The 144179-nt window shown below is 40.3% G+C and overlaps 5 protein-coding genes and 2 long non-coding RNA genes across 8 annotated transcripts; 2 read left to right on the top strand and 5 right to left on the bottom strand.

Moving 5' to 3' along the window:
• Positions 1-63016: 63016 nt before the first annotated feature.
• On the bottom strand, positions 63017-100589 carry LOC145447243 (solute carrier family 22 member 4-like). The gene is made up of 12 exons (XM_080325661.1): positions 99934-100589; positions 95682-95962; positions 94253-94474; positions 92473-92573; positions 91264-91418; positions 91032-91203; positions 90835-90955; positions 85754-85872; positions 75963-76177; positions 75388-75570; positions 74195-74333; positions 63017-64380 (listed from the first exon to the last, which is right to left on the bottom strand). The coding sequence occupies exons 2-12, from the start codon at positions 95883-95885 to the stop codon at positions 64275-64277; spliced, it is 1737 nt and encodes a 578-aa protein (XP_080181787.1). The 5' UTR covers positions 95886-95962; positions 99934-100589; the 3' UTR covers positions 63017-64274.
• LOC145447246 (uncharacterized) lies at positions 64984-66280 on the top strand. Its single transcript, XR_013917504.1, has 2 exons — positions 64984-65556; positions 66033-66280. It is a non-coding gene; the product is annotated as an uncharacterized LOC145447246 (long non-coding RNA).
• A 1802-nt stretch (positions 100590-102391) lies between the features above and the next one.
• Positions 102392-119371, bottom strand: LOC145447244 (uncharacterized). Of its 2 annotated transcripts, none has more exons than XM_080325663.1 (3): positions 119017-119371; positions 117802-117936; positions 102392-103023 (listed from the first exon to the last, which is right to left on the bottom strand). In XM_080325663.1, the coding sequence occupies exons 1-3, from the start codon at positions 119017-119019 to the stop codon at positions 102871-102873; spliced, it is 291 nt and encodes a 96-aa protein (XP_080181789.1). In that variant the 5' UTR covers positions 119020-119371; the 3' UTR covers positions 102392-102870. The 2 variants fall into 2 exon arrangements, with proteins under 2 accessions (XP_080181789.1, XP_080181788.1); XM_080325662.1 differs by lacking the exon at positions 119017-119371 and adding an exon at positions 118898-118978.
• On the bottom strand, positions 105195-110792 carry LOC145447245 (uncharacterized). The gene is made up of 2 exons (XR_013917503.1): positions 110027-110792; positions 105195-109946 (listed from the first exon to the last, which is right to left on the bottom strand). It is a non-coding gene; the product is annotated as an uncharacterized LOC145447245 (long non-coding RNA).
• A 4603-nt stretch (positions 119372-123974) lies between the features above and the next one.
• Positions 123975-125382, bottom strand: LOC145446661 (uncharacterized). The gene has a single exon (XM_080325013.1). It carries the CDS (start codon positions 125379-125381, stop codon positions 123975-123977), a length of 1407 nt encoding a protein of 468 aa, XP_080181139.1. The 5' UTR covers position 125382.
• A 2648-nt stretch (positions 125383-128030) lies between these two features.
• On the top strand, positions 128031-132717 carry LOC145447154 (B-cell CLL/lymphoma 7 protein family member B-like). Its single transcript, XM_080325566.1, has 4 exons — positions 128031-128172; positions 128354-128526; positions 130645-130857; positions 132115-132717. Exons 1-4 carry the CDS (start codon positions 128078-128080, stop codon positions 132180-132182), a joined length of 549 nt encoding a protein of 182 aa, XP_080181692.1. The 5' UTR covers positions 128031-128077; the 3' UTR covers positions 132183-132717.
• Positions 132718-135045: 2328 nt separating this feature from the next.
• LOC145447275 (methylthioribose-1-phosphate isomerase-like) lies at positions 135046-136579 on the bottom strand. The gene has a single exon (XM_080325692.1). The coding sequence runs from the start codon at positions 136278-136280 to the stop codon at positions 135201-135203; it is 1080 nt and encodes a 359-aa protein (XP_080181818.1). The 5' UTR covers positions 136281-136579; the 3' UTR covers positions 135046-135200.
• Positions 136580-144179: the final 7600 nt, after the last annotated feature.

Here is a 144179-nt window from a genome sequence, read left to right as displayed (position 1 = left end):
ATAAATTTTCATACCCCTCAAAATGGCTAAATCTGCCAATATCTCCTAAACTACAATAGCCAGGAATACGCCGATAGGCTCATTCGACGTAACTTTTGAATTGCTACAATCTGGTAGCGGAGTTATAACTGTAGGCCCTCGGGAACATAGAGAAATCTTGGCATAATTGAACTTTTCATAAATTTTCATACCCCCCAAAATGGCTAAATCTGCCAATATCTCCTAAACTACAATAGCCAGGAATACGCCAATAGGCTCATTCGACGTAACTTTTGAATTGCTACACTCTGGTAGCGGAGTTGTAACTGTAGGCCCTCGGGAACATAGAGAAATCTTGGTTTATTTGAACTTTTCATAAATTTTCATACCCCCCAAAATGGCTAAATCTGCCAATATCTCCAAAACTACAATAGCCAGGAATACGCCGATAGGCTCATTCGACGTAACTTTTGAATTGCTACAATCTGGTAGCGGAGTTGTAACTGTAGCCCCTCGGGAACATAGAGAAATCTTGGTGTAATTGAACTTTTCATAAATTTTCATACCCCCCAAAATGGCTAAATCTGCCAATATCTCCTAAACTACAATAGCCAGGAATACGCCAATAGGCTCATTCGACGTAACTTTTGAATTGCTACACTCTGGTAGCGGAGTTGTAACTGTAGGCCCTCGGGAACATAGAGAAATCTGGGTTTATTTGAACTTTTCATAAATTTTCATACCCCCCAAAATGGCTAAATCTGCCAATATCTCCTAAACTACAATAGCCAGGAATACGCCGATAGGCTCATTCGACGTAACTTTTGAATTGCTACACTCTGGTAGCGGAGTTGTAACTGTAGGCCCTCGGGAACATGGAGAAATCTTGGTTTAATTGAACTTTTCATAAATTTTCATACCCCCCAAAATGGCTAAATCTGCCAATATCTCCTAAACTACAATAGCCAGGAATACGCCGATAGGCTCATTCGACGTAACTTTAAAATTGCTACACTCTGGTAGCGGGGTTTTAACTGTAGGCCCTCGGGAACATAGAGAAATCTTGGTTTAATTGAACTTTTCATAAATTTTCATACCCCCCAAAATGGCTAAATCTGCCAATATCTCCTAAACTACAATAGCCAGGAATACGCCGATAGGCTCATTCGACGTAACTTTTGAATTGCTACACTCTGGTAGCGGAGTTGTAACTGTAGGCCCTCGGGAACATAGAAAAATCTTGGTGTAATTGAACTTTTCATAAATTTTCATACCCCCTAAAATGGCTAAATCTGCCAATATCTCCTAAACTACAATAGCCATGAATACGCCGATTAGCTCATTCGACGTAACTTTTGAATTGCTACAATCTGGTAGCGGAGTTGTAACTGTAGGCCCTCGGGAACATAGAGAAATCTTGGGATAATTGAACTTTTCATAAATTTTCATACCCCCCAAAATGGCTAAATCTGCCAATATCTCCTAAACTACAATAGCCAGGAATACGCCGATAGGCTCATTCGACATAACTTTTGAATTGCTACAATCTGGTAGCGGAGTTGTAACTGTAGGCCCTCGGGAACATAGAGAAATCTTGGTGTAATTGAACTTTTCATAAATTTTCATACCCCCCAAAATGGCTAAATCTGTTAATATCTCCTAAACTACAATAGCCAGGAATACGCCAATAGGCTCATTCGACGTAACTTTTGAATTGCTACACTCTGGTAGCGGAGTTGTAACTGTAGGCCCTCGGGAACATAGAGAAATCTTGGTTTATTTGAACTTTTCATAAATTTTCATACCCCTCAAAATGGCTAAATCTGCCAATATCTCCTAAACTACAATAGCCAGGAATACGCCGATAGGCTCATTCGACGTAACTTTTGAATTGCTACAATCTGGTAGCGGAGTTGTAACTGTAGGCCCTCGGGAACATAGAGAAATCTTGGTGTAATTGAACTTTTCATAAATTTTCATACCCCCCAAAATGGCTAAATCTGCCAATATCTCCTAAACTACAATAGCCAGGAATACGCCAATAGGCTCATTCGACGTAACTTTTGAATTGCTACACTCTGGTAGCGGAGTTGTAACTGTAGGCCCTCGGGAACATAGAGAAATCTTGGTTTATTTGAACTTTTCATAAATTTTCATACCCCCCAAAATGGCTAAATCTGCCAATATCTCCAAAACTACAATAGCCAGGAATACGCCGATAGGCTCATTCGACGTAACTTTTGAATTGCTACAATCTGGTAGCGGAGTTGTAACTGTAGCCCCTCGGGAACATAGAGAAATCTTGGTGTAATTGAACTTTTCATAAATTTTCATACCCCCCAAAATGGCTAAATCTGCCAATATCTCCTAAACTACAATAGCCAGGAATACGCCAATAGGCTCATTCGACGTAACTTTTGAATTGCTACACTCTGGTAGCGGAGCTGTAACTGTAGGCCCTCGGGAACATAGAGAAATCTGGGTTTATTTGAACTTTTCATAAATTTTCATACCCCCCAAAATGGCTAAATCTGCCAATATCTCCTAAACTACAATAGCCAGGAATACGCCGATAGGCTCATTCGACGTAACTTTTGAATTGCTACACTCTGGTAGCGGAGTTGTAACTGTAGGCCCTCGGGAACATGGAGAAATCTTGGTTTAATTGAACTTTTCATAAATTTTCATACCCCCCAAAATGGCTAAATCTGCCAATATCTCCTAAACTACAATAGCCAGGAATACGCCGATAGGCTCATTCGACGTAACTTTAAAATTGCTACACTCTGGTAGCGGGGTTTTAACTGTAGGCCCTCGGGAACATAGAGAAATCTTGGTTTAATTGAACTTTTCATAAATTTTCATACCCCCCAAAATGGCTAAATCTGCCAATATCTCCTAAACTACAATAGCCAGGAATACGCCGATAGGCTCATTCGACGTAACTTTTGAATTGCTACACTCTGGTAGCGGAGTTGTAACTGTAGGCCCTCGGGAACATAGAAAAATCTTGGTGTAATTGAACTTTTCATAAATTTTCATACCCCCTAAAATGGCTAAATCTGCCAATATCTCCTAAACTACAATAGCCATGAATACGCCGATTAGCTCATTCGACGTAACTTTTGAATTGCTACAATCTGGTAGCGGAGTTGTAACTGTAGGCCCTCGGGAACATAGAGAAATCTTGGGATAATTGAACTTTTCATAAATTTTCATACCCCCCAAAATGGCTAAATCTGCCAATATCTCCTAAACTACAATAGCCAGGAATACGCCGATAGGCTCATTCGACATAACTTTTGAATTGCTACAATCTGGTAGCGGAGTTGTAACTGTAGGCCCTCGGGAACATAGAGAAATCTTGGTTTATTTGAACTTTTCATAAATTTTCATACCCCTCAAAATGGCTAAATCTGCCAATATCTCCTAAACTACAATAGCCAGGAATACGCCGATAGGCTCATTCGACGTAACTTTTGAATTGCTACAATCTGGTAGCGGAGTTGTAACTGTAGGCCCTCGGGAACATAGAGAAATCTTGGTGTAATTGAACTTTTCATAAATTTTCATACCCCCCAAAATGGCTAAATCTGCCAATATCTCCTAAACTACAATAGCCAGGAATACGCCAATAGGCTCATTCGACGTAACTTTTGAATTGCTACACTCTGGTAGCGGAGTTGTAACTGTAGGCCCTCGGGAACATAGAGAAATCTTGGTTTATTTGAACTTTTCATAAATTTTCATACCCCCCAAAATGGCTAAATCTGCCAATATCTCCTAAACTACAGTAGCCAGGAATACGCCGATAGGCTCATTCGACGTAACTTTTGAATTGCTACACTCTGGTAGCGGAGTTGTAACTGTAGGCCCTCGGGAACATAGAGAAATCTTGGTTTAATTGAACTTTTCATAAATTTTCATACCCCCCAAAATGGCTAAATCTGCCAATATCTCCTAAACTACAATAGCCAGCAATACGCCGATAGGCTCATTCGACGTAACTTTTGAATTGCTACACTCTGGTAGCGGAGTTGTAACTGTAGGCCCTCGGGAACATAGAGAAATCTTGGTTTAATTGAACTTTTCATAAATTTTCATACCCCCCAAAATGGCTAAATCTGCCAATATCTCCAAAACTACAATAGTCAGGAATACGCCGATAGGCTCATTCGACGTAACTTTCGAATTGCTACACTCTGGTAGCGGAGTTGTAACTGTAGGCCCTCGGGAACATAGAGAAATCTTGGTTTAATTGAACTTTTCATAAATTTTCATACCCCGCAAAATGGCTAAATCTGCCAATATCTCCCAAACTACAATAGCCAGGAATACGCCGATAGGCTCATTCGACGTAACTTTTTAATTGCTACAATCTGGTAGCGGAGTTGTAACTGTAGACCCTCGGGAACATAGAGAAATCTTGGTGTAATTGAACTTTTCATAAATTTTCATACCCCCCAAAATGGCTAAATCTGCCAATATCTCCTAAACTACGATAGCCAGGAATACGCCGATAGGCTCATTCGACGTAACTTTTGAATTGCTACAATCTGGTAGGGAAGTTGTAACTGTAGGCCCTCGGGAACATAGAGAAATCTTGGTGTAATTGAACTTTTCATAAATTTTCATACCCCCCAAAATGGCTAAATCTGCCAATATCTCCTAAACTACAATAGCCAGGAATACGCCGATAGGCTCATTCGACGTAACTTTTGAATTGCTACAATCTGGTAGCGGAGTTGTAACTGTAGGCCCTCGGGAACATAGAGAAATCTTGGTGTAATTGAACTTTTCATAAATTTTCATACCCCCCAAAATGGCTAAATCTGCCAATATCTCCTAAACTACTATAGCCAGGAATACGCCGATAGGCTCATTCGACGTAACTTTTGAATTGCTACAATCTGGTAGCGGAGTTGTAACTGTAGGCCCTCGGGAACATAGAGAAATCTTGGTGTAATTGAACTTTTCATAAATTTTCATACCCCCCAAAATGGCTAAATCTGTTAATATCTCCTAAACTACAATAGCAAGGAATACGCCGATAGGCTTATTCGACGTAAATTTCGAATTGCTACAATCTGGTAGCGGAGTTCTAACTGTAGGCCCTCGGGAACATAGAGAAATCTTGGTGTAATTGAACTTTTCATAAATTTTCATACCCCCCTAAATGGCTAAATCTGCCAATATCTCCTAAACTACAATAGCCAGGAATACGCCGATAGGCTCATTCGACGTAACTTTTGAATTGCTACAATCTGGTACCGGAGTTGTAACTGTAGGCCCTCGGGAACATAGAGAAATCTTGGCATAATTGAACTTTTCATAAATTTTCATACCCCCCAAAATGGCTAAATCTGCCAATATCTCCTAAACTACAATAGCCAGGAATACGCCAATAGGCTCATTCGACGTAACTTTTGAATTGCTACACTCTGGTAGCGGAGTTGTAACTGTAGGCCCTCGGGAACATAGAGAAATTTTGGTTTATTTGAACTTTTCATAAATTTTCATACCCCCCAAAATGGCTAAATCTGCCAATATCTCCAAAACTACAATAGCCAGGAATACGCCGATAGGCTCATTCGACGTAACTTTTGAATTGCTACAATCTGGTAGCGGAGTTGTAACTGTAGGCCCTCGGGAACATAGAGAAATCTTGGTGTAATTGAACTTTTCATAAATTTTCATACCCCCCAAAATGGCTAAATCTGCCAATATCTCCTAAACTACAATAGCCAGGAATACGCCAATAGGCTCATTCGACGTAACTTTTGAATTGCTACACTCTGGTAGCGGAGTTGTAACTGTAGGCCCTCGGGAACATAGAGAAATCTGGGTTTATTTGAACTTTTCATAAATTTTCATACCCCCCAAAATGGCTAAATCTGCCAATATCTCCTAAACTACAATAGCCAGGAATACGCCGATAGGCTCATTCGACGTAACTTTTGAATTGCTACACTCTGGTAGCGGAGTTGTAACTGTAGGCCCTCGGGAACATAGAGAAATCTTGGTTTAATTGAACTTTTCATAAATTTTCATACCCCCCAAAATGGCTAAATCTGCCAATATCTCCTAAACTACAATAGCCAGGAATACGCCGATAGGCTCATTCGACGTAACTTTTGAATTGCTACACTCTGGTAGCGGGGTTTTAACTGTAGGCCCTCGGGAACATAGAGAAATCTTGGTTTAATTGAACTTTTCATAAATTTTCATACCCCCCAAAATGGCTAAATCTGCCAATATCTCCTAAACTACAATAGCCAGGAATACGCCGATAGGCTCATTCGACGTAACTTTTGAATTGCTACACTCTGGTAGCGGAGTTGTAACTGTAGGCCCTCGGGAACATAGAAAAATCTTGGTGTAATTGAACTTTTCATAAATTTTCATACCCCCTAAAATGGCTAAATCTGCCAATATCTCCTAAACTACAATAGCCATGAATACGCCGATTAGCTCATTCGACGTAACTTTTGAATTGCTACAATCTGGTAGCGGAGTTGTAACTGTAGGCCCTCGGGAACATAGAGAAATCTTGGGATAATTGAACTTTTCATAAATTTTCATACCCCCCAAAATGGCTAAATCTGCCAATATCTCCTAAACTACAATAGCCAGGAATACGCCGATAGGCTCATTCGACATAACTTTTGAATTGCTACAATCTGGTAGCGGAGTTGTAACTGTAGGCCCTCGGGAACATAGAGAAATCTTGGTGTAATTGAACTTTTCATAAATTTTCATACCCCCCAAAATGGCTAAATCTGTTAATATCTCCTAAACTACAATAGCAAGGAATACGCCGATAGGCTCATTCGACGTAAATTTTGAATTGCTACAATCTGGTAGCGGAATTCTAACTGTAGGCCCTCGGGAACATAGAGAAATCTTGGTGTAATTGAACTTTTCATAAATTTTCATACCCCCCAAAATGGCTAAATCTGCCAATATCTCCTAAACTACAATAGCCAGGAATACGCCGATAGGCTCATTCGACGTAACTTTTGAATTGCTACAATCTGGTAGGGGAGTTGTAACTGTAGGCCCTCGGGAACATAGAGAAATCTTGGTGTAATTGAACTTTTCATAAATTTTCATACCCCCCAAAATGGCTAAATCTGCCAATATCTCCTAAACTACAATAGCCAGGAATACGCCGATAGGCTCATTCGACGTAGCTTTTGAATTGCTACAATCTGGTAGCGGAGTTGTAACTGTAGGCCCTCGGGAACATAGAGAAATCTTGGTGTAATTGAACTTTTCATAAATTTTCATACCCCCCAAAATGGCTAAATCTGTCAATATCTCCTAAACTACTATAGCCAGGAATACGCCGATAGGCTCATTCGACGTAACTTTTAAATTGCTACAATCTGGTAGCGGAGTTGTAACTGTAGGCCCTCGGGAACATAGAGAAATCTTGGTGTAATTGAACTTTTCATAAATTTTCATACCCCCCAAAATGGCTAAATCTGCCAATATCTCCTAAACTACAATAGCCATGAATACGCCGATTAGCTCATTCGACGTAACTTTTGAATTGCTACAATCTGGTAGCGGAGTTGTAACTGTAGGCCCTCGGGAACATAGAGAAATCTTGGGATAATTGAACTTTTCATAAATTTTCATACCCCCCAAAATGGCTAAATCTGCCAATATCTCCTAAACTACAATAGCCAGGAATACGCCGATAGGCTCATTCGACGTAACTTTTGAATTGCTACAATCTGGTACCGGAGTTGTAACTGTTGGCCCTCGGGAAAATAGAGAAATCTTGGTGTAATTGAACTTTTCATAAATTTTCATACCCCCCAAAATGGCTAAATCTGCCAATATCTCCTAAACTACAATAGCCATGAATACGCCGATTAGCTCATTCGACGTAACTTTTGAATTGCTACAATCTGGTAGCGGAGTTGTAACTGTAGGCCCTCGGGAACATAGAGAAATCTTGGCATAATTGAACTTTTCATAAATTTTCATACCCCCCAAAATGGCTAAATCTGCCAATATCTCCTAAACTACAATAGCCATGAATACGCCGATTAGCTCATTCGACGTAACTTTTGAATTGCTACAATCTGGTAGCGGAGTTGTAACTGTAGGCCCTCGGGAACATAGAGAAATCTTGGCATAATTGAACTTTTCATAAATTTTCATACCCCCCAAAATGGCTAAATCTGCCAATATCTCCTAAACTACAATAGCCATGAATACGCCGATTAGCTCATTCGACGTAACTTTTGAATTGCTACAATCTGGTAGCGGAGTTGTAACATTAGGCCCTCGGGAACATAGAGAAATCTTGGTGTAATTGAACTTTTCATAAATTTTCATACCCTCCAAAATGGCTAAATCTGCCAATATCTCCTAAACTACAATAGCCATGAATACGCCGATTAGCTCATTCGACGTAACTTTTGAATTGCTACACTCTGGTAGCGGAGTTGTAACTGTAGGCCCTCGGGAACATAGAGAAATCTTGGTTTATTTGAACTTTTCATAAATTTTCATACCCCCCAAAACGGCTAAATCTGCCAATATCTCCTAAACTACAATAGCCAGGAATACGCCGATAGGCTCATTCGACGTAACTTTTGAATTGCTACAATCTGGTAGCGGAGTTGTAACTGTAGGCCCTCGGGAACATAGAGAAATCTTGGTGTAATTGAACATTTCATAAATTTTCATACCCCCCAAAATGGCTAAATCTGCCAATATCTCCTAAACTACAATAGCCAGGAATACGCCAATAGTCTCATTCGACGTAACTTTTGAATTGCTACACTCTGGTAGCGGAGTTGTAACTGTAGGCCCTCGGGAACATAGAGAAATCTTGGTTTATTTGAACTTTTCATAAATTTTCATACCCCCCAAAATGGCTAAATCTGCCAATATCTCCTAAACTACAATAGCCAGGAATACGCCGATAGGCTCATTCGACGTAACTTTTGAATTGCTACACTCTGGTAGCGGAGTTGTAACTGTAGGCCCTCGGGAACATAGAGAAATCTTGGTTTAATTGAACTTTTCATAAATTTTCATACCCCCAAAAATGGCTAAATCTGCCAATATCTCCTAAACTACAATAGCCAGGAATACGCCGATAGGCTCATTCGACGTAACTTTTGAATTGCTACAATCTGGTAGCGGAGTTGTAACTGTAGGCCCTCGGGAACATCGAGAAATCTTGGTGTAATTGAACCTTTCATAAATTTTCATACCCCCCAAAATGGCCTAATCTGCCAATATTTCCTAAACTACAATAGCCAGGAATACGCCGATAGGCTCATTCGACGTAACTTTTGAATTGCTACAATCTGGTAGCGGAGTTGTAACTGTAGGCCCTCGGGAACATAGAGAAATCTTGGTGTAATTGAACTTTTCATAAATTTTCATACCCCCCAAAATGGCTAAATCTGCCAACATCTCCTAAACTACAATAGCCATGAATACGCCGATTAGCTCATTCGACGTAACTTTTGAATTGCTACAATCTGGTAGCGGAGTTGTAACTGTAGGCCCTCGGGAACATAGAGAAATCTTGGGATAATTGAACTTTTCATAAATTTTCATACCCCCCAAAATGGCTAAATCTGCCAATATCTCCTAAACTACAATAGCCAGGAATACGCCGATAGGCTCATTCGACGTAACTTTTGAATTGCTACAATCTGGTAGCGGAGTTGTAACTGTAGGCCCTCGGGAACATAGAGAAATCTTGGTGTAATTGAACTTTTCATAAATTTTCATACCCCTCAAAATGGCTAAATCTGTTAATATCTCCTAAACTACAATAGCAAGGAATACGCCGATAGGCTCATTCGACGTAAATTTTGAATTGCTACAATCTGGTAGCGGAGTTCTAACTGTAGGCCCTCGGGAACATAGAGAAATCTTGGTGTAATTGAACTTTTCATAAATTTTCATACCCCCCAAAATGGCTAAATCTGCCAATCTCTCCTAAACTACAATAGCCAGGAATACGCCGATAGGCTCATTCGACGTAACTTTTGAATTGCTACAATCTGGTAGGGGAGTTGTAACTGTAGGCCCTCGGGAACATAGAGAAATCTTGGTGTAATTGAACTTTTCATAAATTTTCATACCCCCTAAAATGGCTAAATCTGCCAATATCTCCTAAACTACAATAGCCATGAATACGCCGATTAGCTCATTCGACGTAACTTTTGAATTGCTACAATCTGGTAGCGGAGTTGTAACTGTAGGCCCTCGGGAACATAGAGAAATCTTGGTGTAATTGAACTTTTCATAAATTTTCATACCCCCCAAAATGGCTAAATCTGCCAATATCTCCTAAACTACAATAGCCAGGAATACGCCGATAGGCTCATTCGACGTAACTTTTGAATTGCTACAATCTGGTAGCGGAGTTCTAACTGTAGGCCCTCGGGAACATAGAGAAATTTTGGTGTAATTGAACTTTTCATAAATTTTCATACCCCCCAAAATGGCTAAATCTGCCAATATCTCCTAAACTACAATAGCCAGGAATACGCCGATAGGCTCATTCGACGTAACTTTTGAATTGCTACAATCTGATAGCGGAGTTGTAACTGTAGGCCCTCGGGAACATAGAGAAATCTTGGTGTAATTGAACTTTTCATAAATTTTCATACCCCCCAAAATGGCTAAATCTGCCAATATCTCCTAAACTACAATAGCCAGGAATACGCCGATAGGCTCATTCGACGTAACTTTTGAATTGCTACAATCTGATAGGGGAATTGTAACTGTAGGCCCTCGGGAACATAGAGAATTCTTGGTGTAATTGAACTTTTCATAAATTTTCATCCCCCCCAAAATGGCTAAATCTGCCAATATCTCCTAAACTACAATAGCCAGGAATACGCCGATAGGCCCATTCGACGTAACTTTTGAATTGCTACAATCTGGTAGCGGAGTTGTAACTGTAGGCCCTCGGGAACATAGAGAAATCTTGGTGTAATTGAACTTTTCATAAATTTTCATACCCCCCAAAATGGCTAAATCTGTTAATATCTCCTAAACTACAATAGCCAGGAATACGCCGATAGGCTCATTCGACGTAACTTTTGAATTGCTACAATCTGGTAGCGGAGTTGTAACTGTAGGCCCTCGGGAACATAGAGAAATCTTGGTGTAATTGAACTTTTCATAAATTTTCATACCCCCCAAAATGGCTAAATCTGCCAATATCTCCTAAACTACAATAGCCAGGAATACCCCGATAGGCTCATTCGACGTAACTTTTGAATTGCTACAATCTGGTAGCGGAGTTGTAACTGTAGTCCCTCGGGAACATCGAGAAATCTTGGTGTAATTGAACTTTTCATAAATTCTCATACCCCCCAAAATGGCCTAATCTGCCAATATTTCCTAAACTACAATAGCCAGGAATACGCCGATAGGCTCATTCGACGTAACTTTTGAATTGCTACAATCTGGTAGCGGAGTTGTAACTGTAGGCCCTCGGGAACATAGAGAAATCTTGGTGTAATTGAACTTTTCATAAATTTCCATACCCCCCAAAATGGCTAAATCTGCCAACATCTCCTAAACTACAATAGCCATGAATACGCCGATTAGCTCATTCGACGTAACTTTTGAATTGCTACAATCTGGTAGCGGAGTTGTAACTGTAGGCCCTCGGGAACATAGAGAAATCTTGGGATAATTGAACTTTTCATAAATTTTCATACCCCCCAAAATGGCTAAATCTGCCAATATCTCCTAAACTACAATAGCCAGGAATACGCCGATAGGCTCATTCGACGTAACTTTTGAATTGCTACAATCTGGTAGCGGAGTTGTAACTGTAGGCCCTCAGGAACATAGAGAAATCTTGGTGTAATTGAACTTTTCATAAATTTTCATACCCCCCAAAATGGCTAAATCTGCCAATATCTCCTAAACTACAATAGCCAGGAATACGCCGATAGGCTCATTCGACGTAACTTTTGAATTGCTACAATCTGGTAGGGGAGTTGTAACTGTAGGCCCTCGGGAACATAGAGAAATCTTGGTGTAATTGAACTTTTCATAAATTTTCACACCCCCCAAAATGGCTAAATCTGCCAATATCTCCTAAACTACAATAGCCAGGAATACGCCGATAGGCTCATTCGACGTAACTTTTGAATTGCTACAATCTGGTAGCGGAGTTGTAACTGTAGGCCCTCGGGAACATAGAGAAATCTTGGTGTAATTGAACTTTTCATAAATTTTCATACCCCCCAAAATGGCTAAATCTGCCAATATCTCCTAAACTACTATAGCCAGGAATACGCCGATAGGCTCATTCGACGTAACTTTTAAATTGCTACAATCTGGTAGCGGAGTTGTAACTGTAGGCCCTCGGGAACATAGAGAAATCTTGGTGTAATTGAACTTTTCATAAATTTTCATACCCCCCAAAATGGCTAAATCTGCCAATATCTCCTAAACTACAATAGCCAGGAATACGCCGATAGGCTCATTCGACGTAAATTTTGAATTGCTACAATCTGGTAGCGGAGTTGTAACTGTAGGCCCTCGGGAACATAGAGAAATCTTGGTGTAATTGAACTTTTCATAAATTTTCATACCCCCCAAAATGGCTAAATCTGCCAATATCTCCTAAACTACAATAGCCATGAATACGCCGATTAGCTCATTCGACGTAACTTTTGAATTGCTACAATCTGGTAGCGGAGTTGTAACTGTAGGCCCTCGGGAACATAGAGAAATCTTGGGATAATTGAACTTTTCATAAATTTTCATACCCCCCAAAATGGCTAAATCTGCCAATATCTCCTAAACTACAATAGCCATGATACGCCGATTAGCTCATTCGACGTAACTTTTGAATTGCTACAATCTGGTAGCGGAGTTGTAACTGTAGGCCCTCGGGAACATAGAGAAATCTTGGCATAATTGAACTTTTCATAAATTTTCATACCCCCCAAAATGGCTAAATCTGCCAATATCTCCTAAACTACAATAGCCATGAATACGCCGATTAGCTCATTCGACGTAACTTTTGAATTGCTACAATCTGGTAGCGGAGTTGTAACTGTAGGCCCTCGGGAACATAGAGAAATCTTGGTGTAATTGAACTTTTCATAAATTTTCATACCCTCCAAAATGGCTAAATCTGCCAATATCTCCTAAACTACAATAGCCATGAAAACGCCGATTAGCTCATTCGACGTAACTTTTGAATTGCTACACTCTGGTAGCGGAGTTGTAACTGTAGGCCCTCGGGAACATAGAGAAATCTTGGTTTATTTGAACTTTTCATAAATTTTCATACCCTCCAAAACGGCTAAATCTGCCAATATCTCCTAAACTACAATAGCCAGGAATACGCCGATAGGCTCATTCGACGTAACTTTTGAATTGCTACAATCTGGTAGCGGAGTTGTAACTGTAGGCCCTCGGGAACATAGAGAAATCTTGGTGTAATTGAACATTTCATAAATTTTCATACCCCCCAAAATGGCTAAATCTGCCAATATCTCCTAAACTACAATAGCCAGGAATACGCCAATAGTCTCATTCGACGTAACTTTTGAATTGCTACACTCTGGTAGCGGAGTTGTAACTGTAGGCCCTCGGGAACATAGAGAAATCTTGGTTTATTTGAACTTTTCATAAATTTTCATACCCCCCAAAATGGCTAAATCTGCCAATATCTCCTAAACTACAATAGCCAGGAATACGCCGATAGGCTAATTCGACGTAACTTTTGAATTGCTACACTCTGGTAGCGGAGTTGTAACTGTAGGCCCTCGGGAACATAGAGAAATCTTGGTTTAATTGAACTTTTCATAAATTTTCATACCCCCCAAAATGGCTAAATCTGCCAATATCTCCTAAACTACAATAGCCAGGAATACGCCGATAGGCTCATTCGACGTAACTTTTGAATTGCTACAATCTGGTAGCGAAGTTGTAACTGTAGGCCCTCGGGAACATCGAGAAATCTTGGTGTAATTGAACTTTTCATAAATTTTCATACCCCCCAAAATGGCCTAATCTGCCAATATTTCCTAAACTACAATAGCCAGGAATACGCCGATAGGCTCATTCGACGTAACTTTTGAATTGCTACAATCTGGTAGCGGAGTTGTAACTGTAGGCCCTCGGGAACATAGAGAAATCTTGGTGTAATTGAACTTTTCATAAATTTTCATACCCCCCAAAATGGCTAAATCTGCCAACATCTCCTAAACTACAATAGCCATGAATACGCCGATTAGCTCATTCGACGTAACTTTTGAATTGCTACAATCTGGTAGCGGAGTTGTAACTGTAGGCCCTCGGGAACATAGAGAAATCTTGGGATAATTGAACTTTTCATAAATTTTCATACCCCCCAAAATGGCTAAATCTGCCAATATCTCCTAAACTACAATAGCCAGGAATACGCCGATAGGCTCATTCGACGTAACTTTTGAATTGCTACAATCTGGTAGCGGAGTTGTAACTGTAGTCCCTCGGAAACATAGAGAAATCTTGGTGTAATTGAACTTTTCATAAATTTTCATACCCCTCAAAATGGCTAAATCCGGTAATATCTCCTAAACTACAATAGCAAGGAATACGCCGATAGGCTCATTCGACGTAAATTTTGAATTGCTACAATCTGGTAGCGGAGTTGTAACTGTAGGCCCTCGGGAACATAGAGAAATCTTGGTGTAATTGAACTTTTCATAAATTTTCATACCCCCCAAAATGGCTAAACCTGCCAATCTCTCCTAAACTACAATAGCCAGGAATACGCCGATAGGCTCATTCGACGTAACTTTTGAATTGCTACAATCTGGTAGGGGAGTTGTAACTGTAGGCCCTCGGGAACATAGAGAAATCTTGGTGTAATTGAACTTTTCATAAATTTTCATACCCCCTAAAATGGCTAAATCTGCCAATATCTCCTAAACTACAATAGCCATGAATACGCCGATTAGCTCATTCGACGTAACTTTTGAATTGCTACAATCTGGTAGCGGAGTTGTAACTGTAGGCCCTCGGGAACATAGAGAAATCTTGGGATAATTGAACTTTTCATAAAGTTTCATACCCCCAAAATGGCTAAATCTGCCAATATCTCCTAAACTACAATAGCCAGGAATACGCCGATAGGCTCATTCGACGTAACTTTTGAATTGCTACAATCTGGTAGCGAAGTTCTAACTGTAGGCCCTCGGGAACATAGAGAAATCTTGGTGTAATTGAACTTTTCATAAATTTTCATACCCCCTAAAATGGCTAAATCTCCCAATATCTCCTAAACTACAATAGCCAGGAATACGCCGATAGGCTCATTCGACGTAACTTTTGAATTGCTACAATCTGATAGCGGAGTTGTAACTGTAGGCCCTCGGGAACATAGAGAAATCTTGGTGTAATTGAACTTTTCATAAATTTTCATACCCCCCAAAATGGCTAAATCTGCCAATATCTCCCAAACTACAATAGCCAGGAATACGCCGATAGGCTCATTCGACGTAACTTTTGAATTGCTACAATCTGGTAGGGGAATTGTAACTGTAGGCCCTCGGGAACATAGAGAATTCTTGGTGTAATTGAACTTTTCATAAATTTTCATACCCCCCAAAATGGCTAAATCTGCCAATATCTCCTAAACTACAAGAGCCAGGAATACGCCGATAGGCTCATTCGACGTAACTTTTGAATTGCTACAATCTGGTAGCGGAGTTGTAACTGTAGGCCCTCGGGAACATAGAGAAATCTTGGTGTAATTGAACTTTTCATAAATTTTCATACCCCCCAAAATGGCTAAATCTGTTAATATCTCCTAAACTACAATAGCCAGGAATACGCCGATAGGCTCATTCGACGTAACTTTTGAATTGCTACAATCTGGTAGCGGAGTTGTAACTGTAGGCCCTCGGGAACATAGAGAAATCTTGGTGTAATTGAACTTTTCATAAATTTTCATACCCCCCAAAATGGCTAAATCTGCCAACATCTCCTAAACTACAATAGCCATGAATACGCCGATTAGCTCATTCGACGTAACTTTTGAATTGCTACAATCTGGTAGCGGAGTTGTAACTGTAGGCCCTCGGGAACATAGAGAAATCTTGGGATAATTGAACTTTTCATAAATTTTCATACCCCCCAAAATGGCTAAATCTGCCAATATCTCCTAAACTACAATAGCCAGGAATACGCCGATATGCTCATTCGACGTAACTTTTGAATTGCTACAATCTGGTAGCGGAGTTGTAACTGTAGGCCCTCAGGAACATAGAGAAATCTTGGTGTAATTGAACTTTTCATAAATTTTCATACCCCCCAAAATGGCTAAATCTGCCAATATCTCCTAAACTACAATAGCCAGGAATACGCCGATAGGCTCATTCGACGTAACTTTTGAATTGCTACAATCTGGTAGGGGAGTTGTAACTGTAGGCCCTCGGGAACATAGAGAAATCTTGGTGTAATTGAACTTTTCATAAATTTTCATACCCCCCAAAATGGCTAAATCTGCCAATATCTCCTAAACTACAAGAGCCAGGAATACGCCGATAGGCTCATTCGACGTAACTTTTGAATTGCTACAATCTGGTAGCGGAGTTGTAACTGTAGGCCCTCGGGAACATAGAGAAATCTTGGTGTAATTGAACTTTTCATAAATTTTCATACCCCCCAAAATGGCTAAATCTGTTAATATCTCCTAAACTACAATAGCCAGGAATACGCCGATAGGCTCATTCGACGTAACTTTTGAATTGCTACAATCTGGTAGCGGAGTTGTAACTGTAGGCCCTCGGGAACATAGAGAAATCTTGGTGTAATTGAACTTTTCATAAATTTTCATACCCCCCAAAATGGCTAAATCTGCCAACATCTCCTAAACTACAATAGCCATGAATACGCCGATTAGCTCATTCGACGTAACTTTTGAATTGCTACAATCTGGTAGCGGAGTTGTAACTGTAGGCCCTCGGGAACATAGAGAAATCTTGGGATAATTGAACTTTTCATAAATTTTCATACCCCCCAAAATGGCTAAATCTGCCAATATCTCCTAAACTACAATAGCCAGGAATACGCCGATATGCTCATTCGACGTAACTTTTGAATTGCTACAATCTGGTAGCGGAGTTGTAACTGTAGGCCCTCAGGAACATAGAGAAATCTTGGTGTAATTGAACTTTTCATAAATTTTCATACCCCCCAAAATGGCTAAATCTGCCAATATCTCCTAAACTACAATAGCCAGGAATACGCCGATAGGCTCATTCGACGTAACTTTTGAATTGCTACAATCTGGTAGGGGAGTTGTAACTGTAGGCCCTCGGGAACATAGAGAAATCTTGGTGTAATTGAACTTTTCATAAATTTTCATACCCCCCAAAATGGCTAAATCTGCCAATATCTCCTAAACTACAATAGCCAGGAATACGCCGATAGGCTCATTCGACGTAACTTTTGAATTGCTACAATCTGGTAGCGGAGTTGTAACTGTAGGCCCTCGGGAACATAGAGAAATCTTGGTGTAATTGAACTTTTCATAAATTTTCATACCCCCCAAAATGGCTAAATCTGCCAATATCTCCTAAACTACTATAGCCAGGAATACGCCGATAGGCTCATTCGACGTAACTTTTAAATTGCTACAATCTGGTAGCGGAGTTGTAACTGTAGGCCCTCGGGAACATAGAGAAATCTTGGTGTAATTGAACTTTTCATAAATTTTCATACCCCCCAGAATGGCTAAATCTGCCAATATCTCCTAAACTACAATAGCCAGGAATACGCCGATAGGCTCATTCGACGTAAATTTTGAATTGCTACAATCTGGTAGCGGAGTTCTAACTGTAGGCCCTCGGGAACATAGAGAAATCTTGGTGTAATTGAACTTTTCATAAATTTTCATACCCCCCAAAATGGCTAAATCTGCCAATATCTCCTAAACTACAATAGCCAGGAATACGCCGATAGGCTCATTCGACGTAACTTTTGAATTGCTACAATCTGGTACCGGAGTTGTAACTGTAGGCCCTCGGGAACATAGAGAAATCTTGGTGTAATTGAACTTTTCATAAATTTTCATACCCCCCAAAATGGCTAAATCTGCCAATATCTCCTAAACTACAATAGCCATGAATACGCCGATTAGCTCATTCGACGTAACTTTTGAATTGCTACAATCTGGTAGCGGAGTTGTAACTGTGGGCCCTCGGGAACATAGAGAAATCTTGGCATAATTGAACTTTTCATAAATTTTCATACCCCCCAAAATGGCTAAATCTGCCAATATCTCCTAAACTACAATAGCCAGGAATACGCCAATAGGCTCATTCGACGTAACTTTTGAATTGCTACACTCTGGTAGCGGAGTTGTAACTGTAGGCCCTCGGGAACATAGAGAAATCTTGGTTTATTTGAACTTTTCATAAATTTTCATACCCCCCAAAATGGCTAAATCTGCCAATATCTCCTAAACTACAATAGCCAGGAATACGCCGATAGTCTCATTCGACGTAACTTTTGAATTGCTACAATCTGGTAGCGGAGTTATAACTGTAGGCCCTCGGGAACATAGAGAAATCTTGGCATAATTGAACTTTTCATAAATTTTCATACCCCCCAAAATGGCTAAATCTGCCAATATCTCCTAAACTACAATAGCCATGAATACGCCAATAGGCTCATTCGACGTAACTTTTGAATTGCTACACTCTGGTAGCGGAGTTGTAACTGTAGGCCCTCGGGAACATCGAGAAATCTTGGTGTAATTGAACTTTTCATAAATTCTCATACCCCCCAAAATGGCCTAATCTGCCAATATTTCCTAAACTACAATAGCCAGGAATACGCCGATAGGCTCATTCGACGTAACTTTTGAATTGCTACAATCTGGTAGCGGAGTTGTAACTGTAGGCCCTCGGGAACATAGAGAAATCTTGGTGTAATTGAACTTTTCATAAATTTTCATACCCCCCAAAATGGCTAAATCTGCCAACATCTCCTAAACTACAATAGCCATGAATACGCCGATTAGCTCATTCGACGTAACTTTTGAATTGCTACAATCTGGTAGCGGAGTTGTAACTGTAGGCCCTCGGGAACATAGAGAAATCTTGGGATAATTGAACTTTTCATAAATTTTCATACCCCCCAAAATGGCTAAATCTGCCAATATCTCCTAAACTACAATAGCCAGGAATACGCCGATATGCTCATTCGACGTAACTTTTGAATTGCTACAATCTGGTAGCGGAGTTGTAACTGTAGGCCCTCAGGAACATAGAGAAATCTTGGTGTAATTGAACTTTTCATAAATTTTCATACCCCCCAAAATGGCTAAATCTGCCAATATCTCCTAAACTACAATAGCCAGGAATACGCCGATAGGCTCATTCGACGTAACTTTTGAATTGCTACAATCTGGTAGGGGAGTTGTAACTGTAGGCCCTCGGGAACATAGAGAAATCTTGGTGTAATTGAACTTTTCATAAATTTTCATACCCCCCAAAATGGCTAAATCTGCCAATATCTCCTAAACTACAATAGCCAGGAATACGCCGATAGGCTCATTCGACGTAACTTTTGAATTGCTACAATCTGGTAGCGGAGTTGTAACTGTAGGCCCTCGGGAACATAGAGAAATCTTGGTGTAATTGAACTTTTCATAAATTTTCATACCCCCCAAAATGGCTAAATCTGCCAATATCTCCTAAACTACTATAGCCAGGAATACGCCGATAGGCTCATTCGACGTAACTTTTAAATTGCTACAATCTGGTAGCGGAGTTGTAACTGTAGGCCCTCGGGAACATAGAGAAATCTTGGTGTAATTGAACTTTTCATAAATTTTCATACCCCCCAGAATGGCTAAATCTGCCAATATCTCCTAAACTACAATAGCCAGGAATACGCCGATAGGCTCATTCGACGTAAATTTTGAATTGCTACAATCTGGTAGCGGAGTTCTAACTGTAGGCCCTCGGGAACATAGAGAAATCTTGGTGTAATTGAACTTTTCATAAATTTTCATACCCCCCAAAATGGCTAAATCTGCCAATATCTCCTAAACTACAATAGCCAGGAATACGCCGATAGGCTCATTCGACGTAACTTTTGAATTGCTACAATCTGGTACCGGAGTTGTAACTGTAGGCCCTCGGGAACATAGAGAAATCTTGGTGTAATTGAACTTTTCATAAATTTTCATACCCCCCAAAATGGCTAAATCTGCCAATATCTCCTAAACTACAATAGCCATGAATACGCCGATTAGCTCATTCGACGTAACTTTTGAATTGCTACAATCTGGTAGCGGAGTTGTAACTGTAGGCCCTCGGGAACATAGAGAAATCTTGGCATAATTGAACTTTTCATAAATTTTCATACCCCCCAAAATGGCTAAATCTGCCAATATCTCCTAAACTACAATAGCCAGGAATACGCCAATAGGCTCATTCGACGTAACTTTTGAATTGCTACACTCTGGTAGCGGAGTTGTAACTGTAGGCCCTCGGGAACATAGAGAAATCTTGGTTTATTTGAACTTTTCATAAATTTTATACCCCCCAAAATGGCTAAATCTGCCAATATCTCCTAAACTACAATAGCCAGGAATACGCCGATAGTCTCATTCGACGTAACTTTTGAATTGCTACAATCTGGTAGCGGAGTTATAACTGTAGGCCCTCGGGAACATAGAGAAATCTTGGCATAATTGAACTTTTCATAAATTTTCATACCCCCCAAAATGGCTAAATCTGCCAATATCTCCTAAACTACAATAGCCAGGAATACGCCAATAGGCTCATTCGACGTAACTTTTGAATTGCTACACTCTGGTAGCGGAGTTGTAACTGTAGGCCCTCGGGAACATAGAGAAATCTTGGTTTATTTGAACTTTTCATAAATTTTCATACCCCCAAAATGGCTAAATCTGCCAATATCTCCTAAACTACAATAGCCAGGAATACGCCGATAGGCTCATTCGACGTAACTTTTGAATTGCTACAATCTGGTAGCGGAGCTGTAACTGTAGGCCCTCGGGAACATAGAGAAATCTTGGTGTAATTGAACTTTTCATAAATTTTCATACCCCCCAAAATGGCTAAATCTGCCAATATCTCCTAAACTACAATAGCCAGGAATACGCCAATAGGCTCATTCGACGTAACTTTTGAATTGCTACACTCTGGTAGCGGAGTTGTAACTGTAGGCCCTCGGGAACATAGAGAAATCTTGGTTTATTTGAACTTTTCATAAATTTTCATACCCCCCAAAATGGCTAAATCTGCCAATATCTCCTAAACTACAATAGCCAGGAATACGCCGATAGGCTCATTCGACGTAACTTTTGAATTGCTACACTCTGGTAGCGGAGTTGTAACTGTAGGCCCTCGGGAACATAGAGAAATCTTGGTTTAATTGATTTTTTCATAAATTTTCATACCCCCCAAAATGGCTAAATCTGCCAATATCTCCTAAACTACAATAGCCATGAATACGCCGATTAGCTCATTCGACGTAACTTTTGAATTGCTACAATCTGGTAGCGGAGTTGTAACTGTAGGCCCTCGGGAACATAGAGAAATCTTGGCATAATTGAACTTTTCATAAATTTTCATACCCCCCAAAATGGCTAAATCTGCCAATATCTCCTAAACTACAATAGCCAGGAATACGCCAATAGGCTCATTCGACGTAACTTTTGAATTGCTACACTCTGGTAGCGGAGTTGTAACTGTAGGCCCTCGGGAACATAGAGAAATCTTGGTTTATTTGAACTTTTCATAAATTTTCATACCCCCCAAAATGGCTAAATCTGCCAATATCTCCTAAACTACAATAGCCAGGAATACGCCGATAGTCTCATTCGACGTAACTTTTGAATTGCTACAATCTGGTAGCGGAGTTGTAACTGTAGGCCCTCGGGAACATAGAGAAATCTTGGTGTAATTGAACTTTTCATAAATTTTCATACCCCCCAAAATGGCTAAATCTGCCAATATCTCCTAAACTACAATAGCCAGGAATACGCCGATAGGCTCATTCGACGTAACTTTTGAATTGCTACAATCTGGTAGGGTAGTTGTAACTGTAGGCCCTCGGGAACATAGAGAAATCTTGGTGTAATTGAACTTTTCATAAATTTTCATACCCCCCAAAATGGCTAAATCTGCCAATATCTCCTAAACTACAATAGCCAGGAATACGCCGATAGGCTCATTCGACGTAACTTTTGAATTGCTACAATCTGGTAGCGGAGTTGTAACTGTAGGCCCTCGGGAACATAGAGAAATCTTGGTGTAATTGAACTTTTCATAAATTTTCATACCCCCAAAAATGGCTAAATCTGCCAATATCTCCTAAACTACTATAGCCAGGAATACGCCGATAGGCTCATTCGACGTAACTTTTAAATTGCTACAATCTGGTAGCGGAGTTGTAACTGTAGGCCCTCGGGAACATAGAGAAATCTTGGTGTAATTGAACTTTTCATAAATTTTCATACCCCCCAAAATGGCTAAATCTGTTAATATCTCCTAAACTACAATAGCGAGGAATACGCCGATAGGCTTATTCGACGTAAATTTTGAATTGCTACAATCTGGTAGCGGAGTTCTAACTGTAGGCCCTCGGGAACATAGAGAAATCTTGGTGTAATTGAACTTTTCATAAATTTTCATACCCCCCAAAATGGCTAAATCTGCCAATATCTCCTAAACTACAATAGCCAGGAATACGCCGATAGGCTCATTCGACGTAACTTTTGAATTGCTACAATCTGGTACCGGAGTTGTAACTGTAGGCCCTCGGGAACATAGAGAAATCTTGGTGTAATTGAACTTTTCATAAATTTTCATACCCCCCAAAATGGCTAAATCTGCCAATATCTCCTAAACTACAATAGCCATGAATACGCCGATTAGCTCATTCGACGTAACTTTTGAATTGCTACAATCTGGTAGCGGAGTTGTAACTGTAGGCCCTCGGGAACATAGAGAAATCTTGGCATAATTGAACTTTTCATAAATTTTCATACCCCCCAAAATGGCTAAATCTGCCAATATCTCCTAAACTACAATAGCCAGGAATACGCCAATAGGCTCATTCGACGTAACTTTTGAATTGCTACACTCTGGTAGCGGAGTTGTAACTGTAGGCCCTCGGGAACATAGAGAAATCTTGGTTTATTTGAACTTTTCATAAATTTTCATACCCCTCAAAATGGCTAAATCTGCCAATATCTCCTAAACTACAATAGCCAGGAATACGCCGATAGGCTCATTCGACGTAACTTTTGAATTGCTACAATCTGGTAGCGGAGTTATAACTGTAGGCCCTCGGGAACATAGAGAAATCTTGGCATAATTGAACTTTTCATAAATTTTCATACCCCCCAAAATGGCTAAATCTGCCAATATCTCCTAAACTACAATAGCCAGGAATACGCCAATAGGCTCATTCGACGTAACTTTTGAATTGCTACACTCTGGTAGCGGAGTTGTAACTGTAGGCCCTCGGGAACATAGAGAAATCTTGGTTTATTTGAACTTTTCATAAATTTTCATACCCCCCAAAATGGCTAAATCTGCCAATATCTCCAAAACTACAATAGCCAGGAATACGCCGATAGGCTCATTCGACGTAACTTTTGAATTGCTACAATCTGGTAGCGGAGTTGTAACTGTAGCCCCTCGGGAACATAGAGAAATCTTGGTGTAATTGAACTTTTCATAAATTTTCATACCCCCCAAAATGGCTAAATCTGCCAATATCTCCTAAACTACAATAGCCAGGAATACGCCAATAGGCTCATTCGACGTAACTTTTGAATTGCTACACTCTGGTAGCGGAGTTGTAACTGTAGGCCCTCGGGAACATAGAGAAATCTGGGTTTATTTGAACTTTTCATAAATTTTTATACCCCCCAAAATGGCTAAATCTGCCAATATCTCCTAAACTACAATAGCCAGGAATACGCCGATAGGCTCATTCGACGTAACTTTTGAATTGCTACACTCTGGTAGCGGAGTTGTAACTGTAGGCCCTCGGGAACATGGAGAAATCTTGGTTTAATTGAACTTTTCATAAATTTTCATACCCCCCAAAATGGCTAAATCTGCCAATATCTCCTAAACTACAATAGCCAGGAATACGCCGATAGGCTCATTCGACGTAACTTTAAAATTGCTACACTCTGGTAGCAGGGTTTTAACTGTAGGCCCTCGGGAACATAGAGAAATCTTGGTTTAATTGAACTTTTCATAAATTTTCATACCCCCCAAAATGGCTAAATCTGCCAATATCTCCTAAACTACAATAGCCAGGAATACGCCGATAGGCTCATTCGACGTAACTTTTGAATTGCTACACTCTGGTAGCGGAGTTGTAACTGTAGGCCCTCGGGAACATAGAAAAATCTTGGTGTAATTGAACTTTTCATAAATTTTCATACCCCCTAAAATGGCTAAATCTGCCAATATCTCCTAAACTACAATAGCCATGAATACGCCGATTAGCTCATTCGACGTAACTTTTGAATTGCTACAATCTGGTAGCGGAGTTGTAACTGTAGGCCCTCGGGAACATAGAGAAATCTTGGGATAATTGAACTTTTCATAAATTTTCATACCCCCCAAAATGGCTAAATCTGCCAATATCTCCTAAACTACAATAGCCAGGAATACGCCGATAGGCTCATTCGACATAACTTTTGAATTGCTACAATCTGGTAGCGGAGTTGTAACTGTAGGCCCTCGGGAACATAGAGAAATCTTGGTGTAATTGAACTTTTCATAAATTTTCATACCCCCCAAAATGGCTAAATCTGTTAATATCTCCTAAACTACAATAGCAAGGAATACGCCGATAGGCTCATTCGACGTAAATTTTGAATTGCTACAATCTGGTAGCGGAGTTCTAACTGTAGGCCCTCGGGAACATAGAGAAATCTTGGTGTAATTGAACTTTTCATAAATTTTCATACCCCCCAAAATGGCTAAATCTGCCAATATCTCCTAAACTACAATAGCCAGGAATACGCCGATAGGCTCATTCGACGTAACTTTTGAATTGCTACAATCTGGTAGCGGAGTTGTAACTGTAGGCCCTCGGGAACATAGAGAAATCTTGGTGTAATTGAACTTTTCATAAATTTTCATACCCCCAAAAATGGCTAAATCTGCCAATATCTCCTAAACTACTATAGCCAGGAATACGCCGATAGGCTCATTCGACGTAACTTTTAAATTGCTACAATCTGGTAGCGGAGTTGTAACTGTAGGCCCTCGGGAACATAGAGAAATCTTGGTGTAATTGAACTTTTCATAAATTTTCATACCCCCCAAAATGGCTAAATCTGTTAATATCTCCTAAACTACAATAGCGAGGAATACGCCGATAGGCTTATTCGACGTAAATTTTGAATTGCTACAATCTGGTAGCGGAGTTCTAACTGTAGGCCCTCGGGAACATAGAGAAATCTTGGTGTAATTGAACTTTTCATAAATTTTCATACCCCCCAAAATGGCTAAATCTGCCAATATCTCCTAAACTACAATAGCCAGGAATACGCCGATAGGCTCATTCGACGTAACTTTTGAATTGCTACAATCTGGTACCGGAGTTGTAACTGTAGGCCCTCGGGAACATAGAGAAATCTTGGTGTAATTGAACTTTTCATAAATTTTCATACCCCCCAAAATGGCTAAATCTGCCAATATCTCCTAAACTACAATAGCCATGAATACGCCGATTAGCTCATTCGACGTAACTTTTGAATTGCTACAATCTGGTAGCGGAGTTGTAACTGTAGGCCCTCGGGAACATAGAGAAATCTTGGCATAATTGAACTTTTCATAAATTTTCATACCCCCCAAAATGGCTAAATCTGCCAATATCTCCTAAACTACAATAGCCAGGAATACGCCAATAGGCTCATTCGACGTAACTTTTGAATTGCTACACTCTGGTAGCGGAGTTGTAACTGTAGGCCCTCGGGAACATAGAGAAATCTTGGTTTATTTGAACTTTTCATAAATTTTCATACCCCTCAAAATGGCTAAATCTGCCAATATCTCCTAAACTACAATAGCCAGGAATACGCCGATAGGCTCATTCGACGTAACTTTTGAATTGCTACAATCTGGTAGCGGAGTTATAACTGTAGGCCCTCGGGAACATAGAGAAATCTTGGCATAATTGAACTTTTCATAAATTTTCATACCCCCCAAAATGGCTAAATCTGCCAATATCTCCTAAACTACAATAGCTAGGAATACGCCAATAGGCTCATTCGACGTAACTTTTGAATTGCTACACTCTGGTAGCGGAGTTGTAACTGTAGGCCCTCGGGAACATAGAGAAATCTTGGTTTATTTGAACTTTTCATAAATTTTCATACCCCCCAAAATGGCTAAATCTGCCAATATCTCCAAAACTACAATAGCCAGGAATACGCCGATAGGCTCATTCGACGTAACTTTTGAATTGCTACAATCTGGTAGCGGAGTTGTAACTGTAGCCCCTCGGGAACATAGAGAAATCTTGGTGTAATTGAACTTTTCATAAATTTTCATACCCCCCAAAATGGCTAAATCTGCCAATATCTCCTAAACTACAATAGCCAGGAATACGCCAATAGGCTCATTCGACGTAACTTTTGAATTGCTACACTCTGGTAGCGGAGTTGTAACTGTAGGCCCTCGGGAACATAGAGAAATCTGGGTTTATTTGAACTTTTCATAAATTTTTATACCCCCCAAAATGGCTAAATCTGCCAATATCTCCTAAACTACAATAGCCAGGAATACGCCGATTGGCTCATTCGACGTAACTTTTGAATTGCTACACTCTGGTAGCGGAGTTGTAACTGTAGGCCCTCGGGAACATGGAGAAATCTTGGTTTAATTGAACTTTTCATAAATTTTCATACCCCCCAAAATGGCTAAATCTGCCAATATCTCCTAAACTACAATAGCCAGGAATACGCCGATAGGCTCATTCGACGTAACTTTAAAATTGCTACACTCTGGTAGCAGGGTTTTAACTGTAGGCCCTCGGGAACATAGAGAAATCTTGGTTTAATTGAACTTTTCATAAATTTTCATACCCCCCAAAATGGCTAAATCTGCCAATATCTCCTAAACTACAATAGCCAGGAATACGCCGATAGGCTCATTCGACGTAACTTTTGAATTGCTACACTCTGGTAGCGGAGTTGTAACTGTAGGCCCTCGGGAACATAGAAAAATCTTGGTGTAATTGAACTTTTCATAAATTTTCATACCCCCTAAAATGGCTAAATCTGCCAATATCTCCTAAACTACAATAGCCATGAATACGCCGATTAGCTCATTCGACGTAACTTTTGAATTGCTACAATCTGGTAGCGGAGTTGTAACTGTAGGCCCTCGGGAACATAGAGAAATCTTGGGATAATTGAACTTTTCATAAATTTTCATACCCCCCAAAATGGCTAAATCTGCCAATATCTCCTAAACTACAATAGCCAGGAATACGCCGATAGGCTCATTCGACATAACTTTTGAATTGCTACAATCTGGTAGCGGAGTTGTAACTGTAGGCCCTCGGGAACATAGAGAAATCTTGGTGTAATTGAACTTTTCATAAATTTTCATACCCCCCAAAATGGCTAAATCTGTTAATATCTCCTAAACTACAATAGCAAGGAATACGCCGATAGGCTCATTCGACGTAAATTTTGAATTGCTACAATCTGGTAGCGGAGTTCTAACTGTAGGCCCTCGGGAACATAGAGAAATCTTGGTGTAATTGAACTTTTCATAAATTTTCATACCCCCCAAAATGGCTAAATCTGCCAATATCTCCTAAACTACAATAGCCAGGAATACGCCGATAGGCTCATTCGACGTAACTTTTGAATTGCTACAATCTGGTAGGGGAGTTGTAACTGTAGGCCCTCGGGAACATAGAGAAATCTTGGTGTAATTGAACTTTTCATAAATTTTCATACCCCCCAAAATGGCTAAATCTGCCAATATCTCCTAAACTACAATAGCCAGGAATACGCCGATAGGCTCATTCGACGTAACTTTTGAATTGCTACAATCTGGTAGCGGAGTTGTAACTGTAGGCCCTCGGGAACATGGAGAAATCTTGGTGTAATTGAACTTTTCATAAATTTTCATACCCCCCAAAATGGCTAAATCTGCCAATATCTCCTAAACTACAATAGCCAGGAATACGCCGATAGGCTCATTCGACGTAACTTTTGAATTGCTACAATCTGGTAGCGGAGTTGTAACTGTAGGCCCTCGGGAACATAGAGAAATCTTGGTGTAATTGAACTTTTCATAAATTTTCATACCCCCCAAAATGGCTAAATCTGCCAATATCTCCTAAACTACAATAGCCATGAATACGCCGATTAGCTCATTCGACGTAACTTTTGAATTGCTACAATCTGGTAGCGGAGTTGTAACTGTAGGCCCTCGGGAACATAGAGAAATCTTGGCATAATTGAACTTTTCATAAATTTTCATACCCCCCAAAATGGCTAAATCTGCCAATATCTCCTAAACTACAATAGCCAGGAATACGCCGATAGGCTCATTCGACGTAACTTTTGAATTGCTACACTCTGGTAGTGGAGTTGTAACTGTAGGCCCTCGGAAACATAGAGAAATCTTGGTTTATTTGAACTTTTCATAAATTTCCATACCCCCCAAAATGGCTAAATCTGCCAATATCTCCTAAACTACAATAGGCAGGAATACGCCGATAGGCTCATTCGACGTAACTTTTGAATTGCTACAATCTGGTAGCGGAGTTGTAACTGTAGGCCCTCGGGAACATAGAGAAATCTTGGTGTAATTGAACTTTTCATAAATTTTCATAACTCCCAAAATGGCTAAATCTGCTAATATCTCCTAAACTACAATAGCCAGGAATACGCCGATAGGCTCATTCGACGTAACTTTTGAATTGCTACAATCTGGTAGCGGAGTTGTAACTGTAGGCCCTCGGGAACATAGAGAAATCTTGGTGTAATTGAACTTTTCATAAATTTTCATACCCCCCAAAATGGCTAAATCTGCCAATATCTCCTAAACTACAATAGCCAGGAATACGCCGATAGGCTCATTCGACGTAACTTTTGAATTGCTACAATCTGGTAGCGGAGTTGTAACTGTAGGCCCTCGGGAACATAGAGAAATCTTGGTGTAATTGAACTTTTCATAAATTTTCATACCCCCCAAAATGGCTAAATCTGTTAATATCTCCTAAACTACAATGGCCAGGAATACGCCGATAGGCTCATTCGACGTAACTTTTGAATTGCTACAATCTGGTAGCGGAGTTCTAACTGTAGGCCCTCGGGAACGTAGAGAAATATTGGTGTAATTGAACTTTTCATAAATTTTCATACCCCCCAAAATGGCTAAATCTGCCAATATCTCCTAAACTACAATAGCCAGGAATACGCCGATAGGCTCATTCGACGTAACTTTTGAATTGCTACAATCTGGTAGCGGAGTTGTAACTGTAGGCCCTCGGGAACATAGAAAAATCTTGGTGTAATTGAACTTTTCATAAATTTTCATACCCCCTAAAATGGCTAAATCTGCCAATATCTCCTAAACTACAATAGCCATGAATACGCCGATAGGCTCATTCGACGTAACTTTTGAATTGCTACAATCTGGTAGCGGAGTTGTAACTGTAGGCCCTCGGGAACATAGAAAAATCTTGGTGTAATTGAACTTTTCATAAATTTTCATAACTCCCAAAATGGCTAAATCTGCTAATATCTCCTAAACTACAATAGCCAGGAATACGCCGATAGGCTCATTCGACGTAACTTTTGAATTGCTACAATCTGGTAGCGGAGTTGTAACTGTAGGCCCTCGGGAACATAGAGAAATCTTGGTGTAATTGAACTTTTCATAAATTTTCATACCCCCCAAAATGGCTAAATCTGCCAATATCTCCTAAACTACAATAGCCAGGAATACGCCGATAGGCTCATTCGACGTAACTTTTGAATTGCTACAATCTGGTAGCGGAGTTGTAACTGTAGGCCCTCGGGAACATAGAGAAATCTTGGTGTAATTGAACTTTTCATAAATTTTCATACCCCCCAAAATGGCTAAATCTGTTAATATCTCCTAAACTACAATGGCCAGGAATACGCCGTTAGGCTCATTCGACGTAACTTTTGAATTGCTACAATCTGGTAGCGGAGTTCTAACTGTAGGCCCTCGGGAACGTAGAGAAATATTGGTGTAATTGAACTTTTCATAAATTTTCATACCCCCCAAAATGGCTAAATCTGCCAATATCTCCTAAACTACAATAGCCAGGAATACGCCGATAGGCTCATTCGACGTAACTTTTGAATTGCTACAATCTGGTAGCGGAGTTGTAACTGTAGGCCCTCGGGAACATAGAAAAATCTTGGTGTAATTGAACTTTTCATAAATTTTCATACCCCCTAAAATGGCTAAATCTGCCAATATCTCCTAAACTACAATAGCCATGAATACGCCGATAGGCTCATTCGACGTAACTTTTGAATTGCTACAATCTGGTAGCGGAGTTGTAACTGTAGGCCCTCGGGAACATAGAAAAATCTTGGTGTAATTGAACTTTTCATAAATTTTCATACCCCCTAAAATGGCTAAATCTGCCAATATCTCCTAAACTACAATAGCCATGAATACGCCGATAGGCTCATTCGACGTAACTTTTGAATTGCTACAATCTGGTGGCGGAGTTGTAACTGTAGGCCCTCGGGAACATAGAAAAATCTTGGTGTAATTGAACTTTTCATAAATTTTCATACCCCCTAAAATGGCTAAATCTGCCAATATCTCCTAAACTACAATAGCCATGAATACGCCGATTAGCTCATTCGACGTAACTTTTGAATTGCTACAATCTGGTAGCGGAGTTGTAACTGTAGGCCCTCGGGAACATAGAGAAATCTTGGTGTAATTGAACTTTTCATAAATTTTCATACCCCCCAAAATGGCTAAATCTGTTAATATCTCCTAAACTACAATGGCCAGGAATACGCCGATAGGCTCATTCGACGTAACTTTTGAATTGCTACAATCTGGTAGCGGAGTTCTAACTGTAGGCCCTCGGGAACGTAGAGAAATATTGGTGTAATTGAACTTTTCATAAATTTTCATACCCCCCAAAATGGCTAAATCTGCCAATATCTCCTAAACTACAATAGCCAGGAATACGCCGATAGGCTCATTCGACGTAACTTTTGAATTGCTACAATCTGGTAGCGGAGTTGTAACTGTAGGCCCTCGGGAACATCGAGAAATCTTGGTGTAATTGAACTTTTCATAAATTTTCATACCCCCCAAAATGGCTAAATCTGCCAATATTTCCTAAACTACAATAGCCAGGAATACGCCGATAGGCTCATTCGACGTAACTTTTGAATTGCTACAATCTGGTAGCGGAGTTGTAACTGTAGGCCCTCGGAAACATAGAGAAATCTTGGTGTAATTGAACTTTTCATAAATTATCATACCCCTTAAAATGGCTAAATCTGCCAATATCTCCTAAACTACAATAGCCATGAATACGCCGATTAGCTCATTCGACGTAACTTTTGAATTGCTACAATCTGGTAGCTGAGTTGTAACTGTAGACCCTCGGGAACATAGAGAAATCTTGGGATAATTGAACTTTTCATAAATTTTCATACCCCCCCAAAATGGCTAAATCTGCCAATATCTCCTAAACTACAATAGCCAGGAATACGCCGATAGGCTCATTCGACGTAACTTTTGAATTGCTACAATCTGGTAGCGGAGTTGTAACTGTAGGCCCTCGGGAACATAGAGAAATCTTGGTGTAATTGAACTTTTCACAAATTTTCATACCCCCCAAAATGGCTAAATCTGTTAATATCTCCTAAACTGCAATAGCCAGGAATACGCCGATAGGCTCATTCGACGTAACTTTTGAATTGCTACAATCTGGTAGCGGAGTTCTAACTGTAGGCCCTCGGGAACATAGAGAAATCTTGGTGTAATTGAACTTTTCATAAATTTTCATACCCCCCAAAATGGCTAAATCTGCCAATATCTCCTAAACTACAATAGCCAGGAATACGCCGATAGGCTCATTCGACGTAACTTTTGAATTGCTACAATCTGGTAGCGGAGTTGTAACTGTAGGCCCTCGGGAACATAGAGAAATCTTGGTGTAATTGAACTTTTCATAAATTTTCATACCCCCCAAAATGGCTAAATCTGCCAATATCTCCTAAACTACAATAGCCAGGAATACGCCGATAGGCTCATTCGACGTAACTTTTGAATTGCTACAATCTGGTAGCGGAGTTGTAACTGTAGGCCCTCGGGAACATAGAGAAATCTTGGTGTAATTGAACTTTTCATAAATTTTCATACCCCCCAAAATGGCTAAATCTGCCAATATCTCCTAAACTACAATAGCCAGGAATACGCCGATAGCCTCATTCGACGTAACTTTTAAATTGCTACAATCTGGTAGCGGAGTTTTAACTGTAGGCCCTCGGGAACATAGAGAAATCTTGGTGTAATTGAACTTTTCATTAATTTTCATACCCCCCAAAATGGCTAAATCTGCCTATATCTCCTAAACTACAATAGCCAGGAATACGCCGATAGGCTCATTCGACGTAACTTTTGAATTGCTACAATCTGGTAGCGGAGTTGTAACTGTAGGCCCTCGGAACATAGAGAAATCTTGGTGTAATTGAACTTTTCATAAATTTTCATACCCCCCAAAATGGCTAAATCTGTTAATATCTCCTAAACTACAATAGCCAGGAATACGCCGATAGGCTCATTCGACGTAACTTTTGAATTGCTACAATCTGGTAGCGAAGTTCTAACTGTAGGCCCTCGGGAACATAGAGAAATCTTGGTGTAATTGAACTTTTCATAAATTTTCATACCCCCCAAAATGGCTAAATCTGCCAATATCTCCTAAACTACAATAGCCAGGAATACGCCGATAGGCTCATTCGACGTAACTTTTGAATTGCTACAATCTGGTAGCGGAGTTGTAACTGTAGGCCCTCGGGAACATCGAGAAATCTTGGTGTAATTGAACTTTTCATGAATTTTCATACCTCCCAAAATGGCTAAATCTGCCAATATTTCCTAAACTACAATAGCCAGGAATGCGCCGATAGGCTCATTCGATGTAACTTTTGAACTGCTACAATCTGGTCGCGGAGTTGTAGCTGTAGGCCCCCAGGAACATAGAAAAATCTTGGTGTAATTAAACTTTTCATAAATTTTCATACCCCCCAAAATGGCTAAATCTCCGAATATCTCCCAAACTACTAAAGCGAGGAATACGCCGATAGGCTCATTCAATGTAACGTTTGAACTGCTGCAATCTGGTAGCGGAGTTGTAGCTGTAGGCCCTCGGGAACATAGAAAAATCTTGGTGTAATTGAACTTTTCATAAATTTTCATACCCCACAAAATGGCTAAATCTCCCAATATCTCCCAAACTACAATAGCGAGGAATACGCCTATAGGCTCATTCGATGTAACATTTGACCTGCTACAATCAGGTAGCGGAGTTGTAACTGTAGGCCCTCGGGAACATAGAGAAATCTTGGTGTAATTGAACTTTTCATTAATTTTCATACCCCCCAAAATGGCTAAATCTGCCAATATCTCCTAAACTACAATAGCCAGGAATACGCCGATAGGCTCATTCGACGTAACTTTTGAATTGCTACAATCTGGTAGCGGAGTTGTAACTGTATGCCCTCGGGAACATAGAGAAATCTTGGTGTAATTGAACTTTTCATAAATTTTCATACCCCCCAAAATGGCTAAATCTGCCAATATCTCCTAAACTACAATAGCCATGAATACGCCGATCAGCTCATTCGACGTAACTTTTGAATTGCTACAATCTGGTAGCGGAGTTGTAACTGTAGGCCCTCGGGAACATAGAGAAATCTTGGTGTAATTGAACTTTTCATAAAATTTCATACCCCCCAAAATGGCTAAATCTGTTAATATCTCCTAAACTACAATGGCCAGGAATACGCCGATAGGCTCATTCGACGTAACTTTTGAATTGCTACAATCTGGTAGCGGAGTTCTAACTGTAGGCCGTCGGGAACGTAGAGAAATATTGGTGTAATTGAACTTTTCATAAATTTTCATACCCCCCAAAATGGCTAAATCTGCCAATATCTCCTAAACTACAATAGCCAGGAATACGCCGATAGGCTCATTCGACGTAACTTTTGAATTGCTACAATCTGGTAGCGGAGTTGTAACTGTAGGCCCTCGGGAACATCGAGAAATCTTGGTGTAATTGAACTTTTCATAAATTTTCATACCCCCCAAAATGGCTAAATCTGCCAATATTTCCTAAACTACAATAGCCAGGAATACGCCGATAGGCTCATTCGACGTAACTTTTGAATTGCTACAATCTGGTAGCGGAGTTGTAACTGTAGGCCCTCGGAAACATAGAGAAATCTTGGTGTAATTGAACTTTTCATAAATTATCATACCCCTTAAAATGGCTAAATCTGCCAATATCTCCTAAACTACAATAGCCATGAATACGCCGATTAGCTCAATCGACGTAACTTTTGAATTGCTACAATCTGGTAGCTGAGTTGTAACTGTAGACCCTCGGGAACATAGAGAAATCTTGGGATAATTGAACTTTTCATAAATTTTCATACCCCCCCAAAATGGCTAAATCTGCCAATATCTCCTAAACTACAATAGCCAGGAATACGCCGATAGGCTCATTCGACGTAACTTTTGAATTGCTACAATCCGGTAGCGGAGTTGTAACTGTAGGCCCTCGGGAACATAGAGAAATCTTGGTGTAATTGAACTTTTCACAAATTTTCATACCCCCCAAAATGGCTAAATCTGTTAATATCTCCTAAACTACAATAGCCAGGAATACGCCGATAGGCTCATTCGACGTAACTTTTGAATTGCTACAATCTGGTAGCGGAGTTCTAACTGTAGGCCCTCGGGAACATAGAGAAATCTTGGTGTAATTGAACTTTTCATAAATTTTCATACCCCCCAAAATGGCTAAATCTGCCAATATCTCCTAAACTACAATAGCCAGGAATACGCCGATAGGCTCATTCGACGTAACTTTTGAATTGCTACAATCTGGTAGCGGAGTTGTAACTGTAGGCCCTCGGGAACATAGAGAAATCTTGGTGTAATTGAACTTTTCATAAATTTTCATACCCCCCAAAATGGCTAAATCTGCCAATATCTCCTAAACTACAATAGCCAGGAATACGCCGATAGGCTCATTCGACGTAACTTTTGAATTGCTACAATCTGGTAGCGGAGTTGTAACTGTAGGCCCTCGGGAACATAGAGAAATCTTGGTGTAATTGAACTTTTCATAAATTTTCATACCCCCCAAAATGGCTAAATCTGCCAATATCTCCTAAACTACAATAGCCAGGAATACGCCGATAGCCTCATTCGACGTAACTTTTAAATTGCTACAATCTGGTAGCGGAGTTTTAACTGTAGGCCCTCGGGAACATAGAGAAATCTTGGTGTAATTGAACTTTTCATTAATTTTCATACCCCCCAAAATGGCTAAATCTGCCTATATCTCCTAAACTACAATAGCCAGGAATACGCCGATAGGCTCATTCGACGTAACTTTTGAATTGCTACAATCTGGTAGCGGAGTTGTAACTGTAGGCCCTCGGAACATAGAGAAATCTTGGTGTAATTGAACTTTTCATAAATTTTCATACCCCCCAAAATGGCTAAATCTGTTAATATCTCCTAAACTACAATAGCCAGGAATACGCCGATAGGCTCATTCGACGTAACTTTTGAATTGCTACAATCTGGTAGCGAAGTTCTAACTGTAGGCCCTCGGGAACATAGAGAAATCTTGGTGTAATTGAACTTTTCATAAATTTTCATACCCCCCAAAATGGCTAAATCTGCCAATATCTCCTAAACTACAATAGCCAGGAATACGCCGATAGGCTCATTCGACGTAACTTTTGAATTGCTACAATCTGGTAGCGGAGTTGTAACTGTAGGCCCTCGGGAACATCGAGAAATCTTGGTGTAATTGAACTTTTCATAAATTTTCATACCTCCCAAAATGGCTAAATCTGCCAATATTTCCTAAACTACAATAGCCAGGAATGCGCCGATAGGCTCATTCGATGTAACTTTTGAACTGCTACAATCTGGTCGCGGAGTTGTAGCTGTAGGCCCCCAGGAACATAGAAAAATCTTGGTGTAATTAAACTTTTCATAAATTTTCATACCCCCCAAAATGGCTAAATCTCCGAATATCTCCCAAACTACTAAAGCGAGGAATACGCCGATAGGCTCATTCAATGTAACGTTTGAACTGCTGCAATCTGGTAGCGGAGTTGTAGCTGTAGGCCCTCGGGAACATAGAAAAATCTTGGTGTAATTGAACTTTTCATAAATTTTCATACCCCCCAAAATGGCTAAATCTCCCAATATCTCCCAAACTACAATAGCGAGGAATACGCCTATAGGCTCATTCGATGTAACATTTGACCTGCTACAATCAGGTAGCGGAGTTGTAGCTGTAGGCCCTAGGGAACATAAAAAAATATTGGTGTAAATAAAATTTTCATAAATTTTCATACCCCCCAAAATGGCTAAATCTGCCAATATCTCCTAAACTACAATAGCGAGGAATACGCTGATAGGCTCATTCGATGTAACTTTTGAACTGCTACAATCTGGTAACAGAGTTGTAGCTGTAGGCCGTCAGGAACATAGAAACATCTTGGTGTAATTGAACTTTTCATAAATTTTCATACCCCCCAAAATGGCTAAATATGCCAATATCTCCTAAACTACAATAGCAAGGAATACGCCGATAGGCTCATTCGATGTAACTTTTGAACTGCTACAATCTGGTAGCGGAGTTGTAGCAATAGGCCCTCGGGAACATAGAGAAATCTTGGTCGAATTGAACTTTTGATAAATTTTCATACCCCCCCAAATGGCTAAATCTCCGAATATCTCCCAAACTACAAAAGCGAGGAATACGCCGATAGGCTCATTCGATGTAACGTTTGAACTTCTGCAATCTGGTAGCGGAGTTGTAGCTGCAGGCCCCCGGGAACATAAAAAAATCTTGGTGTAATTGAACTTTTCATAAATTTTCATACCACCCAAAATGGCTAAATCTGCCAATATCTCCTAGACTACAATAGCGAGGAATACGCCGATAGACTCATTCGATGTAACTTTTGAACTGCTACAATCTGGTAGCGGAGTTGTAGCTGTTGGCCCTCGGGAACATAAAAAAATCTTGGTGTAATTGAACTTTTCATAAATTTTCATACCCCCAAAAATGTCTAAATCTGTCAATATCTCCTAAACTACAATACCGAGGAATACGCCGATAGGCTCATTCGATGTAACTTTCGGAGTGCTACAATTTGGTAGCGGAGTTGTAGCCGTAGGCCTTCGGGAACATAGAAAAATCTTGGTCGAATTGAACTTTTCATAAATTTTCATACCCCCAAAAATGTCTAAATCTGCCAATATCTCCTAAACTACAATACCGAGGAATGCGCCGATAGGATCATTCAATGTAACGTTTGAACTGCTGCAATCTGGTAACGGAGTTGTAGCTGTAGGCCGTCGGGAGCATAGAAAAATCTTGGTGTAATTGAACTTTTCATAAATTTTCATACCCCCCAAAATGGCTAAATATGCCAATATCTCCTAAACTACAATAGCGAGGAATACGCCTATAGGCTCATTCGATGTAACATTTGACCTGCTACAATCTGGTAGCGGAGTTGTAGCTGTAGGCCCTCGGGAACATAAAAAAAATCTTGGTGTAATTAAACTTTTCATAAATTTTCATACCCCCCAAAATGGCTAAATCTGCCAATATCTCCTAAACTACAATAGCGAGGAATACGCTGATAGGCTCATTCGATGTAACTTTTGAACTGCTACAATCTGGTAACGGAGTTGTAGCTGTAGGCCGTCGGGAACATAGAAAAATCTTGGTGTAATTGAACTTTTCATAAATTTTCATACCCCACAAAATGGCTAAATATGCCAATATCTCCTAAACTACAATAGCAAGGAATACGCCGATAGGCTCATTCGATGTAACTTTTGAACTGCTACAATCTGGTAGCGGAGTTGTAGCTGTAGGCCCTCGGGAACATAGGGAAATCTTGGTCGAATTGAACTTTTGATAAATTTTCATACCCCCCCAAATGGCTAAATCTCCGAATATCTCCCAAACTACGAAAGCGAGGAATACGCCGATAGGCTCATTCGATGTAACGTTTGAACTTCTGCAATCTGGTAGCGAAGTTGTAGCTGCAGGCCCCCGGGAACATAAAAAAATCTTGGTGTAATTGAACTTTTCATTAATTTTCATACCCCCCAAAATGGCTAAATATGCCAATATCTCCTAAACTACAATAGCAAGGAATACGCCGATAGGCTCATTCGATGTAACTTTTGAACTGCTACAATCTGGTAGCGGAGTTGTAGCTGTAGGCCCTCAGGAACATAGAAAAATCTTGGTGTAATTAAACTTTTCATAAATTTTCATACCCCCCATAATGGCTAAATCTCCGAATATCTCCCAAACTACTAAAGCGAGGAATACGCCGATAGGCTCATTCGATGTAACTTTTCAACTGCTACAATCTGGAAGCAGAGTTGTAGCTGTAGGCCCTCGGGAACATGGAAAAATCTTGGTGTAATTGAACTTTTAATAAATTTTCATACCCCCCAAAATGGCTAAATCTGCCAATATCTTCTAAACTACAATAGCGAGGAATACGCCGATAAGCTCATTCGATGTAACTTTTGAACTGCTACAATCTGGTAGCGGAGTTGTAGCTGTAGGCTCTCGGGAACATAGAAAAATCTTGGTGTAATTGAACTTTTCATTAATTTTCATACCCCCCAAAATGGCTCAATCTGCCAATATCTCCTAAACTACAATAGCGAGGAATACGCCGATAGGCTCATTCGATGTAACTTTTGAACTGCTACAATCTGGTAGCGGAGTTGTAGCTGTAGGCCCTCGGGGACATAGAAAAATCTTGGTGTAATTTAACTTTTCATAAGTTTTCATGCCCCCAAAAATGGCTAAATCTGCCAATATCTCCTAAACTACAATAGCGAGGAATACGCCGATAGGCTCATTCGATGTAACTTTTGAACTGCTACAATCTGGTAGCGGAGTTGTAGCTGTAGGCCCTCGGGAAAATAGAAAAATCTTGGTGTAATTGAACTTTTCATAAATTTTCATACCCCCCAAAATGGCTAAATCTCCCAATATCTCCCAAACTACAATAGCGAGGAATACGCCGATAGGCTCATTCGATGTAACTTTTGAACTGCTACAATCTGGTAGCGGAGTTGTAGCTGTAGGCCCTCGGGAACATAGAAAAATCTTTGTGTAATTGAACTTTTCATAAATTTTCATACCCCAAAAAATAGCTAAATCTGCCAATATCTCCTAAACTACAATAGCGAGGAATACGCCTATAGGCTCATTCGATGTAACTTTTGACCTGCTACAATCTGGTAGCGGAGTTGTAGCTGTAGGCCCTCGGGAACATAAAAAAATCTTGGTGTAATTAAACTTTTCATAAATTTTCATACCCCCCAAAATGGCTAAATCTGCCAATATCTCCTAAACTACCATACCGAGGAATACGCCGAAAGGCTCATTCGATGTAACTTTCGGAGTGCTACAATCTGGTAGCGGAGCTGTAGCTGTAGGCGTTCGGGAACATAGAAAAATCTTGGTCGAATTGAACTTTTCATAAATTTTCATACCCCCAAAAATGTCTAAATCTGCCAATATCTCCTAAACTACAATACCTAGGAATACGCCGATAGGCTCATTCGATGTAACTTTCGGAGTGCTACAATTTGGTAGCGGAGTTGTAGCCGTAGGCCTTCGGGAACATAGAAAAATCCTGGTCGAATTGAACTTTTCATAAATTTTCATACCCCCAAAAATGTCTAAATCTGCCAATATCTCCTAAACTACAATACCGAGGAATACGCTGATAGGCTCATTCGATGTAACTTTTGAACTGCTACAATCTGGTAACGGAGTTGTAGCTGTAGGCCGTCGGGAACATAGAAAAATCTTGGTGTAATTGAACTTTTCATAAATTTTCATACCCCCAAAAATGTCTAAATCTGCCAATATCTCCTAAACTACAATACCTAGGAATACGCCGATAGGCTCATTCGATGTAACTTTCGGAGTGCTACAATTTGGTAGCGGAGTTGTAGCCGTAGGCCTTCGGGAACATAGAAAAATCCTGGTCGAATTGAACTTTTCATAAATTTTCATACCCCCAAAAATGTCTAAATCTGCCAATATCTCCTAAACTACAATACCGAGGAATACGCCGATAGGATCATTCGATTTAACTTTCGGAGTGCTACAATCTGGTAGCGGAGTTGTAGCTGTAGGCCTTCGGGAACATAGAAAAATCTTGGTCGAATTGAACTTTTCATAAATTTTCATACCCCCCAAAATGTCTAAATCTGCCAATATCTCCTAAACTACCATACCGAGGAATACGCCGAAAGGCTCATTCGATGTAACTTTCGGAGTGCTACAATCTGGTAGCGGAGCTGTAGCTGTAGGCGTTCGGGAACATAGAAAAATCTTGGTCGAATTGAACTTTTCATAATTTTTCATACCCCAAAAAATGTCTAAATCTGCCAATATCTCTTAAAATTTATGATAAAAAACCTTATTTTAGGGACTATTTATGCTGATACATGATATTTCTCTTCGCGCTGTGCGGCATATACCATCACTTTTATTGACCCTCGCAAAAACTGCAATAAAACATAAATAAAAACAACCTTCATTTACTGGAATAAGCCTAATTGTAATCGGAATTATAGGAGAGCGGTATACTCCAAGAGATCGTTAAGGCCGTTTAAATGCTTTATTCCAAGATAGTGGTTCCAAACGTGGGGGTCGTTCGCCTTTATTATGGGGTTTGCGAATATGTTTACCGTAATCAGCTTCCCATATAGCTTGTGAGTAAGTCCGGGCAAAGGCGCTGACTTCTTTTAGTAATCAGCTCGTCAAATTTTGATCTGGGCAACGGAACATTTTCAAATTGGAGATCGAGTCGCGACCATAAAAGGTTGGAAACCACTGAATCTGGGGTGTTTATAAAGTTCCGCGGTGCGCACCGGCACACGGCTGATATTTAATCTTATCGGTAGGACATGAACATGACTTAACGATGTACAATTACGCTTCCTGTATTTTCGAACTCATCATCCTCCACCAGCTCTACCGCTAACTCTGATGATGTGGGCGGAGAGTAGTATCTATATAGTAATATATGGAACAACCAATATTATTGACAGAATTCATTGAAAAAATTTAACGACCAGATGCACATAGATAAAATACAGATTCATATAGAAAGCACCCCCCCCCCCCCCCCCCCCATCAGTTGCATCGATTCCCCCAGAGTGTGGGCTCAAAATCATTGTTTATTTGGGCGGGAAGGGGCTGAAAACATGAGCTTTCGGTCTCGGTTACACAACACACAGCCACATACTCCTGAACCTGATCGTGACCACCTCTGCAGAGATGAGCGGATTTGAAATTTCTATGTCCTAATCCAATCCAAATCCGAACCTTCAAATCCAAATCCGAATCCGAATCCATACCTTTTACATATTCAAGTCCATGTCCAATCCTAATCCGATTCCAACTGGAAATTCAGAAAAAAATACCAATTTATGCAATGGAGGGATTCGAAAATTTTCTTTCACAATCAACGATTCACTTGATTCAAGATAACTTAGTAACCATAAGTACAATAATAACTGATCTGAATAAAGTTTGTCGCCATTCGCCACACGACATTTCAATCTCCCAGAAAATAGGTAAATCCAATCCAAATCCTAATCCGTTCCGAAAAAAATGTCTAAATCCCAATCCAATCCAAATCCGACAAAATTTCATAAATCCTGTTTTTTCAAAACCTAATCCTAATCCATGCTCATCTCTGCACCTCTGGTCTATTAGCAAAGCTTTGTTTGTGTGACGTCATAACTAAATTTTAAATCCACTATTGGGCGCTGAAGAGTGTCCGGAATTTTGGTCGCAGAAATATGGTAACCCTATTTTAGATTGAAAAGTCGAAAATCCACGAAAATATCGAAATTTTCAACCTTTTCTTCCACTTCCGATATGATTTCGGAACATGTAATTGACAGACCTACGGGGCTCGTTTACTTTCAGACCAAAGTCATTGCAGCCTTACGGAGAAAATAGCTTTTTGGTCCGAAAGTGAATGAGCCCCGTCCTGGTACGGTGTTGTCAAATTTCGATTTGAGAATTAGGCTGATGATTCGCAAAATACCTATTTTGAAATGTTAGTAACCTTAATATAGGCTTACCATACGTCCTGACTTTGACGTCCATACTTGACTTTTTTGAAAGTGTCCTCGGAGGACGCCCTTTTGTCCTCTTTTTTGAGATTTTGTCCTCTTTTTTGAAAATTTAGGTCAGATTTAGAGCAAATTGCGAGTGATATGCCGCAAATTAGCACAGAAGTGACGCTCCGGCGGGTATTTCGGAGTGAAAAACGGTGATTTTAGCAGCTCTGAGCGAAAAGATGACCTTTTTTTTTTAGTCATCCACCTGGCAATGTGGAGAGAAAAACGGTATTTTGAGCTATGAGCGGAAAAGATGACCTTTATTTTTTTTTTTTAGTCAACCGATCGCAAAGTGAGAAAAATTCACCGGTTTTTGAGAATTCTACTCCGGTTTTGCAAGTTGAAAATTTCTGAAAAAGTGTCCTCTTTTTAGATTTCCAAAATATGGTAAGCCTACCTTAATAGCTGTCATAAAAAATGCATAGATACCTCAAATATGTGACTGGCGGTATTCAACTTGAATAGTGCTTTCAGAGCTACATTGATTGCAGTAGAATGTATTACCTCGGTGGCTTTTCGGGTTTGCCTTATCAAGAATTAACGGCAACATAAGAAGGAGAAAGAGTTTGTATACAATCTTTAAATATTCTATTAATATATACCGCTAGTTGTCTGTGTAACGTCTTCTGTGTATTGTATAATTTGATTCTCTCTTATCCCTTTATTATGACTACCGGAGTACCGGTACATCTGACTTAGGCCATCTACCGATCCTTTTTATTATTGCACTGTTACGTCAAATTTTGGCAATTTGGATTTCGCTTGAATCTCTTGCTATATGCTTCTTATCGTACTGTTAACTCTTGTTGATAAGGGGCATACGAAATGCCTTCAAGTTAATAAATTATACTGCAGTGAATGTAGTTTTGAAAGCATTATTAGAGATACCTTAATAAGCGATGCTTCGTCACGTATATTTCAAACGCAAGAACAACGATACAGCACTACAACAAATTGATCAGCATTCCAAGCAATATTCGTTCTTCGGAGATTTTCTGTGTCTTGGGCAAACCAGTTGGTTGCAAGTATCACAGGCAAAACGGGTACGCTTTGCACATCTGTAGCATCTTCCTGGTTTGATACCAAACATGTCAGGTATAACCCCCTATTATCGCCAACTGGAATTTTTCAAAATGTCCTGCATTTATGTCCGAGGTAGCCTATTGTTAAAATTGTCATAAGGTGATAAAAAATGTTTCCTCGAATTTTTGACGTGTCTGCGAACACTCGCGAACTTACTGCGCAGAACCTTCGACAACAGTGCGTAACGACTAAAAAAAGGTCATCACATCGGATTTTTTTGTGCGCAACTTAGATTTTCTGTGCGCAGAAACCGAGTCAGCACTGCGCATTTGCGCACGTGCTCAGCTTAGAAGGAACATTGGTCATAAACTCTACAATTTTGGTCGGATTGACTTGAATTTAGTACGAATGGACTGGTAATTTATTGCTGAGTATTCACTATTCACAATTCACATACCGAATATGCCAGGTATAAACCCCTAGGACAGCTCTTCAACACACGTATGCAGGACCGTAACTGCCGCGCCCCAGACCCCCATAATTGGGGAGGGGCGAGCTCGAAGGTGAACCAAAACTAGTTCGTGAATTAACATAAATTATAGAGTATTTTTTCGAAATTTATGCAACTTTTTAGAAAAATTATATCATTATATCATTTTCCGAAACGCCTCACTCAGCTCGAACGATAAATCTGAATGCATGAGCGGAGATAGCATTAAAAAAAATTACAGCTATATATATATATGCAATTCCCGATCATGTTGACCGATTCAATCATGAATTATGGAATATTTTCGCGATTCGCGCGGTTTATTCGAAACGAAACGACTAAATGAACGGTACCAAAATTTCTCTGAGAAGTAGCGGTAAAAAGGTATTGGAGGGGGGGGTCTGGGGGTAAGGACCGCCAGAAGTTAGGTTTATCGCCCTGTGGGGCCAGAACAAACGTTTTGTTATTGAGGGGTGCTGACGAGGTGCTGTTACGGTCCTGCACGTAGGCATATTGCACAGGTTTCCGGCGCGATATACGCTGAGTGCTGGTAATTGATTATGGCGACTAGTTCACTTACAGACTATTTGGAAAATGACAAATCGTAGGGACATGTGCTAATCACAGAAACAATCTATAGTTGTCTATTATAAGAAGAACTCGAGATGTGGACTGCATTACTGAACAGTTGCTTGAATTGCAAAGCCGACGGATGTGGAAAAACAGGAAGAAAGCTTCCTTGACTCAATTTTAGCCAAATGTGCCGTCGATGGAGCATAGTCTTTCAGATCTTTGTTAGCAAGCTGCAACAGCTCTTTTGCTATTTCCAACCACATCACCTACCTGTGTGAATCTGGCTTTTCAACTCTGACGATGAGCAAAAGAAGTATAGCAATAGACTTCAACCAGAAGATGACATCAGATGTAGGCCTACATTGACAAGAATAATTCCGGAATTCAATAAACTTGTCAAGCAAGATCAAGGACAAGGTTCCCATTGAGTGTGGGTTGAGTGAAAAACAGTGCTTGCTTTTTTGTTGATACTGTATTACACTCTCTTGGATAGAAATCAAAAAACTATTTTTCGGTAATATATCGTCAATCGAGAGCCGTGATTTCGTGATTACTAGTCTTGTCGCTCTTCTATGGTCGCTGGCACGCCCACTCGTCGGTAGCTACTTTCAAACGCTTTGCGACAAATCTTAACGACTTTCCTGTGAGCTTATTCCTGGCTCATTGCTGTTTTTTTATGAATAATCTTATAGAATGAGACATTGATACCCATCATTTTTGAGCTTTTCCAAATTTTGGACAACTCTAATGTATATTGTCATTTGTTTCATTCTTAAATGACTCGGAGCAATGAGAACAGCTCGCTTATAGTCAGAGGTGGTCAGTAACGAAGTACTTCTACTTTTTCGAAGTACTCAAGTAGTTTTCCTCTACTTCTGGTACTTACTCAAGTAGATATGATTTTCGCTACTTCTACTTCGTAATATTTTGTAATCTTCTTACTTAGTTTTCGCTATTTTCCGTTTGTCAAGTAGAAGTAGTTTAATCCTCTTATCAGGAAGATATCCTGAGGAATTTCAGGGCTGTTTTCACGGAGTATTAACATTTAATTTTCATAAAAGTTGAGTAAAGGCCAACATTTTCGTCGCGCTTCGAGCTCACTGGAATCGGAGTAACCAGTATGATTTCACGAAAACATCGGTGAATATAATTTAAGTAGCGGGTTGTCGTGGTTCCGTTCACACCGCATTGTCGCCCTTCGCCATATGAAATATTTCATTACAGTATATATGGCTCGTCATAACGTTTGAAACTGATGTTTCGTAATCTAGCATTAACTTATCATATCGTAATCTAGCAGTCCATGGCGTGTCCTAATCTGGAAAAGTGGAGTCCGACTTATTTTTAGTTTTAGACCTATTGTAGCATACCACCTTTGAAACTTTCTGGGCAAACGAGAAGAAATACATTTTCCGCTTTTAGAAGTAGTATTTACATTTCACTTTCAATTCCCAGTATCATATAGAATACTTTCAGTTCTAATTATTATCAGTTCTTTTGACTTGATAACATACATGTTGAAGTATAAATGCAAGTGTAGTAAAAGTAATGCCTTTAATTTCGTGCACAATAAGCCAGTCGTGCGTTAAGTTTACGTGAAGCAGCTGTTGTTTGTTCATCATCATCATGTATTTCGTAACTTCACATGTCATGAATTAATCCTATACCATTGTCCGAGCGAGATAGTGCAATGGTTGTGCGTCCGGCTTCTCGATCGGTAGGTCGTGGGGTCGCTCCCCGGCCGGGTCAGACCATAGTGTTCTAAGGTGGTGTAGACACTAGCGATCGTTCCGCTTCGGCAGTTTGGGAAGGTTGACGCCAAGATACATTCTCTGCCGCTTGAGCATAGGGAAAAGTTGCGTTCTAATCAGATATAAGAAGTTAATTGGTTAGCGCGGTATGTTTTCTGTGCGCAATTCTTGATGATGAGATATCAATTTATGAATTAAGATGTCAAATTTTGCTGCCGGTAAGGTTTTTCAGGAAGTGTAATCGGCATGCTATCGTGTTACATTTCAACTGGAGTAACCTGTCATAGCTTCCTTGTTAATGTTATCGTTATCATGCTATATGTACGCCAACATGTCTTTTGTATCATATCAGGCAAGTAATATATCCGACGATTCTATAATTTTTCAAAATGTGACCTGTGGCTGGTACCAAGAATCCGGTCCGTACAGTGAGAGACAAAAGAATCATAAAGTTGGAGGAATTTGTTGAAGAGCTACTTCGGTTAAAGATGTGGGTCAGTTAAAAGAATTCAGCCTTATATCTTCTATGACATTGATCACTTACATGAGGAAGTGGAATAATTCGGGCAACAGAATCATATATTGCCCAGCAGAAACTTCGTCTTTTTGTGCAAGAGGCTTCTTCGGAGGATGGATTTTGTGAGGCCATCACATTTTCTCACTGTATGTCGGAAGCAATTTTGGAAATCTTTTTAGAATCGTTGAGGTTCGGGGTCACATTTTTCCCTTAGTCAAGATGATACCTTCGAATCAGGGGTGGCCAACCTGCGGCCGTAGTGAGAAATTTATGCGGCCATCGACTGGCCATCGACCAGTAACTCAATTGTAGTACTATGTGCTGGCGGCCGTAAACATGGGTAGGCCTTTTTGGCGGACATGACCTGGGATGCGGCCGTAGGCTACTTAAGTAATCGAAATACGGCCGTGAATAGCAAAACGATTGCTCCCCCTGCTTTAAACAGATAATGTTGGTGAAATTTGTCGCAAAATTCTGACATCCTAGAAGTGGAATTCAAAGAGAGATCAATAGAGCATATGCAAAATACGGTTACCACAGCACTTAAAGTACTGTATGCAGAGATGCAGAGGTGAACAAAGTAGTCAGCCCTGCTACTCAAGTAGAAATGGAGATAACGGTGTAAATATCCACTCGACTACAGACGATTACCCCTGACGAGAATGCCAGCTGAAAATATTTGAGTTCATTTCAATACCGGCATGATGTAACAGGTATATTCCTCGAAAATCTATTCAGTTACCTTGATACGGCTATATCACGTGGTTCTTAAGAAAATTTGTAAATGTGATGCAAACTTTTCCCAAATCAAATTTATACTTTTCAAAATCCATATTGTGAAAAGGACTTTTGACTAAAAACTGTTACAGGTAGCACTGGAAGTATTCTAAGACAAAGCCACCTGAATAAATAGTGCAGATAGGCAAAACGTTTACTTATGTAGCCTACTTCGAAAATGTAGAAATACTTCGTTCCTAACCACCACCAACTAAATGTTATGAGTAGGGCAAAATTTTACATTTTGACCCTAAAAATCTTGATTTTGACCATATTTGACCTAGCGTATGCAAATTATGTGTTTACCCACATAATGTTGGAATTGTAATACTCATCTTCATTTATGGTCGGAACTGTCTGTCCTTACGAGTAGTTTGGCCTGAAGCATAACTTTTTTGCATCAAAAACAGACAAGTTTTTACATGAGAAAACTTTATCTTAACGAAAACTGGCCCTATTGAAAAATTCCAATAGTTACATTCTTACATTACGCATTATGGTAGCAATAATTCATTCCGCATTATGTTAAAAATAATTTTAAAAAATTTGTAGTACGGTACGGTACAACGAAAGATACAGTTCCTACATTCACGGGTAGAAAGAGTCTGTCCCCTTACTAAATAGCTTGCCAAGAATGGAGTAAGAACGTTCAACAGCAGTAGTTTTTGACTGACAACACTGAAGCTGTGCGTACACTGCTGGTAACAAACCGTGTTGCTTCAGTCTGGCAATGGTGTCTACATCACAATTTTCATCATGCGCTTCTTGATATAAGAACCATACAATGCCTACGCAGTCTTGCCTCAGTTGAGATATTGTGGTACGTTAACACCATGTTTCATTTGAATGTGATTCACATATATTCACATATGATTCACGATGAGCAGACAACGGGCCATCTAAAACGGTAAGCCTATGCTACAAGTTGCCAAATGTCAAATGATAAGTTCATCGACAGTGCAAAAGTTCACCGACAGTGCAAAATCTACGATACAAACGAAATGCAGGTTGCAAGAAAGTTTCAACTTTTTTGTCACTTTTTGATCTCACGATCACACTACAACTTTTTTTGACATGTCAAAAAGAATCGCCCTAGTTATGAGCCTTTATCGAAGCGCCAAAAATATGATGGTTAGCCAGAGACCCAAGGTAGTTTGGGTATGGTTGGTCGCTAACATCTTATTCAATTTTAGAACTTCCTCAATCGTCTGTCAGTGTCAACTGATCTCTGCATATGAACGCCAAAAACCACGCATCTTTGTCATCGAACAGTCCGTTCTTGTGAAATATATGTGTCGAAGATAACTTGCATAATCAGATAGATATGTTTGAATTACAATTTATACTTCCTCCTTGAGTAAACTATAGCACTTGTACTTGAATAATTGTTTCTGCATATATGACATAGGTGACTCCATTCACGCATTTATATAGCATAAATCTGTGCAGAACAGAGCATTAATTTTGGTAAGATTAGTTCACAAAAGTATTGCACTTTGATCATTATGATTGCATCATACAATTTATATATATGCTTATTAAAATTTCCTCATACAACTTGCAACTCTGAGAGCCTCTGGTCTTAACTATTTAGCTGACTCGTTGCAATATCTCTTGAATATATTTAATAAAGCCAATATGAACCCTGATTGATGCTGAGCCAACGCTATCACATTCACAATGTAGTGCAGGTAACTATAAGTGGTTCTAGTTGGAAGCTTATCACTTGGAAGTCTTGTTCGTATGACTATGAAAACTGTCAAGAAGATCTACCGCTGGACCTGCGATTAGAGATCCCCTCTCAATCTCAAGTGATGCGAATGAAGGCATTTACTACATATATGCTGAAATATATTGTTGTAAATCCATTAACCAAGAGGAATTACCATGGTAACAACATGAAATATAATCTCTACATTCAAGCCATGATAGTAGCCTTTCAACAAACTCAACTCATACATGTAATACGAATTGCATCTGCGTGAGCTCACTAGTGAAGATAGTGATATCTATCTTGCAGTTCTCTTCTTGAAATCCTCACCCACTATCCAATAAAGTTTATTCAAACGCTGATTGGTGATTCCATAATTGTGATTTGAGTTTTCACGTTTTGGTTGACAGTTCAAACTAGCCATGAGCTAGCTGTTTTCAGATGCGGATATTGAGCAAATTCCTTGAGTGTGGATGTAGAAGATTGTCACATTCATTCGTCTGTATTACCGACAGTCTTTCATAAATTCTGATGAGCATTGATATATGGAAATTGCTTTAGAGATTAGAAGTGGAGAATGAAGAGGATCATCATTATGTTCATTAGTATCTTTAAAATATTACGAATGCTTCAAGGTATAGCTTGCTTGGCTCTTGCTGAGTAAAAAGCCACAGTTTTGTGCCAGACCATGCATCCACATTTTGTAGTCCAAACGATTCCCATTCAAGGTGTTAAGATGAACCTTCTAACTTCCATAAAAGAAATTCGTCGTAAGTTACTTCCGGCATAGATATTTTTCCACGATGAATGCATCCGCAAAATGTCTTATCAAACATCAGTAATTCAGGGGTAATGGGCCTTTCTGTTGATCGATTCCATTCATTTCCTCTCATAAGCGATCAATGGCATGGAATTCTTGTAAACCAAGGGTCGTCAACCTACGGCCCGCGGGCCGGATCCGGCCCGCCAAGCGAAATCGTCCGGCCCGCGACATAATAATTAGTTATCACAAGAATACGGCCCGCCGTTTCATAATGAGTTTCAATCTGCAGTGCAGCACTGCATGAAAAGAATGCGGCATTGCTACTATATAATAGTAGCCTACATCGTATTGGTCTATTGTTACGCCATAAAACGAAGGTGGTTGAAGTAGCAGTGGTTCTTAACCTTTTTTTCTCCAGCGCCCCCTTTCAAAGATTATCGGGCTCCAGCGCCCCCCAACCTCACATTGTAAGGAATGTACCAAAGACAATGAGTATGAGGGAGGGCCGTAACAGAACTTCTTAAACCCCCCTAAAAAAGATTGCCTTGCGCACCCATAGCGTGATAAACCAAACTTCTGAGGGCTTCGCCCCAAGACCCCTGTAGCGTGATTTCGATGGTCAGCAAAGTTTGTGTGGCCTAGGCCTGGTCGCTTTAGGTGCCAAAATATTCTATAATGCATGAATGAATAGGTGGTAATTACATATATATGTCGCTATAAACTTTTTATCCTCTCAGCCCACCTAATCAGATTTACCAGTAGCGCTGACTGAGCTGTTGTATTGGAAAATAAACGGCACGTAATTAATAATAAACATATTCGGGCGTGCCCGTAGGTACAATTAATTCGTTACCAGGGCCGTAACAGCACTTCGTCAGCCCCCAAAAAAACGTTGGTCTTGGGCCCCCGTAGGGTGATAAACCAAACTTCCGGGGGGGCTCCGCCCCCAGAGCCCCCTTCAGCTATCCGCTATTTGTTGATACTGGTCATCTACATTGAGAGTGCATTTACTGAGCCAGCTATTCTCGCCTAGACGCGCGAATCGCGAAAAATTTCAATAATTATTGATTGAATTGGTCAATATGATCGGGAAGTGCATATATATTAATATCAATTTTTATCCTTTCTCTGCTCACGTAAACAGATTTACCGGTAGAGCTGAGTGATGCGTGATTGAAAGGGTAGGACCCCTCAATAATAATTATACATCTTAGGGCGTATACCCGTTGGCAGGAACGAAACGACACTTCGTCAGGCCCGCCGAAACAACTTGGGTCTTGGGCTTCCATAGGGTGATAAACCGACCGCTTTTACCACAAAATCAGCTGTACTGTTTAGCGAGACAGTGCGAAGCGCGAAAATTTTCGATAATTCACGATAAAATCGGTCAATAAGATCGGGAATTGCATCTATATTGCTATCAATTTCTTTTCCTCTCTGCTCACGTTACCAGATTTACCGGTAGAACTGAGTGAGGTGCAATGTTCCCTCTAAGCTGCGCACGTGCGCAGTGCTGACACGGTCTCTGCGCACAGAAAATCTACGTTGCGCAAAACAAATCCGACGTTATGACCTTTTTTAGTCGTTACGCACTGTTGTGCAAGGGTCTGCGCAGTGAGTTTGCGAGTGTGCGCAGACTCGTCAAAACGTAGAGGGAACATTGTGAGGTGTCTTGGAAACTGTAGGGCCCGTAAGTAATAATTAAACATAGCCGGGCGGGCGGACCGGTTGATATGACTTCGTAGCATGATGTTATTTCGTGACCTCCTGTCTGCTATATCAAAAAATATAGAATCGCCCAACAGCGATATCGCCCAAGGGGATATCTAGTTCTATATATCCCTGTCGTCCAATCGTACTAAACTAAAAGACGCACACGATTTCAAATTGGTATTTCTTAACTGGCATATTATTTTTCCCTTCCGGATGGAATTCATCTTCTGGGGTTCAGATTGCCAAGACAGGAACATTCGGTGCCAGTCATTTAGGCGCCTATGGAAAATTAAACCTATATGTCTTTTCTAGGCTATAAATAACGAAGTTTTCGGTGTTAATTCGCTCTGAATATAGTCATTAAGGATATGTCCTACTACTACATCATCTACTGCGAAGCCATTTTTCTTCAGCGCCCCCCATACTGCCCCCCTGAGCCCAGCGCCCCCCATATCGCCCCCTGAGCGTTTCCGCCCCCCTTCAAAATCGCTAGCGCCCCCTGGGGGGCGCTGGAGGCAAGGTTAAGAACCACTGAAGTAGGAGATGAAGATAGACTAGACTGCAGTGCTTATCAATCGGATGTATCTCGCAACCGAAGGTGTTCCATACTTTTTTAAAGGGTTTACCACTCTAACGGAGTGTGGCAATAAAGGTGTCCTTCCTTTGCTTCAAAAACGCTTGGAACATCTCAGACGCAATGACACAATCTTAAACTGCTCAATTATAGATACCTAGTCTCCGTATGTTAGTTAGCCTATCTATAGTTTAATCCTCCAGAAGGCATTTTGTGCCAAGACAACAAACCTGAATAGTGTTTTGGCCACAATGGTGAAAACTGTTAATATGATTTTGTCTCATTAACTGAATCAGATACGCCAGTTAGTACTAGAAGCAGCGAATCAGGATGGCGATGTCCGGTATAGGCCTGTATCTATCATGCTCGCGCATTAAGTCGAGCAGCTATGCATACACGAGTGTATGAACTGAGAAATGAAATAGCAATTTTCCTCGAAAACACAAATATCGCCGACTCATAATCTTGTAATCGAAAATGGGTATCTCATCTTGCTTTCCTGGTACATTTAACGTCACATCTGAACAAATTGAATTTGCAACTTCAGGGGAAAAACAACTAAATACCAGTGTTGGGATCAAGTCACTACCTTCGAGTCACGAGTCATCTCGAGTCATTGCAGATTTTGACTCGAGTCAAGTCAAGTCAATCGATTTTCAAAGGTGACTCGAGTCAAGTCAAGTCACTCGTTTTTGGAGGTGACTCGAGTCAAGTCGAGTCAAGTCAAGTCACGAGTCAAGTCACAATTCAAGTCAAATTGAATTTTCGAAGTCTGAGTGATGATTCAAAGTCAATACAATTTGCTAGCTGTGTCGAAGACAGATTATTTGATCATTTATCTTGAATCAAATAACGAATATCGAGTTCAGGGGTCACCAACCCGGTGCCCGCGGGCACCAGGTAGCCCGCGAGGACTGTATGAGTAGCCTGCGAGCCCATTCTAAAAATAGGTGGAATAGCAGCATTTACCAATATTCGTCGGATTATTACCAGTGAGCTTTTAAATATATAGACTGATTGATTCGGGTATTCTTGTTTGAATCACACTAACATGTAACTTACATATATAAACACTTGAAAATATCTTCAATTATAATTAGTAATATATAGATGTACGTGATAGAATCACCAGAAATTCAAGATAAGGCGCAGTGCCTATAAAGGCGGCATGACGGAATGCCGTCCACGGTCTTTTTGAAATGTTGGGGGGTTCCGTTACGATAGCTCGACGACCAGGACAATGCCAAAGTCGTAAACAATATTACTATTCGGAGTCAGATAGCCGTGAAGTAGTAGCAGATTTTCAATATATGTATACCCATTACGTATTGCATCGTTTTGCACAGCTTGTTTCTGTTACACTCAACGCAGTTTAATATACCATGTTTCTAACTTTCTGTAATCGTTGCTGCTGTCCGGTATGATGAAATCTTGTCATTTCTGGATGCTGAACAGTTGGAGATTGAAATTGTAACACTGCAAAATGACCCCCACCTCAGTCTGCAGCAAACGTTTGGTGCATATTGTTGATACGGAAAAGTACAGAGGTGTATGCGCAGTAGCTATGAAGGTTGCAAGCGTCTATGGTTCAACTTATCGTTGTGAATCAGCCTTTTCGGACATGAACTTCATCAAAAGCAAACACAAAACACGCTCAGTCAATGCACATCTGGAACACTCACTCAGAATTGCAGTGTCAAGTTACATACCAGAGTACAGCGCACTAGTTGATATCATACAATGCCAGGCATCCCGCTGACTGCTATAGAAACAGATAACATGATGTCCAGTCCTGCCCAGTGCTATGAATATCAAAGCGGAAATTCAGTGTGGTACGGGTAAACGACGGGAGTAAATAGTAGCCCGCCGCTTCAATCATTACTAAAAAGTAGCCCTCGGTTGCAAAAAGGTTGGTGACCCCTGATCTAGTTGAATATACATGCAAAAAGACGTTGTATCCCTCATGCACACGTAGAACTGCTAATAAAATACGTAAGTAACTGTACAGTGTACACTGTACAGCCACATGCTACTGTCAGTTATTATCAGCCAAAATACAGGACCTAATACGAAGCTTCGGGAACTTCAAACAAATTGATATGGCAAAATAGCCTACACTACCTATCTACACATCCGTGAGAATATAAACGCACAAATTGTATTTGTTCAATAAATCACACAAAAGGGTTGGTCGATGTGAGCACCGCGCATTGCGCAACTTAAGCAGTGAGCACTGAGCAGTGAGCAGTCTAAGAAACCGAGACACATTGCTATTTATAGCAATCTTCTTTTACTACGACGACGACAACGTAAGCTGTAATTGTTTAGTTTGCGGCTGATTTATTTGTGATCTAACAATCGGGGATCAGTGTATCGTACGATCAGTGATGAGTGATGACTGGTTGCTCTCACAAGTGACACCGGCGTATCTCGAACAATTCGAACATACACAAGATACAGTGATTTATTCGACACCGTTTACGTGATGACTTGAAATTGACTCGTAAATTTTGCTCCGAGTCACGAGTCAATGCACATTTTTGAAGCTCCGAGTCAAGTCAAGTCAAGTCATTTTTCCAAAGTGACTCGAGTCAAGTCAAGTCATACAAAAAAGTTGACTCGAGTCATCCCAACACTGCTAAATACGTGAGATGTTGAGGCGCATTCAAATCAAATCTGTGACTCTGGAAATGTCAACAGTACAAAGAAAATTATGCTCACTTTCCTATACTGGAGGAGAGAAAACCTAGTACCAACACTACATTTGTAACTGTGATACGAAATTTAACTACTGAATATTCACCCGCTTTTCCGACATTCCTTCTCTACAAAATGAATTCTGACTATTCAGTAGTCCGTTTAATGTGGACGCCAATACCATTGCCTGAAAATTTCAAATGGGCCTTTCTGAAATGCGATGCAGTTGAATTGAATGACAAATTTCATACAAAGAGCATATCGCTGCATGACTTTTACAAAGAGTACGTTCTTGAAATTGGTATTTATCCCAGCTTGACCAACAATGCAAAAGAAATTGCATCGATTTTTGGAAGCACTTACGCATGTGAACAATAGTTTTGAACAATGAAATTCACGAAGAGCAAGCTAAGATCACGTATTTCGGACGTCCATTTTGAATAGGGTCTGATTCTTGTTTCATCTGACTTGTTACCAGAAGTTGAAAACCATTCACAAAGCAAGCTGCGTCAATTTTTACATTTATTCTGTGTTGTTGAAGTGTAAATACATGTGTCTTCTGATTGGTATGATTGAGATTGCAGCAATGTAGGATAATATATACCGAATTGAGAGTAAAATATAGTACTAAGAATCATTCCGGCCCGCCAAGAAGTTATACACCCGAAATTTGGCCCGCGACTAGCAAAAGGTTGCCGAACCCTGTTGTAAACGATACGCATCTTGCACCACAGCTTCTAGCTCTTCAATAAATTCCTTGAACTTTGCAATTCTCTGAGGTGTCTGACTGTAGGAATAGGATTCTTGTTGCCAGTCACAGCTCGCGTTTTGAAAAATTATAGAATCGTCGGATATATTACTTGTCTGATATGATACAAAAGGCATATTGGCGTACATATAGCATGATAACGATACCATTAACAAGAAAGCTATGACAGGTCACTCCAGTTGCAATGTAACACGATAACATGCCGATTACACTGCCTGAAAAATTTTACTGGCAGCAAAATTTGACATCTTAATTTATAATTTGATATCTCACCATCAAGAATTGAGCACAGAAAACATACCGGGCTAACCAATTAACTTCCTACATCCGATTACAACGCAACTTTTCCCAATATGCTCAAGCGGCAGAGAATGCATCTTGGCGTCAACCTTCCCAAACTGCCGAAGCGGAACGATCGCTAGTGTCTACACCACCTTAGAACACTATGGTCAGACCAAAGAATCGGAAACTGGTATCCGCGGCTATCCTGCTAGGCGCTCAGCAATCACGGATAGCATGGAGGAGAAAAAACCGCGGGTGCAGACTACTACTACTTCTTACTATAAATGCCGTATCGCATCTCCGTCGTCAAAGCACCTCGATGGTACAGGCGAAAAAAATACCATATCTCGCTCTCTCTCTCTCTCTCTCCCTTTAATTTCCGGAAATAATGCTACACAATATGGCATTTTGACGATCCACCATATTTTTATTAACGTTTATAGAATCGCGCAAAGTGTTTACACCGTATATCCTATATACAACTTCTCCGTATTGCTCTTCGGCTAAACTACGGGCCTTATAATATGGGGGAGTGAGCCATACCATGATATTTTCTAAAACGGGCTGTACGAGTAAACAGACGATTAGTATCGAATTTCCATATCAATACTATCATTTTCATCCCATGATGCGGACGATTGCTTATGCTGTCGAAAATTGGATACCTCCTGGTATGCATCAATATGAATCAAGCTCGGCACCTTTCGCATAGCTCAATTTGCACCTTTTGACAATCCATGCGAACGAATTACGGTCGTTTTCACAACTACTTACTTACTTGAATAGATTTAATGTCAGTGAATTCTACTTCTGCTTCAAGTAGTTATAAGTTGCTTATAGAAAAAGTACTTCTACTCGTACTTGAGTAGATTTTTTCATCGCTACTTCTACTTCTACTTAAGTAGCTTTATTGACTACTTCGAGCACCTCTGCTTATAGTCGTATAGTAGGCCTGCATCTCCCAGTATATGGCGAGTTTATCGAAACAGTCAGTAGTTCGTGGGGAATTACGTCAATAAATTCGTTCGATTATTGACATCAATTGCTTCCAAAAATGGTCCATTTTTCAGCTTGACTTCCTTCAAACAGTACGATTTACAAAGCTGTTCATATGTTGGTATAATAATTCATCTACTGCAGATGAATCTTGAAACAGCCAGAAGTTCAATACCAGAACAAATACTACCATGCCATACGAATTCTAACATGATCATCCGTCGGAACGGCCATACAAAAGTGGTGACGGTTATTTCCGTGATTCTACCACCCTTTCTCCCGATGATCGACTTTTAGTGTGTGAACCTTCAATGGTCGCTTAAGAACTTGAGTGTGACTGAATCCTCATCCCGCTGACTTTGAGTGTGGCCTACTTACATTTTGTCATTTGGTCTGAACAATTTACTTTAATTTTGTACAGAACAGAAGAATGCCATTAGGTTTGACGCCACACAATGTTGTGTACTCGTTTTTCTACACTATCATGGGCCCATTCCACCGAGATATTTTAGCCAGGTCGGTTTCGTACCTTTGCAGGTGACCAAATGCCCAACCCATTATGCACGCATAACAACAGCACCTTGCTGGAAGAGGCCGGCTGGAGATGATGGAATGAATGTGTTTCTTGTACACTTTGAGCTCATGAAGGCACGACGGATGATACTGTATTCCAGTGGTTCCCAACCTTTTTCGTCTCGTGCCCCCCTTGGCCAATATTTGAGCTGAAATAACCCCCTATGAAAAAGTTGCCTGTGACTAAAAAAAATGTGCTTTTTAACGCGCAACCATTTGTTTACTGAGCAATTAATGACCAAACATATTCAAATATGTCCGAACTATGTCGAATGCGGACCGCACTAAACTTTGGTAAAGTACAGTTAAATTTTTCCGGTCATGTAGCCGCTGACGAAAAATTAATGAACAAGTCCGCTTGCTATGAACTTGATTTGAATCGATGAATTTGGTATGTTTTTCACGTTAGCTCATATGTTGGATTAAAAAGTTGAACAATTTCACTAGCGGCCTTCTTGCTGACTTCGGCTTGACGTTGTCCTGGTTAGTAATAATTTGGTCGAGAGGCTGTCGCGGGCCCGACGAAATCGTCTCGTGAGGCTCCATTTATAAGGGGGTGTAATATCTACGGAAGGCATTTAAACATACACCTAGCTTGAAATCCACCAAAGAAACATACAATTCTTAAAACTAATTTCTACTTAACAGTTCTATACCATAAAAATCTAAAAACCTTGTAAACCCAGTGCTTCCGAAGCCAGATTCCGCCTAAAAAAATTAAGCCAGATTTCCCCCTAAAAATTTCAAAATCACCCCTCCCGATTGGGAACCACTGCTGTACTCAGATGCCAAAAATGCGTTGGGGCGTAGCCTGGGAGTGTTCAAGATTCTCTTTCTTTAGTTCAATGCAATAATAAAATTTGTGCTCCCATTTTTATTGTTCATTTCGTTTGTTTTTAGTTATAAATAACACTGTCACAATTGACCCGCATGGGAGGTACAATTGCACCTTGGTACAGGACGACTGTAACATTTTAGCGGCAATTTTAGCGACGCAAAATTTTCATGACTTCCATGGCTTCTGTATATAAAACTTCGTAAACGAAATTTCCTTGAGAAAACGATGTAATGTTAGAAAATACAAAAAGTGTTACAATTGTCCCCGGTCACCCCTACATCTCCCAGTAAGTGGCGAGTTTATCGAAATAATCAGTAGTTAATGAGGAATTACGTCATGAAATTCGTTCGATTATTGACATCAATTGATTCCAAAAATGGTCCCTTTTTTCAGCTTGAATTCCTGGAAATAGTACGATTTTCATGTACATCAGGGGTGTCAAACATACGGCCCGCCAAACGATTTCATCCGGCCCGCGAAGCAATTCTGAGTAGATTTTAAAGATTCTTATATTTTCCAACACATTTGTATCAAATGTTGAGATATTTTACAGGAAATACTTCCATGTTCATGTTCCATTGTTCATAAGCCCCATTATAACCACCCGACTAGGGTTCTGTGGTTTCACTCTTTACCACTGGTAACAAGTTGGTGAAACCGACAGGCAATTTCAAGAAGGCAAAAAGTACACCACCAAGTTAAGAGTTTTATACAAATATGGAACAAAAAGTAGTTATTCACAGAAGCGAAACTGCCAATGTGGAACCGTTATATGCAGTTTACATGGGAAATAGCCTATATTAGTTGCACAAATATATAATTGAAATATCTATGGTCGCACTGCTGTGTCCTGCGATCCCCAGACACGAGAGAATCCGGAATCGCAGAATAAACCAAATTCCAACGTCCGCGTTTCCAATTAAATGTCTTGTATTCTTTACAACCGCATATGCAGGGCTAACGCCGGATTAGGACTAAATCACAGGGAGCATAGAATATGCCAAATTACATCGTCGTTAACGCCACTGTTATAGCGGTTCTTATCTGTATTCATTATTCAACCATGGACATTGGACAATCATCGTATTTTTGCAAATTCAATTGTTCGCAAATATAGGTGTTGCAACTTGCTACTTTTAAAACCCTATGATCAGTGTATTATATATATGTATGCTTTTAATCTAGTGAAAAGCAAGAGCACGAGGTACATTTTGGAATGTGTTGATTGATCTGGCCCGCGTGCGATTTGAAGGCTTGAATCCGGCCCGCGACGCAATTTGAGTTTGACACCCCTGATGTACATCAATATAAAGGTATGCTGCTATATATTTTTGAAAACATCTTGAATATTTTCACAATTTAGGTATTAGCAATACGGATAGTATCGATTAGGAATTAATTAGGGACATTATCCATCGGGTACTGTATATGGCTGTCAAAATAGCGTAGCGATGATCTACCGTTGCAACACCAATGGGGTTGCTGGTTCGAGTCCGGCCGAGGCACGCTAATAGATGTGAACATAAATGATAACTTGAGCAATTACTTTTTCACCTAAAAACAGAAGATTTTGACCTGAAAAAAAAATCAAAATTTGACATTATTTTACCTTAAAAAAACTGCAGTTTGACCAAATTTTGACCTTACGTATGCAAATTAGGTGTTTCCCACATAATGATAGATTTGTACTATTGACCTTCATTTCTGGTTCGAACTGTCTGTCCTTACAAAGTAGTTCGGACTGAAAAAAACTTTTATGACTCAAAAATTGACAAGTTTTTTCATTAAAAAACTTGATGTTAACGAAATCAGTCCTTATGAAGAATTCCAGTAGTTACATCACGTAATATGGTAGAAATAAATAAATCTGTTGTAGTACAACAAAAGATACTTTTCTACATTTTCGGGTAGGAGGTGTGTGCAGGTTGTAACAAAATTAGACTTTGTTTACAATTTTGACATTTTGTGACCGTAATGATAAAATGCAGTAATGATAAACTTATTGATAGTAGCAGTACTCGTATCCATTGCGTTTGTATAACACCAAAACAAAATTCATGTGACGTAGACGAAGTCGATTGATAGCAATGATATTTCCAGTGTAGACCTTTGCTCCATTATTAGCGCATATTATTAAACACGATATTTCAATGACATGGTTTAATTTGTACACGCGCACTGTACTACACTGTACAAACTGGAAAGTACGGCCATAGGCAGTAGGCACATAATTGTAGAAACCTGAATGTTTTCAAGACAATGCCGGAGACGCAGTAAATCGGACGTTGCTCAACTTGCATGCTACATTCATCATGTCACACAAGCAGGGGCAATCAGATGACTCGTGATTTCACCATTTCAACGCGACCAAAGGGAGAGTCATTAAAGGAATGAATTATTATATAGAATTACTGATAATGTTCATGTCAGACTGAAAGCAGAACAGTGCGTAAGAGACTGTCAGACTGCCAACGTCAAGGTTTCAGCTAAGTTATTGGTTAGTCTCTTATTTAGCCTATACGTGGGAGGAATATTTGCTGGGCTGGGCAGTATAAAATGACACAAGGAGGCTATGGAAGCTGGTAACCCAAAATTTCATTCATACGCCTTCATTTGGGTTCAGGTCACTGCTGAGAAACCGAGGCATTTTATAATGATGAAGCTTGATTTCAAACCGACATAGATCCAATTGTGATTGATAGGATGCATTCTTTCAAACAGCTTCTTCGCAAAGCTATGAGGAAACCTCCTGATTTGGCGATTTGAAAGAAGTTATTCAACATTGGAGTCATCACTAGATTCAGCAAACATGTCATAAACCTTATCAGCGATTGATATGAAATATTGACAACACAGCCCTACTTAATCTGTTACTCCAGGGGTCGCCAACTCAAAATAGGTCGCGGGCCACTTTTCCAAATTCCTGGAGGCCGCGGGCCGCATGACATCAATATCGATATAAAAGTAGGCAACACAGTTCAACAACCACGTCTGATAACTCTACGTTATTACAACGCTGTGCTTTCTAACATAGGCGACGGTTATAGTCACCACAAAAGAACTAATATTTTATTGAAAAAACACAAATACAACAAAAAGTATCATGATCATCAATGTCATTATATTTTGGACTATGAGCTGTACACGATACCTGACAATGACAACACTCTTTAGCCGCTAAAACAGGGGTGGCCAACATTTTTGTAATTCACGGCCGCATTTCGCGTACTCATGTAGCCTGCGGCCGCATACCGGTGGTTAGTCGTGATAAACTAGCTGGGGCCAAATACCCACGTTATCATGTCCATGTCCATTGCCGGTACACTCCGAACTAATCTATATGCACATATCGGCTTACTATGCGCACCAAATCGTTAGTAGTTATGTTGTAAAGAGCCACAGAGAACCAATCTGTAGTCGCGCGAAGCGCGAAAAATTTTTCATGTTCATGAGTGAATTTCGTCAATAAATATTAGTATAGTTTCACATATTACTATAAAATATTTATCCTTTCTCGGCCAATGTGATCAGATTCCCAGATACAGCTGATGCAGGGGGTATCTGCGAAAACTTAGGGTTGTTATTACAAGTGTCGACAGCCGCATAATTTTCCTTCTACTGCTGCAGATTGGCCACCCATGGATTGAAGAATCAATATTGGGGTTAGCTATACACGGTAGGCCTACTTGCTAGACAACTATCTCCTCGTAAAGCATGGTCTTTTGGAGCGCCCGAAGTCGTTTTGCAGGCGTCTCGGTCTTGGCAGTGGTGGAAAATTGCACGTCAAGGCAATATGCCCATTCTTACCAGCAAATTCTTCATCCATGGAATGATATTACCATGCCGAAGCCGTATCAACTAGTGAGTAATAGTGATAGTGGGCACATAGAATGGCTCACTTTGAAAAAGAACAACATTATGTTTCAACTGAAATCAATTTTAGCGTTTCAACATGATTTACTAAGCGTTTTTCTGAATTTTTTTCAAATCAGGCCGCGGGCCGCAAAATAGGACCTCGCGGGCCGCATGCGGCCCGCGGGCCGCGTGTTGGAGACCCCTGTGTTACTCGCTGAATATCTATTATATTAACAATTCTTTGCTTCCCTTCCACGCCAGAATTGAACACACCTAAGCAGAGGTGGTCAGTAACGAAGTACTTCTACTTTTTGAAGTACTTGAAGTATATTTTGCCTTCTCATACTACTTTTTAAGTAGTTATGATTTTAGACTACTTCTACTTGACAGTTTTCAGTTTTGTAGGTAAAAATTAGCGCAGAATACCTACTTACTTACTTACTTGTGAACCACCACTCCTACTTCTACTTGAGTAGAAATTCCGGCGTTACTTCTACTTCTACTTGAGTAGCGACGGTGACTACTTTGACCACCTCTGCACCTAAGACATTTTACCTATTCCCAACCGCGGCTCCCAGGTAGCCTTCTTGCGGCTCTGATTGACCTCTAAATACGCCACAAAATATATTAGACGGCAGTTGTTGTTTATTTCTATGATTAGTTATAGTGAATTTCTGCATATATGAATGGTAAAATAAGATATATTTGTTATGTCTAAAGCCGTAAAGGCTGGCCGCTTCTGAATACTGGGAAAGAGAATTCTTTCAGACTAGCGACAGACAAGGATACATCTGTTGTTCTGCTGGTCATATACCTTTATATAGTAGGGTCACAATGCGTCCTCTTTTAAGAGGATTTGTCCTCTTTTTTTACTTTTTCGAAAGTGTCCTCGGAGGATGCCCAAATGTACTCTTCTTTGAGATTTTGTCCTCTATTTTGAGAATTTTGGTTAAATATAGGGCAAAATTCGACTGAGATGCAGTTAAATCAGTACTCATGCGGCTATTTCGCAAGATGAGCTGGAAAACTGACACTTTTTTGAGTCAACTGACCCCGAAGGGGGAAAAATTTACCATTTCTTCAGGATTTACCTCCGGTATTGCAAGTCTGAAAATTTTGAAAAAGTGTCCTCTTTTCATATTTCTAAAATATGGTAACAGTATTTCTATTATATAACGTCTCTGTGAAGAGTTAATTTCGACACAATTTTACTAACATCAAAATAGTGGCTCATATAGTCAAGTATAAATTTCAATAAGTATAGTATTACTCAGCGTATACTCCCCCGAAAACTTATGTATCAAGTGCTGGAATGTATGAAGACTAAAGAGCTATCGCATAACGACATAGTATGTTGCAGTGATGATATGCAGTGCATTCTATTTCCACGTACACGATTTGCGACAGGTAATACGACATTTCTGTCGTGGCGCACCAGACCGATAAGGTGACAAGCGCCACAATGTCCCATTTTCAAAATTAATATTAATAATAATAATAATTTCAACGTATAGCACTCGCCAATATATGCCTGTCAATGCTAAAATAACCGATACATAATCTAGAGAAGTCTATGTACAATTTCGCATGGTTTTGAATTAGCTTCTGAACCACTGATTCGGAGTGTACCATACCTGAGCGATACCCGTAATACCTAAGTGATGCGAGCCCATGTTCGAACTAAATGTATCAGTGTCCGAATTAACAGTTGTTGCATACATGCAATTTCATCTATTGTTCCGTTCCCGAGCATTTGGGCCGAGTAAAGAGGCTGTCAGGTTCAACCGGTGTCCAAATTAAGCGGATTCGACTGTATTCATTACGTGCTTGAAAATTGCTCCAGGTAAATGTTTGCATTTCAAGCAGTTAGTCCGAAAGAACTCATATCATAGGCATGTGCTCTTGATCGAGTTGCTTTTCAGCATCTTCTTCATCATGAGTCGTCTTTTGTGGGGAAAATTTCTTGAATATGTTAAGTCCGTAAAACCTGTGACAAAAACCCAGTACTCTGTGTCAAACGAATGCAAACGTGCTGAACAGAAAAAAAATGATGTGTCACCGTTACACAAGTATATACATGAAAATATGACGGGCTATAACTGCCACACCCCACCCCACAGATTGGGGGTACCAAGCCCCAGGGGATCCACACTGTAAAAAATCTGGTAGATTTACTGGGAAATCTCTGTAAATTTTACCACGAATTACCGGTCGCAGCCAATTACTGTGCGTAGCTTGTCATTTTACATTTTGATATGTAATATTACCTTAATATAGCTGTAAAGTAAGTTACCAGAATTTCTTCGCAAAATTACTGACAGTTACTCGTTACTGCAGTTTACCGGGCTATTGGCAAAATTGATTAGCATCAAAATCGCTGCAGCCAATGTATACGTAGAACTGAATGTTACTGATACATCATTCTAGAGGTGATTTGACTTGATTGAACCTCGTTTGCGAGACTGGGGTCTGTCATACCGAAATTGTTGGCCCTAGTATCAATGTAAGCTTAGTAGGGTACAAGAAATAACTGACAATCGTAGCTAATGTGGTATACCGTAGCCATATTATATTATAAGGCAATGGCTGTACAGTGTACGGCCAGGCTCGCTGGTTACATTCGTTGTCACGGATAAGGCTGATAAGTTAGAAAATTAGTTCAGGATGTATAATATTGCTCGGGGAAACTAGAAATATCAGCACCGGATGCTCAGCTGACCATTTGTTAATGGCGGACAAGGCGACCTGTAATAGGTTACATTAGGTGACTGCTTTTTCTGAGATTCGTAGTAAACAACCAACGCACAACTGTGACATCACAAGCCGCGTCTGGTTAGGTAAGTACAGTAAGTAGTGAACAACACATGGAATATATATCAATTTATACGAAATTAGATGAAAAAAGGGACTATGTGCAATGCTAAATGTTTCTGTATGGAAAAAACGACCCAGATCAAACATTATAACGTGGCCAGTAAATATTATTGGTGTCATGTGTCAGCGGATGAATACCATTTATTTCGAAATCGTTCGAGTGTCGCCTGGCCAGTGGCCATTAGTGAGATTTGAGCAAAGGGTGGAGCGAAGCTTGTTGTGCTTGAATAAAGTGGACCCGATCGTTGAAGATTCCTAGGAATGCTGAATGGAATACGCATCTTAAAAGGTAATGCAGTACTACATAGTATTTGTTACCGTGAATATCTGACTCTGCACACCAGCCCTCGATGACTTAGATTTCATGATTGATATATTTCATTCGCCGCATTCTCTGTTCTATTTTGGGATATTTGTCGACTTATATAGTGACCACATACTCCGCTGCGGAGGAGTTGAAACTGTTGGCTTGGTAATGTCATTTTCGGGCCATGGCATAGATATGTTTTCAGCCACTGCTGGATTTGTTTGCCACACAAGCCACCTTAAATTAGGAACCTCTTGCTTCAATGCAGAGATAAAGCCATGAATCTCTGCTATGTCGTGTAAAAGGCGGAGCCGTCATCACACAATGTGCCAGTACCGGTACTTCAAAACATGTTATATTTTTGTTAGCCCATTTGTCTTAGTCTTTATAATGTCATGTCCTCTGTCCAGGTTAGGAACTTTGCTTTATATAGCGACTTACGCATGAATTCTTTTTAGAGGAACTGCAAGATACTACTTACACAGAAGGAATGAGAACGAGAAAAAGAAACAATTGGAAGTTTGGCCGGTGGTGGAATTAATTCACGTTTTCTTAAGACCACTCGTGTTACTGCATGTCTTCTAAAGAAGAATTAGACCTCCAGCAGCAATATTTTTCCATCGATAACCACTTCATCGTGATATCATGAATGAATATACAGTTTGTTCCAATGTCGTTTTGGGGATGTGAAGAAAATGTTGCGATATTTTTGCATCGGGTTGCTTTGCGATAGGTATGGATGTACGTGAATTTACAAGCTGGTATGTAATCCTGATTTACAGGGACAGCATGTAGGTAGGTAGGCGGTAAAATGACAGTCTCGATCGCAAATGTACAGGAGAACATGTAGATTAGATATACCGGAGGTGACTGTAACATTACAGTCTGGCGTGTAAAGTGAGATTACCGGACGAGTGTAAGTTAAATTTACATTGACTAACGGTAATGTTAGATTACCACGAAATGTCTGGCTACCGTGCTTCCAAACATTTCGCGGTAAATCGAGGTTTTTATTTTTTACAGTGCAGAATTAATTCGCGAATCCACTTAAAAGAGTATTTAAACGAGTTCATATGATAACATTCTCGAATTTGAATGTCTTTCTTCGGCCTTTGCACGATCAAATGAGCCAGAAGCTCCTGGGTACAATCGTAACAAAATACCGCATAATCTGCACTACTGAATGGAGAGAGACCATCTACGCCAGGGGTCTCTGACTCAACTGTGCTCGCGGCCCAATTCCCTGGTTTTTGATAGCGTCGTGGGCCGCAGCACCAATAATAGGGTATTTTATTGAGTCCAAAGGCCATATTTGACGGGACCTTACAGACAGGCATTCCACACACATCGTGAAAATGTGATTTACTATGGTGAATTCACGCCTGGCACGAAAAAAATCACATATTTGAATAAATTATTGCAGTATAATTGGCATAGTTTGTAAAAATAGTTATTTATAGACACCATGCTATAGCGTGCAAATGCATCATGACATCGCAAAAGCTGTCGCGTAATAATTTTGCAGCTACCGAACATTTGACGCGCCCAAATCATAGGTAGAATATTTTAGAATTGAACTAAGAGTGATCTGATATCATAGCATATGAGCAGCACAGCCTAAGCCGGGTTTCGGGCATACTCCTGATAACTAGGTTATTGATCATGTCGTTACCAAAGCAAAATCAAATCAGTGTTAGATTTACCTTTCAATATTGAAACAGATCAATAACAACTTAAATATAATGAATAATGTGCCATAGTAATATAAATGTCCAATCGCCGAAGGATCCATTGGTGTTAAAGCTGTGGAGGGTACCACTACTTGACTGATCACCATAATATCATGGAAAGAGAGGCCCAAGATGACCCAGAATGTAACTAGCTATACATCAACAGGGCAACAGAATGCCAATGGTTTCCATACCGAGTCACGTCGTTCCAAATCACAATTCCTTCTCTGATTTAACGTTTGAACCGACTCAACTCGAATTATTTCATCACCCATTCGGTCAGTCCAAGTTCGAAAAATTCTACGAATGGTCGCGCCCAAGTCCATATTACATTTTTCAGTCACAAATCATAAACGGGTAATGTTTTACAAGCATAAACTGATAATGTGACGTAATAACTCATCTTCCACCGCATGGTAACTTCTAAAACTTATGTGATCGTGAAGTTTGATAGGTAGTTTCATGTTTTTGGAGTAGTGTTAGAGCGAATTTCAAATTCTCAACCGTACCGTACAACTACAAAACCGTACCGTACAAAAAAAAAACATATGTGGCTGTTAAATACTATCGAATACTTCATAATCTGAAATGCCGACGAAGGCTGCTTAAAATGATCTCGCGAGCCGCGTGTTTGAGACCCCTGATCTACGTAGGGGAGATGTGGTACCGATGGATCACTGGGACCGAAAATACTCTATGATAATTCCATGATTACACTCCGTGATCTTTTGTACAATTGCATGCTGGCAAAATCTTTCCTCACATATACAAAATTTCGACGTGCGCGAGCTGGGGTCTCTGACAGATGTTTTCTGTTTTGGGGGTGTAAACTAAATTTCGATCCACGCATACATTTTTCTTTGTAACGTTCGACACGAAAAAACCAGCAATCATTTTTAATGTGAAGTGTAGGGCTTGTATCAGGCTATATAATGGTACCAATTATTTTATTCAATACCTTCCATGAGTGGAATTTTTTCGATTCGTGTGTAAAATTCGTCGGGTGGGGACCGATGATACAATAGCCAAATCAAGCAAAATAATCAAGCACACTAATCATGCAACAACTGAAACATGCCTAGGTACAGAAACTCTTTCTGTAATAATTGCATTTGATGTTTTATCGCTATAACGAGGTATTTGGAAGTCACAATGTCGATTTTCGGGCAATCTGTGTACCCTCCAATTTATAAGTTCGAGCCTAAATCGAAACGTGATTTTATGGTAACATTTGAGTTAATATTTATTCTATTTTTTTACGGTTGCGAGCAAACATTCTTATTTGGCTTGCTGTAGCTTCGATGATAATACTGAGCAAGAAAAAATTGTCACATCTGAGTTTTTGAGAGTATGTCTCATAGGTCCCCAGGTCGTGTGCCATTGGAACCAACGGGTGGGGACCGATGATACGTTCGAGCAACAAATTTCGAACGTCCATAAATATTTTTTGAAAAGACGAATATTCATGTATATGTGTGCGATAGGTGGAGCTTGTATCAAATTGTTGAGCCAGCAAAAGATCTGATGTTTTCGGCTGGGCACTTTGGGGCAAGCGATCATTTTCCAATTTTTGATCAATCGGTACCACATCTCCCCTACTCTTCACTATTAAAAACCTTCGCGAAATGATGGCTCCTCTGCGCGTTGATGGCGATGAGATGAATGTGCAAGTGTACAGCAGTCGACCAGAAACACTGTGCGTCAATATCTATAGTTCAGTCACAAGATATGTGTAATTGTACACAGGGCTTTGGAGCCGGAGCCGGAGCCGCGGAGCCGTGCATTTTCACCGGAGCTGGATCCGGAGCCGGAGCTCTACATGAAAATCAGCCGGAGCCGGAGCTGGATCCCGTTATTTGAGGAGTAGCTCCGGCTCCGACGTATTTCATAAGATGCTATTATATATGCAACAACCACATCTGCTGATTTATCACAATTGAACAGCAGGCCTGAATTTTAATGCTGTGTACAGCAATGGCACAGAGTAAAGTGCGTTCCAGTGTAACTATGCTGTTTTCGACAATTGACAAGTATTCATTATGACATCACAAGCCGTCACGACGGCACCTATGTCTTCGCTGCTACATCGGATGTTACTCACGGCTGACAGACTCTAGATTACTATAGATAACTAACCTATGGGTAGATTAGTAACCTATATGGACCAGGAATGGCCAAACTTTTCGGCTAAAGGGGCACATGCAATTGACGAACGAGTGCGCTAGCCGCGCCAAGCGGATAAATTTTCAAAGTTTATAAATATACTATGTCATTAATATTATTACTTGAGTATATTGCGAGTCTACCGCCCGCTAGGCTAAGTTTGCAAGGACACTACTCTTCGGCGTATGGCCACATCGATATCGAAGGTCTCCGATAATATGGGACAATAATTTTGTGCCTACATTTCACCGTCGACGATTTTTATGCGAGCGAAAACGCGAAAAGACTTTCTCCCGTAATTGCGAATACAGTTAGACTCAATCGGGTAAATTAGGCGTTTTTTTTCATTTTCAGTAGGCGGTAGGCTACGAAGCAAGAAATCGTGTGTCAATTAAACACGCGAAGCGTGAAGAAAAATTTCACTTATTTTGGTTTATTGTAATGTACGACGATTTACTGAAAATGTGACTGGACCCTGGATCTGCCAATGCGTCGGAGCTGATATTTTAGTCATCAACATCCCAAGTGTCGCAGCCAGACTTTGTAATTTTTGGTTGGCATTACAAGTTCACAATCTGAGCAATTCATTTTCGATAACATAATAGGAAAGTACCTCGCGGGCCACGCAAAACCCTCTTGCGGGCCACATTTGGCCCGCGGGTTGGCCACCCCTGATATAGACAGGCCCATTCGATAATTTCCGAGCCGGAGCCGGAGCAGTGGTAATAATGCGGCTCCGGAGCTGGAGCCGGAGCTAATGTATGATAGAGGAAAGCTCCGGAGCCGGAGCTGGAGCAGTTTAAATTTACGGCTGCTCCAAAGCCCTGATTGAACATTTAGATATCGGTAATGGCTACTATATTATCCGAGTATGCCAATTTGTGGTGAAGCCACAGCATAGCAGGCTATGTTGGTAAACGGCCGACTATGGTATGGAAAATAAATTCATAATGATACCACAATAACTTGGTTCGTCATTATATTTTATTTTACTCATATACGGAGGCATGGATAATTTGCACCACCAATAATGTAATAACTTTTGAATGTTTGCGCAACGATGACAGAAGGTTCGGAGTCGTATGATTTTGGTTTTGAAATGGAAAGATTAACTTCACAGAAGTGTTGATGCAAGTTTTTAGTTATCGTTTTCTGATCAATTCCTGATCATAGAGCAGATGTCACCAACTCTTGGACCTCATGTAGCCCGCCTGATGATGTTTCGAGCGCCGCGACTGAATTGCGATTTTGTAAATAAAACACATGGCCGTTTCTATTCAAATGCCGAGCAAGATTTAAGTTTCGCTACGGTGAGAAATAGTACAACATCATCATCTCATGCGCTCATCCCCACAAGTCTTCACAATATAAAATGGACTTATTGTTGGCCGCAACTTGTAGCCTTCTCCGTGGCGAACTGGCTGATAAAAACAAATAAACCTTGAGTTGTCGTGTCCATGCACCAAATACTGCAAACAACGACCTGGCAAACACTCTGTGTGACTTCGTCTTATTGGTGCTCAGAATTATTGAATCTATTCAGCACCGCATATTTCATTTATTATAATATCCGAGAAAAAGCGAGCTTATATATATATAGACGAAAATTAGCTATTTGGGAAAATAGGGATACTGTTTGGTTTTCGACTGCAATAGTCGAACCCAGTATCTTATATATATCTTTGAGAAAGAACTGGAGTGTTATCAGCATTACGCACACAGCATGCAGAAAAAAGCGAAAACATTTTTTTTTATTGGAACTGTTTGACTGGGCAACGTGAAGATTTCCTGAATTTCCTGAATTTCCTGACAAAGTCACAGAATGACTGTAAATGAATATGCCTTGATCTCGACACACGCATACACACGGTATTAGAATAACCTACAATATATTGACCAAATATGAACTCCCAAGTCGCTGTGGAATCGGGTGTGACAATATTAAAATTTATGATTTGTTGAAGTTTTTATTGAATTTTCTTCAATCTAGGCAGCAAATCCGCTTCTATCTCCGATCCAAATGGAGTAGTAAGTACATGAATAACTGTCACTAAGCATAAGGCTGGGCACAAGGATTCGAGTATTCTAAACTGAATAGAGTATTGATTTTAATGGTTCGAATAGAGTAGTAGAAGTATAGCTTTTTGAGTACTGAAATTATGCGCTCCTCGCCACTGAAAGTTAATTTATCAATGAGAATTACAATTTCGATACTATTTTCCACTGTGGAAACCTTGAAACCTTGATTGGCCGTACTGCAGCATGAGATACATATAGTAAAAAGCTACGAACTAGGGATGGTGTGAACGTGAGGATGAAGTTTGCGTTCTGTGTGTGAAACTCTAAAATTTAGAGGTTCACATTCACAAACGAACCCTAGTAGGTTCTGCACTCTGGACATTTTCCATATATTACAGTTTTTCAAGTCATAATAACAACTTTGGTGGAAATTCTTTTCATTTCAATTTCGGACCACTCTATGCATGGCGCTAGCAGCCTAAAAAATCAGGACTAAACGAGCATGCAGAATGCTAATCTCGAAAATCTTACTTGATTTGTTACAAAAATTTGCTCGAAATATTCAGATTTCCGTTCGTGAATAATTAATTAGAGATTCTCTGTTGTGTCAAGAACGAAATACACTGCATGTGGAAAGTCAGTGCATGATATTTATTCGATATGTATCAGTGAAATTGATATAATGAATACATCGTTGTCTAATGTAAAAAAAATCTCTCAGGCGTACGGGATCCATCTTGATGTGATATATTTATTGTAGGCCTATCATAAAAAAATCCGTGCGATTGGGGTGTTGGCTACTGTTTAACTAGTCTATGGGGTAATATCGGTAGAAAGTATGGGTACCCGCTTTACACTCTGCTCAAAATCAATGTTGCAATAGTCGGACGCGGAATACTTTGTAGAGTTATCCGAGTTTTTCGTTGATAATTTTCTGATTATCCTTGATTGGTGGATAATCCAAGAATTATCAACGGAAAACTCAAATAACTCCGCTTCTACTAGTTGGAATTGAGTCCAATTTGTTTTGCATCGTCTTTGAAGAAAGCTCAACAATGTCATTGGGTTGACAAAAAAAGAAAAAAAAATTCCCTAATAAATTAAAATATTTTAATTGGATCTGCGGAGTCTTATACTTGTAAGAATTGAACCAAACTTGGTGTGTAGCGTTTTTTAAAGTAACCTGACAATTTAATCAGTGAATGGCTGGAATTCGGGGAAAAAAGTTATTTTTGAACACTCCTATTGTGCAGCCATTGCTAGCCCAGAGCGATCACGGACGTAGCCATCAGCAGCGGGTTGATTTTTGGGTCGAAATCTCTCCCATTTTAAACTCGAAACCCCTGTCCTTTTGAAATGTCGATCTATGTCTGATATTTCTGATAAAATGAAATCAATGCGTTGCCTAGGAGAATGAAATCCAGTTCAGTACGGTTCTCGAAATTTATTGACTTGGGGGCGCCTGCGCCAGAGGTGGCAATTATTTTTCGAAGAATGAGAAGCAGGAAATACGTTGGCGGGCTAAGTCAAATGTTCGCAGTATATTCTGCGTTGTATTAATTTCAAATCATTTCCTAATTGAAAGTACTGAATTACGTAACATAAGCTTCTGGGTGGATGTGTTACTATTAGACAATTAGGGAATATGAGTTAATGTACAAAAATGATCTTTATCTAACATGATTATTCAAAACAATGGTAAACGAGAAACATTGCTAACTCTTTTTAATCGCACCAACCGCAGACATGTCCTTTTAATAAGACACCAAAATGTATGGGATATTACAGCTTGGTCACTGCATCCCGAACGGTGTGTAGCTAGGTGTGTAGCCTTGTTGCGTTGGTTGTTTCGCAGACAGGTTTTCCAAAATTTGCCTTCTTGCGGCCTCAGCCCACTGACTGCGTGTTTAGATCATAATTCCGAATTAAATTATTCCGTGTTAAATTTTAAATCTACATTATGCATACGACGAACGTAGGCTAACCACGGTAAACAGCCTTCAAATCAAACGCATTTCCGGTTTAATTTATACAACCCATAGTTTTGGTACATATTCAAATGTATAATTCAAAATCCAAGCAACTCTTCGCAGGCCGGATTTGGACCGCGGGACGTAAAATGCCCATGTGTGTCCGTCGCTAATCTACATTCCTCCGGGAAACCCCTAATTTTCGGTGAGTCACAAAAGCAAAAATTTACAACATTTCACATTTAACTGCACATTCAATACATTACTTACACTATGCACCCGGAAACACATGCCAAGAACCACTGATATAGCTATAGTTGTAGTTTAGTTATTTCTAGTCGTAATTACTAGTTTTAGCACGAGTAGCGGGTCTTGAAAATTGAATAGTTCTACTTCTTGTTCTAGTTGCAAGTTTAAAAAATGCGCAGTTCTAATTCTAGTTCAGTTGCGCTGTTTGAAAATCCAGTAGTTTGTACAAGTCTGTAGGCAGCACGTGAGCTACTTTAACGTATGCTAACGATGTACGATTAAATTGGCGCCATGTTCATAGGAAATCACTCTCACTCTTCTCTTTATTCATGGCTTAATTGCTAATAAATTGAAGTACATTGAGTTATTATCTAGTTTCATCTAATATAATCTAATGGAAATAGCTATGACTACCGGTGAAGATCGCGATCAGCGTGATGAGATAACGTGGATTTCACATCCGACAAACGTATATAGAATTGACGTTACCGTCTGTTTTCTGTTGCTTCCTTAAGTGTATCCGGTATATCGACACCTCGCGTTTCCGGAACGAGCATTATTCCCAGCAATCCTGACAATATGGCTCCTACTCCCATTGCCATGCCGGGAGCCCAATAATTATATTTTCCTGTTGTAAAAGAATTAAAGAGGAGGTAAAATACTATTGACGAAATTCATTTACGAAATTGAAAAGATTTCCGCGTTCGGCCAGACTATAGCATAATAATTCCAGTAATTTTTTCTAACTCGAAATATAGTAAGCCTACATGGTTGTTCTGCTTTTAGAATTAGAAAATTTCATACGCAAGGGGCATTTCAAGAAATCAGCGATGACACATAACACCACAAGGACTCTCCGCTGCGCGAAAATCAGTGTAGCCAGCTAAACAGGAGTATTTCTCGTCCATATGGGCTGTGACGACTGCAATGCGGCCGTGAATCAGGTTGAACACCCCTGAATTAGGCTCAATACGGAATCAGTGTATTATTTGGTCAGGAGTGTCATTGGTGTAGCCAGGGCGAAAGGGGTCATGTCTCCCTCCCCTAAAAAAAAACTACGAGAGCCTCATGAATGATCTTATTCGTGTGGTATGAACATTGCTCAAGTTTTATAATCAGGCCTACCCGCCTACGTACCCAAAATATTCGAAGACACCACTTGCTCATGTATATGCAAATAATGCAAAATATGCGTGTAAAAATGTTATTGATCAAATTCGTTTCTTTACTTTAAAATATTTTTGCGCTTGGTGCGACTGGAGATGAAAATGATACTGATTTTGTGTAGCATTGATATTTGCTAGTCAAGATCGTTCGTGAATCAATCGCCATATACAAGACTTAATTCGCTACGGAAAGGGTGTAATCATGCGTACATGAATCGCATGTGTATTGGGTAGTAATAAAATTGCCCATTGAATGGGCAAATCTTGGAACGCTAACCGGGGGAGTTCCCCTAGACTCATAAAAAATTGCCCTCCCTCCCTCCCAAATATTTTACTGGCCACGCGTTTGAGGGGAGTACGTGTCTTGAGTTAACGTGAAAAGGGTGTACCACGAGGAAAAGGTTGAAGACTTGAAGAGCACAGCTCTCTAGGCGAGAGAGTGCATATACGAAAATCGTGGATTGTTTGATAACTGTTCTTCCGCACAACTATGCAAATACACATTCTTGTACTTACTTAGATACATAAAATACGGTACTCCGAGCGATCCTACACGAGATCCAAATGCGCAGAAGCTCATAGAGGCGCTTCGTTGTAGAGTCGGTACGACTTCGGATGATACCAAATACCAGGTGCAAAAAACGGCAAAGATGGATGCCTTTCCCACAATAGCAAGTATGGTTGATATTTCTTGTAAATCTGTGTAATATTAGTTAGCGGTTAGTGAGCGTCACAGTCATTGCATAAATGAAATGGACTAGGTTTAATGCAAGGCTAGGACCCGGTCAATCATATATGACCCCGTGTCAACAGCGCTACTTGCAAAATCGGCTTTCTTGTACAATTAGAGGCGTTGAAAGCTGTTCTTTGTCCGATTCCATTTGTTTCCTACGATTCGTGGCGTGACAAACGTGCTCAAAGGAAAAACTGTTTTATACGACAATAGGATCTCCCTCATCCCAGCATATACATCAGAGAGAGTTCGCAGTATGTTGTGCGTGGTTTCTTGAATTAACAATGATTTCATAAGTTATAAATTTTTGATTCGTTAATGACGGCTATTTGTGAGTTTTTATCAAAATGTAGCTTACGCTCTGGTAGCATCGGTAACGCTATGCTCGAAATTCCCCCCAGCACCATTAACACAGCGACCGTTCGAGGTCTACCGAGGTATTTCATGAGAATGCATCCGAGTATACCCGATGGCAACTCAATCAACCCTCCGAGTAATATGTTGAGGTAGCGATCTTGACTGAAGCTCGTTGAATAAAGCGAGATCGCGAAGAACAGTGATGAAGTAACAGCCCTAAAACAGAAATACATCACGGTTTCGTATTCCAGATTATCATCATTTCAGCGACAATGATATGTTTTTGTGTATTACTTGCAGAGGTGGTCAGTAACGAACTACTTCTACTTTTTCGAAGTACTCAAGTAGCTTCCCGCTACTTGCGATACTTCCTCAAGTAAATCTGATTTCCGCTACTTCTACTTCACATCGTAAAATTTTGTGATCTACTTGGTTACTTCTCGCTATTTTTTGTTAAGTAGAAGTAGTGTAATCCTACAATCAGAAAGATAGCCTGGCGAATTTTGGGGCTGTAGTTGCAGAGTACCAACATTTAATTCTCATAAAAAATATGTAAAGACCAGATTTTTCTTCGCGTTTCGCGCACGATACATATACGGAGTGACAAATATATTTTCACGAAAGTATCGGTTAATATATTTGAAGAGCTTCTTGGAGGTACAGAACTTCAATATACAATTAAAAAGTATATTCATATTGAAATGAACCCGAATATTTTCGGCTGACACTAGTTGCTGACGATTACCCCTGACGAGTGTCAGCCGAAAATATTCGGGTTCATGTTAATATATTTAAGGAAGCGGGTTGTGTGGTTCCGTTCACGCTGCATTGTCGCCAGTATGAAATATTTCATCACTATTACCCATACGCTTGAAACTACCGTTTCGCAATCTAGCAATTACCTATCATATCGTCGTCATCTAACAGCCCATGGCGTGTGTCCTAATCGGGAAGTGGACTCAGACTTTTGTGTGCGTTTGACCTGTTTTAGCAGAGCACCGTTAAAAGTTTCTGGACAAAAGACATAAAATATATTTTCCGCTTTTTAGAACTAGTATTGTTATTTATCTTTCAATTCCCAGTATCATACTTTAGGATCTAATTATTGTCAGTTCTTTTTTTCTTGAGATCATGCATGATGAAGTAAAAAAGCAAGTGTAGTAATGCCTCTATTTTCCAAAAATATAGATACATTATATATGACATTTTTTCGATCCGATATATTTTTTATTAACGTATATTAACTGCCCAAAGTGTTAACACCGTACCTATCTGATACAACTTATCCGTATTGCTCTTCGACTAAACTTCGGGCCTTATAATATGGCGGAGGGCGCCATGCCATGATATGTTCGAGTAAACAAAGGATTACTATCGCATTTCCATACCAACACTATCATTTGAATCACACGATGCGGACGAATGGGTAGTTTAGTTGAAGAGCCATACGGAGAAGTTGTATCAGATACAGTGTTAACACTTTGCGCAGTAAATATATGTTAATAAAAAATATATCGGATCGTAGGAATGCCATATATAATGTATATAATGTATATAATGCCATATATGAATGGGCTATATAATATGGCGGACGGCACAATGCCATGATATGTTCGAGTAAACAAAGGACTATCGCATTTCCATATCAACACTATCATTTGCATCACATACGTGATCCTTTGTGATTGTCTGAGTGCTCTAAAATTAATAAGTTCTTGCCCTTCTAGACCAATCGATGGATTCCTTGCTGAAATTTTCTCGCTACACGAGCGCATTACGGAATAGGTGCCAGCTAGGGATGATGTGAACCTCTGAAAGGTTCAGGTACGTGTGAACGCGAATCGTTATGAAAAGTTCTGTGTCAACGCGAACGTGAACCTCGTGACGTCATATTGTTAATTTCAATCCTACATTTCGGTGAAGTGGTAGCCTTTATTAATGTACAGTACACGATACCTAGCGACGAATCGGGTCACATAATGCCACAATGATGAAGTTGGCCTACATACTGACGTTTTAAACGTCGCCAAATGTATCAACTGGGACAATCAAATGATATATTAATCCCATAAAATCAATATCTTCCGTCGCTTTTCCAACAATGCAAGGGCCAGATCGGACAATGCATTCGGCGTCCGAGTATTGCTACGTTGATATTGAGCGGAGTGTAAAACGGTTTCTGTGCATGCTACTAATATTACCGCATCAACAAGTTATACAGCAGTAGCCAACACCCCAATAGCACGGGTGTGGTTGTTATGATACAATAAACATATGAAGTCAAGATTGACCCCGTACGCCTGCTAGAGTTTTTACATCAGATGAAGATATCAATTTCATTGATTGGTTGAACAAGCTTCGTTCGCTGACTACATGTAGTGCTAATTCGCTCTTGATGTTGTGCGGGTCAAGCTCTCAGCAGATAGTCACTAAACATTCACAAATGGAAAGCTGGATGTTTCGAGCGAACTTTTGTATCAAAGCAAGTAAAAGTTTTGAGATTGTCAAGGTACATGCTCGTTTAGTATTGATTTTTCATGCTGCCAGCGCCATGCCTATGTGGCCCGCAGTTTAAATGCAAGAAATATCAACCAAAGATGTTTTAATGAGGTGAAAATTGTAATATATGGAAATGGTTCACAGTGCTGAACCTACCAAGGTTCGTTTGTGAACGTTAAGTTCCAAATTTCTAGGGTTCACACACAGAACGCGAACGTGAACCTCACGTTCACAACATCCCTAGTCCCAGCGTCAAATTTGTATGGATACCAGGACACGCGGGGATACCTGGAAACGAATACGCCGGCAAGCAAGAAAAGCAAGCGATACATAAAATAACAACTGCGCGTTACCCTGTTCCTCATAAAGACGTTAAAGCACTTGTCCGCTATCACTGCAAAAAAAAGTGGAACATTGAGTATCAATCAGATACCAGAGGTTCCCACTAGAGACAATTTGTGAAATCAATTTTCGTATTGCCGCCTCAAGCATCCATTCGAGTATACGACCGTATATTATTCCGTCTGAGGACGGGTCATTGTCTCCTTAACTCGCATTTATACCGTATCAACTGCTCCGAGACCCCCAATTGTGGAACATGCGGCACTCCAGAAACCGTATAACATTTTGTATTATATTGTTCTCGATTGGATTTTCACCGTCGATTTCTAGTTGAATCGTGCAACTATTACGGCATCGTATTTTCACTTGAGAATGTTCTCACGTCTCCTCAACTAATAACCCCGGAGGTGGAATTTGTTCTGTCGTGTGCGAAATATCTGTGAAATGTTGTTTACGCTAACCATCTCGTACGTGGTGCAAAAGACCTAATCGGTCATAAGCGCCACTATTCAAATATTAATAATAATTATTAAATTTGACTGCATTACTGAAATTTTAAAAAATTTACTCCAATCTCGCCATTTTCCTTTGGGTGCAGGTTGCTCCCCGGATTATGTGTGTATTGACCAGTTTCATACTGTGAACAAAGAATATAATAATAACTAGTGAATCACAGCATCATTTCTGTAATTTCGATTCTTCATTTTCAATCATCTCTACCTCTGCTCTGTAACTCTTGCCAATTCTTCATCTACTGCAATTCTGTAATCTGACTTCTCCATGTATTGCATAGGAATAACAATTTGACTGCATTACTGAAATTTTAAAAAATTTACTCCAATCTCGCCATTTTCCTTTGGGGGCAGGTTGCTCCCCGGATAATGTGTGTATTGACCAGTTTCTTACTGTGAATAAAGAATATAATAATAATAACCGGCAAGCGAAGGATTCATTTTCGCAGCACAAGACCAATCGCTTCCTACAAAAAAATATCGCAAAAGAATTCTGAATCAGAACACGGACGGCAAATGCAGAATGTGCCACAACCAAAATGAAACTGTGGCACATCTCATGTCCGGCTGTGGTGCACTTGCAGCTACCGAATACACGTGGAGACACAATAGGATTGGTCACTACATTCATCTTGAATTATGCAAACATTTTAACATCACCACTTCGACAAAAAATTGGTACGATTACAGCCCAGCACCAATGACAGAAAACGAACAAGTAAAAATTCTGTGGGATGTACCAGTTATAACTGACCGCGAAATCAGAAGCAACCGCCCGGATATAATCGTCAAACTAAAAAAGAAAAGAGAATGCTTATTCATTGAACTGGCTGTCCCAGCTGATCACAACCTACTGCAAAAAGAATCAGAAAAACACTGCAAATACGCAGACCTCAAAATGGAATGTGAGAAAATGTGGCGATGCAAAATAAACATTGTACCGATAGTCATTGGCGCTACAGGGGTCGTGAGCAAAAAAATTCATGAGACATATCCAACAAATTCCGGGTAACTTTCGATTTGACATGATCCAAAAGATCACATTATTGGGCACTGTGCACATTCTTCGAAAGGCCTTGAATGCATCACTGGACTAAAATTACACTTGTGAATCACAGCATAATTTCTGTAATTTCGATTCTCCATCTTCAATCATCTCTACCTCTTCTCTGTAACCCTTGCCAATTCTTCATCTGCTACAATTCTGTAATCTGACTTCTCCGTGTATTGCATAGGAATAACAATTTAAATGTATTACTGAAATTTTAAAACTTTACTCCAATCTCGCCGTTTTCCTTTGGGGGCAGGTTGCTCCCCGGATTATGTGTGTATCTACCAGTTTTACTGTGAATAAAGAATATAATAATAATCTGCATCACATGATGCGGACGAATGGGTATGCTGTCAAAAATTGATACCACTTGGGATGCATCAATATGAATCAAGCTCTCCGCAGCAGTGGTTCCCAACCCTTTTGTCCTTACTCCCCACTTCAGATTTATTCCGAGTCTTCGTTCCCCACTACCCAAAACTCCTATATACCCTTTAAAAATGCCCATCCGTAACATTCGGTCAGACGTTTAGTAGGGTCGTGCTATTGGGAACCCACATCGGTACGCAAGATAATCGCCCCTTACTGCAACATAAAACGTATAACGTATGTGAATAGCGTTGGGGCCCCGGGAAATCCCGATTCCGGGATCCCGGAATTTGAAGCAATCCCGATCCCGGGATTAAGCCAAATTAAATCCCGGGAATTGTACACAACATCCACCAAGGCTCTATGTAGCGCCATATCTCTGATTTTGGTTGAAAAAAATGGTGTCACAAACTTGTCTAATTGTCTGAAACAATTATCAAAACCAACTATAGCATAACAATGAGCTAAACAGTCACTTCCGTCGCAGCGTAGCTATGTGTGACGTAGCGTTACAAAGACGGTGCTTCAGAGGTGAACTACCGGTTCTGGTATAGAAGAGAATTTCGAAGAGGTCAGTGCGAAAAGAAGATCAGGTGTGTGGCACAGCTTTTTGTTTGGTAAATCTACAGGAAAAGGCAAATGCAACTTGTGACAAGACGTTTTGAAAGCTTCTGGGTCTAACTCACTTTTTAAAAATCATGGAGACCGCGGACCGAATGAGCTCAATATCGAGATACAATAGGTCACATAGTTTGACAACACCACGTTTTTACAACATTACGTCTGTAAAACGCCCTGCTCTTTATCGTGGGCGATGGGCATAGTTGTCAAAAAAGAAATATCTTATTAAAGAAATATTATTGGCCCAAAAAATATTTTATTTTCAACAATGAGCAGCCCGCGGTACCTGACGACACTTTTCAGCGACCAAAGAATCGATACTGGGCTGAGCTAAACACAGGTCGACTTGTAGGAAAACTTGATCTCGTGTGGTAGCTTCAAGTAGTCGTTTTCTAAGCATCTCGGTCTTGGCAGTGTATGGCCAGTACACGTCGAGGCAATATGCTCATTCATATTATATAATTCTCCCTCCATGGAATGCTATTGCCATCGCGAAGACGTATCAGCTAATGAGGAATAGTGATGTCGGGCACAGGAGAATAGTTTATATTGAACAACTACAATTTTTTTATACTGAAATCAACTTTAGCATTTCAAAATACTTTACGAAGCATTCTCCCGAAATCTCAAATCAGGTCGCGGGCCGCGTGTTGGTGACCCCTGGTCTAAGACAAAAAGACTGATAACGCATTTAGGGTCCGTACACATGATAGTAATTAAATCATGCCTGACTCAATCGGACACGTAAAGCAAAGATCAGTCAAAAATGAAGATGCATTCCTTTTATAAATCGTGTAAGCCTCGCCTCGATTAACTTCTTAGCCCGTTAAATAGCTAACGTTGAATCAAATCGCCCATGGTGCGCGAATTCGTCGGACCTTCAAGACTGACGGCTCTGACTTGCCAAGATGTCACAAACGGGTTCGGATCTTGGTTATCGTGATCGAGCACAGCAAGTCTTGAGTAGATTTAAAGTCCGTCAAATCTACTTCTACTTCAAGTACTTTTAGGTTGCCTCTAAAATAAGTACTTCTACTCGTACTTGAGTAGATTTTTACGTCGCTACTTCTACTTCTACTTGAGTAGCTTTATTGACACCTTAACCACCTCTGATGAGTAGCTTTGGGGCATCGTGGAGCTCGCTCCCAATTCCAGAGTATTTGGCACTGATTTCGCAGATACTTTTGCGGGCCTACATAGAAAGTTTTCACGGCATCCACGTGAATTCAATACGTTTTCGTTGGTCACATCAGTTTGTAATGCAACGTTAGATATCCCAGCTCTTTTACATTCAGAATCATCGTCCAGTCACTGTCTCTATAAATCATGAGTCAATAACACAAACTGAGTGAGCGATTACTTTTCCGATAGGCCCCGCGGACCGCAATGTTGCAATATCGAATTGCAAGTTCAACGCAAAGGTACTATGTGATAGCTAGCAAATTAAACTGAATGTAACGCTCCTTTCCGGAGACGCCTACAGTATCAAATTCGCATTCCATGACTATTCGGCGTCGGATATGGGGCGTTCATTTTCGGATAAGGCTACATCACCGCTGGACTTTTTATCTACGTATTTCGCAAGGTCGCATATTGGCTGAAGCTTATTGATATGACTTGACGTAGAAATGTCCGTCGCCGTAATGACTGCATGGCATCGAATAGTACCGCATCAGCAGTTTGCACATCCCTGGACCGAAGCATCCCAACGGTCACAACCGATAATGACCAATATGAAATTACCAACTTATAGAGATGATGTGAACGTGAGGTTCACGTTCGTGTTCTGTGTCTGAACCTCAGAAAGTTAGAGGTTCAGGTTCACAAACGAAACTTGGTAGGTTCTGCACTGTGAACCTTTTTCATATATTACAATTATTACTTCATTATAACATCTTTGGTTGAAATATATTGCATTTCCACTTCAGGCCACTCTATGGATGGCAGGATGTAAACAATCAACACTAAACCTTGAGAATATCAAAAATTTCACTTACTTTGTTACAAAGTTTGCTCGAAATATCCAGCTTTCCGTTTGTGAATATTTAATGACTCTCTGCGATGAGCTTGACCCGCAATCACACAACATCAAGAGCGAAATACACTACATGTAGGTAGTCACCGAATGATAGGCTACTTATTCAACCAATCAATGAAATTGATATCGTTGTCTGACGTAAAAAATGTAGCAGTCGCACGGATTCCATCTTGATTCCATATTATGTTTATTGTATCATGAAAACCAAATCCGTGCAATTGAGGTGTTGGCTACTACTGTATAACTTGTTAATTGGGTGATATCGGAAGCAAGTATAGAAATCCGTCTTACACTCCACTCAATATCAATGTAGCAATACTCAGACGCCGAATAGATTGTCCCTCTGGCCTAGACAGTTAGCCGTAAGCTCATATTCCCTTGCAAGATATTGGTTTTATGGGATCATTATATCATTTGATGACCCGAGTTGATACATTTGGTGACGTTTAAAACGTCAATATTTACATCAGCATTGTGGCATTATGTGACCTGAGTCGTCGTTAGGCATCGCTATCACTTTACTGAAATGCAGGGTTGAATTAGCAATATGAGATCACGTGACGTCATAAGGTTCACGTTCGCGTTCACACAGAACCTTTCAAAATGGTTCGAGTTCACACGAACCTGAACCCTTCAGAGGTTCACACAGTCCCTACCAACTTATATATATGTAACTGATGCGTATTTTCTAGGGATTGACACCCATATCAAGATAACTCGATGCAGTAGAGCAGGGGTTCTCAACTTCCCTCGTATAACGGGCCGCATTGTAACAACAAAAGACGCCGCGGGCCGCATAACATTATCGCAATGTATTTGTGGGCTACTATTAAATTTAGGCTACTGTAGCCTATTTACCAGTCTTATACGGAAATTTAGTTCATTTTAATGCATTCTAAAGCGATAATGGACAGCGTTCGTAAGTTTGCAGTTGCTGTTTTTTTGTGACAATATCTATCTTTCAGCCGCGCCAGTAAATCCCTTCATGGCGCGTGCATAGCATTCGTTGCAAGTCGGTATATGCACCTTCAAACCTTTCCAACATAGAATCAAACTCTCTGTTTCAATTCGTGAGCGAGCAAGTATAAAATTACGTTCGAATTACGTTATTCGTTACAGAGGCCATTATCACTTTGAGCTCTCAGTGATACGAGAAGAAGTCTGGTGTGCGGGGTCATTTCTGAGCAAACCAATCAACTCATCTCATGTTTTTCCATGACTGGAGCCCTACACCAATAGTTACAGAAGTCAGCTTTGTCAAGCGGATGTTTTTCACTGGTCCCCTTCGCACGTTTGTCTCGTCAGCATTTCCTCTGGAAATATGTCCATGTCCAATCTGATGAAACGCACCTGGATAATTAGCTATGCAATGTGTGTGAAGTCGGTGAATTCGTCCAACGCTAGACGTTGAAGTAGTATACGTGGCAACGTGTTGCAGAACACGCGATAAAACATCGACTGAGACTGCGCTGTTACTCTTCTGGTGACGGTTGAATCAGAAAACTGTAGCTTCGAAATTTGTCAGGTGATGTTGTGTTGGCCTTGCTGCTAAGTTGCAGAAACAGCGAATATTCGCACAGTACGTTGACGTTTTATTGCTTTCACACCTTCTCTGGCAGATTCTTGGGTTTAGCGATATTCTAAGAATTTTGAACAATGCGTCGGTAACGTGGTCGGCAATTTTAACAATGCCTCGAAATGTGGATTGCTGGGCTTGACACCTAGCTAGCAACGTTTTACCTAAGATCAGGCGATATGTATAACTCCAGAAGAAACTATCGTGGTATCATTTTAAGCTTCTACACTCCATTACAACAACTGTTCTTCGACAAATATGACACATCGGTCTTCCATAACAATACTGTGCCAGTAGCTAATTGCGTTCATAATGGAAGATGTCGCGGGCCGGAAAATAATCGTCTGCGGGCCGCATGCGGCCCGCGGGCCGCGGGTTGAGAACCCCTGCAGTAGAGAAAGAAAATAACTCAAGTTGAATAGATTTTCGCGAGAATGCCCTTAGCTGTTTTATAGTGATTTACGAAGTAATATCGGTCCTGTCCGATTGGCGGGTTGGGGTGCGGCAGGTAATAAAGGCACTAAATATCGACAAACACAGGTGCTGGAATTGATTATTTCGGTACGAGTCAAACCCGCAACCCATTGGCATCTGTGGAACTTACGAACTGACACCCGGAAAATGACGCATGCCATCTTTATCTATAATAAACCAAGATGTTTGGCCTACAGGAAACATGCAGCAAAAACATACTTAGGAAATTGTTTATGGTTTGACCAACTATATAATATTATGCCACGGGATATTTACATTTGTCTGAAAAAGTTAAAATATTCACACTAACCATCCAAACACACACGTGAGAAATCGTGACGTTATCCCGGATCGGAATAGTACCCGCATGCTTTCCATCATGCCGGCAGAAGTCATGTTATTTTTCGAGATGACACAATGTCCGCTTTCCTAGAATGATAAGGTTCATTTATTTACCGCATGGGTTCTTAAGGTGTGGGTTGAGACCCAAACATTGTTCGCGAAGGATCCAAATTTGGGTTGAGACCGCACCAGAGCGATCGTTTAATATGAATCAATCGCCATCTACTTTGAGTAGTTTGTATGCGTTTAAGTGACCTGTGTTGAGTACTACAGCCAATTAGCGACATTCCCAGAAAAGTAGTTACGCATGAACATGGATCAACTAGTATGCATTACTACGTGCCCAAAGTTTTGAAGACACAACATAACCTATACATAAGCTTCACCTGCATACCTGATCACGTGGTCTGAGAGAGGACTAAAAATAATAACACTGGTCAACAAAATGAAAAAAAAAATTCCAGAATATCTGAGAGAAGTTTCCGGGGTTTTTGAGGTTGCTGCTTACAAGTATCACACTAGTTTTTCCAGATTGGCTCTTGTTCAAAATATATTTATACCCCTAAAAAATCCCGAAGTTACTGTATTTACCCTTGAATATTTCACTTGGTATAGGAAGAAAATTGTAGTTTTTTCTAATTTTATACTGCGCATAAATAGATAATTGACTATGAAGGACCCTCATACCATCCTAAGTCATTCTATCAATATTAGCATGACTTGATGCGAGATATTTGTTTGTCATGTCTAAAAATTGTTCTTTTGCACAACGGAAATACATATTCTCCTGCAATTGGGCATTCTACCAAGATTAAAGAGAAGTATAAAGCTATAAAATTTGTTCTTGAAAAGCCTAACTACAGTACTCATATGCGTCTCATTTCTTTTGACTTTCAAATAGATAATTTTCCGCTGAGTCAACGAAGTGGGTATACCTATTAACCCTATCAAAAGAGAAGCTTAAATCTGGTATCTTTGATAGATTTCAGATTCGAATACCGATGAAAGATTCCAATTTCATATTAGGAAGGAGTTCACTGCATGGAATTTCTCCTAATATTTAGTAAATAAAACTTTTTAGATGATCACAAAGCACTCAACCATGAACAGTTGGTCCGAAAATTCGTATCTGAATATGAAAAACTTGAAACAAACATGAACATTGGGGTTGTTCAAAATTATTATTTTTTTCCAATTTTTACTCGATTGGTGATATAATTGTCAGGTTGCCTGAAAAACGCTACACACCAAATTAGGGTCAATTCCGACCGGTAAAGGCCGTGCAATTTTAAATTGAAAGTTCGACCATTTTTTGAATACGGTGAAAAATTTCGACACTTCGATATGACTAAATATCTAGTTCCAGGAATGCCTGAAGGGAAACCGATGCTTTTTACACGCGTTTACGTCTTGATAAAGGCCTGTGATCGAGTTTCGATGATGAAATCGTTAATATATGAAAAATGAATATGACACTGATAAGCTGGAACTACATTGAAAGAGCCCCGTGAAAACGATAGTGATATACATCGCATATGAATAGTTTCAGTACTGAAAATGAATTGTCAAGCAGGTAAAATACAGTAAAATATAGTTCCCAGACTAGAGGCGATATCTTATGTCGTACCAGTGTGAATTTCGCGTAATCAGAGCAAATGAGCTTGTGGATAACAGCAGTCCGCACTCCGCAATAATGCGCATTGTCGTATTACTAGGCTAAGTGAAGACAATTGTATGGAAAGACATTGATCAATAATTTGGAGATTTTATTTTCATCCGATCAACACACACACGATGTGATAAGACACCATGCGATGTAATGAACACATAGGAGGATGCCAAACGACGCGCAATTGCGATCTCTTAAACTGACATCCACCTCGGCCAAGTGTAGGGTTACCATATTTTTGTGAAGCAAATTCCGGACACTCTTTAGCGCCCACTAGCGAATTTTAAAAATAGGCGTAACTCATTGACCGTCAATATGGCGTCACACTAGCAAAGCATTGCCAATCGACTGTATACGCTATACAGGAATGGAGTGGACCATAGGTCATGAATTGGGCCATTTGTAATGTGAGCTCTCATGTTTGCTACTTGCTATGGTCTGCAATAGATTCCTCCACGGGTCGGATGAAATCATCTGGCGGGCCGTGTCTTGCCTGTCCGGATTGTGTATGACAGCCCGGCTATACTGCTAGGTCGGTGGGCCAACTGTATATGCGTTTTAATCAAGTCCGAAACAACATATTGTCTCCCTCCCCCCCCCCCCCCCTTCCGCCCAGAAAAGCACTGATCTTGGGCCCACCATGGGGTAGTCAATGTAACTTGTTGAGCACTTACTATATGCATTTGACTGTTAAATTTTATGTATGAATTCTGTCAATAATATTGATTCTTCCATATTTTTGGCTACTATAAAATGCAGCAGCTGGTTGCTGGTTCATTTTCCACTTGAAAATGTTCCGTGGCAAAGTTCAAAACTTGACAAGCTGATTACGAAAAAACACAGCTTGCCTCCTCGCGGCCTAGGAAGCTGATTACGTCCAACATTATCGCAATTCCAGATAAAGGCGAACGACCCCAAGATTTGGAACCATTGTCTGTGATTAAAGCATCCAATCGGCCTCAACCAACTCTAGGAATATACCGTTAGCTTATAATTGCGATTACAATAGGACTTATTTCAGTAAAGGATAGTTATTCATATTACTTTTGATTTCATTTTTGGATAGGGTGGTGCCTGTTGCCCATACTAATATCATTATACGTTGCATCAACGCGAAAAACAATTTTGTATAGCATAAATCTGCTTGAAAATAATATTGTTTATGTTGATTTACGAAAAACGTTTGAGCCTGCTTCAAGCCTTCAAAAATTCCGGACATTTGGGCATATTTTAGAAATTCCTCCCGGACGCAAATTTTTCAGTGAAATTCCGGACATGTCCGGGAAATTCCGGACGTATGGCAACCCTAGCCTAGTGCCCAATGTCACAGTTCATTTTCAATGCTGATCTTTATGCCGTGGCTCGTTCTAGCTCTTCCCATTCCTTGCGAGTGCTTTCTTTCATCGGGTCTTTTTTCACAACCAAATCTCGAGGATGACATGAAGTGGTTCAGAAGAATTATTGAAATGAGGAAGATATGTCATCATTATTATCAACCAACTGGTAACATGACACTCAAGCATCCCATTTTTGGTGGGCGCGAGTTCACTACGGAACATATAAAAGGCTTATGATGATGCAGATCGACTAAAATTCGATAATAATGCCTCAGCATTCGTAATTCGCCTTGTGGAGGTGAGTCGTGAAAAGCAGATATCATAACGTATTGCGAAGAAGCAGCCAAAACGTCGTCAAATCTACATCGGCACGTCAAAAGATACTTTCGGGTATCGATATTAACCTGGGAAATATGTTTTGCTGTATTTTACCTGTGCACCAGTTCATTTTCTCCTCATGGTGCCCGATTTCGGCCTTAAAGTATTTTATTTGCTAATATTTATCACCATCGTTCGAGACTGTAGGCTACTTCAATTTCGTTGACTCATTTTCAGCTAATCAGTGTCAAATTAATTTTTCAGTAATTAGCAATTTCATCAGCTCAACTCTACCACAGCCCAGTATAAAGATATAAACCCCTGAAAAGGGCATCACTTTCCCTTCATGCATGCCGGGAACACGATATTTGGTCATATCGAAGTGTCGAAATTTTTCACCGTAAATACTATAAATTAAAAAATGGTCGAAATTTCAATCTAAGATTGCACGGCCTTTACTGATCAGAATTGACCCAAATTTGTTGTGTATCGTTTTTTAGGCAACCTCACAATTTTATCACTAAGCGAGTGAAATTTGGAAGAAAACTTATTTTTGTGCAACCTTAATGAGCATAAAAGTTCACTTCCTGTTCAGCTATCTTCATATATTTCTCTGTCATCTTGTTGATTAGCAAGGGGATAGGTTCCACCAAGACATCAAAACAACAAAAGAAAGATATCAGGTCAGACGAGATGAACATATTATGGCAAACCATTGATGGAACCATTCGAGAAACTCCACTAAATCGCTTACAGGCGAAAATCGTACAAAAAAACAATTGTGCTATAAAATAAATTAATAATATTATATTCCAACCGATTATTTCAAATTTACAATAGATGGTTGACGTAAAACTGATTGTAATAATGCCGCGTTATTTGAGTAAGTAGATAAATACTTATATACGTGACTGGAGGTTATTTATGTACTTGGACATGATATCCGTGAAAGTCTATAACTGTCATAAATCTAATACCACTAAATATAGTGCTGTTGCTGTATTTTGATTTAAATTAGTCTTCTGTGTGCAAAAATAACAAATAGATTGAATTTATAAACTTCATACTACGACTGAGCCGATTTTCTATCTAGCCATTACAGCGAAAATGGGAGATTTTGGTCAAAATAGCCCCATGGGTTATCTCCAAAAGAAGGGCCAATTAAAAAAAAACTAAGATCACATTCGGAATCAGTGCCCTTCTGAACCCTCCAAACCACTCTTACTTTGTCTGCCTAAAAATATGTGTTGACCAGTGTAATTGAAGCAGTGTGCGTCAGGATATGTTTTTGACAAAATTCGTTCACGGTAAAAATAATTCGCGCCTAGCGCGTCTATAGAGACCTTATACCCGCTAATATTTAATAACAACAGTACTTGCAATTTTGTGCGTAGAAACGCAATAGATACGAAAAACTTGGTCTTACGTTCGTAGTTCGGCCTATCTATTCCGACTCGTTCGTGAATCGCGTGATCCCCGGACTTAGTTCTCCGTTGCGTACAATATATTGTCTGCGTCTTCTCTATTTATACTTGCCCGTAAAAACGTAGCAGTCATTTTAATGTGTGAGGTTTGGGTCGCGTGATGTCATAAAAACTCAGAAAAAGTGTAGAAACCATGGATTTACAGTCTAGTGATTTCAGTAACTAAAATTCGTGAAGGTAGTGGATTGTAAATTTGACTCCCGCGGAGAAATAACTTTACAGTACAATGCATAACGTTTACCTGTAGCTTGTGGTTCAGGGCATCTGTTGTCTTGTTGGCACGTGCGATAATTCGAAGGTATTTTATGGCTTCATCTTTACGACCCTTTTGGGCCAACCAACGACAAGATTCAGGGAAATACCTGAATTTTCATGATTACTGCTTTGTAATGCCACTATAGATGCACTGTACTTGATTTATGGGCTACTATACATTACCAGCAAGAAATTGAGTAAATCAGAGCTCCGATGAATGCAAGCACGCCTATGTACACGCGCCATGACCGAAAAAAGTAACCAATGACTGATAGCGAACAATACCCGAGGGAGAAACCGAACGATGATGCGATGGTAATGAAATTGCGCCATTTTCGGTCGGTTATTTCTGACACTGTAAAACATTTACTTTTCAGGCACTTTTTTATTTAATCATGAAATCAGGCTGAATTACCAAGAACGTAGAAGATAATGTAATTTGAAATTCCAAATAATCCACTCAGGAAGACGGAAAGGCAATACACTGGATAGTTCCACGCAACAGCGGAAAGCACCTGGGACAGTAGTTGCACGCTGCATGCTCCAATGTACACCGGTCGCCGACCGTACCTGCCAAATATAAAACGGAAAATACAAGATATGTGGCAAGTAGCAGTCGCCAAATGAATGTATCCATTTCGATCACAGCCCCGCCAAATTTAACGACCTTATTCACCTCGGGCACAGGGGTGGGCCATTATTCTTTCCGGCGGGCCAATTGAGAAGCAACAAATACTTTGTCGAGCAGAGCCGAAAGTTAGGCGATTTTCTGCGTTGTATTAGTCTTATTTTTTTCAAATTTCAAACTTATATGTTGGTGTCCTTTAGTCTTGTTTAGTGAGAGAAATCAAGCCACTGCTGGGTTTCAAGTACATCAAAGTTAGGTTGAATATTTGAAGTTGAGATGCGAAGCAGAGCTGACAGATCGTAATCAGATGGATAAACAAACACGTTTGATAGAAATATATTTCCGGTTCCGTTTATACAGCCTATGGTTTCAGATCACCTATGAACATTTAGAAGTATGCCTCGTGTTCTAAATTTCAAGTAATTTGTCGCGGGCCGATCAGAATCACGTCGTGGGCCGCATTTGGCCTGCGTGCAGCAGGTTGCCGCAGTTTGACCTGCTTAAGTGCAACTCTCGCACGTCCACATAACTTTTATACATCATACCCTTTATGCGCATGATCCAGTCAACCCAGTCTGAAACATAATTTAGCTCGAATTACCTATTTATAATCTTAAAACCTGATCATTGGACTACTTCCAGCTTGCCAAGTGCTGCAGCAGGCTTTACTTAGCCCGCACATTTTTATAGTTTGCAGTTATTGTATATAAATTCCGTCTCGCAACATTTTATTTTTTAAATTTACGGTAGTTATAAAGGTGCACCTTATAACACTTTACGAGTGTTCGGAAATGCGTCTCCGAGATAATTGTCCAGGCTTGCTTGAGTATCTTTCAACCCTCTTATTTCTGCTTTGACTTTAAACGGCATTAATCATGCTGCTCACATCAACTATACCAACATTGTATCGCTGTACCCAATAATATGGACAGTAAATGGTAGCCTGGTATTAATTGTCCTATGTGCGCGCATTCACTTTCAAAAACATATACGCACCAATCGGCCACCATCATTAGAAACGAACCGCCTACAACTCCGGCATGATACATGGACGTTGCGACAGGATTTTTCCAGTCGTCTTCACACACCATGGAAAACTGAACAAATCACAACAACAAGTTTTGACATACGAATGGACAAATGGTAGCTAATAGAGCAGGCCAGCGGGGGTGCAAACTTTAATTACCCGAATTATCATGATACCAAGATGATATGTTTCAAAATGTTCCAATTTTCTACACTAAAATACCTCAACTACGTAGGCATAGGCCTATAGAACAATAGACTTGGTTTTGATAGTTTGCTTAAAAGGAAACAAAATGTTATTCAAGAATCGTAAATTTAACATCGCAATTTTGATTGACATGCAGCCGTGACTTTATTTTGTAGTGGTACCCGGTATTTGATGATCTGAGTGTGTACAAATTACGGAGCTCGTCAGGAAACCTAGCGCGGTAATGCCCATCTATTTATTGCTTATAAATAGGGCAATTTTTTCGACATGTCAAAAATGTCAAAATTGTAAACAAAGTCAAAATTTTTTACAACCTGCATTTCGTTTGTATCGTACATTTTGCACTGTCGGGGAACTTGTCATTTGACATTTTACAGATTGTAGCCTGCATTATAGGCCAGTGGTCGGGAACCTATGGCTCGCGAGCCATATATGGCTCTTTTGGGTATATGATATGGCTCTGCAACATTTTTTTAATTTTGCTCCGCGTTGCCTTGATCCTATTCTTCCCGCCAAGGCACAGGCTTGTTTGATAAACCAGATATTGTCTGTCTTTTAATTCAAGAGCAGGAATAGTTGCATCAAACTGGCCCAGGAAAGAAGATCTCTCTGTATCTCGACTGTGTCGTTTTATGCATTTCATATGACCGTCTGTTTGTATTTGACCGGTATTTTGAATGTATGCTCGTGCTGGATTTTAATATAACTAACACGACAATGAAAACATTGTGAAATTGTGATGTCTTTCAACATAAGGTTAATATATCTGCCAGAAAGCAACCATGATTCAGGTAGCGATAGGGTTACTAGCGGTTGTAAGCTGCAGTGGCGAGAGGGTTAATGAACGGCGACAAAAGGGTTAATGAGTCTGCGGCTGAAGTGCGAAAATTGTTTCTTTTGAAGCATCATTTTGACATCGAATGCGCGTAATACGCCGGGCGATCGCTTCCCATTTTGTCGACTGGGGTAGTGGTTTTAACTACTTCAAAGGACAGTGAATTGTACATCAAATTGAATCAATTCCGCCGAACGTTTCGCGCACCGCTTGAACGGGTCTCGTGTACCACAGTTTTAGAACCACTGGCTTAATAATTTAAAAAAAAATGCAATTGCGGCCCTTCGTCGACTTCTGTTTGAAATTGAGCCAGATTTGGTATGCAGCGTGTTTTAGGCAACCTAAAAATTTAACCAGTGAATCCTAGAGATCGGGAAAAAAAGTTATTTTTGAACAACCCTGATTATATTGATGCAAATAACAAAGCTAGATTACTTTGCAATACGGTGCACTGTGAGGAATAACAAAGTAAAAATACTGAACTGTATTTATGAATATGACCGACAACTTAGAATAAACATCAAATCTATACTCTAATCAAACTATAATCGTCTCCGCTGCAAGTTCTCCGTTGGAGGGGTAGATGCGATAAAGGTAATCGTGGCCTATAGGCCCCTAGCCTAGATAGTAGGCCTATATCACAGCGCGAGATTGCACAACAACAACTTAAAACGCGACAGTTGAATAAACATATGTGTATTACTCGCCTCGGTCGTTGCTGTTTCTTTTGTTTCTGAAAAGTCGTACGTCATACCATACATGCAATCAGTCACTTCGGAACCATTTTCAATAAAGTAAAGCGGCCATGTCTCCACCGGATAACGACTGTAATTCCTTTTGTACATTTTGCACTGACTGGAAACGACTTTGTGTCGCTGATTCACTTCAAATGGGATGATAGAGGATATGATGTTTTGGTCTTCTGTAACCTGAATTGGATATTTCAATAAAGCTCTTTTGTAACCTTGAAGTAGAGCATATACTTATACTTAACGATGGTGCAAAACCCTGAAAGGTTCAGTTCAAGTTCGTGTGAACGCGAACCTTTGGTAAGTTTCTGTGTGAACGCGAACGTGAACATATGACGTCATAATGCAATTTTATTCCTGCATTACAGTGAAGTGATATAATAATGGACACAATACCTATTCGGACGACTCAGGCCGCATTATGCACTCTCTGCGAAAAAAGTGTATTTTCACCCGTGTACCACCGCTGATGTACGGGTGTGAATATACAGTTATACACCCGTGGCATACGAATCAGAACCTACCTTAGACTTATATAAATAGCTGGTTCGTGGTACAGAACTTGAATATACCTTTCAATACAACATCCATTGTAGAAGAATATTAAAATATTAAATATTCTTTTACAATGGATGTTGTATTGAATGTTATACTTAGGCCTATATCGCGGTTTAAATCGAGTACGACATTTTAAGCCAAATTATGCAGTGCATAGCTGCATACACGTAGGCACGTAAGATTTATGATCGCGATATATTCTGAGTTAGGTTATGTTTTCATCCACCACCCTTTTCGGCCCTTTGGTTGGGAATACACACTTCCTTTGCTTGCTTAGGGTGTGCCACAATGCTGAAGTACATACTGACTTTTCAAAAGTCGCCGAATATATCAACTGGAGCAATCAAATGCTATAATCATTCCATAGAATCGATATCTTTTGTCGCTTCGCCGACAATGGATGGTGTGAACCTCTGAAAGGTTCAGGTTAGTGTGAACGCGAACGATCTTGAAAGGTTCTGTGTGAACGCGAATGTGAACCTCGTGACGTCACGTGACGTCATAATGCTAATACCAACCCCACATTTCAGTGAAGTGATAGCGTATATTAATGTGCACGATGCCTAGCGACGACTCGGGCCACATAATTTAAAACGTCAATATGTACTTTTATGGCATTATGTGGCCCGAGTCGTCGTCAGGTATCGTGTACATTGTACAAGACTACAAGTACAATAATATAGGCTATCACTTCACTAAAATGTAAGGCTGGAATTAGCAATATGACGTCGCCTGACGTCATGAGGTTGACGTCTGCGTTCACACGACCCTGAACCTTTCAGAGGTTCACACCATCCCTATTGTTCACTTCAAATATCGCAATGCTTACATTATTATACTCGAACTCGTAGTATGCTGGCGGGTAGGTGCAATGGTGGGGTGGTTCATAGTGTGAAAACACGAAATTAAATGTCACGTAGGAGTTTGGAATGGCTGAAAGCAATGAGAGCAGCAACATGATCTTTTGATAACGTCCCCATGCGCCGGCGGCGTCTAATGCTTCATCAATATTCAATCCTGGTTCCTCTCCCATTTCTGCTTGTTCATGTGCTGCTTTCGGCAAAATATGCTGGCGCTGAGACCAAATATTTTTTTGAAATAACGATGTCACTGTAACGATAACATACCATCGTTATTTATAAGATACATCGAGTCATGCATGTGTTCACCAAGTCATTCAATCTGATCGGTTTTTGGTTTTCGTTAATTGCTGTATTTAAAAATATTACTTATCTTTCTACAGGCAAAACAACTGTCAATCACGTTAGTTAGTGATACCGGAATAAATTGGTAAGATTGCATGGTTAGTTTGCGTTGGCTATTTGATCTGCTTCTCTTCCCCTCCATCCACCGTTGTGACTTGCATGCGAGGATTTTTAAACATGTGCATGATGAAAAACAAATTTCGTGCCAGACTTTCGATTGAACGTAATTTGCGAGTGTGCCTTTCACAAGAATGTATTTGCTGCGAAGAAGCGTCAACCTCATCCATTTCATTAAATGTGTAAATTATGTTGGAAAGTGTGGGCCCTAAAAATGTAGTTTTTTGTGTTTGTCTTTTTAATTATATACTTACACTTTTAGCTACATTATTTAAAGGGATATATCATACACGCAGATAAATCGAAAGAGTAAACAGGTAAAAATAATTTGAGACCCTTGATGTAAAATACTACAAAAATGATTTCCACGCGCGCAGTTATCGTATATTTATACGTTGCTAATTTGATCACTGGGGCGATTTTGTTTTTTGACATGTCAAAAAGTCAAAATTTTGTCAAAATTGTTTACGAAGTCGAAGTTTCTTTTTTTTTTGCAACCTGCATTTCGTTTGTATCGTAAATTTTTGCACTGTCGGTGAACTTATTAGTTGACATTTTACATCTTGTTGTAGACGGCCAATTGCCTGCTCATTGCGTGAATCATAAACGGTCAAATGAAACTAAGAGATTGACATGGTGTTGTTCTCAACGTACAGCAATATCTTAACTGAAGCAAGACTGCGCGGGTATTGGTTCTTATTATATGAAGTAGGGCATGATGAAAACGTGTGACTTGGACAACATTTTCAGATGAAGCGACACGGTGTGTCACCAGCAGCGTACGCACAACTTCAGTGTTACCAGCCAACAACTTATGCTGTTGAACGTTCTTCCTCCATCCTTGACAAGCTACTTAGTAAGGACAGACACTTTCTACCCGAGAATGTATTAAAGTATCTTTCGTTGTAAGATAACAAATTTTCATTATTTCTACCGGAATGCGTAATTTAATTACTGTTACTTTTCATAGGTTCAGATTTCGGTCAAATAAAGTTTTTTCATGCAGAAATTTGTCGGTTTTCAAGTCGAAAAAGTTTTTTCATGCCAAACTACTTCGTAAGGTCAAACAGATTCACCAGTAATGAAGATAAATAGCAGTGGCGGCTCGTGACAATATTGGGTGGTGGGGCAAGGGGTGTACGCGATTTTAATCGTCTAAATGACGTCACATTAGTGTATTGCGACGTGAAAATGTGACTTCGTGATGGTCACACACAGTTTGTATGGGGTATAGACGTTAGGCATGGTTAACAAGGATTACGCATTTCAAATTATTCGAGAGAAAATATGAAGTACGGTAGTTCATACCTGCACATTTTAACGTTTGTATCAGTAGGCCTATTGCGCGCGGCGTGATTTCATAGTTGCAAAATGTTCAACGACGAGTTCATTGAAATCTGGAATACCCAGAATGAGATCGTAAGAATCGTGAGCACATCTAACGCATCGAGCCTAATCATTGCAGCAAAGTAGATAAAAAGCGATTTTTCAACTATAGGAATTCTACAAGTTCACTAGTGGTTACTACTACGGAAAAAGATGTATTGGAATATAAACAAGTCAACTCGAGCCGAGCAATGTCGACCATCGGGTAATATCGAGACACCGTTTGCAGTAGCCCGCATGGTTCAGATCACGATACCCAATTTCGGTCGCACTAGAGACACTGTCCCCTGGCACCAGCAGTATAAAAGTGTATAACAAGGCGTCCTTATCCTCGCGTATACGTCAGCCTTTCATTTCTTTATCGAAATACGTTGGGAAAAGGGTGAGAGTGCGCTTTCCATCCGCGTACGATTAGATCAATGAATAATTTCCAGGCTGATAAGGGCCGAGTCTTGCGTTAAAACACCGAATTTAGCGTAAAATATATTGAGGAATAGACTGATCTAGTGATCAAGCGATCAGCTGTTAGCCGTCATCGAAAACGAACTATAGCTAACGCGCTTCACATAGCAAATGGCTTGAAGGCCACAATTTCACGGTAAAATTGACATTGGAGGATATAAAATAAAGTAAAGATTTGAATGCAAACCGCGAATCTTAGTAACCTCTTTTATGAGATCATCATCTCTTCACCTATCTCAGTATGAAACACAGTTAAAATTAGCACAAACCAGCACAGGCTTTTGCGTGAAATCCGCAATGCGGTAGTTAGCATTAGGCCTATGTGTCATATCAGCGCGCCCATCTCTACTATACTAGACCTCGATAACGAAATTACTGCCCAAACCATTGAGTGTCAACCTCGGAACTTGGCACAACGTTCGATAGCCTACTGAGACCGATCTAGGTATGGAGCATCGTTAAAATCGATAGAGACCAATACCGGTTTTGCGTAAAATCTGTTAGTGATAAATGGCGAGTCAGCTCTCACTCGACTTAGGAGACGAAATTACCACCCACATAGCTCCGTGATAAACCTAAAACTTGGTACGGCGTTCGATACTAACAATATGACTAACTATGCCAAATGTCATGACCGATCTGGGTATGAAACATCGTCAAAATCAATGGAGACCAATACCCGCTTTTGAGTAAAATCTGTTTGCGATACATGACGGATCAGCACACTGTCAACTTTGGAAACGAAATTACTACCCTACACGGTAAGTAGCAACCCTGAAACCTGGAGCAGTGTTAAATACCACCTTCACGACATCACATACCAAGTTTCAAGAATTATCATGGTGCGAAACATCGTAAAAATCGACCAATACCAGCAAAGGTCGACTCAACGCGTGTGACGGTAACCGAGTTCAGATACAGATACGATTGTTACATCACACCTTAGGGGCAACCAGGCAAGTTTGCCCCTCTTGCTCGGTAATTTTATGAATAGGAGAGAGTAAATCACCGTTTCTTTATTGTGCGCGGATTTGAGAGAATATACAGTGAAAGCTTGTTATGAGCGCTACCGGGGCACGCCCCGGCTAGGCATTCACAAAGCGAAAACATAGAAGAGAATTCGATTTTCGCAGAGACTTCGCTACAAGCGAAAGCACAAGAAGAATGCTGGTTTCGCTGTGATATCGGTATATATTGGTTGCTGTGCGTCCATAAATCGTAAATAATTGTTATTGAACATAATTTTAGGTGGGGCAATGCCCCAGTTGCCCTATAGGACGAGCCGCCACTGATAAATAGTACGATTCTAAGTTCTAACATAATGTGCGAAAACAGCTATAGTTTACATATATGAGTGCAACATATTGTAAAAAGTAAGTTTTGTGAGGTCCAAAACTGTCAAAATTTTGATTTTTAGGTCGAAGTCTTCGGTTAATTAGGTAAGAAAAAATCGGCCTACTGATCGTGAATTTACTGGATCAAAGGGTCAGAGCTTGGCACAGTGATTAGAGTCGAATAGTAAAAGATGATTTTTTTTTAGTAGGTCTACTGCAATTATATGCCGCTTGTCACTAGAAGTTAATTTATCAATCCTAATTATAGTTTGGAACTCTTTCCTAATGCGGAAATCTGTAAACCTCGATTGGGCGTATCGCAGTATACGAATCATGTAGTACAGTCGTTCCCAAGGTTTTTGGCCTCGCGGAACGATAGAACTTGAAAACTAAAGGTTGTGGAGCGCTGAACTTTCAAAAATCAAAATTCATTTTAAATTTAATTACAAATGCCCCCAACTTGAATGTAATATCGGTAACTTCATTTGATGACGTCTTTTGATATCAGATAATTATATGTGGTTCTCTTCCAGTTTCGGCAGGGCGAAGCTCGCGAAATCCTGTAAAGATCACTAACCTGATTGTGATTGTTCGGCATCCGTGAAAGCAATGCGATTTTGCTATTTACTATAGCCTCTATTATACTGCCAAGTGTGGCTTAAATGCACGGACGAGATTTACCGAAGTTTGGGTAAAAGTCGCCGCAGCTTACGGATATCACTTCTTCGAGACAATTTGTAGGCTACTTTCAAACAATTTGTAATAGCTTTTGCCCCATGGTGACGCACGCTCAAAGTAGACCATCAACTCTCAATTGCGACACCGTGCACCGTTCTGAACTTTTATATACGTTTTAAATTTGATGTTTCGCTTCTCTAATTAATGGACGAGTGTCGAGCTTCTTGCATTCTGGAATTTAGGCATAGAATTCTAATTTATATGGTGGACCGGCACGGACCGGCTGTTTCGAAACACTGATGTAGTACAAGGTTACACACATTACCATTACTGTCACAACGAGCAATTCCATACAATAGTCGAAAAAATACCAAATATTCACTAATGTGAGAAAAAAATATGTGGCATTTTCTTTATGGTCGCATAAAGTCACATTTTCGAATTTTTCACGCCATTCATACAACTGTGACGTCATAATGATACTTTAATACTCTATTCCTAATCGAATTACTCAGCTCCTCAGGCCCAGCCCTACAAAAACTATGATATCGCGAAATTTTTAAACTGAATAGGCCGAAAATTTTGTCTCATCGACAGTGTTATGTATTCAGCAAATCGTAACACTATAAGTATTATGCATGAAAGATTGACTCTAATAGACTTACTCAGAACTCGAGGAAATTAGCCGTTCAATAGTGACGAATTCATATACGTAGGCTACATTTAGAATTATGAACGAACGGCTTCGGTACTTCGGTCGCGCGGAATAACATAAAGTCCTGATACAGAGCCTGGTAAAGACTCGTACGTCATATCACTCATCTGTACCTCGCCAACGACTATTTTTTCAGTATAACGACCCGACCCTTGCGTTGTCGCGGTGCAGTACAGAGCAAAATTAAAACTTTCTACGCCATGCACTGTAATCGTGATCAAACTAATCGAAGCGGTTGCAATCAATCGCACTTCCTCTCTCGGAAAACTGTCAACATGCACATTGCACAATCACATCAGGGTTTGCATGGAAGTGAAAGATTATACAAAACATTCAATGGAAACACACATGAGTTAAATCGGCCGCTCAACTATCTACCAAATGGTAGCCTATTAAAGAGTTTATTGCATTCAAAATTGTGCGTATAGGTTTCCACAATGGAAATAATGGCGACATGAATGTATCTAGAATTTTATATTAACATTCGGCTGTTGGCAAAACAGTTGCAATGATATGAGTTGCTTCTGCACAGTTTCACCTGGCGTTGCATGCATGTATATGTCATTTCAAATAACTCGGAATCGTGATAATGCGTGTTATGATTTCAGTTCGTTTGCGTCGGCACGTTTCGCATATTAGCCTATAGCGTGTTGCTTCTTCGTCTTCGTCTTCGTTCTGTTATCTTTTTTAAGATTTCTTGTTTCTTCATCATCCTCATTTACCAAATGATATCCAGACCTTTTGCATTATTCGGAGCGGTCTTTAGAAAGTGAGCGCACCACCTTCGTGCATCTATATTTAAAAATGGGCGGGAACGATGGCTAAAAAAAATAACATAAAGTCACAATAATTTGACGTAGTAAGCAAGTACTGAGGGATTGCGGCAGACTGTGGCCGCGAGCCACGTCATTTACGACCGGGAACTGTCTGCAGGCCGGATCCAGCCCGCGGGTTGTGTGTTACCCGTCCCTGGTCAAGCCCAATGTAAAAAGTCCAAACGCAATCGCACAAGCATACATCGCGATTGTAGTGAATTATTTTCGATCACAATCAAAATCAATGGGATGCCTTGATAGGGTTGGGAACCGATTAAATGCGACGTATTCTGTCCAATATAACTCGAATCAGTGATATCCTGACACAATGCCGTGATTTCGTAAAGAAATAAGGCGAATGCCCAAAAATTGCCTACTAATATTACTAAGGAAGAAAGTTTAATTTTTATGTAGGCCTATACACTATGGCGGTGCTTCGACGATAATGATGGTTTGGTACAACGACAACAGCTGAGACTTAATAAGAACATCCTCATACAAATCACCGCAATACAGACTCAACCATTATCCCCTGCGCAACTTGACGAGGGATGAAAACTGACAACTTGCGAAGTGCAATTGGATGTGTGCTTACATGGTGGAACCCGCGTCATACCTTTGAGTCTTTACCGCCTCACAACCGACCATTCTGAGCAATATGATATTTTCCTCGGAACATCATCTGTGCCTGCATTCTTTAAAGTTATATCCCACAAATTATTCTCGCTAACTGCACGTTCTCGCAGGTATAGTAACATCCCAAATTGAATATGCGTATGATACAAGCAGTAAAAACTACGGTGCCAAATGTAAACAATGCGAGTTCATTATGCTTCAAACTGCGGCGTTTTATTTGAATTGAAATGAGCGATAATAGTATACATCGCGGTTCAACTAAGGCGTCACATTTGTAAAAATCCGAAATTGGACTATAGCTTCTAGCTTCAGGAACGTGGTTGTCATGTGGTCCGTCAAAATTGTAGCTCAGGATTGAATAGTATTCAACACACGTTGGTGGTATACACTGGTCAGGATGACACAGCTTCTCTAAATTAATTTTAGAGTCTAATAGAGCGTATCACTGAATGTGAGCAATAACGAAATCGAACAAAAGTGGTAAGGCTGAAAAAGTACGAAGTTAGAAACAATTCCATTAAAACCGTCCGACTAAGTCGCACATTTACCTACAATGTCATTAAAATTTTCCAATTAATTAAAAATTCATGGCGAATAAAAAATTTCTTGTCGTATATATGCAGCAACGTCGATAGCACGTAGGCCATGCATATCGGAAAAAAACTTTGTTTCATTTCTTCTTTTTCCTTCCCTTCTTCCCCTTTTTCCCTCCTTTTTTCCCGCCTCCGCCAGGCCAAGCGAATCCACGCTTTTCTAGACAGTCGGCAGCGTTGTGGCAAATATAATACGCGTTTTCCATAGCAGCGTGACTAAGTATGTCGATCTGCAATGCAGAGCGTTGAGAAATCACAATGGCGATTAGATAGATGATGAAAATCGATAGTTTTAGCTTTTTCGGTGTTACTTACAATGTTGTACTGACGGTAAATGAAAAATGCTCCACAGATTGTGCCAATATTCTAGGTCAGGGGTTCTCAACCTGGGGGGTGCGCCCCCCTTGGGGGGCGCGGGAAGCTCTCATGAGGGGGCGCGAGAAATTGACCACGTCTGTATGAATTCTGACTAAAAATGTGCTTCACAGTCATTCTGAGAAGACGATTGTTAAAAATGAAACTTATTTCGTATTCAAGAAATCTCGCCAAATTCCAACTCCAGCGGTCGCGCTCAACGGAGTATAGGCTGATTTCAACTTCATTTGAGCAAATTTTTGATATTCTTTGAAAATTTGGAGCAATTCCCACGTGTAAGTCATTCATTACTTCATAGCTTTGGCAGTAGCCTAAAGTTCGGTGCGCTATGGGTAGCTGTTGTTAATAATAATTGGCGAACTGCACTGCCTAATACAGATTTAGATACAATATAAGTTGCCCGGTTTCGCCCTCAGTTAAGTTACCCTAAAAACGCAATTATTCAACTCAAAAACTGATAAGATTTAGCATGGCAGTACAGAACGATGCCGTGCCCTCTGTAGTCACTACCAGCATTAGGTGCAACCTACCTACCCAATCTATGTGCATTTTGCATCCCACCTTGAAATAATTTGATGTCCTGTTCAATGTTTTATTTCTATTTTCAAACAAGTTTGGGAAAATTTGTCAGAAATGTTAAAGACTCAAAAACTGGAATGCGGATTCCAACCATATGTAATTATGTATACCAGGGGTCACCAACCCGGTGCCCGTGGGCACCAGGTAGCCCGCGAGGACTAGATGAGTAGCCCGCGAGCCCATTCTAAAAATAGGTGGAATAGCAGCATTTACCAATATTCGTCAGATTATTCCCAGTGAGCTTTTAATTCTATAGATTTATTTATTCAGCTCTTCTTGTTTAAAACACACTAACATGTAACTTACATATATAAACACTTAAAAATATCTCCAATTAGAATTAGTAATATATAGATGTAAACATGTGATAGAATCACCAGAAATTCAAGATACGGCGCATTGCCTATAAAGGCGACATGACGGAATGCCGTCCACAGTCTTCTTGAATTGGTGGGGGGTTCCGTTATGATAGCTCGACGATCAGGACAATGCCAAATTAGTAAACAATATTACTATTCGAAGTCAGATAACCGTGAAGTACTAGCAGATTTTCAATATCTGTATACCCAATACGTATTGCATCTTTTGGCACAGCTTGTTTCTGTTACACTCAACGCAGTTTAATATATCATGTTTCTAACTTTCTGTAATCGTTGCTGCTGTCCGGTATAATGATATCTTGTCATTTCTGGATGCTGATCAGTTGGAGATTGAAATTGTAACACTGCAAAATGACCCCCACCTAAGTCTGCAGCAAACGTTTGGTGCATTGTTGATACGGAAAAGTAGAGTGGTGTATGCGCAGCAGCTATGAAGGTTGCAAGCGTCTATGGTTCAACTTATCGTTGTGAATCAGCCTTTTCGGACATGAACTTCATCAAAAACAAACACAAAACACGATTAGGCCTAATTAATGCACATCTGGTACACTCACTCAGAATTGCAGTGTCGAGTTAAATACCAGAGTACAGCGCACTAGTTGATATCATACAATGCCAGGCTTCCCACTGACTGCTATAGAAACAGATAACATGATGTCCAGTCCTGCCCAGTGCTATGAATATCAAAGCGGAAATTCAGTGTGTTATGGGTAAACGGTGGGAGTAAATGGTGGCCCGCCGCTTCAATCATTACGCAAAAGTAGCCCTCGGCTGCAAAAAGGTTGGTGACCCCTGATGTATACTATTAGATCACGGAAGGGCAACCTGTTGCTGTAGATGGGAATTTGTGCGGCCGTCGACAACTAATTCAATTGGTATGTGTTGGCATCCGTCGACATGCAAATTGAAATTACGAATTCACTCCCAAATTTTTGAGAGATTTTAATTAATCTTGAAATTTTCTTCACACCCGGCGCAATTCAACATAACTTAATTTTTCGATATTTATAGTAGCGCCCTTCTCACTCTGAGCCGGAATCGGAATCGTGTGCTCCTCACGAAAGAAATTTGTTTATGGTACATTTGGGCGATTTTAATATATTTCCACTACCGATACAATCGACAATCGTGATCGGGGGTCAAGAAATAACAGCATGCAACCAAGTGACTTATAACATTTGGCCCACCCGAAGATGCATTATCATTTATACCTTGCCCTAAATTTTCAAAAGCTCTCCCTCAATGAACCCTACTGGTGTATCTGATCACATGGGCTAAGAGAGGATAAATATTTGTTAATAATATGTGATACTACTACTATTAATTACGGAATTCATTCGTGAATCTGAAAAATTCCAGCATCTATTCTTAACATTGCGACTCGCGATTTCGGTACGTACAAAAGGCTTTTGTTAAAAGTATAATAGTCCGGACTCCAGAGTTCACCGGCAATGGATATGGACAGATTAACATAGGTTTTTCGCCTCCAGTTAGTTCATTCCGGCTATTCCCTGGAATGCGGCCTTAGGCTATACATAAGTAATCGAAATGGGCCGAGATTAGCAAAAAGGTTGCCTACCTCTGTATTAGATGATGTGCTCTTTTTGACATGACAAAAAGTGTAGGGGGGGGCAAGGGGGCGCAATATTTTCGACCATCCCCAAGGGAGGCGCATGTCCAAAAAGGTTGAGAACCGCGGTTCTAGGTCTAGTAAGCCATGATGTGTGGAATGTCATATAGGAGGCTGCGTGAGTTTATAAACGCTGACAGTTGATTGATGCTGGTTATTGCTAAGACATCGGTATGGAATGGTGCCGGTTTCTAGACCTAGACCGAATAGGTATGATAGATCTCACTATGCCAACTTAATTAAAGGGCTATCTAAAATGAGATCTTGGCAGTCTTGACGACTGATTTTGCCTCCGATCTTTGACAGTTATGACAGCGAGTTGAGTATTCGAGTGCAGACCATTTCAGTGCATCATACCAGACATGGGGTGATTACTTCAAGAATGTAATCGATTGCGATTACGATTACTTCTGTATCACGCGATTACGATTACGATTGCAGCAAAAACAGGAAGTAGTCGATTACGATTACGCTTACATTGGAAAAGTAATCACGATTACTCACGATTACATTTATTTTGCATCTACGTAAGTAATATTGGAAGACAATATATGGATTGCGCTGAAAATACCTAATGAGATAACAACTTTCTTTAAAAGTGTTGCGTCATTTGCTTCTTACGTCAAAATGTACCTGTTGCCCATTTTTATAGAGGACGATTTATCGCAACGAACGATTTGCATTCTTGCTAGGCCCATAACGGCCGCCCCGAAATTTCCCAATAGAGAGGGGAGCGAGCTCGAAGGGGACTCAAAAGTATTTCGTAAACCAACACCAACATAAACTATATTGAGTATTTTCGAGAGATTTAATTAACTTGAAAATTATCTTTGAAATTCGCGATTTAAATGTCTCTAGATAGTTTGATTTTAAAATGTATACGTCGTCTCCTCAAGAGAAAAAGCATGCACAATTAATAGTAATAAGCATTTGGGTGCCATTCAATACCGCGCCACGACACCCCAAAAGACAGATGCAGTTTCGGCCAACATACGCGACTCCACGAAGTGTGCGAAAGAAAGACCTAGTCGCGTCAGGTGGGTGTGACTAATAGTCCGTTCCTTCCAATCTGAGCCCACAATGAAAATATCACCCGGGCACCCACAGCATTAAAGACATGATAATTTGTTTGTACGTCTCACGCAAGTTTTTCTTTTAGTCTGCTACGTTCGGGCTACTACAATATCTTTTGATTATATAACAGACCGGAGGTCACGAATCAACAACATACACTAAAGTAATTATTACCAGATACCAGATATTATAATTATGAATTACGTGCCCCCGGCTCGACAGGTAAATCTGACCATCGGACGCTTAGAGAGGATTCAAAATGAATAGTAATATAATGCAATTACCAATATTATTGACGAAATTCAATCTTCAACTTAAAAATTGTCTACCCTTTGGGGGCCCAAGACCAACGTTTGGAGAGGGGGACGAATTGCTGTTTTGGTCCTGATTCTAGCTACAACCCACGCCAAAATGGTACAAGCCGATGTCTATGGCAGTAGGTCCAAATGTTGAGTAAACAATGGTGAAATAATGATTGGCGCCCGTTTCAAGTAGAGTCATATGAGAATAAGAGAAAGTGAACATAAAATTCTGCCTTACAGCTAAATGTACTGCAAGCTGCCATTACGAGAAACGGCACAAAACGGCTCGGTTATGTTATATATCAGCAGCTGTTGATTTTTAATGCTTCATGGTGGAAATCGTAAATCTTTGTCCAGTTTACGTACGCACGTACTACATAGGCTTACTACTCGCCAAGCAGCAGCAGTTTGGAACAGTCAAACTGCGTTTAACTATATGCATAAGCAAACATCAATACATAAGTTACTATTTTAAACTATAGGTAGAGTGGTGATTAATTATCCTGGTGCGAAGTAGTAGCGTCTGGAATGTATTGATAACCTGATATACAAGATGGTGGATATTCTTACAATAACACTAATGTACATCAAATATATATTTACTATGTGTGGATACTTCTTGCGCAATGACGAGCAACGCTAATATGCTACTTCTGACGTAATAATGAGCGGTGGGATTTGAAAATCAGACGTTTGTGCTATCACTAACCTTGTATAATATCTCTTCCTTGTTCACGAATGTTCAGTTTATGTCATAGTTCTTGTACAAATAAAAAGTAATCGTTCTTTCACAAAGAAATCGATTAGATATGGGAAGTAGTCGATTACGATTACGATTACTTGAAAATGCTGTAATCGTCGTAATCGATTACGATTACTAATCGTGATTACCCCATGTCTGCATCATACGCAGTAAGAAATACTTTTAAATATACATATATATTCCTTTTATGCAATGTCAAAAAGGAACAGAACTGTTGTACGAAGCTTTCTAACTGCGAGGGGCAACTTGTGATTCCGAATTCACAATTAAAATCAGAATATATACGAGCAAAGCCGCGTGATCGCCAATCGGCTCCATACCACCCAACATCTGCTATCGCTGAGACACAAATGACACGTTTCTCGTGTTCAATAGCGAGGTTCAAAGTGATTTGTTTCTGAAATTTACTTTTGAAAAAGAAAATGAAAAAGTATTTGGTTAAAAAAGGAAGAGCAATTTCGTAACATCTGTCTAACGAAAGTCTATTATTCTGTGGCCGATGTCTCTCGTTGGATTCATTTCGACACTTGAAACGTAAAATCAATTTGATAAGAACACTCGTACACAAGGCACCAATTCTTATTAGCAGTAAAGGATTCTGAAAAAATACCATCGACTCATTTTTTTGCCATTGAGTAATTATTTGTAGAATTTGGTTAGCCGCATTTACTGACAAACGCTCCTCAAGAGAGTCCGCCGAAACGTTTAAAAAGAAATAAATTTGTCAATATGAACAATGAACAAACTGTAGCGATATAAATAAAGTGAAGAGCCAATATTTTAACTAAATCATTATTACTCGCATGTTTGTTTGTTTTTTGGGTATTCATGGTGTTTGTCGACTATACTATGGTCATTTACACCAGGCCGATATTCTTCTTATTTTCCGTAACTGCCGACTTATAGCGCGGCCCACCTCCAGGCTTTTGTAAGACACCGCTGACGCGGATGAGGTGGCGAGGAGGAGCCTAGGTAAACCTCCAACACTTAGGTATCGTAATTCCGAAGTCGACCTCGGTCGGACTCGAACCCGCACCCATTGGTGTTGCAGTCGCGGACCACTGCGCTATCTCGCCACCATTACTCGCATGTCATAATAGGTGATAATGGAATAATTGAATTGATGAAGCATATTACTTGTACCCGGCTACGCGATTTTGTCCAGCCTTAGTCGCGACGTCTCATTAATATCGTTTCCAGGAGAACATGTTTCACCTTGTACTATAGAGAAAGACCTAATTAATCATCGTACGGCAATTCTATCGAATGTAGCGAGCATGTTAACATTAAATTCCATGGTGGCATGTTCTGACGATTCACGAATATTTCCATCAGCCAACGAGTGATCAATAGGGAAGTTTTTGCAACTTTTGTAACTTTTTGTACAGCTTGCGGCAGCTTCCTAAATACTCAGAAGTTATGTAGTTTGATGTTTTTAGCTGTTTGGAGGAATCTCATATTGCAACTTTTAGCAACTTTTCTCCATTTTTCATGCAACTTTTTGCAACTTTTTTCGATTTTTCATGTAACTAAATTTTTACTGGAAACATTCGTCACAATATGCAAATATATCTCTTGATTATTTCACTGGATCGTTCAATTTCGAGGTCTTTTCTGATTTGGCGTACGTTCAGGTTAGACCACCGAAAATTATATTTTCACTGCGTCAGTTTTCTTCAAGCTATTGATTTTGTTGAAGTCGCCAACACTGAGTTTCGCAACAGTGCCTTGGAGGGCGTAGGCAGAAAAAATATTTGGGGGGGGGGCGAAAAATTCGATGACGTAAATGAGCCACTCCCGCTTGAAGAAAAGGAAAAAATAGCCTAATAACGATGGTCTTGGGCCCTTATTGGATGATTAACACAACATTTGGGGTATATATTCAACTGATACATAAAGTGATGTGAACATAGGCGCCGACTTACGAGGTTACGAGATGGCGCAGCCACCTCGTGACCATATTTACGAGGTGGCGGCCACCTCATACAGAATGCTCAAACGCCCAAGTGATTTGTGACCAGTAATTAGTAATAAGGCGAATCGATGCGACCTCGTTAGAGACGTCTTCGATACGCGCGTGTGCCAGGTTTCGGTTTCGGGGGTCGAACTTCCCTATTTGAAACGCGAAACCCCGTCATTTTGAAATGATCATTCTAACTCTAATATTCAGTTGCAATTCAATAATTGTGTAATCAGTGTTCCGCGCGGCGGATTTGCGAGAAACTTGTTGTCAATTAGCGAGAAGAATCTGTGATGATCTCCCGCTGAGATGGTCGCGAAATTAGGTCATTCATTCCCGTGCGCGTGGCAATCGTAGCTAGCCTGATTTATCGCGTCTCGATCAAGCCTGGTCCCGCAGGCTTCAACAAGCGCATCTGCAATAGGCCCAGTTCACACTATATCATCGCTTAACTGTGCAATCGAATCTGCATTGGCGGCGTAACTATCGCGTCTCGGGCCTAGCATGCTTTGGCTCCTATCTCTCGCTGGTTTCGAAACAATGCGGTCGAGTTTACGCTAAGTAGTCATTGTTTTATGTCATTATAGAAATTAAACATGGAACGGCAACGACCGATTTTGCAGCTTCGTTTCGCTTCGCCGAGGCTGGAGTGGGGAATTGTTTTGCTGAAGCGACTGTAGGATTTCTGGCAATCCAAAAGCTATCTTCCCGAGCGCAGAAATTATTGAATCTGGTCTTGATCGAAAGCTACTGTTGCACCGATTCCGAAAATATAAATTAAAATAATGATCAGGCGCTGATCCGCCTAGAATCCGTCCTCCAATCTGAAATATCGGCATTGTTCGAACAATCGGAGAGTCGCAATGGGTCATTGTCATGGCCATTGTGTGGCGGTTACCCGATTGTTCAGAACAATGCCGATATTTCAGACTTGGAGGACGGATTGTAGGTGGATCAGTGCCTGATCATTATTTTAATTTATATTTTCGGAATCGGTGCAACAGTAGCTTTCGATCGAGACCAGATTCAATAATTTCTGCGCTCGGGAAGATAGCTTTTGGATTGCGAGAAATCCTACAGTCGCTTAAGCAAAACAATTCCACACTCCAGCCTCGGCGAAGCGGAACGAGGCTGCAAAATCGGTCGTTGCCGTTCCATGTTTAATTTCTATAATGTCATATTGATTAGAAAGCGACATCGCGAAACTGAATAACATCGAATCGCTGCAAACAGACTTTAACGTGCGAAATTGATTCCCGCTAATACTTGAACGTAACGACCAGATGTGTATCATGTCTCGAGTTCTGAAATACGACAAAGGTTTGAAATCGGTGCAGTTAAGTTCGGACATTTTGATTTGCGAAAACTGTAGTCGAGACTGCGTAATACGCGCGCGTATTTAATTGTTCACCAGAGATCAGTGACTCGCTTAATTGACTGCACTCCCGGACTCTTTGGCAAGCGTATCATACGCCTAAAATCGTCGATACGAAGAGATTATATGATCGCCATTTACACATGTACTTGACCCGAATTGAATTGATGCTATATTGGTAAATTTGAAAAAAATCCAAATCCCCCTAATTTTTCGACTGGTTACGCGCCTAGCATGTGCTGCGAAGCACCATTCTAGATCTCCTCTGCCGACCAGATGCCCAAATATACGTTCTGCTTTTCTGAAATCTAAATTATGTGCACCCATATTCGTTTACAAAACCATTCATGAGCTATAGCTAGCTTCGTGATAGGTAATCGGAGCGCGAAATTGGAGGGTGTGTTGGTGTGTACCTGTAAATCTGAATTCATTTCTGCGCCGATTCGTTTCTCTAACAAGGCTTTGCCAGTAGCATTAATCGGGAAATGCAGCAATACAGCTTAGACACCGATATAATGAGAAAACAATTGTCGCTACGAAAGCTACTCAATACGGTGTCACACTCAAAATCTATTCGTGGCGATACTGATTAGATTACACGCTTTCTCATTTGCCATCATCCATATTTCTTGTTATCTACTTGATACATTCGTACTCCAAAATTGTCGCACAAAGTCATTTTTCAGTGTTCCTTTCATTATTAACGTGATGCATAACAAGATTATGGGTGGCACAAATTCTGATTTTATTCGATTCGTTTGAACAGGGAACCTTTTACATTCCGATAAACTTGATTGCTTGATGTACTCGTATCGAGAACAACATTATCGAATATTAAACTATTAGGCATTAGATAGATAGTGGATTTCTATTGGTAAGATCGCGGCATGCGTCCGGAAGTGGAATTAATTCTAGCCTAGGGGGTGGCCAACCCGCGGCCGTAGAACGAAATTGTGCGGCCGTCAACACGTATTTCAATTGGTATGCGTTGGCGGCCGTCGACATGCAGATTGAATTTACGGATTGACCGATGTACTCCCGAAATGCTTCGCGAACTTAAATCGGGAAATGCACCGATGTTTTAATCATCAAACAATTGCCGCGATGCGAGTTGGTCAACGCGAAGCAAGAAACCGCAAGAGACAATTACTGATTGGCTGCGCGATTTCGCGTTTGTAATCATCATTATTGTCTGCTTAAGTATTCGAGAATTGTCGTGTGTTACTTGCAAGGCCAGTGCGTAGTGTATTTCGTTAGTCACACTGGGCATTGTGCGTGAATAACATTGATGCAACTGCAGATTCCGTCGAACGGACTGGTAGCGCAGGCCGCAGTTACACTTCAAATGATCGTACCGTTTTAAGATTCCATTCAATAACTCGACTGCATGATTTGATATTAATGAGTGCATGGCCGATATTAAAACGTCACGCGGATGGTTTAACTCTGCATGTACACCAGCGGCATGCAGTAAAGTGCGTTTTCGTGCGACGATGACGTCATCGATATGGAACAGTTATGACGTCACTAGACTTTTCCATCTCGTAAAAATATAAAAGTCGGCGCCTATGGATGTGATAATATAACGATTGTGGAAAACTCGGGTGACAACAATTTCGCGCGAAGCGCGAAAATTTTTCATGGTTAGTGAATGAAATTGCTTCATTATATTGTTACTTGCATATTGCAAATTCGTTTTCATTATCAGATTTACCGGTAGGGCTGATAGAAGTGGTGTCATCAGACATTCAGGGAACACACTTGCACTATGTCCATGCCATACGGCAAGACTATTTAGAGCAATCGTTCTCAACCGGGGGTCCGCAAAGCGTTTTTAAGGGGTCCGCGAGACCTCCAAATTTGCAAAATGGTTAATAACCTAATTTTTAGTTTGTTTTAAATCAGAGAAATCACGAAGCACTTTCGCTTCATAACTGCTAAAACTTCAGGACTCACATAAGCAGAGAATGGCGGTCTGATATGAAATATTCCACTGTGCAAAGTCATTTCAATTGCCTAATTGCCAATAGCCTATCCATACGAACATATTGCTGTTTAGGGATGTTTTGTGTTGGGTTTGGAAAAAATTGTTTGCAGCGATCCCTTTTCTCCTATGATATACACGACCGCTATTCCAGAATAATTTCACGATGAGCTGCTAGATCAGTGGTTCTTAACCTGGGGGTAATTACCCCCAAAGGGGTAATTTACCATTTTTGGGGGGGTAATAGACATTTTTTTAAACTTGTAACGCTGCACTGAAATATTTTGAAACGTAAATATGAATGTAGGCTAATTATATTTCAGCGCGCTTGTATATATTTTGTTTCACTTAACACACCATGCCTGCTGTGATATCATATTAACCACTAGTGATAATGAATAACAGAATCGAATGTAGTTTAGTATAGTGCTAGGTAAGTCCAATTTATTTTGCAGTAGTTGGGACCATATATTGTTACGCATGCTGACAAATTGAAAGACAACGAGGGTCGTCTAAGTTCAGCTTTACACCTATAATGCAGTAACGATATCATAGAAATAGAGTTATCAGTATTGAAAAGTGTAGTGGTCTAGTCTAGTCGAAGAAATTAAGTCTAACATCATCACAATGCCTTCGAAGAAACGAGGCAAGATATTTGAACCTTTTGGGTTCGCCTTCAAAATGAATAACCTATCTTCGTCATCATGGGATTGAACTTTCTGATTGAATTTCATTAAAGTTATTGCCGTGAAATAGGATTTTCTGCAATGGTATCTATCAAAACGAAATATCGAAATAAGTTTGCGATCGACAATTACAGGAGATGATGTCTATTATGCTCTCCTTTGTCTATATGTGACCACCGGATAACGCAAAGACAGCCTCAGCCTTACCATTGACATGATATTTGCAACAGGCATTTCAGTGTACATTATGACGTCACGTTATGATGTAATATTATGATGACGTCACGTTATTTCTTGAAAAGGGGTAATTGCATCCCATCATTTTCTTCTTGGGGGTAACGATACGAAAAAGGTTAAGAACCACTGTGCTAGATAGAAATGACTCGGCTGGAGATTTTATTGGTCCATGTATGTTGCCATCATAGCCAAAGGTGTCGTCGGAAGCGTTACGCGTTATTATTACATTCGTCACCACCTATCTTTGTGGGAATGGATTTTAGGCACCAGTTCATATCAAATCGACGACGCGGATTTTCAAGACATGACCCCGCATTTCAAGAAATGCAGCTACAGAATTCGCTTTGAAATAATGAAAGGTTTTCACGATTTCTACATAAATAGTATGATGTTATTTTCAAGAAAGGTTATTTTGCTGTTTTTGTCACTAGCCTACAGTTAATAATTGCACAGGACAGATGAAGGTTGCATGACAATAGATGCAAATTTGAAATAAGAATTGAGGGTCCGCGCGGGTACGTGAAGGGGTCCGCTAAGACAAAAAAAGGCTGAGAACCACTGATTTAAAGTTTATATAGGGTGGGCGCCGGACGGGACAGTTGTCAGTAATTGCTGTTACTTCATGACTTGCGAAGAAAGCTGTCACCACTCAAGAGATCACTCACACTTAAAGTCGTAGCAAGAATTACAGTTTTTTTTTTATAGGGGGTGGGGGTTATGAGTTGAGGGGAGCTCCCCCGGGGGAACACTTCGCAGAACCATACATCCTGCTATGGGAAATTTCATCACTGCCCTTTATCCATACGGACGCAGACACACACATATACACACACATACCCTATGGAAGCTTCCAGTTTCCAACTATAGCTTGTATTAGGTGATCGTTTCACGGACGAGCCCAAATCGCTGACATTGAGTGATGAACAACTAGTGTGAATTTCAGACCTAGTCACGCGAGCGTAAAATACTTTTGAATAGATGAAAGATTTTGATGAATAATATTGGTGCGAGTAGCCTATATGAGCAAGTGGATTCCAGTCTTACTTATCGTCGAAGCACGGGTTATTTAGCAACCTCTGGTAAAGATTGACGCTACTTTAAACATTGAAATTGCTGATACATACCAGACCAAATTAAAAAACTCCTTTGATCAGACTCGCACGATTTCAAATTAGCACTTTCTAACGGGAGGTGCCGATATTTTCCTGTGCCAGTCGCATTTATGTCGGAGGTATCTGATTGCAGGGACATGATCATTAGGCGCCAGCCTATATCGTAGGCTTTGGAATACATGCGTCGGTTTTATGGCCGTCAATCATTTTGGGAGCGCACTTTGCGGAGTCGCATGTAGCCTACTTTAGATGTCTTCGTGTGTTCCGGTACGAAAATTGCCGGAACTAACAGCAGTCACCAACCCCCATACTGAACTGACACCCCTAGACTCAATCAACCCAACGACCTCGGGCTACTCTCGTGTATCTACTGTTACCGTTGTATTCTCATAATTGAGAATGCAGCTAAATTAAATTATGAGTATTTGCGGAAGAATTGTTTTCGGGATACCGATTATATAATCAAGACGTGTATGGACAGTAAATCGCGCGAAGCGCGAAGAAAATTTCTCGGTTGCATTCACCTTCCCAAAAATGGTGTTATATTTATTTGTTTCACGAAAAGTTTCCAAAAATTTGGGGGTAGCGATCGCCCCGTTCGCCCCTCTCTGGCTACGCCAGTGCTTTGGATACGGATCGATTCGAGTATCTCATACCCTAATAATTTCAAGGAACTATTGTCCATCAAATGCAACTTTTAAGTGCAACTTTCATGAAAAATAAATGCAACTTTTGCGAAAAAAAGTTTAACCTTCCACGGATTTCACTGCAACAAAAACTTGCCCTAGTAATCAGTTGTAATCCCAAAAATCCACACGTAGTCGGTAGTCGTAGTCAGGCTAGGCACAGTGATTTGAGTAAGCCTACTCGAATCTGAATCTAGTATTCATTTTAATGATTCGATTCTAGCATTTGGGAATGATTTTATCGGATATAGAAGTTATACGCTGCTTGCCACTATGAGGAACTTTATCAACAAGAATTACAGTTTCGATACTTTTTTCCACTAAGTAAGGCTGTAACCTCGATTGGTTACAGCATACGAAACATGTAGTGCAAAGCTTCGAAAGTTTGTGGAAGTTACATTTCTGTGAAGTCGCGATCTGCCCAGACCATTGTCACAATGCGCAATCAACTTCAGCATGGTCAAAAAGATCATTTAATCTTTAATATGATGTCGCACTGACATAATAATATTTGTGGTGGAATAAAGGGTACATGTTTGAACTTTCCACCTCATTCATACTGTGACTAATTGTTGCGTGTAAGTGAAATTGAGCTACCATTTGCATTGACTGCGCACGGAGCCCATTGATTATATCCATTCCAATACTAGCAAAAAATCTCAGCAACTCAAACTCGCAGTTAGGATGACATTCGTACGTTAAATTGAAGCTGTTCTAATCACCCGTCTGTATTACAATGGTACTTCTACTTTCATACCGAGAGATGGAAGTTCTCCAGCCTCCAAGTTTAAAACTTTGGTCAGACCACCCGATCAGTTGTGGTAGCAAGGAGATTTGTAACCATAATTGGCGGAAGCGAGTGGCGTAATGTTTACATGCCGATGGTGGGTTCGCACCCCGCTTGTATGCTTATTATCTTCTAAGCGTAAGAGGTTTAACTGGGTTCCTCATCTTCAAAAGCGCAAAGTGAGAAAAGTGAGTCGAACTTGAAGTGAGCATCCCGAATTGTATGAACTAATGGATTTTTAAAACTCGCAACCCGACCTAGAACTAGAAAAGCGCACTTCTCAAAACCCGCAACAAGAACAAGAACTAGAACGAACGACATTTAAAAAAGCTTAATTACAACTAGCTAAAACACAAACTAACTAATAATTGTTAATACGAATTTCTGAACTGCAAATGAGCTACGAAATATTGGAGATATAATTAGCATTTCAAAGGGACAGGGTTTTGAGTATGAAATGGGAGTGGTCTCACCCACATAACAGAACACCAGTATCACGATTCACGCCAAAAGACGGCGCGTGTTATTAGTTGCTATACAACTATTTTTAATGCGAAACTGGAACTAGAACTTTACACAAAAACCGGTAGTTAGTTGACCTTCAACTTGATAGATTGGTATAGTTTGTACGGGTCAGTTAGCCGAGCTTGAAGTCGTCAGCAAAGCAAATATGATAGACGGGTTCAAGGGCCAAAGAGAGAGAGAGAGAGAGAGAGAGAGAGAGAGAGCATAAAAAGACGTCAGTTATACGAAATGAATGAATTTTACGATTGCAAAATCCGTCTCGCGGACTCGTAATGCACATGAGCGTTCCAGGCGATGCGCATCACTGTTGTAATAGGGATGATAACAACGATAGATATTATAGATACTATGTAGGTAATAAATATCTGCAGAGGCTTGATTACCAGCTATTATCACCATTGACATGCATCCAACTTCAGATCACGAATGATAGTGAGTTGGTCATGAAATCGCCAATTACACCAATAGGCTACAGACAATTGTAATGCACTGTGTGCATACCAATATAATTCGTAAACACAAGCGGTTATGAGTGTTAAAAATATGAGCCAACCTCAACTGGTCCCGTATTTGTCAATGGCGAGAGACTGCTGGCCTTGCCAGATCCTGACTTTTTTTTCTTTTTCGAGCCAGCTTTACCTTTACCGGGCCCTTTTGACTTCCCGCTTTTCGACGCTTTGCGCTTGGGCTGAAAAAGGTTTATATATATTCATTGTAATGAGCCGTTAGTAATAAATCACTTTTAGTTAACTCGCACTTAGAAGAGGTATACTTGATGAAGTTGTTTAACTTTATAGCCCACTTATATTCGCGGGCAAATAAATAATTATACTCATTAATCCAAGTCATCGGCTCCATAAGTACCACTTGAAACTATACAGCATACAAGCATAACAGTGGATTTCAAGGTATGAATATAACAAACAATGGGGTTATTATTTTGGAAATTGTTATGTTTGCGACCTTTCCGCGGACCGCGGATCAATGATTTAACTAGCATAGGGCTTCTTGTAATGTAAAACTACAGGAATTATTTAGTACATAATCTTCTATCTGGAGACATCGATATGATTTCAAAACTTTCGGCCCCCATTGTGCGATTGGAATGATACAAATGGCGATACGTTTTCAACAATACAACACAGACAAAAGACATCTTGACACAATAGTTAGGACAGGCGAGAAGCCCAGCCCTATGACTTTACAACGTCGCCCCCTTTGAACTGAAGCGAAATATCTAAAACAGTCGAAAAGTAACGTTCTTAGTAAAAACTTCCTTATAGTTGTTTATTGGATTTAAAAGCAGAAATCCTATGTGTTGGAGGTTTTTGTGGGCCTCATAGCACCATCCAATCCGCGTAAGCGATTTCTTACAAAAGCCTAGAACGAAGTTGAGTCGTGCTATAGGCCTAAATCGGCAGCTTATAGGAATCATAAAATAATAATATACCCGCCGGGTCCGAAATGACTACAGATGTCGAAACACAATGATTACAACAACCACGATCCACAAAGGCACGCCATTCAAGTTCGTTACATGAAATATTACCCAAGTCGTAATTGTAATTAATTCAACTAACAGTGAATCCAGTCTAATTTCGAGTTCCTTTCTAACGAGATTAAATAAGCTCCTAGACGTCTGTCCTCACCCGCTCTGGAGATTTACAATCCATACGACAATGCCTCCACTACCAGATTTTACCACAGCAATGAGCTGAGTTACAGATAGCATGATAATATGACATTCGCGTTATTAATATTTGCTTACCATTTTCTGTGGTCTTTGTGCACAAAAGGAATCAATGTGTAATCAGAGTTTTATCATATCCGTCTGTTTTATGTTGATAAGTCGCCTTAATAAGTTCACACGTCGTAAATTCCAAATGGTTCGACCAGTCCGCTGCCTTTGTGAACAAAGCACATACAATCAAAGTAAACATAGGCTTCAAGTCTGTAACAAAGTACATAGTTACTAAAATGTTAAGCTTGCCATCGCGATTCAACGATTTCAGAGGTTGAATAGAACCTTCGCAGTTATATTATGGATAAAAATGATGCAGTAAAACACGATTTATCGATATTTAGCGTATGCTGAAAATCATGTCTCTACTAAACTAATATTTTCAACTACAGTCAGAGATCAACAACGTAATGTTGGCAACAAGCGATAAATTCAACATTAAATTCACTTTACGCATATATATATGGCGATTTATACAGAACATAGCATGTATTACATCTGTCCCTCACACTAACGGAGCCAAAATCAATTTTGCATGTCGATTAATATCGGGTTGACAAAACCCCTGATCTCATTCCGTTTACGCGATGACAGAGCGCTGCTATTGTCAGTGAATAATCACGGATTGTTATCTGTTTAACGAACAATGACAAGAGTCACGGCACAGAGCCCACAGTTGACTATTAGTGCGAAGCCTCAATATTTAACACTAAATTGAATCATAGTCCGTTACGCTGTGATTTTAACACCTTACGGAATCCTCACTTTCCAATGTACACGGCGGGCTGGACAGCCGTATACTTGTTTGTTTATTATTTGTTTACGGGCGCTGGTAGTAAATTACAGGGTCATAAATCAATTCATCGAATACCCCATAGGTGAAAAATATATCAATGCTGAAGCTATTAAGGATAAGAGCTGAGTATGCACAATTAACGAGAAATGTTGATACACAAAAGTATTTCGAACCAATATGTTAAATAAGTTTCAATTACCACAAAGAACTGGATTGCATGAACGCAAAATTGTCAATTTATTTCAATATTTAAATTTCACTGTTATAATTCCACAGTGGCACTTGCATGTCCACCACTTCTTAAGTTGGGGGGGCGAGCTCGAAGGGGGCTTAAAATTATTTCGTGAATTAGCATAAATTATTGAGTATTTTTTGAAAATTGATGCAATAATGCGATTTGAAGTAGCCATGTATCTTGATTATTGGGTACTCTCACTACTCTTCCCACAAGAAAAAATATGCAAGATTTATAGAAATGGGCATATAAGTGTTGGCCATTACCGCGCCACGACGCACCAAGACATATAAAGTTTGAGGCCATGCAAAATGCGACTCCAAGTATTGTGCCAGAACGATCGGCAGCGAGAAAACCTTGGCCGTAAAGGACTGCCCTTATGCTGACCAAAAACTTCGTTATACATACAAATACAGGTTTAATTGTCCATATAGGCGCCTAAGTGACTGTATTGGCAATATGAACCTCACAAGACAAATCCCATCCCCCAGGAAAAAAATATGTGCCAGTGAAGAAATACCAATCTGAAATCATGTGATGTTTCAGTTTAGTACGATTGGACGATTCTATAATCTATATTTTTGATATAGCAGACAGGAGGTCACGAAATAACATCATGTACCAAAGTCATACCAACGGGTCCGCCCGCCCGAAGATGTTCAATTAGATATATTATTTATGGGCTCTACAGTTCAAAGACACCTTACTCAGCTCTACCGGTAAATCTGATTACGTGAGCAGAGAGGACAAGAAATTGATAGCAATATATATATGCAATCCCCGATCTCATTCACCGATTTCATCAGCGTATAGCCTGAGGGGGGTCTGGGGGGCGAATCCCCTCAGAAGTTTGGTTTATCACCATATGGGGGGGGGGTCAAGGCCAACGTTTTTTGGGGGGTCTGACGAAGTGCTTTTACGGCCCTGCATAAGCTCCACCTCACGTCATTCTCTACTGCCAATCCATTCCTATGTTTCAGCGGCGGGCAATTTCTCCAGTAGGCGGGCCGGATATGGAAAAATGAATTAGTTGGGGGGTCGGATTCCTGAATCTATAAACTAATCGCGTATTTATTCACCTATACAAGAAATAGACAGCTTCTTGAGGTACAGAACTTCAAGGAATAAATCGTATTTAATGTAAACTTCAAGTTTTAAGCATATAAACCAAAACAGTATTTATTGAATTTCTTAAGATAATGTAGCCTACTTCAATAGATGTTGAAGTCAATGAGACATCAGTAGTCGATCGAAGTACAACAAGTTCATTTACCGCTGGCTCCATATTGGACGTATATATCCTTAGTAAAGACTGCGGGTAAACATCAGTTCGATTAGGACGCAGCTTTGTATTGCTAATGTCCATGATCGGAAATATTTGTCCGCGAATGTACGAGACCCGAAAAGAAAGAATATAGTTTTAAGGCCATCTTTTTTGGATTGGTAAATTTTGATCCATTCAATGACGCAAAAATAATTGTCCATGTTTCAGGTTGGAATATCTCTTTCAGGGTAGAATCTGTCTGCGGGCCGCTCAAAATCCCGTTGCGGGTCAGATCTGGGCATCTGGCCCGCGGGCCGTAAGTTGCCCGCCCCTGCTATGTTTCGTTTGTAATAGCCAATGCTCTGAATCCAACTTCAAACAGTTAAAATCGAGGAAGTAAAACAAAATTTTGCATGGTCCGGTACGTTGAGTGCATTGGAACCCGAAGGTAGAGGTTAGACCAGTGGTTCTCAACCATTGTCTTCGCGGACTCTTCTCTGAACGATCCGGATCCCCGCGAACTCCTCAAATATGTCCCCTTTCAAATTAGGCTCAATTATTGTGTAATCGTCATCTGTATTCAATAAATATTAACTGTGGCTATTGATACACTGCAACAACTTGAATTTTCTTGGAAATAACATCATACTACATGTAGAAATTGTGTAGTATTTTATTATTTCAAAGCTGCATTTCTTGAAATACGTGGTCGTGTCTAAAAATCCGCACCTTCGATTTGATATGAACGTAATCCGAAAATCTATTTCCACAAAGGTAGGTGGAGACGAATGGAATAATAAAGCGTAACGAATTTGACGAGACCTTTGGGTATGATCACAACATAGGCTATATGGCACGTCCACCGTAGTCATTTCTATACAAAAGTTCATCTTGAAGTTTTCTGAGGTAATGGTTGCTTGTATTTCACAGGAAAAATGGATTTAGTGGCTAAATTTCAGACACGTCGATTGAACGTTCTATTCCCTATTTTTCAGTTTTTCCACAAATCCCAACAAAATATTACGACACAGCAATATGTTTGTATCAGTATAGAATTAGTAATTTGGCAATTTAAGTGATTTTGCACATAGGATATTTCATCTCAGACAACTCTTCTGTTGATGTGAGTCCTGCGGTTAACCAGCAGATATGAAGAGAAACTGGGTCAAGATTCCCTTAGCTTAGAAACTTACAAATTATGGGTTATCAATCATTTTGCAAATTCAGCGGTTTCGCGGGCCTCCTGAAAATGCTGCACGGGCCCCTAGGGTCCGCGGACCCCCGGCTGAGGACCATTGGGTTACTTAGAAAGAGGAGGGCTAAGCCCCCTGTGAATCATATAAACCAGTGGTTCGAAGAGCTTCTTGGAAGTACAGAACTTCAATATACAATTGAACAGTATATTCATATTGAAATGAACCCGAATATTTTCGGCTGACACTCGTCAGGGGCAATCGTCAGCAACTAGTAGAGAATTGGAAAGAACACTGTATATCAACAATCGTATCACAAAATATGACGTCACCAGTGGTTCTTAAACTTTTTAGACCGTGACCCAAATCTGACTTTTATTGTCATCTCGCGATCCAAGTCTCACATATCGAAATAATGTGTTTTGTGTTAGTATGCAATAAGAATGTATGAACTTGAGAAGGTACTGACAACTCAATGTAGTTGTATGAAATATGTGCGATTTCAAATTGGGCTGCATAATTTTCCTTGCGAAAAGTTGGCTTTGTAAAGTACAATGGGAGCGCAGGACCAGTCTCAAATTATCTGCCGTAACGATTCGTGGCGTAACCTCCGACAATCGCAGCGCAGTAAAACAACGCTCTGTCGAATTCGCGAACCGACGCTGTATAGTAAGCCTACGAATCATGAAGTTATGGCGGCAGAGGTAAATACCTTCCCCTACTGATGTTGGTACCTGTTCTGTATTTTCCATACTCAACTCCGATATAGTAGGCTAGAGGCGCAATTTCCCTCGGGTGAAGAGAATCAATTTGATAACCTGCAAGTCGTCAACTGAATCTGCATTCCCAATCATGGTCATCGCAGACCATCAATGCTCAGAATACTAAAAAAAATGTCCAAACTATTACCATCAATAATTTTGCTTTGTCCTACCACAAAACGCGTTTACTTTATACTGTAGCGTCCCTTTCCTGGTCTGGTTCAATAGTCCGATTCCTTCATATACTGCTGATTTGCGCTTCATGCAGCCACAGACTCCAGTCGTATTATCTTAGTAACATTTAATTAAAAAGCAGCAACTTACTCCGTACTCAGTGCTCACTCCAACCCAAGACCAATCCCGTCGACAGACTGACAAAGGAAAGCGCGCGGAAAGTTTCACCAAAAATTTTACAACCGGAAAATATCAAGACGTCAAATACCGGGTTTTCACACTACCCCCTCGTATTTTTGATGGAGATTCTCTTAATAGCAATCGAAATCAATATGGTCGAGCGAACGGAGTTAGCAAGAAAGAAGCAACAACAACATAAACATACTAAACAAGAGCTAAATGCTTAGGGCATCAAATAGAAAACGTTCAAGTTAACGCGAAGACGTCACTGACAAGATTCGAAGTCTGCATCTCCGCGGGAAGTATCAGGCGTCTTAACATCTACATTCTAACCTTCGACCTCCGGATCGGATTTCTTCATCAAGGTTGCGCGAGGTCAGCCTCATGCAAGTAATGTCGCAAGTTGACGACACGTAAAACCAGTTTTTTTTTTTTCACCAACCTTTGGCTGTATTCTCTTATTACTGGGGTTACTCCGACAGCGAAATTTTGTTTCTGCATCTGCAGTTTTCTGTGATCTCATTTTCTTCGGTACTTCTCCCACTGCAGTTTCCGTCTTACTTCGTCTTTTCTCACCCACTTTCTGGGGTTCGACGACTGTGGGTTTGGGAGCAACACGTTTTTCTACAATCTTACTGCCTCGAGTCTTTCGTTGGACTGCCACCTCACTCTGGGTAGGCTGGCCTTCAATTATCTCACCCCCCGAGGTAGTGGTCCCCGAACTCATACCAGAATTGAGCTGATTGGTCGGCCAATCGACAACGGTCACTTTCAATCTCCTGGATTTTGCTCGTTTCCCAATGTACATCGTCACAGGCGAGTTCACATGATGCGACAAGGATTGCTGCTTCGGAGTCGTTCCAACAAATCTACGATCGATTTTGGCAGGTTTCTGACGCTGGACATTTACATTAGCGGGTTTTGTCTTTTTCTTCGCATTCTTCTTGACAACGTCGGACCAGAGCAGGACCCTGCTCTTGCGTCTTTTCAGACTCTCTCTCGGAATGCCCATGATCGCAGAATTGGCCCCGGATCTACGTCGGGTGCAACACGGGTTCTCTGCCTTATCGACAGGAGTTTCCTTGCTGTCAAACTTTGCAGCTACAATTTTCATTTCTTCGCAGTAGCCGGTTTTCGGTGTGTGTCGCAATGAGCCTCTCCTCCCCAGCACCGGGGACCCTCCTTCAGACGACGCTCCCTTTACTGGCTGTCCCGTAGGCCTACTTTTGTGCTGTGAATCAGAACTTTCTCTTCTTACTGTTTTAAACGGAGTATTTTTCTCGTGCAGCAGTGGAATTTCAACATCATCGTCAATGGTTGACTGGCAGAAAGGTACCCTGTCATGACTGGTTAGTTTCACTTCTTCTCCTGCGACGTCCAGTATTCCGGAAGAGAGATGCATGACACACTCGTGACTCTTCAAAAAGTCCATTCCAAGAAGTCCGATTGGCACACCCAAATCCGCTACAACCACCGTCTGTCGAGCCGCCACCAAGCCAACGTTGAGCTCCACCTCCACGGTACCAGAGATGTCCAGTGGGTATCCTCCCACCGCATCGAACGAACGCATACACGGATTCAGAACACTACCAATCGATTCTAGAAGTGATTTATCTAGTAATGTCGTACCAGCGCCACTATCCACCATAAACCATATCGATTGAGTATTCACCTCAATTTTAGCATACCAGCTATCTTCCCACTGGATAGCTGAAATCCATGGTCTCAAAAACAGGTCCATTTTCTTTTCATCATCAACAATCGCAGTAGCAGGCGATGAGGACCTCATGCCTGCTGCATCGCGTTTTTTGATACAGGGTCGTTCGGCATTGTAACACCGAGTGTTGGGCAGTCCCTCCTCATGTGCCCTTCTTCACGACAGTTGAAGCAACGGCGAGCTCCTGGCGGTACATTTGGGCATTGCCTGGCCCAATGACCATGCTGTTTACATAGCGGACAAGGTTTGGTCGGCGTATTCTGTTGTACCAGCTTCAGCAGCAAATCCTTGAGCTCACTCAGAGTATCATCCATCTTGGGAATCGGCTCATCCGACGACGAATGACATTCGTTCCTAGTCACAGAAGCGATGCCAGCACGCGGCTTGCCCTCTCTCTTAACGGTATTGTCCATAGCATCGAGGTAATAGTATTGAGTGGCGAGTGCTATTGCATCTTCTAATGACTTCGGCTGCTGCATGGCAACAAGCTTGCGCATTTCGCTGTCAGCAATTCCCCTAAAAAATTGCGTCTTCAACATCACGTCCCGCCCAGGCAAATCCAGCGATGGAAATGCTTTTGTTGCCAGTAACTTTAAAGCGGCTCCATACTCCATGGGAGTTTCGGCATTGTTCCGTACCCTACTGTCAAACATTGCCCGGTAGGCCATTTCTCCCCCAGTGGGATTGAAGAAATTCTGCATATGCGCCACGACTATCGCATAGTTGTTCCGATCTGACGGTGCTAGTTCAGAGAGTAAGTCAAGAGCTTGCCCTAGCATACAAGTTGCTAATTCGTAGCCCTTTTCATAGTCATCCCATCTGTTATAATCGGCCACCGCTTCAAAATGGCATATATAACTATTCCAAGAGCTAGTTCCGTCAAACGGTTGAGGCCGTTTAGGTCTATAACGACCAGAATTATTGGTCAAATGTTGCTCCATGACTGGGGCTAAATTTCTCGGCGTAGAAATACCATCACTTACGGCTGACTTTCCTGATGATGGACTGACTGGTTCCGGGAATTTTTCAACAACCGGCTCTGACGAGGTCACAATTTCCTGTTCTTGCTCAACCGACTCAAGTTCAGCAGTCGCCGCGGCAGGTTGAGCTGGCAGTGTAGCGCCGGTTACCGTCCGAATAAAAGTCATAATCTCGGCTAGTCCTTGTTCAAGACCATCAATTCTATTACTCAGTCGAGCTTCCGTTTTTAACAGCCTTTCTTCCTGTATTGCAATCTTTCTGTTTAGATATTCCTTCAATTCCCCCACTGCTCTACTGACGAAGGCAGAATATTGTTCTTCACTTTCCTGATCGTTTGCCTCATACTTCTCAATAGATTCGCGCCTGGTCTTTCTACTTCTGGTTTTTGTCATCCTTTCGGTACCGTAGCGTCGCCGTTATTCCAATAGCACAAATCAGTACAGTATGTCCTGGCGTGCTCGCCAAATTTGTAGCGTCCCTTTCCTGGTCTGGTTCAATAGTCCGATTCCTTCATATACTGCTGATTTGCGCTTCATGCAGCCACAGACTCCAGTCGTATTATCTTAGTAACAATTAATTAAAAAGCAGCAACTTACTCCGTACTCAGTGCTCACTCCAACCCAAGACCAATCCCGTCGACAGACTGACAAAGGAAAGCGCGCGGAAAGTTTCACCAAAAATTTTACAACCGGAAAATATCAAGACGTCAAATACCGGGTTTTCACAATACTTTAGTTTCTTGTCACAACTATTCGTTGTTTGATCATTGCAACAAAATAATTCAATTGTGGTACAGGGTAGCAAGTAGGGATGAGGTGAACCTCTGAAAGGTTCGGGTTCAGGTTTTTAAAAGGTTCTGTGTGAGCGCGGACGTGGACCTCATGACGTAACGTGACGTCATATTGCTAATTCCAACCCTAGATTTCAATGAAGTGATAGCCTATATTAATGTGCTGTACACGATACCTGGCGACGACTCGGGCCGCATAATGCCACAATGCTGAAGTACATATTGACGTTTTAAACGTCGCCGAATGTATCAACTGGGAAAATCAAATGATATCATATTTCCATATTGCTACGTTGATATTGACCAGATTGTAAAACGGGGTTCTATTTGCTACCGATATTACCCCATTAATAAATTATACAGCAGTAGCCGGCTCCTCAATCGCATGGATTTGGTTTTTATGATACAGTAAACATATGAAATCAAAATTAACCCCGTTCACCTGCTAGATTTTTTACATCAGACAACGATATCAATTTCATTGATTGGTTGAATAAGGATTATTCGGTGACTATACCTGTGGTGTATTTTGCTCTTGATGTTGTGATTGCGGGTCAAACTCTCATTAGAGAGTCACTAAATATTCACAAACGGAAAGCTGTATATTTCGAGCAAATTTTTGTAACAAAGGAAGTGAAATTTTTGAGATTGTCAAGGTGCATGCTCGTTTAGTGTTGATTTTTTTATGCTGCCGGCATGGTTTTTGTTTTATACCGCATCTTTTTACGTCTTCTGTTTTGGCGTCATCAGTTGACTAAATCTCTCTCTCTTCCTTTCTCTCTCTTTCTTTCTTTCTCTCTCTCTCTCTCTCTCTCTCTCTCTCTCTCTTTCTCTCCTCACAGCGGATCCTGTTTCAGTAGGGTCCGTGTCCGCATTATAGAGCGTTAGATTTCGTATTACTATTATTGTGCGAAGGTACGACGTGCGTATATGTTTTGGACCTTTATCGTTGTAGATTTCCTGGATATTGTTAATTGAATTCGCAAAGTCAACGACGATGTCATCGGGTAGATCTGCGCGCGCTGAGACAAGGAGTCGAGCTAAAGACGATATCAAGCGTGCTATGTCAGCCCTTGATAAAGTCAGAAAATGGTATATAGAACTTGGTATATATTTATGAAATGTTTATATCCTTAAATAATATATTCATCTTGAAATAAACCCGAATATTTTCGGCCGACACTCGTCAGGGACAGTCTGATCTTCAGCAACTAGTTAAGAATTAGAAAGAACATTGTATTTACCTGCAAATCCGTCCTTAAAACAATTTCAGGGAGAAAAAGTGGGTGACGATCGCTGACACAACTGTGCGAATATTCAAGTGGGTGCCTGTTGTGGACAAAGGGCCTGGTAAGCAAGATCAGAACAAAGATTCCAGCAGGAGACTGTCAGAGAATCCACCTCGTCATAGGATACTGGATGCCTTGGAAGCCTCTTCAGCACCACGTAAGTCCTTGTTTTCCCAAATAGGCCTGTCTTTGTTTAGTCCTACTATATTCAGAACATCCAGAAGTCTATCACAAGTTCTAGTTCCTACATCTAACACTGTCTGGAACAGCTGGCAACGTCATGCACAACTTTCTGAATATTTAGGCTACTTGTATATTTTATGAAAAAAAAACCGGTAGGGTTGGTGTTCGTACCTTGCAGCTTGCACAGTGGCAGTGGTGGGCGGATCACCCCACCATGTCGTGTGTTTCGACCGTTGTTGGTCATTTGCAAGGTGAAATCAGTCCTTTCCCATTTGCAAGATTTGTTTCCCATATGCAAGGTAAATCGTTACCCATTTGCAATATTTGTTTCTCATATGCAAGGTAAATCGTTACCCATTTGCAAGATTTCTTTCCCATTTGCAAGGTAAATCGTTACCCATTTGCAAGGTATATTCTTGCTCATTTGCAAGATTTGTTTCCCATTTGCCTGGTTGGAATTGGTGGCAACGTCACGCAGGATTTTCTGTTTAATTCCTTAATTATTCTATATAGAAAAGCTCTCATCACGCAGGATTTATTTCAAAAAATGGACAGAGATTCCATATAGGCCCATTTGCAAGGTAAATCCTTTCCTATTTGCAAGATTTCTTTCCCATTTGCAAGGTAAATTCTTTCCTATTCGCAAGATTCTTGCCCATATGCAATGGCACACCTTGTCCATTTGCAAGGTAAATCGTCGGATTTCTGATGAATTTCAAGGTAAATCATGATGAGAATCTGGAGTTGGATTTCGCTGAATTGGTGGGGGGCATATGCTAGCACCAACTACATCTGGCGTCAGTTTTGAATCAAGATGTGGATTTTCGGATTTGGATTTGATCGAAATCTGGATTTGGATCAATCCGAATTGGTGGTGGGGAGGGGTCATATGGTTGCACCAATTAACGTCCGTCAGTTTTGGATGAACATCTGGATTTTCGAATTTGGATTTGGATTTCGCTGAATTTGTGGGGGGTGAACCCATCTGGGTCTTGCTTCACTGGTGGGCGGATCACCCCACCACGTTGTGTGTTTCGACCGTGTTGTTGGTCATTTGCAAGGTGAAATCAGTCCTTGCTCATTTGCAAAATTGTTTCCCATATGCAAGGTAAATCGTTACCCATTTGCAAGATTTGTTTCCCATTTGCAAGGTGCGAGCACCAACCCTACTCAAAAAACCCGCTGTCACACCAAACTTATTACTGGAAGCAGTCTAGCAGATAATCCCTCCAAATTCAATAATCCATTTTTTTCATCTTGAAGTAGCATATTCCGTAAATGGAAAATATTAATGGAAGCAATGAAATGACTAAGGGAAGTTTGCTAATTTAACACCTAGATTATAATAGCTCCGGCTTGTATAGAATAGGTTTATCACACCAATCATGTTTGCGGTATTATCTTACCTTTGTTCAATCGTTTACTGGTCGTACTGATGTGAAATCTATTCTTTACAAAGCTCATTTTTGAAAACGCCGACTTGCATCTCATCATCATCATCATTGGTTTATTAGCAATTTTATCAGTTCAATACACCACAAAAAATGCGATACAATGAAGAGAAAGGAAGATGTCGAAGCGATCCAAACATAGTGAGACTTTGCGCTGGTAATTTGCAAAAATCAGGAAAACGATTTGGAAATTTGAGACTGATAAGATCCGAATTCGACACTGATAAGGTCCGCCAGTTGAGTAGCCTTGGTCTATGATATGAATTTGTTTTGTAAGTAAATCTATGCCAATAGCAGCAAACTAAACTAAGATTTTCTCCTCATTTAAATGACGTAAAAATAAAATTTATTCCAAAAAGTTGTGACTATAAATTGGTAAAGTCAAAATTAGTCTGCGTTAAATTAAAAAATATTTGTCCATATGCTCCTATGGGCTATTTTTGCATCGATATATTTCAACTATCAAGAACAGTAGAGTCATTTTTGTCTCCAATTTTGCGCTACGGTTATGTGGTTGTAACTTTTCAGATGTAGGCCTACTTGGGTAGTCAATCTTAGAGTAATTGTAGTGCTATCAAATTAGCACTATGATGCTTTTATATTTTGAATACTTTTGAACTGTAGATGCTGCTCATTCACAGATAGCACAAATGTATCGACACCGTCTTCTGTGAATGAACTGGATGATGAAAGCTCAAGGGACTCGTTCATGCAAGATGAGAAGTCCTGCGATTCCAGCATGTTGTATAATCAGGACGAAAGTACTCGTGATTCAGGCAGTAATGGGCCGAGCTACGCTAACTCAAATTCGTTGGGAAGCTACACCAATCAATCATCATCAAGCCAGTTCCCAAGTATGTATACTGTGCAGCCATCCACTTTCAACCTGGCCACACTACGTGTGTAGCCCACACTTCTGTCGCTACTGTTTCAACAGTAGCTTATGCTTTAACTTATGCTTTGTCATTATCACCAGACTTTTACAAACTACTGGATTTTCAAAATGCTCAACTACTCATTTTTTAAAACTGAATCTGCAACTAACTATGTAAAACACATCTAGTCATCACAGTCAGCGATCAGAGGGTCGAGTCTGAGTCATTGTATTACGACTCGAGTCCAAGTCATTGTGTTGACTGCTCAGCTCAGTTTCCAGTTAGGGTCTTTTTAACCCACTTTTTATAACTCTATTTGGTGATATCTAATGGTTCGCATTTATAATATTCTAATTTTCCTCACTTTTAGCAGTTTCTGGTCGCATTTTCAAGTACCTGTACCAAGAGACGAAGTCCCAATAATGTGGTTACTTTACTATTTGAAATTACAATGAAATGTCGGTCTTGGCCGTCCGAGTCATGAGTCATAGGACTTGGTTCGAGTCATACGCAACGACTCGAGTCCAAGTCGATTGACTCAAGTCGAGTCATTTCTGAATTTTGCAAAAATTACTCGAGTCATTACAACCCTAACATATATCATGAGTCGATGTATATGCCGCAAAAACATTAAGGACAAAATATATAACATGCTATTCCTATTCCACTGTTAGTAGTGACGACTCTGAGCTAGCAATGGCTGCAAGAGCAATAGACAGCCGAACACCGGTATCAAGATTCGTGCCTATTTGACACGTGTTTTCCAGTAGTTTGGCAACTGAATATCTTTATAATGCGCCTTTAGAAACAGTGTTTATTGCACCAGCAACTAACGAAATTGTTAGTTTGTACAAGTCTGATTTTCAGTTGTGATATGTCGAGTCAGAAATCATGATCAAACTATGTCCAGGCGGTAGGCCACTAATGCACTTTGATACCGACCTAACCGCCTTTGCTCACTAGTTACACATCACTGTTTTAAAGCTTGGCCAAAGTGACACCAAACCTTTTTTGGTGCCATCAGGTTTAGGTGTTGATGTAGACCCTATCAAGGGTTCGATTGAACAACTGCGACAAAATTTAGTTATTCCATTAGTTGATGGCAAACCTGAATAATGTTCCGTAGTGATACGTAATTCGTTTTGCAAAAGTCATCTGTCCGTTTATCCTTTTCTGTAACCTACTGCGAAAAGCACTAACAAATATGATGAATTATATTATCTTTTCATCTGATAGGTGTCAATGATTCGCAGAAGCAGCTGCTGCCAGATGAGAGGCCTGCGAAAAGACTACGCAGTGAATGATGCTCCATAGTCCATAACACAATTGCAGATTTTCAAATGCTCCTAGTGCGGCTGCCTATGGACAAGAGACACTGGCACACATTGCTGCTTTTTTACATGATCTGTAATTAATGCAAGAAGTAGCATGGAAGGATGAAAGGAACTTCATAAGGAACTGAATGCATTGCACGAAGATCACTATTGCATGAATTGTATTGAATTTTCATTATCACGGTGCGACCTGATTTTGTGACGGCAAAATTCTTACCGAGGTCATAGTTGGAAATATAAACCTGGGGACTGAAAGAAAGCAACATTTCCATCGGCATTTCAACAAATTGTTCACCGACTCCCGGAACGAAGACATATGCTGAACTCCAGCGTGCAATGCAAGTTTGACCAGTATTGGTATACACTTCTCCAAGAGTCCACATTCTTCAGCCTGAAAATGTTGGGCATAAATCCACTTGTTTTTTTTCCCCGCTTATGCATGCATTTGCAAGTAAACATACCACTATGACCGCTTGATGTTGAGATTTTCTTTGTACATGACAATAATTCAAACAATACATACACGAATCATGGAGTATCAAATGATAAGAAAAAAGTGCTATATCTAGGGCAGTGGTTCTCAACCTTTTTGGCTTCGCGGACCCCTTTTGACCGTCGCGGACCCCCTCAAGTTTTAGTTCAATTTTAGCTCTATTATGGTGCAACCTTCATATCTATCTTGTGCAAATATGAACTGTAGGCTTGTGATAAACAGCAAAATAATGACTTTTCTCGGGTAGAAATTGGTAGACTTTTATTATTTCAAAGCTAATTTTGCTACTGTATTTCTTGAAGTACTTGGTCGTATCTTGAAAATCCGCGTCTTCGTTTTGATATGAACGAAGAGTGCCAAAAACCATTTCCGCTAAGATAGATCGAGGCTAATACAATGTTAACGCATAACGCTTCCGACCATACTTTTGGTGTGAGCGCAACATTTATGGTACCAAAATGAAAAAAAAACATATATTTTATGAACATATCATGTCCAGCATCGAGGGCAGGGACGGGCAACATACGGACCACGGGCCAAATTCGGCCCGCGGTGGCATTTTGATCGGCCCGCAGAGAGTTTCTTTCGTCAAAGTGAAATCCTAATCTAAAAGTATCGACAAATTTTATGCGCCAAAGAATCAATCCAAGTCTTCCACTGAGAAACACTGTCATGAAACGACTTGTTCTGTTTCGGTTTACATATAAATTTACGAGCAAACATTTTCGACCATGAACAATTGAACATTAACAAGACAAGGCTGCATACCAATATAACTGGTGATATGAATTTCAGAGTTGGAGCGTAATGCCCTGATAGCAACGAAACACTCCTTGTTCATCAAAAAACCAGCCTTATATCGATAGAGCACCTGCAATAAGAATGCGCCAAATATGATAGCTGAGCGAGCTTTAAGAGCAGGTATATCATTGGCCGATTTTTGACGAGTGTCAGCCGAAAATATTCGGGTTCATTTCAATATGAATATACTATTCAATTGTTCTGTAGCTCCAAGAACCTGTTCAAATAGTGGTTATGTATATCACAGGATAAAATGGATTTCGTGGCGAGGTTTCAATTCCTGCATTGGGACAAATTAGGGAAATACTTCGGAAATTTTTATTTCAAATGACTGTTCACTAATTTGATGAGACTGACAACTTCAAATCGAGAAGGTTTTGCAGACATTGCGAAGTCACCTTGATTGACGTTACTATCTCCATAATTAGCAACGATAGTTCATGTCAGACGATTATTTTGATGATATGAGTCATGAGGTTTTAGCAGTTGTGGTGCGAAACTGCCTCATGCTTTCTCAAACTAAAAAAAAAAAAAAAAATTAGAGGTCTCGCGGACCCCCTGAAATTGCTTCGCGGACCCCTAGGGGTCCGCGGACCCCCGGTTGAGAACCGCTGATCTAGGGGTTACCATATGTCCTCCTTTATCACGAACTCTGCTACGAGGACGCCCAAGTGTCCTCCTTTTCGGGAATTCGTCCTCCTTTCTAGCTTTTGACACCCATGCTAACGATCAGGCACAACTGAATGACGCGTAATCTGTTGTGTGAATATTCCAGCGGGTCATACATGCGGATGACCGGACCGGACCCTATAATATGGTAACCCTAGCTACGCCATTAAGATCCGTGATTGCCAGTGATGGGATCAAGTCACTACCTTCGAGTTACGAGTCATTGCACACTCCGACTCAAGTCAAGTTAATCGATTTTCAAAGGACAAGTTGCATGATCATGTCATTGCATTTCGCTAGCTGTCTGAAATACAGATCGAGTGGTCATTGATTCTGGACCGATGAACGAATATAGATTTGAATATACACCCAAGAAGGCGCTGTATTGCTCACATATACATAGAACTGTCAAACTACGTGATTTCATAGCCTCAGTTTATAGTTTCCTGCCAAAATAGAGAAACGAATTAATAAGATGCGATATATTTAACATTTACGCATTGATATGGATACAATTCGAGCCCGTGCCAATGGTTGAGGAGTACATAACCTAGTCCTATTCGATTTCAATAATACAAGAGGTTTGGCTGAGGTAAGAGAACAAAAAACAAATGAATAGTTTGCTATGAAATTACTTCACTACTAGTTTGCGACAAAATAAGCTGTAAGGTTCGATCACTTCGTTTGTGGTCAATTTATTTATGAGAGAAAAATGGAGGCTCAGTAAAACACACAATCATTGGTCGCTCTCACTGGTAATACCAGCGTTTCTTGAACAACGGAACAATCCGAACATATGGAAGATACAGTGATTTTTATCGACACTGATTATTTAATATTGACACGTGAATTTTGCGTCGAGTCAAGTCATTTTAGCAAAGTGACTCAAGTCAAGTCATGCGAAAAAGGTGACTAGAGACATCCCAGCACTGGTGATTGCTTTATAATACTAGTGCCTGCAAGTTGACTCAAATTAAATCTACTATTTCATCCAAACAGGAACACACTCTGGAAGTTGCCTGAAATTAAAGCTTCTCAGATTTTTCAAGATAATTCGCTATCTCATCCGCACGGAACACACCCAACTCTGTAATTATTCCTCCAGTAATCAGTTGATGCGGAGTGACATCAAATGCCGGATTCCAACAACAGATCCCTTCAGCGGCAATCCGTTGACCATTGATATTTGCTAGTTCCTCCTGCGGCCGTATCTCGATTTCAATATCGTCGCCGCTTTCAGTGTTGCGATCAATGGACGAGAACGGTGCGGCAATGTAGAAAGGAATCTGGTGGTACTTAGCAGCTATTGCTATTTGATAGGTGCCGATTTTGTTAGCCGTGTCTCCATTTTTAGCAACACGATCAGCTCCTACTACTACAGCTGCAACTGATTTTTCTTTAAATAGAAGCGACACCATGCTATCAGCAACTAACGTCGCTGGAATTTTTTCATAAACCAGTTCGTATGCCGTCAATCTGGCACCTTGATTATAGGGACGTGTTTCCGTACAATAGGCATGGTCAAGGTTTCCTTGTGAAAAGAGAGATCTGATTACTCCTAGGGCGGTCCCATATCCGGTTGTGGCAAGAGATCCTGTATTACAATGCGTCAGCACAGACGCTTTACCATTGAGTTTTGTGCAGGATGGGTTTGACATTATATGACTTGCTCCGTAATTGCCTACACTTATGTTATCATCTGTGTCCTTCTTGAGAAGTCTTTCAACTTCTGAAATGAAGTTTAGTTTCAACTCCTGAGGGCTTGCAACATCCCTAGATAGATTATTTAGGAATTCCATCAAATAGGAGGCAGTTTTGCGCATATTCACGGCAGTAGGTCTTGCTGATGTCAGATAAGTGAGGTGTTTATCAACAAGGTCGATGAATGCTTGATTGATTTCGAATTCTTGTTCGTATATCTCAACCACGACACTCAAACTTCCTACAAGTGCAATCGCAGGTGCGCCGCGTACTTTCATAGTTTTTATAACGTTCCAACCATCATTGACTGATTTGATATCAACGTAGGTACTTTTCGAGGGAAGTTTCAATTGATCCAATACACTCAGTGCACCATCCTTGTATCTTATTGCTTGTAGAGTCATATCTGACAATGAACTAGTAGGCTACTCTGCAAAAGATTGAAATAAATTATAGCAACAACAACTCAACCTATGTGTAGTTGTGTGCATCTTGTGGATACTCTCAGACTTTCAAGTATATATTATCCCCAATCAGACGAGCCCATTACCCATGCTGATATGGATCAGCTGTGTCATATCTCTCGACTCTCACGCACGGCATGTAATCCGTAATGTAAGCCAACAGGACCGAGACTCATAAATGATATATTGCCTGGATATTCTAAGACATCGGTCAAGGCAAAGGCAAACTTCTATCTCTCTCTCTGAAATGCCATCTCAGTTTCCCTTGTCTGCATAAGTTAACTTTAAACACGGTCAACGGAGTTCGGCTTTAAGTCAACAATTACCAGCCATGTACCAATTACCAGCAAATTACCGTCAATGCAGCGCAAGCTGCAGCCAGCACCCTGCAGCGTCTAAATGACAATAAAAACATTTCCGATATCGATTAATAGCATGAAAAGTATTGCGCAATATATCCAATAAGTGCAACCAGGCGTATTAGCTTCAAATCATAAGAATATTATCACTCGTATCTACTCGAAAAGAAAAGGTCGGTTCAAAACGGCATCATCTTGGCATAGAAACAATAAACTTTAAGACTAAGAGCATTCTGAGAAGCATAGTTGGAATCCAGTCACTACCCGCGACTCGCAAGTTAGTGTAGTGGTTATGCGTCCGGCTTCTCGAGCGGTAGGTCGTGGGTTCGATCTGGCCGGGTCATACCAAAGACTCGAAAATTGGTATCCGCAGCTATCCTGCTAGGCGCTCAGCAATCACGGATAGCACGGAGGAGAAAAAAACCGGGGGCGCAGACTAGATGACCTCATGGGGCCGTATCGCAACTCCGTCGTCAAAGCATCTCGATGGTGCAGGCGAAAGAGAATATCATATCTCTCTCTCTCTCTCTTTGAGTCGCATAAAATTAACTCACGACTCAAGTCCGCTGAGCAAGTCATGCAAATATTCAAATTGAGTCGTCGGCTGTAACTATACGCAGTGGTGGCCCTACGAACGAGGGGGGCCTGGGCGAGACTTACCGGGACCACCCCCTACAAGCATCTAACCGTAACTTATGGGGGCTCCTCCCCCAGACCCCCCTTCACATCTCTTGTTATTATCTATCTTTCACCACGGTAAGGTTACGTCAGGTGATAGATTCACCCATGTCTATTATTGCATGTGTGACGTGATGATCGATTATCGGGATACGGGAATTTTCTAACAAATGCAGAGATTTGATGATGATTGACACATCTGTACGGAATCATATTCTTGCTTGTGTAGAAGAAGTGGGTCGTCTGATAACCTGCTAGAGTTGTAACCTGAGTCCCACGTAATGGGTGGCTGGGTAGATATACTTAGCTCAGGGTAGTAGGCACACGTCCCTGCGTTAGTCCTTGATCTGACAACTTCAACGTGAATCCAACGACAGTATTGCCTCAGATAGATATATTGGTCGAATATGCATGGAATATACAGTAGGGTATCGCATATGAGTCTCTTTTGTAATTGAAATGCACGAGCTGATAAATGGTAAGTCACGTGGTAGCGAGAAGAAAGATATAAGTCACGTGATATACGATATGGGCGATGTACCATAATGATGTTGTATCTTACAAAGTGTATGAACCGTGAGAGGGCGCAGGGCGTCCTACACTTGGTACACGGATTTCCACGTTTATTCGTAATTATCCGTGAAAAAAGCGCATCATCCAAATAGGGGGACCCTTCGACCAGGGGGGGGGCGGGCGACCGCCCACCCCAAAAGCCACCAGCACTGACTATGTGTTCTCGTCGGTATTCAAAACAGACAACCATTGCATGTCGCAATCAATATTATGATGCTGATGCGAAATTGCAAATTTGACAAAGAATTTGAATTCCATCATTCAAATTAAGTTGCGTGTAGCGATTATTACCTCGAAGCAGTGTTGGGATCAAAGTCACTACCTTCGAGTCACGATTCATTGCACATTTTGACTCGAGTCAAATCAAGTCAAACGATTTTCGATGGGGACTCGCCGAGTCAAGTCAAGTCACTCGTTTTTTGGAGGTGACTCGAGTCAAGTCAAGTCACGAGTTAACGTCACAATTCAAATCAAATTGAATTTTCGAAGTATGAGTGATCGTTCAAAGTCACTAAATTTTGCTAGCTGTGCTAAAGACATATTAATTGGCCATTTATCTTGAATCAAACAACGAATATAAAGTTAAATATACATGCAGAAATGAGTTGCATCAGAGCATCATAGCTACATCAGAGTGTCAGATAGAATATACGACCCGCGAAATGATTTCATCGGGCCCACCAACCAATTCTAAGTATGAATGCGTACATTAAATCGAACGCATTTCTCTGATTTGTAATAAAAAATATATTCCTTCAAGCTTGCAAATGTGGAGTAGGCCTATGTTCACAGACCACTTTATTGTGACCAACCGACACCGGAGTCGTGATTTTTGGTCATATTCAGTAGGGTTACCATACGTCCTTTTTTATGAGGATTTGTCCTCTTTTTTTACTTTTTCGGAAGTGTCCTCGAAGGACGCCCAAATGTCCTCTTTTTCGAGAATTTGTCATCTTTTTTCGAAATTCTGGTTAAATACAGGTTAAAATTCGACTGAGATATAGGAAATCACTACACTGAGGTAGCGTTCCGGCGGTATATTTCTGTAGTCGAGTAGGAAAAATGACCTTTTTTTAGTCAAAACCAACCACAAAGTCGGGAAAAATTTATCATTTTTCCGGATTTCACTCAAGTATTGTAAGTCTGAAAATTCGGGAAAATTGTCGTCCTTTCACAATTACAAAATGGTCACCTAATCTTCAGAAGCAAGTCGCTGACATTGATAGTTTGACACCCAATGCCAAGAAGGCGAAAAAGTTCATTCTGTTATTATCAACCAAAATAGAGGTTCGAATACGAAGCCCCGAGAAGTTGAAAGAAATTGATATTGTACAATACACTAACCATCTAGCATCTACGCATCCGTGAGAATATAAAAACAACATTCGTTCGATTTAAGTCATACAAGAGGGTGAGCGCTACGCAATGTAAGCACAGACTGTTCAAAAATAACTTTTTTTTCTGTGACGTGTAAAGAGTTCCTAAGTCATTTAAGGTTAGGAACCGTACAGAATTGGATTTCATTCTCATGGGCAACACATTAATTTCTATTTTATCGGAAATATCAGACATTGAATCGACATTTTAATGGAATGGATTTTGGTTTTGAAATAAGTGAGATTCCGACCCCAAAATCCCGCCCGCTGGCTATACGCTACTGTGAAGGCTCTGAGCGACCATGGCTGCACACTGCACATTGCAAAAACATCAATCAACAGAACACCGGTATCCAGAGGTGGTCAGTAACGAAGTACTACTTTTTGAAAGTACTCAAGTAGTTTTCCTCTACTTCTCTGGTACTTATTCAAGTAGATCTGATTTTCTCTACTTCTATTTCGTAATATTTTGTGATCTACTTACTTACTTTCCGCTATATTCAGTTTGTCAAATAGAAGTAGTTTAATCCCCCAATACGAAAGATAGCCTGAGGAATGTCGGGGCTGTTTTCACGGAGTACCAACATTTATTATTCATAAAAGTCAAGTAAAGCCCAGAAAATTCGTTGTGCTTCGCGCACAGTAGTTATGGAATGACAAATACGTTTTCCGGAGGGTATCAGTGAATATAATTTAGGTACCGGATTGCTATTGGTATCGCCCATATAAACTATTTCATCATAGTAAATATGGCCCACAACGTTTGAAACTATCGTTTCGCAATCTAGCAATTATATACCTATCGTATCGTTATCTAGCAGCCCATGACGTGTCCTGCTAATCTGGAAAATCCGGCTTTTTGGAACGTTACACCAGTTTTAGCAGATCATCCTTGCAGATTTATGGACAAAAGACATGAAATCTATTTTACGCTTTTTAGAAGTAGTATTTGTATTTCACCTTCAATTCCGAGTATGATACTCGGAGTATCACACTTTGAGTTCTAATTACTTTCAGTTCTTTTGTCTGCAGAACATAGGCTACATGTTGAAGCATAAAAGTGTAGTAATGCATCTATTTTACGAAAGTAAAGCTACACTAAATATAAATTTTACGATCCACAATATTTATTATTAACGTATACTAATCGCGCAAAGTGTTGAAACCGTATCCGATACAACTTCTCCGTATTGCTCTTCGCCTGAACTTGGGGCCTTATAATCAGAGGTGGTCAGTAACGAAGTACTTCTACTTGTTCGAAGTACTCAAGTAGTTTTCCTCTACTTCTGGTACTTACTCAAGTAGATCCGATTGTCGCTACTTCTACTTCTACTTCGATATATTTAGTGATCTACTTACTTACTTTTCGCTATTTTCAGTTTGTCAAGTAGAAGTAGTTCAATCTTCCAATCAGGAAGATAGCCTGAGGAACTTTGGGGCTGTTTTCACGGAGTATCAACATTTAATTTTCATCAAAGTTTAGTAAATCCCAGAATTTTCGTCGCGCTTCGCGCGCAGTGCTGGATACGGAGTGTCCAGTATGATTTCACGAAAGTATCGGTGAATATAATTTAGGTAGGGTGTTGGCGTGGTTCCGTTCACACCACATTGTCGCCCTTCGTCGATATCAAATAATTCATCACAGTATATATGGCTCATCATAACGTTTGAAACTGATATTCCGCAATCTAGTATTTACTCGTCATATCGTAATCTAGCATGTCCATGACGTGTCCAAATCTGGAAAAGTGAACTCTGACTTTTTTTTAGTTTTAGAGCTGTTTTAGCATACCACCTTTGAAACTTTCTCGACTAAAAACATGAAATACATGTTCTACTTTTAGAAGTAGTATTTATATTTCACTTTCAATTCCCAGTATCATATATTTTGAGTTATAATTATTATCAGTTCTTTTGTCTGGATAACATACATGTTGAAGTATAAAAGCAAGTGTAGTAATGCCTTTAATTTCTGGAAATAAAGCTACACAATATGGCATTTTTACGGTCCACTATATTTTTTATTAACGTTTACTAATCGCGTAAAGTGTTTACACCGTATCCTATACAACTTGTCCGTATTACTCTTCGACTAAACTACGGGCCTTATAATATGGAGAATGGCGCCATACCATGCTCTTTTCTAAAACGTGCTGTTCGAGAAAACAGGATAAGTATCGCATTTCCATATCAATACTATCATTTTCACCCCATGATGTGGACAAATACTTATGCAATCGAAAATTGGATACCTGCTGCTATGCATCAATATGAATCAAGCTCGTCACCTATCGCATAGCTCAATTTGCACCTTTTTACAATCCATGTGAACGAATTAGGATCATTTTCATAACTACTTGCTTACTTGAGTACTTTTAAAGTCAGTCAATTCTACTTCTACAGCAAGTAGTTTTAGGTTGCTTATGGAATAAGTACTTCTACTCATACTTGAGTAGATTTTTTTCGTCGCTACTTCTACTTCTACTTGAGTAGATTTTTTTCGTCGCTACTTCTACTTCTACTTGAGTAGATTTCTTGACTACTTTGACCACCTCTGCTTATAATATGGGGTAGGGTGCCAGTGCCTTTCGAGATTCCGAATACCTCCGACAACTTTAGTCTCCGAGGCAATCTCCCTCCAACTACGAAAGGGCTCAATCCCAGATGTGATATAATATGGTTGGCCTTATAGTATTGTATGCTCTCCACTGGAGTGCATTGTATTGTAGTGCAGATGGCTGGTTTTTATGCACTTGGTAATCAATGTTCCCTCTAAGCTGCGCACGTGCGCAAATGCGCAGTGCTGACATGGTCTCTGCGCACAGAAAATCTAAGTTGCGCACAAAAAATCCGAAGTGATGACTTTTTCTTTTGGTCGTTATACGCACTGTTGTCCAAGGGTCTGCTCAGTGAGTTGGTGAGTGTGCGCAGACTCGTCAAAATTAGAGGAAACATTGTTGGTAATCATTTTGCATGTTACCAGTCATATTACAACTTTACATGGTATCAACTGCCTGTGTTTTGGTTTGTATTCAATAGTGTCTTCTGGTCAGAGCTATCCAAAGATATCGGGGGAAAATGTCACAACGCTCCGAAAAGCTCCGATAGAATATTTGTAGTAAACTCCGACTCCGCTCCAAGTGCCACGAAATCGGCAAATCTCCGCTCCGAATACACTCCGACTCCGTTCCAATACAGTCCATCCTCAAGATTACCGGACCACGACTGACCTATCGATCTCGCTTCCCATGACATGCCGCCCTATTTCTTGTCGCATTCTTTTTCTATACTATCTTCTTTACTTTCATTCAGTGTGAATGCCTCCTCTTTACATCGCCTAGGCCAAGGTGGGTGTCAGATTCCATAGACTACTCCTTGTCGCTTCGACATCTTCCTGTCTTTTCATTGTATCGCATTTTTTGTGGTGTATTGAACTGATAAAATTGCTAATAAACCAATGATGAATGATGATGATGCTCATCGCTGATATATATAATATGCATTGTAGAGCTTCTTGGAGGTACAGAACTTCAATATACAATTGAATAGTATATTGATATTGAAATGAACCCGAATATCATTGATCTGAACTGATGCGGGGGAGATAGCGTAGTGGTGACGATTAGCGCCTATCAAGCAGGCGGACTCAATTCGATTCCCGTCGGAGGTTCATTTGGGCTCCTCTTCCCCCGCTGTCGCCGTTCTTACGGCGACAAAAAAGCCCAGAAAAAAAAGACCCTAAGAAAGAAAGCACTCACAAAGAATGGAAAGAACTAGTAGAAAGGGCCGCGGCTTCAAAAAGATCAACATCGAAAAAGAACTGTGACATCGGGCACTCTAGGCCGAGGTGGATGTTTGAGTGAAGGATCGCTACTGATGCGTGTCGTTCGACATCCTCCTATCTGTTCGTTACATTGCATTGTGTCTTATCGCATTGTACATTGTATGTGTAGCTTGTTCAGGTGAAAATTATAACCCAATGTATTGTATTGTATTGTGTCCAGTGTCCACCAAAGTCACTCAACTAGTTACCATACACAAACACATTGGCTCCACTAGGTGCCACTATCAATTTTCGGCCTACCACTGCCATCTTGCGATAATTCCTATTTTAGAAGGCCTTTGTTGACAAACTAGATTCGATAGATTTTGCCAGTTCGGTTGATATAGCCGGCAGCGAGCGATGCGTTTTACTTCATCCCGGTGGTGATTGCAGGAGTCGACTCCGTTGAAATTCAAAATGAATGCAAGCTCTCACAGTGATCCAGGAGAAAATGATGATGAAGGCCATGAAATTGTTGGAAGTTATAACATACCCATCGAAATGGCCGTTCCAGTAGTTGGCGTTGGGGCCTTCATACTTGCACTTACCCTAGTCTTCTGCGTTTACCAATGTCTGATACGAAGAAATTTCCATCGCTACAAGTCTATGGGATACAAAGATTTCGAAGTCCAGAAGCGTGGCAAACCTAACGACCTAGATTCACTGAAATGCAAGACGTGCGTTATTTGTTTGGATTCATTCAAGACAGGCGATATACTCGCGCTTTGCCCTTGTGGACATATTTTTGATAAGAAGTGCTTGAACAAATGGCTGAAGTGGAGATTGGTGTGCCCTATGTGTATGGAACAAATCAGACCGACGCTGAGACATCACAGACGTAACAATAATGACCGATCTCAAAGCACATCTGTTGTCTAGATAGATATGTCATGACTGGCACGGACAATAGTCAATAGATAGACTTGATGCTTTTGCACGACCACCTAGACCTACAACGACAACGTGTGAGTTGTATTTGTCATGTTGAACTTGATTGATACAAAATTTTCTTTGTCAAGAAGAGATTACT

Source organism: Botryllus schlosseri, chromosome 9, assembly GCF_051294905.1.
Source record: "Botryllus schlosseri isolate E-star chromosome 9, Bs_hap1, whole genome shotgun sequence".
NCBI lineage: Eukaryota > Metazoa > Chordata > Ascidiacea > Stolidobranchia > Styelidae > Botryllus > Botryllus schlosseri.
This window is presented reverse-complemented; position numbering and strand designations above follow the sequence as displayed.

Bases quoted from the DNA above. Each gene is read 5' to 3' on its own strand.
- LOC145447243 (XM_080325661.1), bottom strand. From the start codon at position 95,885: ATGGGAGAGGAACCAGGATTGAATATTGATGAAGCATTAGACGCCGCC. The intron at 94,475-95,681 runs GTAAGCATTGCG...TATCCAATTCAG, and splicing joins ACGAGTTCGAGTATAATAAT to GTTACAGAAGACCAAAACAT. The intron at 85,873-90,834 runs GTAAACGTTATG...TTATCATTCTAG, and splicing joins CCCTGAACCACAAGCTACAG to GAAAGCGGACATTGTGTCAT.
- LOC145447244 (XM_080325662.1), bottom strand. From the start codon at position 118,921: ATGGATTGTAAATCTCCAGAGCGG. The intron at 117,937-118,897 runs GTGAGGACAGAC...AACCTTTTTCAG, and splicing joins ATTGTAAATCTCCAGAGCGG to CCCAAGCGCAAAGCGTCGAA. The intron at 103,024-117,801 runs GTTGGCTCATAT...TCTGCATTGCAG, and splicing joins CAAATACGGGACCAGTTGAG to ATCGACATACTTAGTCACGC.
- LOC145446661 (XM_080325013.1), bottom strand. From the start codon at position 125,381: ATGAGGTCCTCATCGCCTGCTACTGCGATTGTTGATGATGAAAAGAAA.
- LOC145447154 (XM_080325566.1), top strand. From the start codon at position 128,078: ATGTCATCGGGTAGATCTGCGCGCGCTGAGACAAGGAGTCGAGCTAAA. The intron at 128,173-128,353 runs GTATATAGAACT...AAACAATTTCAG, and splicing joins CTTGATAAAGTCAGAAAATG to GGAGAAAAAGTGGGTGACGA. The intron at 130,858-132,114 runs GTATGTATACTG...TTCATCTGATAG, and splicing joins ATCATCAAGCCAGTTCCCAA to GTGTCAATGATTCGCAGAAG.
- LOC145447275 (XM_080325692.1), bottom strand. From the start codon at position 136,280: ATGACTCTACAAGCAATAAGATACAAGGATGGTGCACTGAGTGTATTG.